The sequence below is a fragment of the Homalodisca vitripennis genome, chromosome 2 (assembly GCF_021130785.1).
Source record: "Homalodisca vitripennis isolate AUS2020 chromosome 2, UT_GWSS_2.1, whole genome shotgun sequence".
In the NCBI taxonomy this organism is placed as follows: domain Eukaryota; kingdom Metazoa; phylum Arthropoda; class Insecta; order Hemiptera; family Cicadellidae; genus Homalodisca; species Homalodisca vitripennis.
In genome coordinates, this window is record NC_060208.1 from 126,183,355 (window position 1) to 126,327,533 (window position 144,179).

Consider the following 144,179-nt stretch of genomic DNA (forward strand, 5'->3'; position numbering starts at 1 on the left):
AATGTAACCTGGACTCGTAACTCACTTGTTCAAGATTTTCAGTCCATACGTTTGATTGGATTTTTAAGTGCAGTTAAGAGATTATAAAACTAGTTATATCATTTTAAATAATAAATTACTAGTACATACATTAATATAAAAAGATTATTATGATATACATATAATAACTTAGAAATACTAAAATTATTTATTTAAGTACAGGAGATAAATTAAAGTGTACTTAATTTGTTTTTCTGTTCGTATAGATCTAAACTTTAACCTATTTTGGTAAAACTTAAAAAAATATGTCTATTTCAATAACCATCGTTAGAAAACTTTAGGGTAATATCAATATATTATCTAAACGAATCATGTCCAGAAAAATAAACCACCTAAACATTCTCATCATGTCGTACAGTTTTTAAAACGTGTATTAATATAGTGGCAATACTTTACTTATCTCAAGGAGTTTCTTGTGTTTAACCTAAAATAGATATCTTATCCACATTTGTTTAAAAACAATAAGTTATGAGTGATTTCAGTAAAACTACGGTGTAGAATGTTATTAGAAGACATCCACTATTCCTTATTTTATTTTTTGACTTATTTACTTAAACAAATTAAGCCGTTGATCTCATAATATAAAAAAACTGATCAATTAAAACCTCTGCATTTAACTATACTTTTATGACACTGAAGTACTACACTACCTCATCCCATATTCTTCAGATCTTATTTTCAACCTGTATTTTGCATTAACATCTGCCTCTGCCCGAGCGTTGGTTGATATATTATGTTATCACTGCTTATCGATAATATAAAAATGATTATACTAGTACAGCTGATAATTCTTACGCATACTGGAGCAGTTATAATTGTCGATTATTACTTTTTTCAGTTATTTCAAACATTTTATTACAAATAATTACAATAGTTACATATTACAAATAAAGTGTTTTACAGTATGAGTGTTTAAATAAAACGGCTAAAAGGCTTTATAGCTTATTAGGTAGACACACGTGGATACATACCCAATTTTCTTTTTCATATTAGGCACCTCATAAGGATATTATTTTAAAATTGCAAGATGAACGCTCCTGAAAATAAGTGGAGAATTATGTTACTGAAAGATATTTTTCAATGCCCATATCCATTTCACTATAAACAGTTTTAGTTAAAGAATAATGTCTTAGCTTAACACTCCGTAATATTTAAATTAATATCTCCATCACTTGAATTATTTTAGGCCAGAGTGGAAGAATGCAAAGTCCTAGTAATCTTAGTGAAAGCGCTTATAATTTAATATAAGTCCTATTGAAATTTGGAATCTGAAGTAGACAGGTTCAGTGTTCATATCTCAGAGGTTCAAAAGTTAAACTATTTATGTTGCTACGTAACCTGCCTCTGGCTCTTGTTTCAGATTTAACACGTGAAAAACTTTTTCCTGTTCTAAATAATGTTATTTCATATATCATAGCCGTGTTTGTCTTGTTCCCATGGTCGAAAAATTTACGTACATACTATATGTGTGAGAATTGCTTAAGGTAATGATGGTTTTTCTTTGTGCAACATATTCTCAGTACGCTAGTAATGTTTTTATTGTTACCCCGATCAAGAAAATATATACATACGTTGATCCGAAATGTCTTCTTAGCTCAAAATAGTCTACTTCCATCCATAGTAATTTACTTCTGGCCCAAGGTATTTCCGGTCCTGGTATTCTGTTCGAAGCATATTGTGTGTCAATTTTTACGTTTACGGAATAATGCATACATGTTTCAAATTGAAATCTTCTAAAGAATGAGGAAATTAAAATAGTAATAAGTGAATGAGTGAGATAAGTTTAATAAGTAGTAATAAATTTTGTATGAACAGATTGAGCAATCTTAATGTTAATGAACATGTTTTCAGTTACAAGTGATATCGAACAGACTTGACAACCCACCAAGTACGGTTTTACTTATTTCTCTCAATACCAAAAGGATGTAGCTTTTTGGTGTTTTATTACATGGGTTTACTATTCCTATTTATTGAAATATTCCTTTATGTAGAGAAAGAAAAAAAAAGTGCGCTTGTTACTATAACCCTTATTTTTGGATATAAGATTTGACGTTTTTGTATCAACATTATAAATATCCATATTACTCTTTATGATTTAAGCTACCGGCCTCAGGCACGTCTCGGTTTCTGCTAGCAGTTGCCATATGAAAACGTAAGGCCCATTACAGGTGCTCTCAGCCTTTTGGAATTCCTGGCTTCTGTAAGGTAGATACTCGGTCTCTTATATATTCTTTGTCCTCTGTGAGCTTCTGGTCTCATGAAGCTTTCGATCATCCCGATTCTTAGCATCTCCTGGCTTCATAACTTTTCAACTTCAGTTCCTAGTCTTAGGGTACTCCCAACTTCTGGCCGTTATCAGCTTCTGTCCGTTTCTGGCAGCTCCCAGCCTCTGGGAACTCTCATCTTCTAGGACCTCCAGGTCTCTGGTTGATCTCTAAATTTGGGCTTTGGACCTGTCGGCCTTTAACATAAAACGCTTGCCTATCGTTGGCAGAAATCTGCCTACCTAAACGTGTCCTGCAGTATTCCAGACAGTGGCACGCTCCCATTGTGAAAATTGCGACTAATTGGTCACCCAACTGACTATCGTACCGCAGCTACTGATAGCTTACGCGCCCAATTCAAACGTAGAGAAGCACTCGCCGCATATTTAAACTATATCACTTAAGAAAACATTTAGTTTGTATAGAAACCCACTTACTACCTTTGGCATGAAGTTATATTCTGAATAATTATATCAACGTACTATATACATTGGAGTACGAAATGTGTCGAAAATAAATTGACAAATGTTAAAACGTCTGCATTATCACACAAGTCCAATGCTTCGTTTTTTATGAATATACAAGTAGACATGTCTTATAAAATAAAATAAAATCTATACTTTAAAATACGTAGATGTAGTACTCATATAACTGCTTAACCTAGGGTATACTAACAGCGTGACAACTTACAGATTCACAGTTAATGTTGAGGTGTCACAGAGAGACGGAGATATACAACTTCCTCCAGCCATGCTCGTCACACAAATGTTACGTAGTACAATTGTCTAGACTAGGGTGTTCTAACAGCGTGACAACTTACAGATTCACAGTTAATGTTGAGGTGTGACAGAGAGACAGAGATATACAACTCCCTCCAGCCGTGCTCGTCACACAAATGTTACGTAGTACAATTGTCTAGACTAGGATGTTCTAACAGCGTGACAACTTACAGATTCACAGTTAATGTTAAGGTGTCACAGAGAGACAGAGATGTACAACTTCCTCCAGCCATGTTACGTATTACAATTGTCTAGACTAGGGTGTTCTAACAGCGTGACAACTTACAGATTCACAGTTAATGTTGAGCGGTCACAGAGAGACAGAGATGTACAACTTCCTCCAGCCGTGCTCATCACACAAATGTTACGTATTACAATTGTCTAGACTAGGGTGTTCCAACAGCGTGACAACTTACAGATTCACAGTTAATGTTGAGGTGTCACAGAAAAACAGAGATGTACAACTTCCTCCAGCCTTTGACATTTACATATAATGTTCAGATGTCATAGAATCATTTGTCACAATTGTCTTACTTCTTGATTATTTACTCTAAAGTAATAGTCTATGAGCCGAGAGCCAACTTTCTTCTTTTTGTATATATTAAAAATATTAAACTCTTACTGTTCTCTAAAATTGTATTTTTTAGCGTTATACACATAGAATCGATCGAAAGATATATATATATATATATATATATATATATATACGAGGGTCGTCCATAAAGTAACCGCCGTTTGGGCGTGGCGCGATAAGTAGTGGGGGTAGCGCCGCCATTCTCACATCGGTGTGCGCAGCCGTTCAGTACGCTTCTAGCTGTGCAAGGGAGAGCATCGTGCGATCGCGCGTTCTTTTGTTACAACGCAAAAACATGAGCGTCGTGATAGGAAATCCCGCCAAGTGTGAAGTTCGTGGTGTAATAAGATTTCTGTGATCGAAAAGTTACACAGCAGCTAAAATTCATCGTGAATTGAGTGCGGTGTATGGCCCAAACACTATGAGTCCGTCAATGGGTTCGTTTTTTTAAAAATGGAAGAACGAACGTTCACAATGAAGACCGGAGTGGTAGGCCATCTCTCGTCAGTGATGACTTGGTGAACAAAGTGGATGAGAAAATTCGCAAGAACCGTCGCTTCACAATCTCGGAACTTTCGGATCATTTTCCTGAAACCTTTTACTGTGAAACCTTAAAATGGCTGCGACGAGCGATTCAAAACAAGCGTCATGGTCTTCTGACATCTGGTGTTGTGTTTGTCCATGACAACCCCCTGTCTTCATACAGCTCAAAGAACAACAGAACTTTTGGAAAAGTTCAAATGGGACGTTTTTGACCCACCCCCCCTACAGCCCGGACCTGGCTCCCAGTGATTTCTATCTTTTCCCGTACATGAAGCGGTGGCTTGCATCTCAAAGGTTTGCGAGTGATGAAGAGCTTCAAAACGCTGTGACAGGTTGGCTACGTTCTCAGGCGGCAGATTTTTTTAAAGACGGAATTTCAAAAACTGTTAAAAGATATGATAAGTGCTTGAATTTGTATGGTGAATATGTAGAAAAGTAGAGAAAAGCTGTAGTTTTAACATTTATATAATAAACTGTTTGTATCTCAACTGGTTTATTTTTTATTTCAAAACGGAGGTTACTTTGTGGACGACCCTCGTATATATAATGGTTATTTCTCCATCAGACAAATACATAAAGTCTAAAGTCACTGTAATGGCCTATATAAGGTTAGCTAACACTGATGTTAATTTTTATTTGTGTCATGTCCCTTGTAATTGTAATATTATAGTAGTAACAGATGCATTATTTATCACCAGAAGTCAGTCTGAAACGTACGTGGAAACTGTTTTGTGAACCGAACCCTAACCTTAAAGCAAATACTTGTAATGGAAGTTTTACCGTCATAATTTCAACTATAGATTAGGACGCATACGGTCCAAATTAATGTTGGTGGTCTGTTACACCTGTAAGGCTTTGAAAAAAAAAATTAGATCTCTTCACCTCATACTCGATTGCTAAATGATGAGCCACTGAAGCTGAGCTTGCTGTTCGCAACAATAAAAAACAAGAAATTTTACACAGCTCATTTGATGTTACTAAAGTAGAAACTCATGTTTTATCATTGGTATTTTACTATATGAAAACAAGGTCGCTACAAAAAATTCTCGTACGAGAGCTTCACTATCTACAGCAACTATCCGTAAATTTTTTTTGGTATACACAATATTAAAGCTAAGATCACCAATCAATATTTATAACTCGAAGGTGTGGTTAAAAAACACCCAATGAGGTTTGTTCAATGTTGTATAAGTACTTAAATACGGTAATGGGATGAAATTATACAGAATTGAGGCCTATTTAGACTATGCCTTTTTCTAATCGATTCCAGAAAATTTAAGAAACTGACACAATACTTCCCCGTACGAGGGCAAAGCCGTATGTGATCGAGACTTTTGTACCGCATCAAAGTTTCTCAAGGCACATTACCGCTTGTACACACCAAACAAGATCTCAGAATCAAGTAAATCGAGTTTTAATAAATTTAAAATTAGACTGCAAAACTTCAATCAAAGCTTAATACAACAAATCGTGTATTTCACAAAAGAAAAAGGATAAAAATGTGTAAAAAATGACGAGGTATATTTCAAATTAGGTGGATTATTCCAATTTGTTTATAAAATAGAAGAGGAAGAGTAGGCTATATTAAAGTATTTTCTACCATAAATAATTTAAATCCTTCTTTCACGGTTTTTATATCAAATTCGTAGGAAACGTACGCTTGTCTGGCTTAAATATTCTCAACTAAAAAAGAACAAACCAGACGCCAGTTTTGACGAGGGTATGGACTGACTGAACAGATATAAACGCCAATTGCACGAAGGAATTATAATTGCAGTCGCTACGTTACACGTCTGGCAAACCGAGGAACACCCAGAGATTAAGGTCGCGATTGTATTCCTTTGTATTTCGCCCTGTCCATTATGACCAATAATATTAATTACTCAATTGAATCCACCTCATTTTCACAACATAAAGAAGGGGAAGCATAATTTAACTTTTGTAATTAAAACTCCACTAACAATGCAATTATCTGAGTACCTCTTTTACAAGCTATTTAATAGAATACATATTTCTAGTCCAACTACTAAATCAAGAATATACAGTAGTGATTATAGTAAATGCATATTATTTATAATAGAAAATGTATAACGTATGAGTAAAACCTTAAGATAGTGTAATATCGGAAAGAAAGTTTTAGTAACATTAAATTTCAAAACTAAACATCAAAAGAAATTATTAATTTAATGTTTCAAGTTGACTAAAGAGAGATTATTAAAACTTAGACATTGACCAAAATCCATAAAATAATCAAGATATAACTAGTTATACTATTTTGTTAAAACGATACATTTTTTACACCACAAACGTATTTTACTGTGGGCTTTTAAACGGTAATAATTAAAATCACAAACATTGAATATGCAAATACGTTCATAATTAATTGCACTATTGATTTTCAGCATGTAGTATTAAGGTAAATTGTTCACGCTTATTTCCATGACAGTTAAAACATTGATTGCGGTGGACGCACATCACTATATTCCGGCTGTCCTAAAGTCGATACATGACACTTGATACAGCGATGGTTTTTTAGAGTTTGATGCAGTTAAATTACTATGTATACTGTAATACTGTATATATATATATATATACAGTATATATATATATATATATATATATTACTGTATATTATACATATACAGGGTGTTCAGCAACCATTCGAACAAAACTTTGCCACATTGTTCAGCAGGCCAAACAACAACCAAAAAATCAAAACTTAAGATACAGTTATAACAGTTAATCTAGTTTTGGTCCTTTTTCAGTGAAAAAAATAAAACAAATATCTCATTGCATTTCAAAATGGCGGCCGTTCAAACTTTTCAAATTGTATTAGCTTTGAAACGGCTACTTTGACAACAAATTCACCAGGATAACTTTTTTTAGCGTATTTTATTACCAATTCAAAAATTTTTGTTTCAAAAAGATTGAATAACAAATAACTGAGTTACAGCACCAAACGTTAAAAACAGGTTAAATCCATGCATTGCAAGTACATAACAACAATGTAGTGGATTTTTGCGAATAAACTTTTTTAAGGTTCTTTATTAAAATAGTGAAACAATGTTATAACCTGAAATTTAATATATTTTTTTTTTAAATTTGTTTTAAGTAAATTTAACAAAAGTTCTTAACCAATTGTGAATCCTGGTTTTTTAAATCTAAAAAAAATTATTGTTGCCTGTAAAGTCGGTTTTACGGGCGAAGATTTTTACGTGACAACGTCTTTTTCTCGGTAGAATATTTATTGATATGAATATTATTAAATTTGCACAATAGGAACAAGGAATTGAATGAAAATAAGAATTGCACAAATTTTAACTATAGAAATATATTTTGTTTTACTGAAACATTGTACATAATTTGAAATTAATTAAATGTGTTATTTTAAATGGTAAAGTTGAATAAAACATTTACGAAAATTGGAATTTGAAATTCTTGCTAAAAACACAGTTAAATTCTAACTTCGCGCGTGGTGATTGGTCGGTTTTAGTTCGTTTGTTTGGTCGCACTGTTATGACAGGTTAGAGGTTATAATTTGTTATTTTAAATGTTTGACTAGCAATACGCGCTGTTTCTTCTCAATCGACTGAATTACGATTTGATTTGCAGAGTGATTTAAACTAATAATTTACTTAACACTATCAAACATTTGTCAATAGTATGACATAACCTATAAACTCAGTTTCTCAACTTTTGTGTCAATCTAACAATTAATCAATCAATCATAGTTTACGATAATGAAATATCAGTGTACAATTATTTACCTTTATTGTTGTAGTTGTTGTAAATGACGAATCTAAGCACTCCACATTTTCACGAATAAACATAGTTATCTGCTTATATCCCGTGCGGCGGGACCCACAGTTATCTGCTTTATCACGTGCGGCGGACCCACTGGACGGGCATCGTAACGTTACCGGGCGTTACACTTTTTCATGAGTGACTCCGAGCCCGCAACCTAATTTTAAGACGTTGTCACGTCAAAAAAATGTTAATAGGGCTACGTTATGGTTGGGTATAGGGTTTTCTTACATGGCAATTGTGTGAAACAGCGTAAATTAATTCAATGTGTTTTGAAAAATTTTATTGAACATGAATATTTTTTATTAAGAAATCAATTATTACATTACTGTAAAACTTTCATAATCGTTGCTCAAAGTGGCGTCCTTGTAACTCGTTGCAGATTCTGAAGCGTCGTAAGCACAATTCATCTCACCCTTCAAAAGGATTACTGTCTTGAATAACTGCAGCAGCCTCAACAACTCTAGCTACTAGATCCATTTCATTCTGTAATGGGAGTGGTATACACTAATTGCTTCATGTGTCCCCCAACAAGTAAAAATCAATGGGTGTGAGGTCAGGTGACCGTGGAGGCTAAGGCACGGGACCTCCACGTCCAATCCAATGATCCCCATATACTTCATTCAAATGTTGTCTAGCAATCAGGGAAAAGTGGGTCCGGTGCTCCATCGTGTTGGAACCCACATTCTTTGTCTAGTTTCAATAGTAACATGTTCCAACAGCTCAGGTAATATTTCCCTCAAAAAAAAACTTCATAAGTAGGTCCGTTCAGTCTGTTTGGTATAATGTGTGGCCCAATCAAATATCCGTCTACTATTTGATGAGGGTTCTCTTCAGCCCATAAATTAAATTAAATATGCCATCTCGAGTAAATGACGCTTCGTCAGTAAAGAGAACATACCTTAAAAAATCGGGTTCATCAACTAATTTGTGAAGGAACCAACGAGAGCAGTCTACCCTGAGAGGAAAATCTGCAGGTTCTAAAGGCTTGTACTTTCTGATGTCTGTAAGGGCACAAACGTTCTTCCACACAGAACTTTTGCATACATCCAAATTATGAGCAATAGCGCGAACACTGGTGGAGGGATTTTCTTCTACGAATAATAAAAACTTCTTCTTCAAAATCAACAGTCCGTACGGATTTTACCCGTTCTACAACATTATTTTTCAAATGTCCAGTTTCCCTAAGACGAATATGAACGGCACTGAAGACGCTATGAACTAGGTGCAGCCTATCTGGAAAGCGCTCTCTGTACAATCTGCTAGCTAATCTGGCATTGCCTCCAGCAAGTCCGTACACAAAGTGAATATCAGCATACTCTTCAAAAGTAAAACGGTTCATATCGTACAAGAAACAAAGTAATAAAAGAAATTTAAATTAACAGGAAAAACTAACAGGAATCACAAAGAAAAACAGAACATTCAAACAGTGACAATTACGTTCAAAACACAGACTTGCACAACAATGTCTTGATTAGTTTTGTTTATTAGTTTTTTCTTCATTTAAAACACCTGATTTTTGGTTTCTGATTGTTGGTCAGCTGTTTTCATGTAATATTATGCTATTTTTTTATAAGAGCATTGTGAATAGTTTGTTTCTTTTTTATTTGTGTTTGTGTAACACATTGATTACTGTAAATGGAACAAAAATGATAGTAATATTTTTTTTAGGTTATAATAATTGTTCAGTATTTTAATAAAGAAACCTTAAAAAGTTTATTCGTAAAAATCCACTACATTGTTGTATGTACTTGCAATGCATGGATTTAACCTGTTTTTACGTTTGGTGCTGTAACTCAGTTATTTGTTATTCAATCTTTTTGAAACAAAATTTTTTGAATTGGTAATAAAATATGCTAAAAAAGCTATCCTAGTGAATTTTGTTGTCAAAGTAGCCGTTTCAAAGCTAATACAATTTGAAAATTTTGAACGGCCGCCATTTTGAAATGCAATGAGATATTTGTTTTATGTTTTCACTGAAAAGGACCAACACTAGGTTAACATAACTGTTAAGTTTGAATTCTGTATCTTAAGTGGTTTTTGATTAGTAAATTTTTCCCCAAAAAACACATACAGACAGACAGACGCTAAAGGAAGTGAAATAGGGCACCTGTTATATTGCATTATTTGTTAGTTTTGGCCTGCTGAACAATGTGGCAAAGTTTGTTCGAATGGTTGTGTTGGACACCCTGTATATATATGTATACATATATATGTATATATACAGTATATGAATACATTTGAAAACTTTTGCAAAGTGTGGTGTTTTAATTATAAACATTACATTGTATTGTTTTAAATACTTTTTTCGTATATAAAAATATTTGTAGTACAAATATACTTTAGTTAAAGTACTTATTTTTCTGTACCGTTGTCCAAAGGCCCTTCTTACTTGCCTTGAATCACGCAGATTGGATGTTACACAACTTGAAGGCGTAATTAACCTGGATAGAGGATTTCCTGTAACAAGCCAATGTCAAAGCCTGCAACGTTACTAGGCCTCAATAATATGTATATTTCTTCCACTCTCGAATAAATTGCCTTAAAAAAGATATATATATTGGAGTCTACTGCACATATAATACAAAGTTGCCACAGAACGTGTCACATTCAAGAGTCACGACGAATATTGTTCTCGGTGGCGGTGGCTTTATGCCACGTTAGCTGGACTATGGTAAAAGAGAATTTATTTGATACTGATGGAGATGAAGTAAACCTGAAGTAATAAAGAAGTGGTGTTTGTGTTATCGGCACAGAGAGAGTAAGTTAAGTTATTTCATACAACACGAAGGTTATTGGAGTATCACGAATACGATCAGAACGTAGTTTCCTGAAATTACCTTAACTAAAATGACTTTACCTTGCACAAACATTTCGTGATGAATTGATCGTTTCACAGCGCAAAACTCTAAACTCATTTCTAGTCTCACTCTTCATCTATTTAGAGGAGTAACGAACAATTCATTGAGTCAGCTATATGAAGTGAAATATTCTGAATACCACTGGTGGGGGTTAATCCTTATTCCATCCATCCCATTAAATGAAGTTGAGTGTATTAAAAAAGAATCACATTAATAATTGTAGAAACCTTAATCCTGTCGTCATTTCTCCACATTGCTGTTTCCAGCAATTTCTTCCCTCTTACTTCCTAATAAAATAGTGTGTGAATGAATGAAATGCCCATAATGAGACAGGTATAAGAATATTTCATGAATGAAAAGTACTGGCAAATTAAAATTTTGGCATAAATACATCATAAGTTACCTCTAATGGTTCACGAATTACAGAGTATTGATCTCCTCGAGAATTTCAAAATTGTAAAGGAACCTCTAAATATATTTTTTTAAATATGTACTTTAACATTTTAAATTGAATTACACACTGCCATATGTTAAAATATTATTCTTTTTACAAACATATCATGTTATACCTTCTAAAACTAATACTTTCGAATTCCAACCTCAGCACATTTCTTTCAACTGTTTCTTCAAATTTTCGCCTAGGAAAGTACATCACCGTAATGTATGCACTATAGGTTTAGCCACGACTCACTAGACTTACACAGTCCCTCTGATATCGAGTTCGGAAAGTACATACTTTACGACTGGTGCAATGCCGTGAAATGACAATCGTATTCGCCGTTCTCATATTTAATGTTCTTAAAAATACTATGCGCTTGCCTCTGTTTTATGTGCCATGAAAGATTCCACTCATATAAGATTTGTATCATTTGTTTTGGGGTGACGGTTTACCTAATACAAAATCAGGATCTAATCATAATAGAAATAATTATTAAAACCAATTATTATTGAAATGAAAAATTGTTTTTATTGAGGTAACTTGTAGTTAAAGTTCGGCTTGTAAAGATTCAATAGGTTATTATGTGAGTGAAATATATGAATGAATAATGGCACATTTTTCACAACTGTATAACACTACCGAAAGTATTCGGTGAGAGCCTAAGAGAAAAGTGCACATCGAGGGCATTGTCCAAATTTATTTCGAAATGCGGATTGGGAAACGATTGAAGTAATATGGGGAGATATCACTTTCTGATATTACTGGATCTGTGTAGTTCAGTAAATATTGTTTTTTTTATAAACTGTTCACTTTTTTAATCTAATTCTACCTAAATAAATCGTTCCAACATTTGATTATATTTTTTTTTAATTGAATATGAGTGACTGTCTCCTCCATAGTCATTTGTCATTGAATCGGAGTCATAATTTTTTTTTTATTAGCCAGTAAATATGAATTTATTACGCTGGCATTCATTTTTTATTAAGACGATTGTTATTTAAAAATACAACTCTAAGTAGGTGTATGCATTCGTGCGGCTGTGTTGCATTATAAATAATACAAAATTAATCGATCTGACAGGTTCAAAGTGAGACGAGTTAGTATAGCACCTAATAAATCACAAATTTATTTTTACTGTACAGATTAACGAGTAACTGTACTGTAAATATTGTATTTTTAAATATTGAATGCGGTGTTTCAAATTGTAAAAGAAACAGAACTGACAACCATTGGTTTCCAATAAAATTTGTGGTATGAAAGTTAAAGATGAATTTAATGAGAATTGTGCATTCGCATTGAATAAGAATTGTCTGCTGGAATCCTGAGAGTCTTAATAGCTTATATACTAAATGTATTTACTTCTAGTATCTTTTAGATATATAATTAACTTCTTTTCGGTATCTGAACAACTTTTTTCCGTAGTATTTCTTACCTGTTAATACAATCTACGTTAAAAACATTAAACACTGTTTTTTGCTGCATCTGATTTCGCCGTGTTTGAATCTACAAACCTTCGTTGGTAAGTTGTTCAATTCTCTATAAGCGTTAATAGATTGATAGAAGATACAAAAAGACATATTATCAAGAGATTAGTGTTTCTAAAGTTGTTATCGTGCCTACGAAGTACTCTGTTCTGTGATTTCCGGTAAAGGAATAGCATATGATAGAAATTCTGAGAGACGACATTTATTTTATAAGAGCGAATATATAGGTTAATGAAGAAATGGAATGCATCATGAATAATAAACATTCATTAAACAAATAATTTGAAAATTTCTTTGCGAATATTTTTGCAATAATGAATTCTCCAACTGAGACCTGATACAATACCAGAACTCGAATAAGTGAACAAAGTGCTGAAAGATGAAAATTCAGATAAATGTATTTTAATCATCCACGCAACATTAACTGTTTGTTCCATAGTTTTGGTGTGTTAATTGCTAATTAATGTCACAGTACTTTACAAGAGCGGACTTTGCACAGTCGCTGGTAAGTATATCGGACAGTTAAACACAATGACAACATACTTGACAACACTTTACATAACATTACTAGCGTTTACACTAACTATGTTGACCGTAATGAGTCTGTAAACAGTTGGTTTTTCCATTATTTGTTTCCTCATTTGATTTGGTGATTGGATCGTGTGAATACTACTGATAATTGATTGCATTCTCAGTTTTACGAATAAACATGTTAAGGGGTGTAGAAAATTCAAATAATTTTTTTTAATATACACTCTAATAGTATTTTACGAGAGTAAAATAAAAATCAATGTGATCTTCAAATGTTTTATTTGATTGAACAAAATGTAATATTTTATAAAAATATATCACCACAGAACTTATAAGAAAGGAATCATGATCGTTACTCATTTATGGATCAATAATAATATTGATTAGAATTTATATTGCTAAAATCGCTTTATATCTTCATTGAATAATAGTATAATTTTTATTGCTTATTTCATAAAAAATTGTTTTTAATTATTTTACTACTGTATATTTCAATTTTGTCTCACTACAACAAATGTACAACTATGTGGGATTATTAACATTGCATTTCATAATTATGTTAATTTATTTAATAGTATTGGCATGATTTATATACATACATAAAGAGTCCAGCAAACTGTAATGTATATTCTTCAAAGGCTAAATAACTGAAAGGCAAAAGTGCTCAATTCTAAATTAACTTTAAAATACAACATAAATTACTTTTCAATGACTCTTAGGAGTTTTTGTAAAGTAATTTTAAAACCCTTCACAATTTCAAAGGAAACTAATTTCGTTTATCCCAAAAAAACTAAATGGTTTGAATTCGTTACTGCTGCTATATACAGGGTGATTCATGAAGTTCTCCCCCCACTTCTACAGCACATTGTTACTATAAAAATAATGAAAAAATGTTATATAAACATAGGTCCGAAAACGCTTCGTTAGCGAGTTACAGCTAGCGGAAGATTTCGCCTGAATTCCTGGGTAAAGAGTAAAATAAAGCCATACTGAACTTTTGGAAAGGTTAATTAAGTCAGAAATATCGTGGATTCTTATGTATTTTTACCTGATAAAAGCTAATAAAATAGATTTCAGAACTGTATCTGTAGTAGTTTTGGAGGGATTCAGGTTTAAATGCAAAAAATTGGGGCACGAAACAACGTTTTTTTTTAAGTTTGATGTACAATAACTTTGTTAAATTGGTAATAAATACATAAAATCAACAAACATTAATTGTAGAGAATTTAATTCTGAGAAAATTGATATAATCAAAGTCTAAAATAAATTTTTTCATTATTTTTACTAGTAAAATGTGCTGTAGAAGTGGGGGGAAACTTCATGAATCACCCTGTATAGCACAAGTTAAAAATACTACTGTCATAGCTATTTGCATACACTACAACAGATATAAAAAACTCTGAAATAAATATTTTATTTTGAAGTACACTTAGTATTTAGGAAGAAGTTTAAGTCTATTTATAATCTTATATTAATGCAATATGCATGCACAGATTCGTTTAAATCTGTCCACTATATATTGTGTAATTTGAGTATCAAACATCTAAAAACTCAAATATTTAAACTTCCTAACATCATTCATCACAAATTTTAATAGGATATAATAATATGCAGTATAAATGTGATTTATGATAAATATTGAGGCGAGAACGCAAGAAACTGATGAAAGCTATGCATCAAGTTTGTGTCGAGACGCGGGGTGTGTGAATGGATTGCAGAATTATGGGAACGTATTACATTCTAGTATAATGCGACATTACATGTTGGAAACCCATCTCGAACCGAGCTTGTTAGGTGCATAGCCAATTCCATTCAATAAGGACGCTGCTTAACATGTTCTTACTCTTCAATAATTGCACAATAATTATAATTCATTGAATACTAAAGGTTTATATCATTTACTTTAATAATACTGCTTCTTGGATATTTAAAATAAATTTATTCAAATTAAAAACAAAATTTTACACTAAATCGAGTAAATATATGAGTAAGTTTATTTATTTACAGTACAATATCATTTTATTTATTTTCAAAACATTGTCATTTAAAATATATAAAAATACACTATTTGATCTTTCGTGGTTCTTTATTCACAACATTCAAATTTTTAAACTTTAAGCAATTTAACAGTCTTATTTTAGTAAGTTTTACAACACATTAGTGTTTAAAATATGTTTTGTTTTTATTACTATCTATCTAATTATTATGAATCAATCGTAGGGCTGGAAAATATATATTAAAATAGTCTGTCCGTCTACGTTTTTGTCTTTTCATACCTTGAAAACGAACTGATCTATATAATTTAAATTTTTCATAAAGCTGTATTTATATATGAAGCATACTAAGTTTGATGAAGGAGCATGTCACTCCATATGATTTGGCTTAGCGTGTAGCGAACTATCTAATTTTATGAGAACAACGACAAAACAGCAGAATAAATAATAAGTACATTCATAAGAGGCTTTAGCATGTGATATCTTAAAACATTTAAATTATTCATAAGATAAAAATAAAAATGTTATTGTAGAAGTCAATGTTAAACGTTGATTAAAAGATATGATTTCTGCACACTCTTGGGTTTGTAGTACCCTGCCTAGTTCACCGGAGCTGCTATCAAACCTAACTTAATGAAAAAATTTTGAATGCATCGATAAAAATTATCTGTAATCTTTCAATTTGGCGTGAACCTTCATTTCTCTATAGTCAATATTACATTAAGTTCAATGAGGGTGTATGTCTAACCAAGGAATATCGCTGAGCATCATTATAGTTAATCACAGTAGGCTGAAACAATTTTCCTTTTTTTCTCCCAAGGAGATGTAAAAATATCGTTATCTATATTATGTCTGTATGTCTATCTCACCGCATGACATCTCAAGAATAAAATAGGACAATACTCGTAGGCTTCAAAATTTGTCATACAACCTTATCGAAGTCTGTTACGCGATACGTGGTGTAGCGTTCTCTTATTTTGTTGAATTATAGTGATTCTTTATTTCTAATAAAACCTGTATGCCTTTTAATCGATAATACAAGCATACATTTTCCATGTTTTATAAATATTATGCTACAATCCATTTTAAAAGAGTAATCATTTAAATCTAAAACTGTCAATAAACATATTTTTATTTTATAAAGTTTAAAAGTGTAAAATAGAGAAAATTGGACGCACTGCAGACATAATAGATTAGGGTTTTAATTAAAATAAACAACATCAACAATTCAGTGTACAATGATGCAATTTTCATTCATTTGGAATTAATGAAATATCATTATTCAATTAAACGTAATAAATGTTCCATTCAGTTACGTAATGAATTGCAGTTTGCATAATGAATAGAAATGTAAACTGTTTATTAAAACAGAGTTTTTACTCTGCCGCATATTGAACAGGACAATAAATTTATATTACTTTTCATAAAACGTGTGCGGTGTTATTGGGTATTTGTGATAATAATTTATATTTTATTTATCAAATTATATTGAACTAAAAGAATAAAGCTGTTAAAACTAAATAAAATTCCAGGAATACTGGTCTAGTACTGAGTTTTTATAACTCAAAATATCTCATGGATATGAGTTTTCTAATCTACAGAAGGCCTTATGGGTTTTTGATTTCTAATTTCTTTTCTAAATATATTGCCTCTGGGTGGCTTTTACGTGTAACCACGATTACGTGCACTTGCACTGTAGGTCTCCCTCTGAAGCTGAGTGGCTGATCCTTGCCATAAATGATACAGTCAGGAAAGTGTGTCCACAACATAACTTTTAGAAATCGCTCTTATTCAGTATTATATCTACCTTGATCGTCCTTGAAATCACCACGTGGGGAGATGCGATTTATTGCTAATAGCTGCTGAAGCCTTGCACATCCCTGCATACTAGCAATGTCAGAGGAGAGCAATCTCTTAGCCGCATGACCCTTGCGATTGTACCGTGCAAGAGGCTCATGGTCTCCAAAGGATCCCAAGTTTTTTGCTCCCTTAAATAAAGCTCTGACTCTCTTCCTCAAACACGCCACTTCATAGCTCCCTCCACCAGGCTACCGTACTTATGGCGTCCTCCTGTTAATGATCAAATGCACCCAATTTAACTGAAGTCAGACTTGTCCACTGGTTACTACTATCGGATTCAAAATGAACCCTTAAGTTTTCCTTGTGTGATACCCAGTCTATTTTTCTCGGGCTCCTATATTGAACTTTTTGAAGTTCTAGGTATCTGATTTTAAAGTGGATGTGAGCATGTTCAGACAGGGCAAACTCGTTAGACACATGCCTACCGTGTATCTGGTTAACCATACCGTTCGTCATCATGGTCACGTCATCATTTCCGTTTGCGTGCGAAACGCAGGAGCTTTACCACGTTTACAATCACTGCAATACGGGACATTATATACTAAAGAAGCGACTTACCTCTGCTGATTGTGTGTGGTGCTGCCCCTTGCCTCATTGTGCCCATTAGACACGCAGCCATTCACCATTTCCACATCGCTCTTCACAGAATGATCAACCAAGATAGCCATCTCCCTGGAGGCTATGGAATCCACGTCATCATACGAGAAATATGATAGTGAGATCATGATGGTATGTTCAGTGCCAGGGCCTGTCAGCCTGATGGTGGAGAGATCCCTGGAACGAAATTCCAGAACAGGAATGCTGCTCACTTTGTTGCTTACAACAATGCAAAGTCTGGCGTTATCAATATAGGCACCAATAGTTTTAACTCCTTTCATAGAAAGCCCTGAAATTCTCCTTTTTATTAGGGCCACGTAAAAATCTTACGCAAAAAGTCAGAGATCTGACTGTAAAATTAATTTTTACATTAGAGGTATGTTGCCTACTTTAAAAGTAAACTGAATCAGTGGTAAGTCAGGAAAATTATCAAAGAATTTTTATGAGTATTCTATATTATTAATTGAAGATTAAAATTTCCTTACTTCACTAGAACTAATTTTTGATATTCCATAACAAAATAATATAATTATATATTTAGTTTCACTCTCGTTAGATTTTAAACGGAAACGTGAGATAAGGGTTTATTTTGTTATTTATTAAATAATTCATTTTTACAGTGGTTCTTTATAATGACTATCGCTTATTTATAGTTATTTCAGTTAGACAATTATAAATTATAAAATTTTGCATTTGTTCATTATTTTTAGCTAGAGACTCGTAGGAAATACGTCTTAAAAATCTAAACGGATAGACACAATTTCTTTACTTACTAATATTTAATTATTTTTTACGTTTTAACACACATAAGGCCTGGTTTCTATTATGCATCCTTCAATTCACCTGGCTACTTCAAAGGAGCTTTTTCTTGATTACTCTGACCATATTATGAAGATCCAGACTCATGTTACCCTATGAGGAACCAGACCCCACAACAAGAGGGGATCATGCACGTCCCGAAAAGAGGTTTTTATTTTTATTATTGTTCTTTCAGACATATTTAATTAATTATCGCATGGTATCATGCAACATAAACAAGCGTTATACTACTAAATAAAACTCTGCTCTTGTTTGTTTCACTTGTAAGTGTTAGTGTAATAGTTCCTATACGAGAGAATTGTATAGTATGTAAAAGTAAAAATAACTATTTACTATTCTTCACGTATGATATGTATTGCGCATCCAGATTCAGGCAAAACCGAACAAAACTTTTAATGTTTCAGAGTAATTGAATAAATAACGTTTATATTATAGCATTATTTTATTATGCATGTTATATTGTATGTTATTTACATTACAAAAATCTTACATCAATGTAAACTATATTTAGAAATGTTGAAAATGTCTACCATCTTATTGTAATTGAATATTACTAATTGTATATTTTATTTTTTTGTTAAATATCCTGCAAGATAAAGCATACAATTCTAACTGAATTTTATGCATTTTTCTTATCTAGGTACATTCAAAACCAATCATCAAGCAAGTAAATAAAAGAAGGTTACTTTGAATCTCCTCCTTAACTGAGCTTTAGCTTCTCTTAGTTAATTGGCAATAGTCATCTCTTATCAGTAAACCTGCATGAAACTTAATTTCTACATTAAGTCCGATGAAGATTGCTTTTCCTACCATGTAATTTGCCTGAGCTTCAACAAAAGCCTATCTCTTATTAGAATAGGATCGCTTCTATGTTTTTGTCTGTAATTCCGAGTGATGGTAACATTTTTATTTGTCTATTTAAATATCAGTCGGTGTGTCGGCAGGATATCTCAAAAATATAAGCCATAGCCGTCATATGCTGCACTTTTAATTTTTTTTATTTAAAGACGCTTACTTATTTTTCATCTATTGATACAAGAAATTATCAATTAGATGACTTTCACGTCTCCTGGTTGGTTATAATTGAGTAAAATGAATTATCTTTGGAACACGTATTAATCAACCTTTTGTATTCTATTTCATTAGCCTCCACTAAGACTACGGCAAATGATAACTAATTTATTCCCTAAGGAAGATTTCTCTCGATTTCCATACATTCCAGATTTTGTGCTATTTCCATGAAAATAACAATTGGTTCTTGACAAAATAATAACATATATATACCTAATAAAAGAGAAATAGCGATAGGATGGCATGGTAGGCATGATAGATATAAGATAGACCACAACGTCAACCGTATCAGATTACACAGTTTTCTGGTTTTAAAACTACCCAAGATTATTTTGTGATGATCTGGTGTTTATATAGAGAGGAAAGCATCTCTACTTATCGTCATTTTAATTATAACAAAAGCAAGCGTCAAAACGTAATTCGTGTGAATTGTAGAATCTATTTTGGAACATCTGTATTTATATAAAAGGCAAAGCCCGCATTCATCATTCCAGATTAACTCTCCAAGTTTCCGATTTTACAGATAATTTACATTTGGTACACCTCATGACTTCAATAGAGAAACCGAAGAATTGTTATAACTATCAAACATCCATAGAAGTTGAAATGCCTAGGAGAAATATAATTTATTTTTCTACTTCCCGATATCCTAGAAAGATTAAATTCCTTACAGAAATCCCTCATGGCTCACAAAGAAAAACAATAGCATTTTTGTTAAGGTCACTTCCCCATATTGGTTGAAATAATACTACAGTCCTTAGATATGCCATATTTTTTATTTCGAATTCTGAATGTCCTATAACGATGAATTTTGACGCACGTGTTTAATTTTTTTGAAGTGGGGTAGAAATTAAGACAACAAATATTTAAGAATAAAACCTTTCAACTTCTCAAATATTTTTAAACTTATATCAGAGTTAACGCAAGACCTTGAATCGGATGGTCAAAAGTTATCAACACAATGATACAGGAGTTTGATTTCTGCCAATAATCAATGGTGGATTCATCGAATTGAAATGAAAGAGGAATGACAGAGCTTAATGAGAGAGGGTGACGTCAAACACCGAGTCATCATAATCAGGGTAATGATGATACCCAAGTATTGTGATGCCAGCGATATGTACAAGCTGCTGTAGTTGCTTGCTGTGTCAATACGCGGATCAGCTCCTGATGTTTAGTGGTATCAGCAGTCTTTTATACTAATTAGTACTATTGTCTCCTTTTCACCTTCCACCATAGGGTTGACTTTACTTTAATCTTGTACGCTGTATTACTTTTAATTTACTTAAACATTGAGAGTCAAAATGCTTGAATTCATGCAAATTTTATAATTACAGCCGTAATTGTAATTATAAATACGTACTATACTTGTGCAGAACTGTTTATTTAAATAACTTCATGGCGCGTTATCCTAAAACAAATATAGCACAGGCGAAGTTGGCTGTCTTACATGTCAACATGTGTTGTAAGTAGGTTTACATGTTTTACAAAGGCAATCAGTTAGCGCTGTCAGTTCCAGATGCCTACGATACTTTACAACAAATGTAGCTATCCTTACCGTGAATCTTCCAATCAAACTCATGGTTTAATTCTGCTACTGAATATTTATTTTTAATACTAATCATTAGATAAGGAAAAGTACAAATTTGTTATGACAAAGTTTATCTTGATCTGATTTGTTGTTTAGAAGGTATACATAAACTACGATTAGGTTAGATTAAATGGTATGTATAAAACGTGCCACTTTGTATACAATTATATTGAAATACAATACAAGACAATCAAACAACTCAATGCAGTATAAACAACTGTGTATAAGTTACAGAACAAGATGATATTAACATAGCAATTATTATAACTATACATATTGCTAATTCTGGTTATTACTCGAAATAATTGTTACGTATTTGGCAACAACGAGGAGTACACAATAGCACAATTATCCTCCAGATAAGGCAGGTGATTTAATAACAAACACTTATCATTTATAACGATATAATTGACTCATAAATCGTTCCCATAAAGGTAGTAACACAAGGCGTGCGTATACAAAAATAATTTATTGTTTCACACAACACTTATTATATATGCCTTAAATAAGAATTACACTTTCGGTAAATGGTGATGTTTTAAGTTCTAAACTACTATATTACACTTTATCGTAATCTGAAGCATTTGTAAATTTTTTAAATTAACGATTTGGTCATCATGATATCAAGTGTCTAACAAAAATGATTTCTTCTGCTGTTTTAATATATTTTTAACCAGTTAAGCGTTTCAAAAATTAAGAAAAAAGAATAGAAATGTTTCACAACAATTTTCAAAAAAAATTTATTTAATGTTTCATTATCCTTACGTAAAGTTGTAACAAATTTAAAGTCCACTTTCTCAACTATATAAATTATCAGTTGCTGTTATCGATATTACCTAATACATGTATACAAAGATTCACATGGATGAAGTTGTTCCTAAAATTGGTAGTTTCTGAACAACTTCATAAAACGTTTAAAGCCCCAAGCCGGATATCAATCAAGGAAGAATATTTAGGTATTACAGGGAAATCAAACCATATACACTGGTTTATACTTAATTTAAAATGCTGAAATCGAGCGTTTATTACCACGTCTAGCTTTCTTACTGTTAAAATAAAACCTGTATCAATCCATGAGAAGATATTTCACCCAACGCTTTAATTTGTTGCTACTTATATTGATGTCATACCTAGTGGTAAACTAAGAAAACAGCTACTATAAATATATTAGAGAAAAGTTTTAAACTTGCTATATTAAGTAAACTACGACTAAACGTTGAGGGGACAGATATTTAAACTACTTTTAGTGAAGTAAACCGTATCACCCATTCAGCATACCACATCGACTTCCCCATCAGTTTCAACAAACTGCCCTTTAGTCACAGTTCAGTGAGCATTGGATTGTACAGTATATGCTAATTCATCTGTAAAACTTTGACAATTTAACATCAATGTTTTGATGGGTTTTAACAGCGAAGAGTACCGAAATAAAATAAGTTGAAAACGCAAACATGTGTATAAATATGGATATCGTTATGCATATAAACGACATACAGGGTTGTAAATTACGTCCTGATACACGTGGATATATTCAAAACGGATTGAGGTATTTATGTAAAATCTTCACCATACCTATTAAAACACTTTTTTGGAGAATACAAATATTCCCCCCTTTTCAAAGGGAGGTAGAGGAGGTCCCTTTAAATTTTAAAATTGCAACCCCTATATTGTGACATTTTATTTGAAAGGTAAATTAAAAAGAAACAATTACATGAAAAAAACATCTCTTCGCCGTTTCTAGCAAAGGTTATGGACATACTATAACACAAAACAATAACAATCTGTAATGACAACGTCTTGCGCATATCAATACAATGCATGCGTGGTATATTTTAGTAAGACTTTGAGGGCCCATCTTATCCCTTTATGCAGTACCAATGTTTCTGGTGTGAATAGTTTTGGTAAGATGTGTTTTTTTTTCAAGGTGGCATTACAATGTAAGGGATTTTAATTGGTATTATAAGGGATATAATGACCATAACTTTTACTAGGATCGTCGTAGAGTTGTTTTATTCATGTCATTGTGTTTCTATTAAATAGGCCTTTAACATGACATGTCACAATAAAGGGGTTGCAATTTGAAAGTTTAAAGCTATCCTCTTCGAACTCCCCTTAAAAAGGGGATTATTTTTACTCTCCAAAAAGTCCAATAAAGTATTTTAATAGGTTTGGTGAAGATTTTACATCAATATCTCAATCCGTTTGATATATATCTAGGTGTATCAGGATTTAATTTACACCCTTTAAATGGACATACGATATACATTGATTTTTCAGTCTGAAACAAATTTATTGCAGGTGCAGTTGCCGATTAACAATCCCATTGGAACTTCCATGCCTAGAAAATAATAATTTTCCATTCAAAAAGTCCACAACCCGTTGAAATCCAAGAAGTACAATGACTATTTATAATGCCACGGAATGTCTTTGATTACAAATATGCGGATTTGTCAAAATATATATATACAGGGTGTACATAAAGTCCTGCACAGGTATAATATTTTCTGAACGATAACAGATAAATCAACAAGATTTGGTACATCAACACTACACCTAAAAATCTACTTTTTGAAGGATCTATCAATTTTTGTGTAATATCATGGGGACGTCCCGCAAGGAGTCAGAAGGAAATCTTAAATATGAACATAGGTCAACATAATTTTAAAGGGCTTATCTAGCAGAGTTTAATGCCGCAAACCACACTCAAAAAGATTGATCCAGTACAAAATGGCGGCTGTTCAAATTTTTTATTAAAAAAAGTTTTTTATTCACCAAATTTTTTCAGAGTAAATGTTCGAATTGTTCACCTCCGGTTATTTGAAAGTTAGAAAGACGCACATAAAAACTATCAATAGAATTTTGCAGGGCAACTTGAGGAATCGTCTGACATTCTTGAAGTATTCTTTGTCTCAGTTCATTTAAATTTTGAGGCTTTGTTTTGTAGACGTTGTCCTTAAGGTAACCCCAAGCAAAATAGTCTAATGGAGACAGATCTGGTGAACGCGCTGGCCATTCTACAGTCCCCCGCCTTCCGATCCACTGTTGCCAAAAAACAGTGTTTAAATAGGCTCTTACGTCGATGCCGTAGTGTGGGGGTGCTCCGTCCTGTTGAAACCAGATATTCTGGAAATGTTCTCCAAACATGTTTCGAAGTGCTGGTGTAATTTAATTTTCCAGCAAACTTTGGTATGATATTGCATTTAAATTTCCTTCAATAAAGAAAGGACCTACCAACTGGGTACCTATCACACCAAGCCAGACATTCAACTTTAGTGGATACTGCGTATGTGCCTCCCCCATCCAGTGAGGATTTTTGCTACTCCAGTAACGGCAATTGTGCCTGTTTACGCTTCCATTCAGCATAAATGAACACTAGTCTGAAAACACAATATTGTTTACATCAATTTCGTTGCGATATATTTTGGCCATCATAGTTTCACAAAATTATATACGTCGATCGAAATCATTTTCGTTGAGTTCGTGCACCAAATAAACATTATAAGGCTTAAAATTATACCCTTTCAGAATTTTCTTAACAGACGTAACAGAGATGTCATGAGTTTGTGCTGCTGAGCGTAGGGACTCTTGCGGGTTATCAATAAATGACTGCAATGCATCTAAAGAGTTGTCTTCGGTTGTCGCAGTAGCGGGCCTTCCTGACCTATGACGATCGCAAACACTTATTGTTTCCATAAAGCGTTGAACAGTTCTCCCTACAGTTGTTCTAGAAATTGGCTGCCTCTTGTGAAAGTAGTCATTAAATAAACGGCATGCTTCCTCGTGTGATCGTCTGTTCTTTCCTCAACCAACCATCATAAGAGGTGTTAAACGTTCACGTTCGTCAAGCGACATAGTGTAGTTGAAGAACTACAATCAATACGACAACCTCTTTTGTTCTAAAGCGTACTGATAGAAAGGTTGGACAGCACTACTAAAACAAGAAAACTAGAATAGCCTACTATGAATAGACTGGCTAATAGGAAAGTCCAAACTGCGACCTAAAGATAAGAGCTTTCTAATTGTTACTGTTATCAGGTTTTCCCCGTTATCAATATATTAGGACCAAATTTGTAACCCTTGAGGATAACTAACGTCATAATTCACTTCTGTACAACTGACAAGCATAATGTAGTATTTAGCTGCAGTATTCGTTTGGTTGCAGTTTTGCTTTACTGGGGTTATGGCTACTAATAAAATGTAACCAAGTAAAACCTTTGAACAGCCGCCATTTTGTACTGGAACAATCTTTTTGAGTGTGGTTTGCGGCATTAAACTCTGCTAGATAAGCCCTTTAAAATTATGTTGACCTATGCTCCTATTTAAGATTTTCTTCTGACTCCTTGCGGGACGTCCCCATGATATTACAGAAAACTGATAGTTCCTTCAAAAAGTAGATTTTTAGGTGTAGTGTTGATGTACCAAATCTTGTTGATTTATCTGTTATCGTTCAGAAAATATTATACCTGTGCAGGATTTTATGAAAAAATGTCGTATATATATATATATATATATATCAAAAAATTCAGACCATATCTTATCATTAACTGTCATACTTTGAGCGTATCCACGGTAATCAAAATTATAATTTTGATCAATCAATAGAGATAAGTATAGAATCGAGAACCTTTCTCTATAACCACTATAAACATATGACCTAGAATATGGCAAGTACCATGAGTAAATTTAAATTGTAGTTGTTTAAAAAAATCTGTATGTCTACTGCGGGCACTAATTCATCCAGAGCAGCTGAAATATCGCAGTGCTTTGGAAGATTCAGAATGGCTATACTAGAGAAAAGCAATTGAACATAATTCATGACCTCCTATACTGGATAAAAGCAACGGAACATAATTCTTTACCTCCTATACTGGAGGAAAGCAATGTTTGTGTGTGGTGCGTATCGTATTGTCACTCTATCAATTTAAATTCACTATTTTTCACTATTTAGCCTCATGTTTTAGAATAATTTTAAATAGTTAACGAATTTTTCTTCTATCAAATATTTTCGTTGGTATTCTTAATATTGTCAGTTCAGAAACGTGAATGTCTAAGAACAAATCTTCATAGCCAATTTAAAATGTTGCTATGATAGATGCTGTTGTGATACATACTTTTAGGAGATACATAGCGACAGTATTAATATATTACACTCAAAATATAGTGAACTAGTCGAAGTAGGGATACCATTTTTACTGTTTATGCCATCGTAACAAGGTAATGATCCTAACCCTCTCCCGTTGGCCAGTAACTATTACATCACTTATTATATATTCTACATAAAATATTAAATATAACCGCAAATTTATCTTTTATTTCCGTAAACTTCCAATTGAATTTAACAAGGATTCTAATACCTACATTACAATAAACCCTATTAAAACAGTATTGACTTACCACCGCCATACAGTTGGCGTTAACACCACTACTTAACACTATCGGCCATGGTGTCAGCCGAAATACACGTTATCCTCTAACATGTGACCCAGGCTCAGATTATAATGTCTGGTATAATCCGGTTATAACCAGACAACCAGACTATAAGCTTCCAATAGAGTTTCTGTTAGGTTATAAGGACTCGAGCACTAAATACAGCTCCAGCATTGTCTGGATTAATTACTTGGCTGAACTTTAGCGAAGCCTATCACTCAAGGGGCTGAAAAAATCCATATTTGTCTCTCTGTCAGGCCGCATGACACCTCAAAAACAAGCTTACCTATAGTATTAGCTTAGCACTTATATGTAAGCAACAACAAGCTCAATGATGATCCATGTCATTCTATGGTATTTGGCTAAGCTTTAGTGCATATTTTTAAATTACCCTTATGGTTAACCATGATGGTAAGGAGAAACTCTCAGAATTAATAAATTTAAAAAACATGTACCATTATGAAATTACTTAAAATCTTACATGAAGTCCAGGGAAGCCGGTTACGCGATATGTGGTGTGGCTTACTTTTACCTTTTTTTAATAAATTAACAAGAAAACCTGATGTATTAGTGAAAAGTTTGCTTTCTTTTTTACTGTGAAAGATTAGATATACAAGTACCCCGTTTATAAATCAATAATTATAAAAACAGTTCACATTAAATATACATTGTTAAACTAATTAATACTAATTTATATTTTATTTTGACGTGACAACGTCTTAAATTAGGTTGCGGCTCGGAGTCACTCATGAAAAAGTGTAACGCCCGTAACGTTACGATGCCCGTCCAGTGGGTCCGCCGCACGGGATCCGCACGGGATAAAGCAGATAACTGTGGGTCCGCCGCACGGGAAAAAGCAGATAACTATGTTTATATTCGCGAAAATGTGGAGTGCTTAGATTCGTCATTTACAACAACTACAACAAACTCAAACTCAAACTCAAATAAATTTTATTTTCAAAAACAAATTTCCAACACTTGTACATGTTAATGCATGAAAATTGACAGCACATAGAACAAAGTCTGTGCGTGCTGTCCAGTTCAAATCTAGAATGTACAAAAGTATTAATAATAAAATAAGAAATGCCTATATATGTTAATGAAAAATAAATAAATAAAAACAGAAAATGAACTAAAGGAAACTTTAACTAAAAAATAAAAACTTGACATTCTATACATAATTTAAAAGTATAACATTTAATCAGAATCACACAAAAATACTAGAATATGCTGTCTTAGCACGCAATTTAAATCAAACACGGTAAAAACAAATGAAGATGGACAAACAAAAAATACATTATCTCAGAGACGATGACGCACGGATGACAGTGATGAGTGGAAGTTAATGACTGTATCGGTAAAGTTAGTAATAAGCAATGATTTCGTTGTTTTCATTGGTAACGGTAAGTGGGGGAGAGGAGGCCTCAGCACCGTCCGGACCGATCATACGAAGCCAGGCAGTGACCAGCCGCTTGAAGCCACTAACAGGCTCGTCCTGCAGGTCCCTTATCACAGAAGGCAAGTGTCTGTACAGTGTGTTGGCGACATAGTATGCGTTAGTGAGGTTAATAGACAGTTTAATTAAAGGGACCTGCAAGCCCACACTCACAGCGTTTCTTGTATGGTAACTGTGAACAATAGGGGTGAGGACGGCATCTTTATGAGAGTAGGTGTAGACCAGTACAGTCCTAATAAATAACTGCCTAATTGTAAAAATATCAGTCTCCATAAATAACAGAGTAGATGAATATTGTCTTTGTTTATTAAAAGCTGCTTTTATTATTGATTTTTGAATAACATTTAATGGTTCTAATGTAGTTTTATAGGCCCCTCCCCATGCGATGATACCGTATTGTAAAATGGACTGTACATACGCAAAGTAAACTGTTTTTTAACTCATTATAATATAGAATTTGGCCTAATTTGACGAAAATATATAAATTAATTTCCTTAATTTGGACTTTATACAATTAACGTTAGGTTCCCACTTGAGTTTTGCATCAATAATTACACCGAGATACTTGTACTGGTCCACCCTCTCTATCAGCTGGCAATCACATGCAGTATTGAGAGAGTCAACGCACGAGTGTAGCAGCAGCCGCAGGTCCGCAGGTGGCCCGCTCGCAGCGCGTAGTGCGATCGGTAAACACTTTGTTTTACTGACATTCATAGTTAACATATTGTCAGAAAACCATTTATGTCATAAATTTAATTCTTGGGAAGCAGTTTCATATACTTCATGCCAAGTTTTTTCGCTATGAATTACCACTGTATCATCTGCAAACAGGAGTAGTTTTTCCTGTGAGATTCAGTTTATCTAGGTTATTTTATATACACTAAAAATAATAAAGGAACCTAACGTGCTTCCCTGAACCACTCCATAATTTACTTCCTGAGGTTCACTGCTAATATTATTTATACACACAACTTGGTTTCGACCGCTTAAATAACTTATGAACCAATTTAAGGCCATCCCTTGGACTCCAATACATTCAAGTTTACTAAATAACAAATTTCTATCTATAGAATCGAAAGCTTTGGCTAGATCAATAAAAAGAAGTAATGATTTATAATTTTCTTTAAAGCGTCTATTATAAGTTTATTGGTTTCAAAAAGGGCGTCAGAAGTATTTTTACCTGGCCTAAATCCAAATTGAGATTTTGATATAATATTATTTATTTCAAGATAATTTGAAACTGATATTTTACGCACTTTCTCCAGTACTTTACCGACCGCACTTAGCAATGAAATCGGTCTGTAATTGTTCATATCGGATTTATCATTAGACTTATACAAAGGTATTACTTTGGCTAATTTTAATTTGTTTGGGAAAACTCCTGAGGTAAAACTGAGATTGATTAAATGTTTGATCGGTGGTAAAAGATTCTTAATATTATTTTTTAAAACAGATGTAGGAATTTCATCGACCCCGGAGCAGAGCCATCGCGTAATTCGGCAACGCATCTCTCCACCTGGCTGTCCTGTTACCCAGGCATCAGCCGGAACACATGATCGGTTCTATAGGCGACATCATCCACGAGGGGCGGGTTGCCGGACCGCGGCAACTTCTTTGCTAAATGTGAACCTACATTAGAAAAATAAAATATTAAAAGAGTTTGCCACAGCCTTAACTTCAGCGCCCCCATGATCTGAAGCCTGCAGGAAAGTTGTGAATGGGGAATGGGGTATTGGATCGTGCCCCACCGCTAATTTCATTGATAACTTTCCAAAACATTTTTGACAGTTCGATGAATTTGTAATTTTTTCTCTATAATAAGCTGCCTTTGTCTTTTTTATCTCTTTCGCCAAGTTATTCCTATAAGTTTTAAAATAATTTTTGAGCGTAATCATTAAATGGTTGCCTTTTTAATGTTTTACTAAGTTTGTCTCGTTTTTCTGATAGATTGAATTAGATTTACTGTTATCCACGGTTTAAGCTTTTTGTTGCGCCGTACTGTTTCTTTTCGGTTTAAGAGATAAATTTTTTTAGATCTTCAAGAGATTGTAAAAATATGTCACAGCAGACGTTAACGTCTTCCTGCTGCAGCACGTGGTCCCATGACTGCTCCCCCAACAGTTTCTGTAGTAGCTCATGGTCCAGGTAAGTGTCAATGTCACTATTAAGACGGGTGCGGGGAGCTCTGCGCTCCACCCCGGCCAGCACCGCGTAGTGGTCAGTCAAGTCAGTAGTTAGAACTCCGGCAGTTACAGCATTACAGTCAGAGTGTTTTATAAAAATATGATCAATGCAAGTTGTAGACTGTTCTGTTACTCTTGTGGGTTTGTTAATGCATTCTATAAATCCTACTCCGCATAGGATATTTAAATATAAGTCTTTCTCATTTACATTTTTACTTGATGTTAAAGTGTCTATGTTTGTGTCGCCTGTAAAAATATAAGTCGTGTTTTCGTTGATTGTAGAATAATACTGTTGTAAGTCGTCCAAAAACAAGTTGCAGTACATCGACGGGCTGCGGTACACCGCCAGTACACTGTAAGGTCGACCGTCAGTTTCAAAGTTCAGTTGCAGTCCTGTCGCCTCCCCCAAAGTAATCTGTTGTACAACCCCGCGCAATTCAGTATTCAAGTAAATAACCACTCCATCATTTCTGTTCCAATTGTTTGTAGTGCTATAAATATCATAATTTTCTAGAGAAACTAAACTTTTATAATTGTCAATCCATGCTTCAGTAAGAATAATAATGTCAAATTTAATATTTTAAACTTTAAATACAAATTAGTAAACTGTCTATATTTTTTAAAGTAGCTGCGAATATTAAAATGGATCAGTTTTTAAAACGTTAGTGTCAGTACTGAATTTATTAAAGTATTGCTTAAACGTCATTGTGTGAGTCAAATTGTTCACAGTAAACACGTCGGTAACTGTCAAGTAAGTCAAGTGGCAGTACGTCACCGTTCATCCGCTACAAACGTCCGCCGCCGCATCGCCAACCACGCTGATTATTTAATGATTTTGTTTCAGAAGAAAAAAAAACAAATAAATTAAAAAAATATATATATTAAAAACAAAAGTTAGTTTACTGAGTGCAGTATTTAAACACGTGCCATTACAAACAGTACAAAATAAAATAAAATACAACTCAACACACAAAGTCATACTCAAAGTTACAAATTTAACATTAATATAAAACGAATTGCTTATGAGATAAAAAATCAATACAGTAATATTAAAATAGATAAAATTTAAAAAATTTAAACGATTGCCTACATGTAGAAAAATTTTAACACAACTATGAAATATGAGCTTAAAAATACTTCCTTTAGTGATAACAAGGGGTTTTCTCTTTTAAATTGTAACTAATAATTCAAATAACATTGAAGTACTAAATAAAACAACAGTTCACTTTGTGTAAGTTTAACTAATTAAAATATACTATTATGTTTAATGTAATCAGGTTGAAAGTTAAAATTGCGAATGTGAGGAAATATAGAAAAAAACGTAAATTTTAAACATAGATCCGTATATAAACTCATATAAATAACTTTTATTGTAAAAATAATATATTCAGCTACTTTCAAATTAATTAAAGTATACTGTTTTACAAGCAATCTGTTACTAGTAATAACTAATGCTTAAATAAATGTAATATAAATAAAATGTCACTGTTATGGAATAATGTCTTTTAAATTGGAGTTAGCGTAGATAAAATTGTAATAGAACAAAACTTAAATCCTCAAAACATAGCTACAATATAAAATAAAATTTATAACTCTTTATATGATCAGAAACTGTTCTAAAACTATTTTAAAAGAAATAAAATCTGCATAATATTTTAAACAGTCTTCTACGACTAACAAAATAATAAAATAACAATGAAACGTTAAATAAATATTGGCTGTATATTTTAAGGTACTGTATACTGTATTAAAAGAAAATAAATCATATCATTTGAATTATGAAGGGGTGAAATATTACTATGTGATTGTATTGGAATAATATGAATTGATAATTGTTTTGTTTTAATATTATAAATGATCAAGTAATAAAAATTAAGAAAAATGCAGAGTATAAACTAAAAAATGTACTATTTCATTGATAAGCAAGAAAACCAAATTGTAATGTTATTATTTATAATAAAAACAGGTTTACCGTACCTTAATTTACCTCCTTAACAAATAAAAGTTGGTCTAGGTCCTCTGGGGTCCTGAGTAAGGTAGGAGGACAGTCCGGGTGTGCAGTCTTCCTGGCGAACACTCTGCAGTCACGGGTCCAGGCGAAGGCTAGCCTTTTCTCCCTTACATGTCTCCTGGCTCGGCGAGTAACATCTTGAAGTGAGGTGTGAGATGGTCGTTAATATAGATAGGTGTCGCAGGCCAAGAGTCGACAAGCGCCGCAGCATTGAGTCTGTCACGGCTTTTCCCCTTGCTGCACGCATCCAGTCCATTTTGTCGTCTCGGGATATGAATTTTACTATAATCGAGGGATGAGTTTGCCCGTCCCTCGTAGGCAGTCTGTGGGCTACTGACACATCCCGTCTGTTAAAGTCCAGTTTTAAGACCTTTGCGAGCTTACTGAGGACACTATGAACATTCTCTCCTCGAGTTAGCGGGATTCCAACGATCTCGACATTGTCTCTTCTGGAATACTGTTCCATTTTCCCGCACTTGCTTATGAAGTTCGGCTATCCCCTTACTGAGCTCCCTATTTTCCTGTTCCAACTTGGCATACTCGGATTTTCTTACTTCGTTTTTCGGATACAAGAGAAGTCAGGGTTGTCTGCATTGCTCCAATGGTGTTGTTAACCCCCTCCAACTCTTTCTGAACTCCGACAATGCAGGTCTTCACTTCAGTTATTTGCGACCCTAGGTTTTTACCCAGACACTGAAAAGCATCCAGCAGCGTGGCGAGAGAAGGCTCCGGATCCCCGCGGCTGTCGTGGCTCACCGAAGATGCTGTCTCGGATCCGCACGCATCACACTTCCAAGCGGCCTTTTTACGCACAGATAACTTTTTAAAAGAATCCATAGAATCTATACGTGTACAACCCGGATGGAACAGTCCTTTGCACTCTGCACACGTCAAAGCTTGTGCAGCATCAATAATGTCGTTAGAGCACTTTGTACACACCGGCATAATTGTAAAATTTAGTAATTGTAACTTAATACTACTCGAAAAGAAAAAATAATAAAAAAATAGTAATAACACACGGTGACTGCACGCAAGACAGGCGGCGACACGGCGGAACAGGACTGGCCGTACTAGATAAGAGCGGGCAAAAGAGCGATCCGCACTGGCTGACATCTAGATAAGAACTGAACAATAAAGGACAATAAAGAACAATAAAGGACAATAAAGAACAATAAAGGTAAATAATTGTACACTGATATTTCATTATCGTAAACTATGATTGATTGATTAATTGTTAGATTGACACAAAAGTTGAGAAACTGAGTTTATAGGTTATGTCATACTATTGACAAATGTTGATAGTGTTAAGTAAATTATTAAGTTTAAATCACTCTGCAATCAATCGTAATTCAGTCGATTGAGAAGAAACAGCGCGAATTGCTAATCAAACATTTAAAATAACAAATTATAAACCTCTAACCTGTCATAACAGTGCGACCAAACAAACGAACTAAACCGACCAATCACCACGCGCGGAGTTAGAATTTTAACTGTGTTTAGCAAGAATTTCAAATTCCAATTTTAGTAAATGTTTTATTCAACTTTACCATTTACAATAACAAATTTTAATTAATTTTCAAATTATGTACAATGTTTTAGTAAAACAAAATATATTTCTATAGTTAAAATTTGTGCAATTCTTAATTTTCATTCAATTCCTTGTTCCTATTGTGCAATTTAATAATATTCATATCAATAAATATTCTACCGAGAAAAAGACGTTGTCACGTAAAATCTTCGCCCGTAAAACCGACTTTACAGGCAACCATATTTTTTTTTCCTGATAATATTACAGCTTGTATATAATGGTGAATTATAGAAGAAACTGTTGGAACGAATTTAAATCATCTAGCAGATTCAGCATCTACTTTTTTCTTGTTTCTTTAAATCGATAAAGACGTGAAAAAATCGACATTTGCTCGTATTTTTCTAACAATAGACATAGCTGCTTAAACACGACCTATATTGTGCCCCAGCCATTCTCTGCAAAAGTTTGCTATTTTATAAGCCCAACTTCTTTTCGTTATTTCTTTCCAGCATTTGGGTACAAAGCTGTCGTAAAAAGATAGTTCCTCACGTACTTATTATAATATTAAATTACTCAAAGCTCAGACCACGAAAATTAAAATTATATTTTAATCTTACATCTGATGTAACTTTGAAGCTTTATCCTGGTAGAAGTATACTCGATATTTCTCGTATTAGAGCTGTTTAGATAAATTATTTAAATTATCATAATGGTAGCAGTGGTTAAATATAACAACCTCTAATAAACCTTGAACTTATTATTGGCTCTTTGCCAAGTATAAGCGTCATGCTAAATTTCCTCAAAATGAATCTATCAGCTGAATTTCTGGAGAAACCTCAAAACGCAAGTGCACTCACACGCGTTAAAATAAATACAGATCAAATCATTTATTTGAAATCTATAATCTAAATTGTATAACATGAATAAATTATTACCTATGAAATTTTTAACATATATCCCAATATATAACATCCATATATAACATACATCAGTAACACATTAAAAAACATTGATACACCATTTATTCCAAGCTAATTACTACCCACTTCCAGCGCGGGAGTCAGTTTTGGAAATATTCAAAAGAAATAAAATTTGAAAATCAATTATAGCAGTTGTACTCTATAACATTGACCACGTAGTGCGTATTCATATTTTTAAATTAATATATATTTAATTTTTTTAAGTATTAAACAAAGTACTAGATAAAAAAATTAAGCAGAATCACAAATAATATGATAATAAAAAAGCACAAAATCAGTGCAATTTAATTGCAGTATTTACTATTCCATTAATGTTAATAGGCTACAATGCACTGCAGGTTAAAAACATATAGCTTGAACTGTACAAATGTAAATAAATTTCATTAAATATTTAACAAACAATAATATTTAATAATATAATATATTTATACTTAACTATGATCCAGTCGGAACCAAAGAAGTCTCCATCACGGTGGCTTTCGGAGGAGCTTTGACTATTTTTTAATTAGTATATATATATATATATATATATATATATATATATATATATATATATATATATTTATGTACACGTTCTTGAATGGAGAACAGTAGTATAATATTTTACTACTTTAAACTGAGGAAAATTTCTCTATATTCATAAGTATCTTCCATTTAAAATTATGATACACGAACAAAACATAAATAGCCCTTACAAATTCGCTGTTACACCTTTTGTAAAAAGTCATATAAATATATATTTTTTGTTAGTTATGTAGCCATAAATAATATTTAAGTATATTTAAAATCCTATAACTTATTTAATCAAGAAACGACAGTAATATTACTTTGGAGAGAAACTGTTGGCATTTAATCTCATACATTTTAAAATGAAGTTAAATTAAGCTGCCCGTATGGGGAGTTGAAAAAAGTTACATAATATCTCAAATTACCCCGGGATTATTTATGAAAATGGAAAGCAAGTGATAACATTTCAGCATTACGTGTAACTTTATTTTTCAAAGTTTAATAAATCTGTAGCTCCATGATTCATATACAACGTGTATAGATCTTTCTACTTTGCTGCACTTCTCCTTCTTGCATAAATTAAATTATATAAATGTCAACAGCCTTTGACATGTATTAGACATTCCGATCACACTTCACTTTGCTTATTTAAACAAGGATACAGCCAAATAACGTAAATTTAACTGAATCACAAACCTTGTTAGCTTTACGAGGTAGTGGATTCCAAGTTTGTGCGCTCAAGTGAGAGATTAGGAGTTAAGGCGAATCAAATACTGTGTATCAATTAATCTGTAGCAAGTGACATTAAACCCTAACCACTAACACAAATATTAGTTTAAATATAAAATATGTATGTAAATATTACATATTAGAGTAGACATCTTGTTTTACAAGAGGGTTTACTGCTTCCAATCATCAAATATATAATTTTATTACATTTTTTCAGGGTTATCTAAAATTAATAAACATTTTTTTGCATTCTTTTTACAAAACATTTGTTTTAGAAAGCAAAAATTTAGATGACGTTAGCTAACACATGTGTTTACAACACATTTGTAAATATTTATTCGTATTTACATCAAAGTATTATTTTGCCCCTCGCTAGAGTTAGCGATATTTAATAACAGTAAATTTAAATAACATAATTTAAAATACTTATATAATTTACTCAGATATCATATCAGTTTTTAAGGTGATGGGTATTACAACTTTTGAAGAAATATAATATATTGAACAGCAGCCTTTAACGAGATTTCATATAAACATAGAAATGTACAAATCAGTCTTCTTCTACTACTAATGCATCATTTTCAATATGGTACTTAAAGATGGCGAAACTCAAGAATCATATTTATGTTTTGTAATTTGTGTTGTGTGTTGTTGTTGTTGTTGTGTAATGAAATATTTGCAATCGTAACCAAAACTAAACTGTTCTCATTAAATATAAATACAACTGCAATAGAAAGTATGGTTGATAAATAAGTATATTTTCTCGATCGAGGCAATAAATGCTTGTATCTAAATCCATACCGAACGCCATTGCTGTCATTGTCACTGTTACAACTTCTGTTATTGTAATCTTCTATGATTTTATAACCGCAATATTGCAGTTGTCTCCTTCAGGAAACTGTGGGTCAGCCTGAAATATTATTCCGTTGTGACCGACTTGGTCTCTTCCTCTATTTCACAACGCTGCAGTTACTATTGGTATTATATGTGTCATATTCGTCTCTCAGCTGGTTTCCTCACTAATATCAATCTTTGTTTTTTTTTATTACAGCTAAGCCTTTCAGCAAAATAATACAATAATGAGGGATCTCTAAACCTTTAGCATATATATATATATATATATATATACATATATTTTTGAGCTATCACAAATCGTTCCGAACACTGAAATATTCTAAAGAGAAAGGAGGAGAAATTTGCACGTTTCCCGCAACAATCATATGTGTGTGTGTGTGTGTGTGTGTGTGTGTGTGTGTGTGTGTGTGTGTGTGTGTGTGTGTGTGTGTGTGTGTGTGTGTGTGTGTGTGTGTGTGTGTGTGTGTGTGTGTGTAATCAATATAGATTAGTTGAATATAACCATAGAATTCAATCTGTATTGTGTATTTGATAATTAATTTTAGTGTAAATCTAAATAAGTATGTTATAATACTTACTGGGTATTTGCTGACGTATTGGGAGGCCAAGAAAGATTGTGCTAATACGGGGATCCTTCTGTAGCAAGGCTATTTATAAATTCATATTCGGTTAGACTGTATTATTAAATAATAGAACAACCGTATAACAATAACTTTTAAACTGTTTGAGGTTTGTTCCAGTTTTTTTTTTTTTTTTTCTCTTTTAAGACAAGAAGCTGAGAAACTGCACCTAGTTCTAAAAGGATAAAAGACTAGCTTGGATAACCGTTAGAAGAAAGTGGTCATTCAAAACATATTATATTTAATTATAGCGCTAATGCTATGGATATTTTAAAAGTGTGTACATTATCAGCATCTTAAAAAGAAACAAATGGGAATTAAGAAGCGGTGAAAGGAATGAATACATAGGCACTATTACACTTAGTATTAACCAATCCCAGAACCCATACTAGAGATTGGTTGATGAACTAACAGCAGTCTAAACGTGAGATACCAACTTATGTAGAACTCAGCGATCTGAAATGATCCGATGCTACTCAAGTTGACTGAGCTGGATGAAAAGACAGTACGGTAAGGTAACGTTTATAGTATAATTTCTGAACAAATCCAGCCTTTAATATTAGTTTCACACTTACAAAGCACTCACAAAAATCGGATCTTCGCCAAATATTGGTATACCAAAAACATGAATTTGGCTAAATTGTAAGGGTTCAATTTTATACCCTTCTTTTTTTGAGAAAACGTTTATTTTGAAAAGTGGATTCTTCAATTTATTTCGTCGATAGTCGTCGTCTTTGGATTATAAAGAGTTAATTTCCGGTTAGAGAACCTCTCTACTTGGGGCAGTGAAGTTAGCCGGAGTTCCTATGTGGCCGCTGCAGCGTCCGCAGACAACGCGTTTTTGCGCATGACCGGCTGGGGATCTATTTATATAGCCGACCCGACATGAGACTTTTCGCTTACTGACGTCGTTGAGGAATTGTGGAATCGATTCGAGGAGAGGAGGCCCGTATCGGAAAATACGCAGTCGCCATATATCATCTATTTGGTGAGTCACCACGATTTGTAATCATTAAGAAAATTTACTATTCGGTGCTTAGGATAGGTTAGGAGCGGTTTGTAGGTTATCGTGGTTAGTGACAGCAATGTATCTATTAAATATAGGTTCTACTACCCATCACCACCTTTCCTAGTTTTCAAACGTATATTTTGCATCCTATAAGCCGTATAAGCTTGTTATCCTATTCCTAAGATTAATAACTCGGTCCGTAGGATAGGTTAGGAGCGGTTTATAGGTTATCGCGATTAGTGACAGTAGTGTATCTATTAAATATAGGTCCTACTACCCATCACTACCTTTTCTAGTTTGCAAACGTATATTTTGCATCCTATAAGCCGTATAAGCTTGTTATCCTATTCCTAAGATTAATAACTCAGTCCGTAGGATAGGTTAGGAGCAATTTATAGGTTATCGTAGTTAGTGACATGTTGCTTTCAGGATAACTTTATATGATAACGTTTGTATTATTAGTATAGAGAAGGAATTTGTTTGTTTAAATATATTTAATTTTGATATATATAAAGTCAAAACACAATCCCAGCTTAACACAACACAACAACAGACACTGAAGAAACGAGCAGACGATACAAGGACCGGTTCGAATCAACGGCTGTGGAATAGAAGTTCTCGCGAACCACCGATATTAAAATCTGGTTTTCTCTCCTGCAATAGAATTTAATTCTAAAGGTCATATTTTAGAATGGGGCATTGACAGTTATAATCAACAATTATTTGCGTGAAATCGCGAAATATAGAACAGCGTGAAACGGTGATGATATCGTTCCATTGAAGAGTGCGAATAACTGAATTCGCTCTGAATGACAGTCTGAGTTTTTCTATTCACTTACTAAACGTAACTTTGCTTCTCATCTCGATTTCTACCAGCGTACGGTGAGGGCGCGGGTAAGATAAAAACATAAGGCGATATTCCAACCCTGGAATAGAACCCAGCACTACTTTTTATATCAGGGCAGACGATATAAAAGCAATTATCCCGGAACACCTCACAAAATATTGTTGTACAAAAAGTATAAAGTAAGCCAAGTATTGGTGTACGATAAACATGGCGATATTCTAGTACTGGTATATGAAAAACACGAAGTTGGTGTACATAAAATACGAGGGTCGCAAAGTGGTTAAAAATCAAGAAATTGGCCAATAATTGTTGTACCAGAACCGCGAAGACATTTTTCTCGTGCCATATGTTCACAGTCTGCGTAATAAATGAATGAATTCCATGCATCAAGTTTCCTAGGACTACATGAGCTAGTTTCAGCTTTCTTATCTTTGAGTTAAAGGTGACGTAACTTACTTATTGTGTAATGACGAACTAAAATGATAACAAAACAGGAAATTCATGATGCGTTACATGTCCATTTTTCTCATGTATCTTTCTTTTTTCAAAACATCCAATTGTTTTAGTTTCAATTGGATTTTTAAATAATATGCTGTTTGATTTTCTCCGACCACTCCAGCGTTTTATATTTAAAAAAGAATGCCGAAACACCCGCATATTTTACAATGTCAATTGTATGTGTTATGTTTTATAGTTGTAACTACAAAAGGAGGCCCGCCAGTTTCTTGAATTCACGATGGAGAATCTCTGAAATATGTCATTAACGAATACATAAGGATTTAACATAGGTAGAAGCCCTAATTCATTGTCTGTTCAGTTGTTAAATATGACTTATGTATGCAATACCTAGTATATTAAGTTAAGTTAGCTTATTGTTTAAGCTAATGCAGTTCAGTAAGAATCATTGTTAATAAGCCTTTTTCGTATCCTTGGTCAATTTCTACATGTCTTTATTCTCACAACGTTATAGACACTCAATTTATATGATACTATTAATCAAAACATCCAAACTTCTGTGTCAAACCAAACCAAACTGGAACTGTCTGTTGACTACCGAGGTCAGAACTGACAATATTAATCTGTCTGTGCAGAGTTAACTGACTGTAATGTCTCTGCTACTGTGTTGTCATTGTCTCTGTCAGTTACTTTGAAACAAGTAGCTAATATTGTAGTTGTCACCAGCAGTGTTCATCTCTCACCCTGTCATGACTGAAAACTTTTCGGAGAATAAGGAAGTTTATACACTAAAACCTCAGCCTTATTGAGTTTCCTTTTATTGTTTTTATTTTTATATTCAAGTAAATTAAATATTAAGGTCACTTATACTTTAAGAGCTTGCTTTTGGTGACTGTCTTGACTTTGGTCCCCTAAGAATAATGTTAAGTTTTATATTATTTTTCTCCCATATTTTGTATCGTACAGTTTATCTATTTATTTTTGCATATAATATATGCGCATTGAAAGCCATAAGCCTTTAGGTCGTCGTCAACTGTTATCAATATGACTTCCTCATTTTAGGTTGCGATCTCTTTGACAATTTGACGCCAACTGTTTTTGATTTTTTAGTTACGCAATATTTGAAGACGTAAAATTTCAAGCAGTTGTGGCACAGTTTATTTTGGAAAAAATACGAGTATATACTCACATTATGTATGTAAAAGTTTACAATAGACAGTCAACTGAACAGTTAATGCAATACGGTTCGATACCAGAAATAACTTACAAACTTCCATACTATCAACCAAAGAATATCAGACCGTATTGTAATAAAGTTACTTTGGAATTATCCGGAGGGCACTATTGTTTCAAGAATATTGTTTTCTACCTCCCAAAAGGAAGCGATGTCGTCGAGAACGGAGCCATTCTTTCCCTATCTACTACTTGCTATTACGTGATATAAATTAGTTACATTAGGTTATCGTAAACATATTACTAGTAATACTAAACTTATAGATAACCTTTACGAGCGCTCACGTCACCTGAAGTCAGAAAATTTGGACGATCTGGGACGTGATCTGAGGTCAAGAAAGTACGAGTACCAACCCTGGTGGCAGTGGTGGCACCTGGCCATTTGTGCGGGATTCAGTGGTGCCTTTGGCTCAGTCCCGCACTTCTGGGGAGAAAAGAAACGCATCCCTCCTGACAGTCCGGAAATCCAAACTCAGTGACTGTTAACACCTTATTTTTATAATACTTAGGTACGTATAGCCTAGCCTAATAATAAATCGTAGGTAAGGCTGAGTAGCCTCCTACTCGCCAACATCGCTTCGTTTTCGGAAGCAGAAAACAAGGTCCGATCGTCTTAATGACATGTAACTTTCACAGTGATCAACTAATGTCCATTATTTGCAATAATGTAGATTTTTAGGCCCCTGTATGAAATACTCTTCCAAACATAGATTTTCTTTTATTGAAACAATTTAATTATTTTTCCTTTTAAATAATGTTATTTAATCCTTAAATTATCAGAACAACTATACGTTTCCTTACAAGAGGCAGATAAATAAACATGTCCCTAAACCTATTGTCACTTATGTTACATAGAATCGTCAGCTCAAACGTCTAGTGTGGGTACTACTCTACAAAAGAGAGTTTCACGCTCCATGAAGTAACTTTGACTTCGTAAGTGACAAAAGCTCCAACACAATGTAGTCTACATGTCCCGACCCTCGCCTGTGTGGTGTATTGTTACAACCTAGTTTGTCTTACTTAACACTTAGGGTTTGTTTTAGTCTCACGTGAATGTAAATTACAACCTGTAGTCAGTTTTTTAAAATATTTTTTAGTTTAAATTCCATTTCAATATTAATAAGCCTTGATTGTGCAAATATCAAGAGTTTAAGATTTTAGTTAACTGGAATAATTTGAAATCTGAAAGTGGAAGCAGTAGTATGACTATATATTATTGCTGAATACACTGAACTGTAATGAGGTAATAATATTTTATTATTTAGGGAATTTACTCTTTTTATTGCTTTTCAAGCAACGCTATTTCCCAAAGTTAATTTTGTAAATGAGGTCATGGTTACTCTTATATAACAACAACCCAAAACTGAAGGGTCATACAACTGATCATACATGTACACATCCTAGAATATATCTGTCGTTTCTTCAATACTCTGTGTGTAAGAGACTTTCTTTGTGTAACCATATTTATAAATATTTCTTGTGTAACCATATTTATAAATATTTGTTTTTAATTTGCCACAAAACTTGTTTGTTTTGGAAGTTATTTTGGTAACATTTTTAACATAACATTTGTAAAAGTTGTTAACGTTGGTGAAATTTAATGGAGAGGGTTTGTGGATTTGTTATCAATGACGTTTGTTTGTTTGTTATCAAAGTGCTTTATGGCTTCAATATTTTTAAAGAAGCTATGGATTGAATTTTAAAGCGGTAAGACAATTAATTTCATACAACAGAACTGGTGAAATCAATCCTACATAAAAAAAAACTATTGCTTTTTTAACAATGCTTGTATAAATAAAATGAATTCAGGCTTAATCAAGGTTGCGTTTCTAAATGCGAGACAAAATATTTTCTAAAATTACTTTTTGTTCTTAACTGATGGAAATTGTACTTAGGCTTAGGCTGTAAAAAAATTGTTTTCTAAATAAAACTTCCTACACAAATTATAAACTGTTTTGAATATATAGATTTCACCTATCAGTTTATTCTGCAGTAGAGTATCATGAAACTCTGCACCACTTAAATAAATAAATCCTGTGAAGTGTTCTACAAATTAAGCTTCTTAAATAGGTTCAAAAGCATTTATTCTTTCTTTAGAAAATTTAATCGCATGTCTGTTTCATTGATTTGTTTTTAAAACGCTACGAAACCAACAAACTTTCTCCAGCTTAAATTGCTCGTGTTGTATCATTACAATTTTAATACTTTTAATTCAGTTGTTTGTTTCTTTCAATGTTACTGGCAAATGTGTAATTTTACATTCATTTATATTATTTTACTTGCATTGTTAAACTACACTCAAATATAATTTACACCACTTTTATGTGCAAGTTAAAAAAATTCTGAAAATTCGTTCTGTCGCTGTTGAATATTTGGCCAAACAATAAGTGAAAATGTTCAAGGAACTCCTGCAATGCACTACTGATGGCTTAACCATGACAGAACAAAACCACGTCGAGGGGTTTAAAAGAATCCTGTGAGTGTTCATTTACTACCGGCAGCCTCTTTGAAAGTGGATTGGTTCCAAATAAAAGCAAACAATGTATTTAAAAATTTAAATAAACAAATAGCACTATAATTTACCTTATTAATAAGCCTATTTATTGCACTTTTACTTAACCTCTAAAAACTATTGTTTTCAAATATTTTCGTGGTTAAATTTGCATGGTAACTATTCCAGTTAATACTAAAAATGTTATTATCTCGTATATTTTCTAAATGGTGGCCGTTAAATTGTGTTAACTATTAATATCTTAAAAACCAGTTATTTTATTAAAATATTACTTTTTAGTAAATTTTATCGCAAATATAATACAATCAAAGCTATTTAAATTTAATAATTAATAACTGAATTTTAGTATATTTGCTGTGAAAAAACTAGGTGCACATTGAGATTCACAATAAATAGCCAACAAAATAAAAATTAAATTAACAGCAAATCCAGAATATCTTATCCTATTGATGCTTTGTGTCTTTTATGATGCAAAAGAATTTAAATGTACCCAAGGATAGTGTAGAGTTAAATCTTTAATGATAAATGGATTTATGTTCAGATCTGTTTATGACATATTTTCCAAATGGTCTATAAAGAGTTGCGAAAGACCGCCCAGCTGGGTTAATTTCAGAGGATTTGTAAAAATTTGTTCTGAAAACAGTAAAATCTATGTATCTAATCTAAATTTAACTGACACTACTAATCACTTATTGAAAATTTCAGCCGAAGTTCTATAAATTCACAGAAACATCTCTTTATATTTAATTGTTATAAATTATTAATTTTACAGTTTAATTTTGATACGTTTACTTTAGACTGAATCAGTGACGGATTTAAAACATGTAATGTCTTGTAAATATTATATAAACACTGTTGTAATGCAGTAAATGTTTTCACATACGGAACTCCAAACTGGTGGACTCTCTTAATATTGTATTGCATTTTAACAATGACTTAAGGAAAAAAAGAGAAATAAACACGAAAATGCCTCAACGATCAACAACGAAAGGATATCCTAGAATACAGTCCGAAAAAAAGGGCTTTCACAACTTAAAACCTTATAAACGATTAGTTTGGAAAATCGCGTGAAATTGATAAGTATTTCTACTTTCCTCCATACGCCGAAAGTAGATAGGATATTCCCATAGACCGTAACACATGTATATTTTCATTATCAGGAAACAAGGCAAACTCAATAATTTCATTGGAAATATCTTACACCGAAAGTAAATTACAAGTAAAAAAGCCGGATGTAGACGTTTTTTGACCAAGGAAAATATACGAGAGCTGAATACGTCTATAGTTTTTGGTTGGGACAAAAAGGCAAACTCAAATATGAGACCTTACGTGATTGTATACGTTCTGAAATAGAAACACCTTTTATTCAAAGTAGACTCCTCAGACCTAAGTTTACACACATTTTTTCTTCAACAGAAAAAACAAAAAAACTCTGTTATGGCACTGAAAATATGTTAGACAGGAATTTCAGGACCAGAAACTCCCCTTGTCATGAAATTAGTTAATTTAATGGCATTACGCTTTTTGACCAACGTTGGTTTAGACCTATGTATCTGTAGTTTTGATCGTCGAAACAAGGCAGACTCAACTGTGGTGCTGGAAATAGAATTAATTCGAGCCAAAAATGCCCCCACTTGAGCTAATATTTAACCTATATTAGAGATAGGTTAAATTCTGATGTAATAATTAAAAATTATTAATTACTAAACAAATATTCAAAGAGAACAACTAAACATATACTTAAAAATTTTCAAACATAGTTACAACTCTTTACATTGCTTTGCCTAAGAGGAAGGATATAATACAGTTATAATTGGTAAGAAGTTTTTTTTTTTAATTTAGACTGTATTTGTTACTAAATGAGTTTTCATTATTCATTATTGTTTTCTAAGTCGGCAATAACCATGCATGTCTGTTTGTCGTGAGACACGCACGTTGAATACTAAACGATTTGAGACCACCAATTAACGCAGGTAAAGAGTTTACTGTAAAAAGGTCACACATTACGGCCAGTATTTCCGACGTTCTTACCACCGTATATGTACCATCGGAGAGTACAATTTTTATATCCTTGAAACAATTGTTTTCTATATATATATATATATATATATAATATTATTATTATATATATTAATATATTATATATATTAATATATTATATATATTAATATATTATATATATTAATATATTATATATATTAATATATTATATATATTAATATATTATATATATATAAATATATTATATTTATATTCTTACAGTAAAAATATTTTGTATGTTATTCCAACATCTTCGTTACCTTAAAATAGAATAGGACAAATCTATTTGAATATTCTTGATGATGCGGGAATCTACATATACATTACAATTATATATTTATTCTCATTACAATCATTTTGCTTATTATTAATATGTACAGACTTTAGTTAATTATAGTGCTACCGTAAAAACATAACCTGCGTGACTTTTACCAAGAAAATGAAAGTCGAAAGGAAGTCTTGTAGCCAGGATTTTATATGAAGGTCAAAATATTATTAATCTATTGTTTATATTTCACTTCTAATGGCTGTGAGCGCACTCGCATATTATGGGTATTGGCGTGTCAAGCAGGCGTGTCTCGACCCTCGTACGACGATGTTAGGTCAGTTGATTCAACTGATTGTATATCAGTTAGACCAATATGTAAATCTATTTCCTTAACTTCTGGTTTTAACATGTCTTCCCCCCACTTTTTTCCAATACACCAACTGCTTCACTTCCAGTCAAGTGCTAGAATTGATACTCATTATTCTTTCTTCAGTTAGATTTTTCAGTATCAGTAAATACCTTCCGCCTTTTTTATGACAGCCTACTCTTGAATTTAGATTTTTGTTACTTGTTTATTTGTGTGTAAGCTAACTTCAAAGAAAAATTAAATTGCGCAGACCTTTATATATATAGCATTACTAATTGTGTTCCAATTTTATAGATTTAAAGTTTTAAATATTACAAAATTGTAGTACAATTTGTACGGTTAAAATCTTGTTTAAAATTACCCTAAAATTAAATCATAAATAATGAAATTTTAATGTTAAAATTTGAAAATATTAAAGAATTTTGAATAAAATACTTTAACAGTTTATACTTTGAAATACTTATGAATGTCTTATTACCTATTTATATCATCCCGGATTATATTAACGATGTAAAGGTAGAACTGTTATCTCAAATGTTCGTTACCAAGAGACCCGGTAATGTTATGGCTTTTGTATACTTTAATTTTAAATTTGATCTCGAAACCGTCTTCAGACTAGCTTTTCTTTCTAATTATGCTATACGTACAGTCATTAGGGTGAGTTAATTAACAAAAATTGTCCATTTATGTTCGTCATGTATGATGAAGAATGTATTATACATTATATATTGGTTTTGACCTGCCACAACATGATAAGTATTATCGATTTTATTACCCATCTGGTGTGTACCCATAATCGCTAGAACAAATATTACAATCACATACCATAAAATGTACAGTAATTGCTTCAAAAAACATATAGTATATTTGATAGCCTCTCATACTTTTTCAAGAAGAAATTACTTTTTCTAAGACATTTGAGAAGATATGTACATAAAGGATGTATATTGTGAACGCTAATACTAACTTTGAATTTATGGCATGATTATCGCGCCACATTATTATTCTAATCCACATCTTTCAAGTAGTATATCTAGATTTATATCCTAAAAGAGCTTAACTATCGCTGGAAACATATTATTGTTTTCTTTTTTAAGTCTCTAAATTTTATCTATCATTTTTACCACTGTTTAAGTTATTAAATCTATAACTTTTAAAGCAGGATTATCTACTTTTTCATAGTATATGTAATTAATATTATTATTTTTATTAATTATTATTCGTCTAAGAACACGATATACTAACATATATGTAACTCAACCTAACCTAAATGGGCCCAAAAGTCTGTAATTTGCAATAAATAAGATATTTCTAGTAATAAAAGATGAAAGCCATATATACACCTAATTGTTATGTAGTAGTAAGTGTTCCAAAAGCAAAGTCAGTATAAGGCTGATGGAAGCCATGCATCAAGTTTATGTCGTGGCGGTAGGACATGTGAATGGATTGGGGAATTGTGGAAATGTATCACCTTCCCTTATAATGTGTCATTTCAGTTATAGTAAGCAGACATTACTCTTTCACAGAAAAAGGCATATTCGCACACCTAATACGGATAAAAAATAACTAAAACAGTTCTTTAATCCTTTAACTTAGTTTTGTTATCCGACTTATATGAGAAAATATAACATGAAAAAATAATACAGACATACGTTGAATACAACTAAAATAGTCCTGTTGTTCGAAAAAGTGAAGTAAAAGATATAAATATAATATAAAAATGGTGGTATAATGCATATCTTACCTGATTTTCTTCATTTTGATAGTAAATTAACTTTGGTTTATACCTCCCTGCGACAACAACTACATTATTTACATTAAGAATGAGTTCAGTATTTCAATAAAAAATATTAAATAAAGTACTTACTTATAAACGAATTGTATTTTTATTTTTATTATTTTTAACCGAATGATCAGGTAATGACACTTTTGAATTTCAACGGCATTAAATCGATGGTTAGCCATTTTCCTCTTAAGTGAATTTTATATATATATATATATATATATATATATATATATATATATATATATATATAGTCGTATATATTACATGTATTATTGACCATTATAGATGAATTTATTTTGTTATGTGGAGAATTTTAGATGGCTTATACCATAAAAACTCTTTAATATATTTCTAATTTCATAATGAACTATCCATAGTTAGCTGTACAGATACTAATACTGTGAGACAGTAATAGATATAAATATATATTGCATTTCAACGGTGGGGTCTGGAATGTTGGAGACATGATATATATTTAAAGTTTTAAGTATATGTTTAACAATACTACAAATTCCTGTAAAAGACTTCCCCGCATATCGTCAAAATATTAATCTTGCAATAATATCACAATTTTATTCTAATTAACTATGTAACAAATGTATGAAGGTATACATTTATCCTATATAAGTTGTTTTCCTTTACTACATCTAATACTAGCACAGAATTCAAACACACGCAAAAAAATTTTTATATTTCAATATTTAAAAACTCTGTAAGGAAAATTCATAATGCGTTTACATCCTAGCTATGTAATGGATACCGATTTGCATATTGAGTAGCAAATAAAAACTGTTTATCACTGCTTCTTGTTAACTCTGCTTCAAATTGGAAGAGGCCCAAATAGCCCAATTCGGTGCTTGGCATAAACCCATATTTATAGTTGGCAATTCTTATGGATAACATGCATTACAATTACAATTTAATGATTATCACTTAATTTCTATTTTATATGTATTTCTTATTTTTAAATTCGTTATTACATTAATACCACCATATATTGTTCAAGGTAGCGTAAAAAATCAATGGGAACAAAGTAAATATTGACATAACTTGCATGCTATTTGGTTAAAAATATTAAATACTTAACCCCATGGTATGATGAAAGGTAATGAAATAAAAGTAAAGGATAAATGTGAATAATAAATGTACTCGTCTTTCGTCTAATTGCTTATTTGATAGTTTTTACCCAAATCTGACAAGGGTATTCTAAGTCACAAAACTTAACTTAGTATTGATCTTGAACAAGCTAGGAGACAATGTAGCAGAGCCGCTTGATGGAAACCATTTATACTCTGTTTTGAGAACTTCCTAATTGACTCAATGGTATTGTTTGTTGATCCTAAATATATAATCCGATCATAAAATATAACCAGACTAGTCGAAATCTTATGATAAAGGTAAAGTGAATAATCTAAACCTCTTAGAAATTTATGGATCTTCCTTACTATCGGCATGAATTTTATTTGGCATATGCCTTAAACAAAATTTATACTAAACAGTTTTACGGCAAAAAGAACAACTCTCAGTGGTACAGGTCTGTGAGCTTTTTTAGTAAAGATACTTTTACATATTATGACAATGTATATCGCATTTTGTATATTTATTTAGAAAATATTAGCTTATGTATCAAACCTGAGTTGATACAAACAGTCTTTAGAGCTAATAAGGCTATTCTCCAATTTTTAAACTAACTATAACACATTGGTCTGTCTAGAAAACTTATTGCTGAATCTATGGAGATTTCAGGTCATTGCAATAAGAGAATTAATTTTGCCTGTGACAAAAGCTATTATTCTTCATTATGGTTAATGAGTTACAAACATAAACTAACTTTGCAAAATTACATGCCTGTCGAGTAGTCAAATCGGTAGACTAGGTACAACGTTCAAATAGACAGTTCATATAAAAATGTTTGAAAAGGTATGCAACTAGGACTGTTCTTTTCTATTGTAATTGAACATCATGACAGCTGGTTACACAGCCACGTTGCTGCAGTGTTCAGTGTGTCGGCCAAATATTTACTATCACAACACTTGACATGGGAATGTGGGTTACATTTACATTAACTCTGATGGTGGTAATTGATTTTGAAACTACTGTTGGTAGATATTACATGTTTGGTATATTATATGTTTCCCTTTCCTATATAGCGTTAATTGTTGTTTAGATTAACGTAGGTACATTCTTTCTAATTTAAAATGGTATAAAGTACGATATGAAAAAATATGTATGATTTATACTTCATCTGAATGAAAAGTATGCCTCTGATACAACATTTGACACTACTTTGTACAATTAAATTTTCAAAACTATGTTAGTTTTTGAATGAGGTAATTTTACGGGTAAAGGAACTAGAAACAAGTGTTTTTATTATCCATAGCGTAAAAACAAGCCAATCTTATAACAATGGAACAATAATATTATTATGACATTATTTACTCGATCGGTGAGTAATGTTCGTATTTTGAGCTATAAATACTACTCATTATTATTATATTTAAAGTAAATTTTTGGCATATTCTAATTTACTTTCTTCATTTTTAATGGTTAGAGATAACGCAGGTTCAAATCCTGTCTGTGATCATTGCACTTTTTACCAGTACCATTGACCTTGTACTGTATCGACTCTCCCCCCTATTCTGTTTGATAAGATCCTCGCACAGGCCAGTGGCCCATGAGGGCGGACAGGCTTAAGGCTTAAAAGGGGATCGGCCTCTCGTTAAGGAATTGCCCTCAATAACTGGGGTTTAGCTTGTTATACGAAAGCCTGCATAATTTAAACTTCACAGGTAAAAAGACTTCCACTTTTTTCAGTGATAAGGGTATTTTAATTGATTTTTTGGCTCATTAACAGGTTTTTTGCCAGTTACGTAAAACTCTGGATTACGGAAACTTCCGAAGGTTCCATAATTCGGGATAAAATATCCACGAATCCTCCTTTACTGAGACCAGAACCTACATTTTATTTCTGTTCTAACTCAATTTTCATTACAATAAGTTAAATACAAGTTTCTTAATAATACAAGTATATTTAGTTAGGAAGGATGGATATATATATATATATATATATATATATATATATATTATTTATTTATTTATTTATTTTTACATGTTATTGAAAAAACATCCTTGAAAAACAGCCTTGGTTTATTTCAAATGTCAGTCTCGTATGTATAATGTCACTGCTTTGCTTTGCACTATTAAATATTAAATGGTTCACTAATTCCACATTTTCCATAAACTTTGATGTCAAGGCAGAACCATTTTTAAATTAAATCTACAAATCATGTAATGTTAATTTATAGACAAAAATCATTGTCACTCCTCGACAATTTATAGGGGGTGGAAATAATTTGAAACTTAATTAAATTACTCTACTACACTGACTACAACTACGAAAAGTACTATTACATAGAAAAAACACGGTACTTCATCATAACCATTCCCAAACCAATTACAGTCAGCACAGTTATGTAAACGTATTCAGGTACGTCATGTGATGTGCTGAATATCACCACACACCAACCTCAGTCAATTGTCAATTGATCCACCAGACTATATAAAACACACAATACTCGTATTGTGGTTGATTAACTTATCAATTAATTATTGTGGTTGGTTACTTATCTTATTCCTTTTATAACTGTTTCAATGAGAGCGTTAATTCCTCTATAACGACACTGCTATGCCACGTGAAGATATTTATTATAAATAGAGCCATGTATGAATATAATGAAAATTTACAGTGGTTTCGATGAGGGTAGGCTAAGCTGTATATTTTTAAGTTCTAAAATGAATATTTGTAATATAGAGTTATTAATCAATTTGGTCCGAGAATGATGTACCTAATACTTTTCTGGAAGTAATCTCGTTTGGTTCTGCAATATATATCAGGAACAATACTCTCTTACAAAAAAAACAATCCATCGGTTGGTTAAATAAATACGTAAAATACCAACTTTAAATTAATAGATGATATCAAATAATTTTATTGCGTCTTTTTTTAAACCATCACCCATAATCAGAAGAGTTTCGTAAACAAATAAGAAACATAAGCATCTTTTGCTCTAGCATCCTGTAATTCAGAACATGACAGAACAATTAATATCCATGGCTTTTATAGTTTTATCGTTTGCGGACATGTATCTCATAAAATGAATTCCAAAACACGATTTACCAAATAAAATACCGAGTAAAGCTCGCATTTCTGATATTTTAAAATAATCTCACCTGAATCAGCAAGTGTAGCGCATTGTTTGTCTTTTTCACATGGTTTTATAAAATGATACAGGTCAAACGCTCCTTTTATACTGAAATGTTACAACTACGTCCTAGTATAACAAGAAAACTTGTACACTTGTTTTCAGTGGATTACAGGGAGGTTAGTGAGTTTTAATTATAAAAAAATATCTTGTTACAACAGTTGTACCTTTTCTTGTTGTCAGTTATGTAAACGTTTAATGCATGTTTCATGGAATCATTTCGAAGTTCATTGTTTTTGTTAGTTCAATCTGAATTTTTATATAAAAAAGTAACAATGTAGAGTAGTCAACTTATATTTACGTGGTATCTAATTTTCTTTTTAAGCTTTGTTAACTATTTTTATTCATTAAATCAAGAACTGAAAATCGCCTCGATTCGTACTTGACCACCCTTGATTTGGCACAGTATACTTTTTATAACAAACATCACAAATCCCTTCCGAAGTGATTTTAAACATTTAAACACACAGCATCGAATATAAGTACACGACGTCGGTTACATAAACTGATTGAAGGTAAAATGAAAATCTGTTCTATAAGCAAATAAAAATATTCTTAACCAAACCCCAGAAACGTATGCGATGGTTTTAAATTTCAAAATCTTCATCTCTGACTATGCTATTAAAATAAATTTAGATAAACAAATTCATGACAACAAATTGCGGTGTAGAATTTAGTAGAAGACAGCCATTCTTCCTTATTTTATTTTTATTTAAACAATTTAAAGCGTTGATTTCTTAATATTTAAAAACAATTAGCGATTATAACTTCTGTAGTAAACTATACTTTGATGATATTGAAGTAAAACACTAACTCATCACATATTCTTCAGGTCTTATTTCCACCTATCCTTCACATTCATCTGTGGATATATACATACAGTACATATATCTTTAAAGTTTTCTTCTGTCAAATTCCGTATTCTTCCATCCATAAAAATCTACTTCTGGTCCCAAGTATTTCCGGTCCTGGTATTCTCTTAAAACATAATGTGTGTCAATTTTCACTATGTTTCAAATTAAACCTTTAGAGGTATCAGATAATTTGAGAAATAGTGATAAGTGAGTGAGTGAGGTCTTTGTCTTTTGTATGTACAGATTGAAGAAACAGTTTTTTCAAGTGCAAGTTATCGGGCAGACTTTTTAGCCAACCAAATATTATGTTACTTGTTTCTCTTACTAGCAAAAGAATGGATTATTTTAGTGTTTTATTACATGGCTTTATTATTCAGAATATTACATTATTTTCGTATATAGGGGGAAAAATGAGTGCACGTGTTACCATAACCCCTTATTTTTTATAAAAGATTTTACTTATGTCATAAAAACCACTTGTTATTACATAAACGAAGGATAAAATTATTTTCAAAACTTCGACAAATTCTCATATAAACTGTAATTATAATAGGCAGTATAAACTATCCACATCTGATTAGTGGAGAGAATCAGCAAACAAGTGCAGTTGCACATCACTGACATCAAGTGCACACAATTAGTTTGATGTTATTATCCTGCTTATGTAAAATTGCCACTTGACCTTTTTTCCTTTTAAATACATAATAAAACCCTTCAGTTGTGAATACATATCGTTCAATACATGCATATACCAAGTATGAAAATTATCACCGCATGTGTCACTTTTCAATGAACTAATAATTAATTATTCCATGTAACAGACATCAGGATAAAATTGTGTCGACGTTGTACTATACATTTGAACCATCTGGCAGGGTTTCTTTCATAAATGTAGTGGGAAAGATTTTTTTTATACTTAAAATTTATACTACAAATTGCAACGCTCTCCTTTTCACAAGTACTACCATTAATAATAAATATCAGCATTACTTGTATTACTGTGTATGGTTTAAACTCCCGGCCTCAGACACGTTCCAATTTCTGCTAGCAGTAGCTACATGAAAGCTACAGGCACCTTACACCTGCCATAAGAATTTTTGGGGTTCCTGGCCTCTGTTAGTAGATACCCGGTCTCCTATACTTTCCGGCCTTTGAGAGCTCCTGGTCTCATGAAGCTCTCACCCATCCCAGTCTTTAGCAGCTCTTGGCTTCACACAGTTCTCAACCTCAGTTTCTGCTACAAACATATGGCTTTAACAGCTTCGGTCAGTTTCTGTAAACTCTCAGCATCTGGGAACTCCCATCCTCTAGGACTTCTTGATCTCTGGTTGATTCCCACATTCGGTCTTTGGACTTGTCGGCTTCCGAAAGGTTTCGGCCCCCGACAGAAACCGGCTTCTCAGGTTTCCGACGCCTGGGAACTCACAGTCCTCAGAACCTCTCGGCTTATGTGAGCTCTGGCCTTTGGCAGCCTCGGCCTAGGGTAGGCCTTAATCTCTCAGCCTCTAGTAGCATCTGTCAATAACGTCAGGTTCCTCCATCTATCAGCTCCTGATCTCTGGACAGCCTCAGGCAAACAGTAATTTCTTATATTTCTCGAGCATTGGGATCTACGTATTTCTGGCACCTCTTGGTCTTTAGCAGCTCTCCACGGCAGGACATGGTCTGTGGCAGCTTCCAACCTCTAAGAGCTACCGGACTCTGGGAGCTTCTGGTCTCTCGCAAGCTAGCGTTTCTACAATTCCCGTCTTTGGGAGCTCTCAACCTCTGAATTCTCTCGGGTTTTTTTCTCGTGACTCTACATCCTTGGCTTCAAATCCCGTTATGGCTTATCGTTGAAATTGGATTATTAAGTATTCCATCTATTTTAAGGTAGTCAGAGTGATTTTAACGAGTATACAATGGTTTTGATTGCAAGACTTAACCCAATTTTCTCAAATGGCTACGAAATAACCAAGTTTGGAAAACACTTATCATATAAAATGTTCTCTCGTTCAAATTTTTGTTGAAGGACATCGAATGCAAGGTGTCTACCAAAATTAGTTTTTTAAAAAAGGTTTCAGCCGACCTGCTCCGTCCCTTTTTGGTTTAATATTGGTTATGACTTATCATCGTTATTAGTTATTCTATAAAATATTCATCTCATTTTAGGCTAAACTCTACCCAACCAAAAGGTGTTCTTCATAATTTTGAGCGTAAAAATTTTTATTCTAGGGCTCTACTCACCTCCACTTACCTCAAAGGAAAACACCATTATAGTGTAAGATATATCTTATCATATTTATCATATTGGTTTGTACCTGGAGGCTTCACCTCCTTGGCTCCAAATAAAGTTAATAAGGTATACTTTTCCTATAAAATACTGTTCTAAAGAATTTCAAGTTTTGCTCAAATAAATCCAATTACAAGTCATCTAGTTTAATTATTCATACATTTTTATCATCAGGGTTTAGTATTTTTATCTCTGAAATTCGCTAAACCCCATTTTCGAGTTTAAATTCATCAACGAGAATTACCATTCCAATTTAGGTTAACATCAGTCCAAGCACATGTTAATTTAGAAATTAAAATCAAGATATTCGAAATATACACGATAAAGAACACTATTTCCCACGGCAATTTAATATATAACAAGGAATTTTAATGCCATTCCTAATGTAAATTTTACGTTGTATAGATCTTTCAAATCCTGTTCTAAAATAACAAGACATTAAAATAATCATAATTATTAACGAAATTATGATTTGCAATCAAGCTCTATACATTAGTTCGCTGCATTGCTATACATTCATCTTTATAAAATATATGTGTTTTTGTAAACAATTCCGCGTTTATTCGAGCAGCAAACATTTTTTCCAAGACAGAACAGCGAAGCGTGCGTTAACTAAATCCATAGAATTTCACAACAGCTTAATAAACCATTTTAAAATTCATATTTTTCCTAAAACAAGAATGAGATGCTCCACATTATGTTGTGTCACAGGCTTCGCTAAAATTGCATGCAAAGTTTTAAGCCTACGTTGGAGAACGAAAAATAAATTGAAAAATTTTGAAATATATGTGTGCTCTTACAAATCAATACTCCATCTTGTAGACACGTGCTATAAAATAAAATTAACCTTTATGCTTTACCATTCAGATAAAGAACTCATATAATCGTCTAGACTAGGGGGTACTAACAGCGTGACAAGTTACAGACTCACTGTTAATGTCAAGATGTCACATGCAGACAGAGATATATAACTTCCTCCAGCCGTGCTCGTTACACAAATGTTACGTGTCACAATCATCTAGACTAGGGAGTACTAGCAGCGTGACAAGTTACAGACTCACTGTTAATGTCAAGATGTCACATGCAGACAGAGATATATAACTTCCTCCAGCCGTGCTCGTTACACAAATGTTACGTGTCACAATCATCTAGACTAGGGAGTACTAACAGCGTGACAAGTTACAGACTCACTGTTAATGTCAAGATGTCACATGCAGACAGAGATATATAACTTCCTCCAGCCGTGCTCGTTACACAAATGTTACGTGCCACAATTACCTTACTTGTTTATTATTCACACGGAAGTAATAGTATATGAGTCGAGAGCCAACTTCTCCGTTATATATATTAAAAATATAATATTATAACTTTTGTCTGAAATTATATTTTTTCCATCTTTAACGCATAAAATCGATCAAAAAAAACTATGATACGCATTTTTTATACGCCTCTGACGATTTGTTTTTACTTTGAAAAGTTTTGCCGTCAGCTCACATGAAATGAATAGTATTATATAGAAGTACATCCGCTATCAGTGTTACAAATATTAGGCAACCAATCATTGAAAAACACGAGACTCCAAAGAAATTCATGCATGCCATTTCATTTGATTCAGTATATACATTGATTAGTTTTTACCTTTTCAAACACCAGATCACATGACTGGTCGTTGCTGAATCTATATTCTTACGTAAGACATTCCAGCACCTAAGTACTGAAACTGCTTACGCTTATCAAATCTTATCCTCAGCGACTGCAGACTAACATAATTTATCATATCCTATTATCCTACCCTTCCTGGAACTCTCTGGAGCAACCTTATCTTCTGATCGTGCACTGCCCATAGTCATTACATGTCTTCGACCCTGAAACTATCACGTTTTACAGAATGTTTATTTCTACATAAGTTAATATGCGTGAAACATACAAAGAAGCACTACAGAATTCTTGGAATTATTCACCTTTTAGACACATCTTGTTATATACAAATCATATCGATGAATTGAATCGACTACCAATTAAATTAAACTGGTTCTGGTGCAAACTATCAAGTAATCTGTTTACAAGAGGGTACTGGGTAATGAAGTAAGGAACAACCTGCTAGGAATGTTTCAAATAGTGCAGTTTGCGCGTTATGGCCTCCGCCGCAACGGCTGAATGGGCACAGTGACCTGTGATATTTGAAGTGCATAAAGTAGTTATTAGAAATATCTTAGAAATTATTTACTCTCTATTTAATCGTATACAATTAATTATTATTTAATGACTTTGAAAATCAAGTTTAAATTAAATTATACATTAAATCTCACAAAAGTTTGGTTATTTACATAATCGTCAATGCATTCATAAATTATAAAATATTAAATTTATTATTGCTAACTTTTTATTTCTTTAAATTTTGTTATAAATTAATATTCAATGCCTTTTCTTCCTATACCACATTAAACATAAATCAAACGATAAATTTTAATATTTCTAATGTTTAAAAAGAGTATTTCCTAGCGGAAATGTTATGATAAGGTTCTTGTTAGGATTAATTCATAACAAACATTTACATTAAAAATCTTATACTTTTTACATTTTGGATTTTCATCTAAATTTTTATCGTAACATTGTATAATTATTTCTTTCATTTTGCTTTAGATTTTTTATTATTTTTAAATATTCCTCCTTTAGACAAACCTTTAAACAATATTACAACTTGCATAAAACGAGTTTCTTGTGTATAAAGGCATTTTGCTAGTTTGCATAATACTTTCAATTAATTGTGAAAAAACTGCAATTTTTTTATTACTAGTACATATAACAACTTTCAGTTCTAACTTAGTGCCGTTCGGGATTTATAACCAAATAGGAATATATTATATTGTGCTGACCAATAGGACATAACTCCTTGATGTTATATAAATCGCGCACAGATTTTATGATATACCCACATAATACACGCATATATTGTATAATAAGTTACAACTTACATGGACGTAGTGTAATGCTAGCGACATTAATACTCCAAAATATATAAAGAAATATGCCTGCAGCTGCGCAGTAATACTCTAGGATATGGATGGTGATATAGTAACAAATATAAGTCATTTATAACGGGATTCAGGTTGAGCACAATGTTTCGAAACTTAACAAGCCTAAGCTTTTCATATAAGCATACACTAAGCATACTAACTGAAGTGATATATTATTATTTTATAGTAAGGAGGACTGTGTCTGCGGTGAATCGTTCACTGTTGAATTGCAGACAGTAATGTAGAATGTATTAATAATAGTTTTAACTCCTTGTTTTATTCTATACGTGTTATAGTCAAGACATGTTACAGTACAAAAAATATTTTAAGTGACCATCTATGAGATATTAAAGTAAATGTGCACCAACTCGTTCCTGTCTAATTTACTCGACTTTTGTTAAAAGGGCGTAAGTAAATTCTTGAATTTTTAAACAGAGTGAATCAGGTGGAGATACAACACAGCTGTGCTTAGAGTTAACTAGCGCCCTTTTAACATAAACTATGGCTGCTCTATTTCAGTATTGTACTAGATTCCGATTGTGGAATTAAGTAATATAACCTCACTTTGTTGTTTAATTTGTTGTTGTAAAAGAGATTCAAAATGAAGAAAGTGAACATATTAAGAAATTTTCCCTTAAGTGATCGCATTATAGTGGCAAAACAATTTATTCTTTATCACCAGAACTCAGTCTGAAGCGTAAGTGGAAACTGTTTTGGAAACGAACACGACGTTTTACAGTCATAATATTAATTTTGGTCCACAGGTCTTTTGCACGTGTGGGACTTTGAAAAACCTAATTAGATCTCTTCACCTCAACCCGGTTGCTAAACACTGAAGCTGAGCTTGCTGTTTACAATATAAAAAGCAAGAAGTTCTACTCAGCTCTAGAGCTGGAGTCATTTGATGATACTGAAATAGAAACTGGCATTTTATCACTGGCATTTGACTATATGAAAACAATGCTACTACTAAAAATGAATCTACAACAGCTGTCTGTAAACGTTTTTGGTATACGCAACATTGAAGTTAACACTACACATCTTCATTTATTTCACGAAAGAGTAGCTAAAAAGGACCCAATAAGATTTAATTAGTGGTTTATAAGTACTTAAATATGGTAATTGAAGATGAAAATCGTATAGAATTGATTTTTTCTGTGACATCTGTATGGGTCAATATAAAAAATCAGGCCTTATCCTTATCCTTATCAGGGAGTCAAAATAATTTCCCACACGAGTGCACAGCCTCATGCCGTGCGAACTAGACTATAGTACCATATCAGTGTGCCTCAATGCACATGACCGCATGTACACACGAAACGAGTTCTCAAAATTTGTTAAATCCAATACAAAAAGATTTAATAAATTTACAATCTGTGAAATGTATCTTCAGGCATTCTGGACTTCAAAAACAGCACTAAAACTTATGTAAAATTTGTAATGTATATTATTCACTAGGTCAGCTTTCAACAACGCGTTTTTTGGATTTTTTTTACAAAAAAAAAGGAAACAAAGGTTATTATTTCCAAAAGTTTCACTTTGTTGACTTACGCCCTAATAAACAAAAATCTATTCATGTTTAGTTCAAGAAGGCGATATAGAAATTTTAAATAAATTATAAATATTGGTATAGTCCAAAGCAAAATGATTAGTAAGCTTTCAAAATGTATCTTTGTCTTACTTGCCTTACTCAATCAACCACCCACTTTTGGGCAATTGTATTGCCATGTCAATTGGAAGGCGTCTGAAAATAGACTGAATAAATTTTTTATAAAATTGCCTTCTATTAAATATTTTTCAAAAGTATCAAAAAATTGTTGGTTACATTTTATTTTGCGCTTAATTTTTATTTATTTCTTATACGTTTTTAATCACTTTAAATTCGACACTCGTCTAAATTGTCATGCCTTTATAATTTTCTTTAAGACGAAGCTATTTTGGATCTCGTTGAATTGTGATCGAGGAATGAAATTCAACCACCATATCACATGTTTTTATTGAAAATGAGTATCGGCGTACACTTTGAAATGTAATTCATACACATTGCTTAATAACGTGTGTAATGGATTCTCTGATAATGTTAGTGAAACGTTGATAGAAAAGTAAACTCTTTTTTATGATTTTTTTATACACTTTCTATATCTTTTACTTTATGTAATATATATTTTAATACATAAATTTATAACATTACTTAAACTATCTGATCTAGTCACTAATTTATGTTAAGACGATAACACTAATTTATATCTTATAGCTTGTAAATTAAGAAACGTACGCTTCTCTGGCTTAAAAACTAAAAAAGAACGAACCAGACGCCAGCTTTGACGAGGGTATGGACTGACTGAACAGATATAAACGCCAATTGCACGAAGGAATTATAATTGCAGTCGCTACGTTACACGTCTGGCAAACCGAGGAACACCCAGAGATTAAGGTCGCGATTGTATTCCTTTGTATTTCGCCCTGTCCATTATGACCAATAATATTAATTACTTAATTGATTTCCGCCTCATTTTCACAACAAATAGGAGTGGAAGCAAAGTTTATCTTTTCTAATTAAAACTCCACTTGCCATGCGATAATCAAGTAACTCTTTAACAAAATATTTGGTAGAATACATGTCACTACTCCAACTACTAAATCAAGAATAAACATTAGTAACTATAGTAAATGTATATTGTTTATCATAGAAAATGTATAAAGTATGATTAAAACTTTAAGATAGTGTAATATCGGAACGAAAGTTTCAATAGCATTAGATTTCCAAACTAAACATCAAAAGAAATTATTAATGTAATTTTTAAAGTTAACTAAAGAGAGATTACTAAAACTTTAGACATTGACCGAAATCTATAAAATAATCAAGATATATCTACACTGTTTTGTTAAAACGATCCTAGTATGTATAATTTTAGTCAGTATAATAATAACAATTCTTCTTGTTTATACGATTTAACTGTCTCCTCGAGTATATCAACATGTTAAAGGCACCTTTAAATATAGTTTCAAGTACATTTTTTAAATATTTGAAATTAAAACCCATAGGTATTCATATATGTGTGTGTATATATATATATATATATATAGAGAGAGAGATATATATAGAATATATATATATATATATATACGAGATGTATATATATATATATATACGTGATATATATATATATTCTTTGTATGCATATTGTTTATATATATATATATATATATATATATAAAACCAGAAGAACTCATACACGGACAAAGCTTAAGAAAAGCGTGCGAATCCGTTGGATACAGGTAGTTCTTTATAAAAAGATGCTATGTTATACCTTTTAATGCTAAGACTTTCAAATTCCAACCTTGGCACTTTTCATTCAACTGTTTCTTCAAATATTCGACCAGGAAAGTATGTCGTACATCACCGTAATGGATGCACTATGGGTTTAGCCACGGCTCACTAGACTTACACAGTCCATGTGATATCGAGTTCGGAAAGTACATACTTTACGACTGGTGCAATGCCGTTAAATGACAATCGTACTCGCCGTTCTCATATTTATTGTTCTTAAAAATACTATGCGCTTGCCTCTGTTTTATGTGCCAAGAAAGATTCCACTCATATCAGATTTTTATCATATGTTTTGGGATGACGGTTTACCTAATATGTATAATGTATAAACTCAGGATCTAATCATAATATAAACAATTATTAAAACCAATTATTAATTAAATGAAATATGTTTTAATGTAGGTAACTTGTGGTTAAAGATTCAGGTTATTATCTGAGTGAAATATATTAAAGAATCATGGCACATTTTTTTCAAATATATAACTCTACCGAAAGTATTCGATGAGAGCCTAAGAAAAAAGGGCACATGGAGGGCATTGACCAAATTTATGTCGAAATGAGTATTGGGAATGGATTAGAGTAATATAGTAAGATATCACTTGCCTGTATTCCTGGTTCTGTGTAGTTCAGTAAATAATATTTTGTAATACCTGACTCATTTTCTAAATTTTATCCTGCCTAAATAAACCATTCAAACATTTCAGTAAATGTCTTGAAACAATATCTATTCCATAGTCATTTGTCATTGAATCGATGTCATAATTTAACAAAATTTACCAATGAATACGAATTTATTACACTAAAACTCAATGATTCAGTTTTAATTAAGACGACTGTGTATTTCAAAGTATAGTTCTAAGTATTTGTGCGTATTCCTGCGGCTTTGTACGCCGCATTACAGATTCAATGTCAGAGGAGTAAGTATAAACCAATCATAAAATATTTTATTTTAGAGATTAACTACTAATTGTTCTGTAAGTATTTTTTATTTTTTAATATTTATTCTGAAGTTTAAAATTGTAAAAGAGAGAACATTTATTTTATAAGTACGACTGTATAAGGAAATTGAAACAATTAAATAGTAGGCAAATGATAAATAATGAACAATAAAATAAAATGTCTTTATTAATATTTTTACGATGATTAATTCTTTAACTGAGACATGATAGAATACCAGCACTCAGCAAGTGAACAAGTAAACACTGTGCTGAGAGAGGAAAATGCAGAAAAACGTAATTTAATCAGCAACGCAACATTAACGGTTTGTTCCACAGTTTGGTCTGTTTATTGCTAATTACTGTCTCTGTATATTACAAGAGCGGACTTTGCACAGTCGCTGGTCAGTATGTCAGATATACACAATGACAACATACTTGGCAACACTTTACATGACATTATTGGCGTTTACATTAACTGTGTTGTTTGTAATGAGTCTGTAAGCAGTTGTATGTATATCAGCATGTGTTCTGTCTGAACGGATTTTAGCGGTGGTCCATTCTACCATTATTTGCTTCTAATTTGATTTGATGATTCAATTATGCAAATAAAATTGATCATTCATTGCATTTTCAGTTTTACGAGTATGTTAAGAGGTATGTAGAAAATAAAAAAATATATTTTATCAAAATTTAAACTCTAACAGTATTTTACAAGAGTAAAAGATATATATAAAATTTGTGTGTGTGTGTGTGTGTGTGTGTGTGTGTGTGTGTGTGTGTGTGTGTGTGTGTGTGTGTGTGTGTGTGTTGTGTGTGTGTGTCAAATTTGTGTGTGTTTGATAAGATAACTCTTTAGTCAAAATATATCACAACACATATATAAGAAAGGAATCAGGATTACTACTCACTAATGGTTGAATTATTGACGAGAAAATGTATTTGTGATATAAAATTGTACCCTTTATCGAATAGTAGTATCATTTTTATTGCTTATTATCACCCAAAAATTAGTTTAGTATTATTATAGTACTGTATTTTTTAACTATCCTAACTAGTTAAAATGTATCCCTCCCCCTATGTCAGATTAATTTTAATTCGACTATTGCAATTTAAACAAATTTAATTACTCCACACACACACACACACACACACACACACACACACACACACACACACACACACACACACACACACACACACATATATATATATATATATATATGTGTATATATATGTATATATATATATATATATATATATATTGGTTTTATGCTCACGGGACCCACCAAACTGTAATGAATTTTCTTCAAAGACTATATAACTGAAAGACAAAATACCCTTTTCCAAATTAGCTTTTAAAAAAAACTTAAATTACTTTTCAATTCAATGACTTCTCACCAACTTTTAACATTGATTTTAACTTTGCTATTTTTTACTTTATAAGTAAAAAAAGTATACTATATAAGTAATTTACATGTAATTAACATATAACATGCTAGAATCTAACATGATTGTTCTCAAATGTTGTTTACAAATTTATTTATTCTAAAATTTTTCCCGTTTCTATCATGGTTACCAATAAGACCAAAGTACTAATAATTGCAAATGCCCATCTAAATCCCATGTAGTGACATGCATCTTCAATGAACTCAGTGTTTCAAATATATAAAGATGCTTCAAGCAATCTTTCATGTATATACATGTATTACTTTGCTTCCGAGATATCATGAGGACAGACAGAAAAATAAACAGAAATCAAATAATTTATAATGAAAACTTAAAATATGTTTTGTTTAATTAGCTGACTACGAGTCACTATTTCTTTAGGTTAAACTAGTATCTGCTGTAGATGGAGTTATGTGGTTAGTTGTGTACCGCAATTGAATGCATAGTATACTTTATTATTTATTTCATTATTTACATAATATGTTTCTACCAATATAATCTGAGTTGTAAATATTTATATTATTTTATTGTTTTTTCTGCGTTTAAACAGCGAATTGCCCACAGATCAAACGGATATAGTTGTGATCCCATATTATTGTAGAAAATATATGAGTAGATTATACCTTGTAAGTAAGTCAATAATTCTAGAATGGTGATTAAATTACTAAGGAAAATTAAGTTTATTAATAAAATGTGACATCAGCAGCCGAGCAATAAGTATGTAGAGTGTTGTAGGAAATTACACTTACAGAAAATAGTAGATATAGAATAACGTTACCTGGTACAATCTCTCACAAAATTATAGTGAATGAAAATTTAAAAATAAATTAAATTAATAACCAATTAGAAAATTCGTTTTAATTGAGTCTTTGAAATTATAAAAATTTAAACATCAAGAGCGAGATTTACCTAACACCAATTCAACCAATGAAGCCCAGTCTGACGTTTCCTGCCCTACTATTTGTGACTGAGGAAAACTCTGAACGAATTAATATTTTATTTGAAATAAATTGGTTTTAGTTTCCCGCGAGCTCGATCACAAGTCAGTTCCGAGTTATATTACGCCTTGAAATAAATGTGCCCGCACGTTCAGTACTGTGGGTTTCAGTTTATTGATGTGTATTTTAATTCGATCTGAATAGTTCTAAATGTTCCACTTAATAATCATGTTTTGTAAATTATATTTTATATCATACAATATTATTAAAAAAAACAATGAGGTTAGAATCTCTTTAACATAAAGTAAGATTTTGTAGTTCCCTAGCTTGCTAGTTATTTTTTTTATTAGTTATTTTGACTTTTAATGCCAGTTTAAGGTCCAATCTTAACTTTTAATATGGATCTAACACATTTTCTTATGATAATAATTCATCACAGTTACGTTTTAATGTTTCATATTTTAATTTACAATTCGTAGATAGCTACTTAAGTACTATCTAAGCTACTAGCTACTTAAGAAATACGTAAGTATTTCTCCATTATTCTTAATTAATAGCGTTGTATATATGGAGTGAATAAAGTATTAGTTCATTTAATAATCATTATCACACCACTTTTTCTTTAATTTGAGATGAGTTAAATATTATTCTAAAAGGCATTTTTATAATAACGATCATAAGTATAAAGTTATGAAAATAAAAAGTAGAGCTTATTTCATCATTGTATTTACATTTTAGCTATTTTCTTATTATAAAATAAATAATAACGTTTCATGAGGTTTATTTACTACTTACTACTAAAGTATACTTAAAATGTATTGAAGTAAATTCTGGACTTTGACACAATTTAAGCTATTGAAGTTATCAGGTTATTTATTAAATTCTTTAAATTATACAGGTTGATACAATTTTACAGGATATAAGTATGTCAATTTGAATTAGATTAAGTATAACAACATATATATTTTTTTAGTTTGATTAACAAACAGAATAGACTGATACTATTTACTGCATATATACAATAAACAGAAATGCACTTGTTGCCAGAAATTAAGTTACGTTGCTCCATGCAAAGAGACAGGGGGTAACATAGACGCAGTATTGGGACCGCAACGTTATCTCACTGATAGGTACAAGACAAAGCCAACATCAGTGCGATGCTAATCTTGGATAAGGCTAGTGATGTAGTGGCAACATTTGTCAGTTATAACGGCACGAGTGTCGCATACAACGTAGCCATGCGTATGCTAACTAAGTCATTATGTATTTTTCACGCAATAACGAATATTTATACCTTAGGTACAATAAAAGAGGATGTTAGTGTCTAAACTTTAAACCGTATGTTAATATTCCACATATCTTCTAGCCTCTGGGAACGTCCTTAGAATATGCAATCATGTGGCTTTAAAAGTCTCCGACCTGTGAGCTCATGTAATCTTTATTGTAGCCCACACGTGTCAGAATATATTTCTTCTCTTAGCACTCTCGCTAGTACAGTAAATATAAACTTAATTTCTGCACCCAAAGTAGGTATATGATCTAGGATACGTCCACACAAACCCATTGACCTCTCAGATTAATTAGCCTTTGGCTCTATAGTGCCTTCAGAAGAGTCCACCTGGTCTCTGTGACATATGGGCATCTTGCATTATCGACCTTCTGATAAGTGTTGGTCCTTAGATTTGTTTGTGGGATACTATAATCTGTCCAGAAACCTGTAGACTCTCAAGAATTATTGACCTTTATTACTATAACGACTACAAAATAGCTGGCCACGCCAACCATACCAGCTGCCTGCACTGCTTAGATTTGTTTGTGGGATACTATAATCTGTCCAGAAACCTGTAGGCTCTCAAGAATTATTGACCTTTATTACTATAACGACTACAAAATAGCTGGCCACGCCAACCATACCAGCTGCCTGCACTGCTGAGATTTGTTTTTGGGATACTATAATCTGTCCAGAAACCTGTAGGCTCTCAAGAATTATTGACCTTTATTACTATAACGACTAAAAAATAGCTGGCCACGCCAACCATACCAGCTGCCTGCACTGCTGAGATTTGTTTGTGGGATACTAAACCCTGTCCCGATAACTGCAGCCTCTCAACTACTATTGACCCGTATATCTATAACCACTATGGCATAGCTGCCCGCTGCAGACCTACTAGCTGCCTGCTCTGAGTCATCAACTGGTAGTATGACGATAAAAAACTACTTTTTTCTTATTAACTATGTGAAATATGTTAACTCTATAATAATAACTAAAATTGAGTAAAAGCTGGCATAAATCTGACAGTTAAAAGTAGTGAATAATAAGTGAGTTTAATATGTGGGATTTACAATTTTATAATTCAATCCTATTGTAAAATTATCCTATTATATTGTTGTTTGGCTCACTTCATTAATTTCAGCATGAAGATTTCATGTATATTACATTATGTGAATAAAACAAAAAATAAACAAAATTATTCATTTTACAGAAATGCATTTAATAAACTCTCTAACAAGTATTTTAAGTAAGATTTAAAAATATATATTTTAAAATTATACTTGTTGATTAAGTAGCTCCCTAAGTCGACTCCCACAACTTATTTCACTGGGGAAACGAAAATTTTTCACATTATTCCAACTTAAGCTTTTACCTACTGTCAGTACTGACGATTTAACAGTTTCGTATCTACTGTCCTACTCAATGAACTGAAATTAATTTTCAACGTAATAAATCAGCGTAAGGAAGAAAACCATAATTCTTTGTTGGGTTTCTCCGGTATCCTTTGGAAGAATATCATGTCGTAATTAAATGGAATAAATGGTAACTTAAGAGGATTGACCTCAAAATAATAATCATGTTCTCAATCAATTACTTTATACATTTCATTCAAAATGTACTATAGTTTATACCAATGTTTCATCAATTGTTTCAAATCATAAAAGACTCATATCGGTCATCGAATATAAGAAAAAAATACTTTTACCACCAAATGCATTCAAAACGTGATCATATATTCAAAAGTGACATCATCGTTATTTATCGAATCTCGAAAGATATTCAAAAAGAGTATGTAATTTGTAATGCATTACATTTTTAGCTTACTTTATTGATTACATTTACATTGATTACAACTCGTGCTTAAAAGTGCTTTGTTGCGGTCACTGAAAAATGCAATATTTGCATTTAAATTAATAATACTTTTTAACACCAGTTTGAATTTAAGAACTATTTATTAATACGTTGGCATCCATGTTGGGTTCTGGTTAAAAGCATAAATCCAAAGCTATCAAAATTGCTACTCACCCGCCATAAGCTTCTCAGACGAGGTAGTTTACTCCATGAGACAATCCGATTCACCGGACATCGGGTTTACCGTGTCGTGTCGTCTGCTGTGATTACCTTGACGTTTCTCGTTACAACCCGGATATCCTACAGATCTCTTCAATACGTTTGTCAAATTCCAAATGGACGTAAGGTTCTTATTGAGAAGATAAAATAAGTTATACTACTAGTATATCGATATTGATTTATATCCTCGTGTATTGCTATCAAAGAATCTTACATATATAATAACAGTATTTATTAGTAGCGTTTTGAAGTTATGAGTTTATTTTCAATATACAATTTAAATTCCACTTTCGTTTTATTCATCTCCTTTGTCTTCTTATTCTTCTACTTTCACACTGGTGTGATATAACATATCATCCTTACCACTAAATTCAATTTATTCAATATTAAAGAAAAGTACCTTTATTTACAAATTCCTTTTATTATATAAAACATTATACTAATTTACTTGAGTTTGGAAAATTATAGTTTAGAGCATTATAAAGTTATAATATAGAGGTTCCTTTTTGTGTCACGTGATTGTGTCCACCAGAACACTTTCTGTCGCTGGTTTTCATAAGATAAGACACGAGTTCAGGACATTTTCGGATGATAAAGGAATAGAAATTGAAAATTGAATTTATCGACCAAAAATAGTGACAAGATTACTCGTGATGGGTTTTTTAACTACTAAATAAAAACTAGTAAACTAGCTAAGGAACATTCAATCCTAGGTAGGATCAATGCTTAACCTCACACATCCCGAATACTTAAATCGATTTATATTGTTTAGTTGTACACAACCTAATGTAGCAACAAAAGTGCTAGTTAATTGAGTTCAAACTATCAAAAGAGTTAATAAATACCAAATGATAATATTTTCACGTTTTTTATTTTTACGATTCTCCGTCTCTAAAATTGCGTCACTTTATCTCGGTAGCTAACGTTATTGTAACTATTATTTATAAATAAATGTATTTGTTCGCGTATGCAAAGGTAAATAATTTTAATCTGAGAAGAAATGCATTTTTATTTTTATTTTCCCACTTTGACCGCCACCAAAATTTGTGCAGCTGACGATCAATTTATTTTCTTTTAATAATACCTATATATTTCACTAACCATCAAATAATTTTAATTCTTTCTACTAAAACGACTATAATTATTATTTGTTGACATGATTGAGGTCACTTTAAAATATCAAAAACCAAATTCAATATGTGGTTCTTTGTTCAATGCCTATGTGAAGGTCGACAAGTAAAATTTGTGCTTAGGGTTTTCAAAATTTCATATTTTGGCTTGTATGTGGTATTAAAGTTATCGTTGGAAAAGTATTAACGAATAATAAAGTAATCCTTCAATTAATCCTGTATGTTAATGCAAGCGTTTAAAAAGACATAAGGATAATACATCTTTTAAACGAAAATGGATTTAAAATGCACTTCTAATAAGCTCCAGGTCTTAGAAATGAGTAATCCGTTGACAAAATATATTATTAACTGTTTACCTATAAATAAGTAAATAAAATATTAATCCAAGCCTATCTGAGCTTACCGAAAGGACTTTTTTGACATGTTCACCATTTATGTGGCATACATAATGTTTCAGAAAACATGCGTCTTTAAATATAAATAAGTTTGGTTTTCAGTATTGTATTGAAGCGGTGTGAACAAACACTGTCCGCTTGCCTTACGTCACGCAAGCTGCACATCACACACCTTAGAGGCATCAATTAATCTGGTTCAAGGATTTCATATAACAATATCACCACTTTCAAAGGTTACCTCTGGAAAGGTATCCTCATAAAGTGTGGAACAATGATATTGTAGTGGCTTACATTAGGAATTCGGATTTACATGAATTGTAGTAGTTCTGAAGTGAACTTATTGCGTATATGTTTGATTAATTTGACTCAAATTAACACAATCAACACAAGTTTTAAACCTAAAATACTACTGTCCCTAGTATTAAAATTTTAATGAACCGCTAAGCACCAATCTCGCTAATGGATGGCTTAATTAAGGTAATAAAATAAAATATTCGTTGCAGCCTGAGGAAAGTGTTTATGGAAAGAAGAATTGAAAACGTTTTCCTGAATTTGATTCTGGTAAATAATGATAATATTCATGAAACATAATCCATATTTAGCTGACACTAAACCGATGCTAACAACCCTCAGTTCAAGTTCAAGTAAGAGGTTGTAACATTTGTTACAATATATTTTACATTTATATTTTATAACATATAATTATTCAGTGCTTGATCGGTAGTGTAATGGAGATATCAAAGAATAAATTATTATCTAAATTTTACTACATATTTATAATCATAATAATGTTATTCCTCCATTTTTTTAAATATCCCCTTTTAAGGATTACGCGTACTTAGGACTACGTTAACCACGGTGCCAGTAATGTGGTCAGTTGATTATATATTCAGCTCAAAATTTAATACATACACAGTTATAGTGAGTTCAGAGTTTGAAATTTGTATACTATACAGCTACAGGTATATGTTACTCTACGGGCGCCTTCATGAGAGCAAAACAAAATATACGAGCTTGTACAATACATTTCGTTTCGTAAAACTTGATTGTCCTCAAGGTGTTCCAGCAATAAATGAAGACCATGTTACTCGAGAAACCCGGCAACGTCGGAAAACCCCAAATACCATTATTTACTAAGATAAGATACAAACTGTTACCTGATCGGTGCAGTAGAGTAAACAGTTATTTCTGCTCTAGTCTCTGCTTATGTAACTAGTAAGTGTCTAGTTAGTGCTACATGTGTATTCTATTAAACTTTATAGTGCCAAGTGTCTTGTGAATGATATCGCTGCAAATTATATTGCACCAGTGACAAATTTAAACATTTAATGCATTTGCAGATTCTATTTATATTATATTAAAAACCTCACCTTAAGCGTGTTTTGACCAAAGAAGGCTTCTGAAGCATACGTATGTACATACTGTCTGCGCCGGGGCATTGAAGCAATCTTAACAACAGCACCAGGAATATCTTAGACCAGAAAGAGGCTACAAAGGCCGGATTAGGCACTTTCTTTATTGAAGCAAGTTTCCAAGACACATAAGAGTATAGTTCTAGCTCTTCTCTTTATGAGAGCAATAAGGCAAACTCTACAGGAGCGTCAGAAAAAGTGCATTCAAACCAGAAATGCTACTAAGCGTGCAAAACCCGCAACAAGAGGTAATCATAAGTTTTCTTAATCTCTGATATACTCGACCGCGGATAATAAAAATAATATGTGATTGACAAATGCCTACATCTGTTAAAAAATATCGTAGAACTCCATTATATTTTATCGTATGCGATTTCATTTAGAAGACTGCAGGCTTTGATTTTGAAATTTGCTATCGAAGCTACAGGTAATAGCTACAGGTATCGAAGCTAATAATAAATATTAATCACTCGTAGTGCTGATAGAGATTTACGCCTTCTCAACGAACTTATATCTTAGTCTTTTACAACGATGTAAGAAGATAAAATGACCTTTTTATTAGGCATTTTAGCATGGTTTATAACGTTCCAGAGCAGAGGTGGTTAATAATTACACATTTCAGTTATAACTAAGTGATTTTATGTTTCCTGTGAAAATAGTCCTATATGTAGGTACTTGAAAGCTTTTGTTTGAATTCATCAAGGTTCACGAAAGAGGCTGTAACATTTGTTTTTTTACATATAAATTTGATAACATATTAATTATACATTGCTTGATCAATAGTGTAATGGGAGATAGCAAAGATGAAGTTCTTATCTAAATTTTATTACATTTGATAATGTTAATGATTGATAACAATAATAATTTTATTTCTCCATTCTTTTATAATATGCCAATTTGAGGATTACTTAACACCAAGTTAACCACGTATACAAAAACTGAAGTAAGCAAAAAGAGTTTTAAGTCTATTTGTGATAAACCCATATGCTATAAGTAGTGAGGCGTAAGATTTTAAGACCTTATTATTTAATAGTAGTTACTAACTATAATATGGTCATATGTATGGTTGTCTGCTTTGTTGTTCGCGCTATTGTTCTGATCTCATTAGTGCCATGGATTGTTCTTGAAACTAATTTGGGATAAGGATCGTGTCACTTTTTAATCCCTTAAAGTTAATTACATTTTGTTATAATTCAATTGTGAATAGAAATAGTTTGATAGTAAATACCTTTCACTTTGTGTTATTATATAATATATATATATATAATTATTATTTTGTATTTGGCCGTATCTGTCACATATGCGTTTAAATAAGCAAACTATAAATTGATCGGTAGACCTTAAATACCTGTAAAACAACTTTTATTTACATTAAATAAGTATTGATCTATAAATAATATATAGATATATATATATTTTTGTGATTCAATGTTTATTGGAATTATATATATATATGTGCCATTTATACAATTGTTTATATATATATATATATATATATATATATATATATATATCTGTATCTGCCCGAATAGGCTTTTCATGTTTTAGAAATGTAATCCTTTATACATTCTAAAAGAGGAGAAAAGTTAATCCAAAACAGTATAAAAACATTCACAATGTTTCATATTTTAATTTTATAAATTCAAAAATGTATAAACAGAAAGCGTTGGAGGCACTCTATACACAATAGATTAGTATTTTAATTAAGATAAACAGCATCAACATTTCAGTGTGCAATGATGCAGGCTTCATTCATTTGGAGTTAATGAAATATTATTATTCAATTAAATGTTATAAACGTTCTATTCAGTTACATAAATTAATAGATCTCAGTTTGCATAATGAATAGCAATTTAAACTGTTTATTAAAACAGAGTTTTTACACTGCTGCGTATTGAAGAGGACACATTTAGTTTATATTACTTTTCATAAATTGTTTTTGGTGTTGTAGTTTGTTGTCGGTAATAATTTTAACTGTTTCTTTGTCAAAGATTATTGAACTATATGAGCAGGATGTGAAACATAAATAAAACTCCAGGAAGACTCGTCTAGTACTGTACTGAGTTTTGTAACTCAGAATATCTCATGACTGTGATTTTGTAGTCTATGAGAGCCCTTATGGATGTTTGGTCTCTAATTTCTTTTGTTACATTTAACGTCTCTGTGCGACCTGCACGTGCACTACGAACACATGCACTGACACTACACTCTCATAGCTCCGATCAAAAATGTATTCTTAGTTCACACTTTACAGCCTTTAATTCCTAAAATTTAAGTACTTTTATTTATTGCAATAAGCCCCCACTTAATTGAGTCTTCGGAGTATTGAACATGGTCCAGGTGATATTGGAACCTAAAAATATAAATAACCAGGGATCAAGCGCACATGACACTTTAATGAAAGAGAACAAATTTTATTATTTATTTTAAAACTGTGCTGGCAAAATGAAGAAATATTCTATATGTATATTATTAAAGGTGCAGTGAAGGGTTTTGTTATCCGATATGTACCGAACCCTTAAAAATGTTTTTAGATTAAAATGTATTTAAATTTTAAGCAAAACTAACAAAATTATAAGATTTGAATTCTTGGAAAAGAGAATACTTGGCAAGAAATACTTTTAAGGTATGACACCAAACATACGCCGGAGTTTGGCCCTCATCATTTATTCAGTGTTGGGATTTGCAGAAAAAAACTACCACATCAAATTACCTACAATCAACACACACAAGAAAACCGGTAACAATGTGTAACCTTGACATCTTTCTAGATCTTGGGCTCATTTTCATCTCTCGCCGTCCCTTACACTAGGGCATATCCATTTCACGGTATCGATTGATTTTGACGAGATTTTTTTTGTACAGAAGTAATTCCTTTTATAGATTAAGATAAGTTGGAACGATTAAGATCTAATCCATGTCATGCCTGTTGCATTGTATGTTACGTAATGAGTAAGCGTGAACGACACAACTGTATCATGTTTGATTTACTAAACCTATGTTTCCTATGAGTTGTTTAATCAATTTCACAAAAGTTACGTACGACAAATATGATTTATGCCCACTCTCTATAATGCAGTCAAATGATAGGGTGGGGTATTAACTCCTTTATGGCTTCCGTTTTGTATTCTTTCGTTCATTATAACGTGTACCACCTTATCATTTCATTCTTAAAGTATCTGTTGTTTCTATCTGACCAGTCTTCCAACATATTTGGCTGGATACCTAGGGCATAAAACAATATAACTAGATTTATTGTGATGCATTTTTCAATACAGACAGGAATAATTTGTGTTATTCAATGTTAAATATAATTCTCAACTATAGGCACTTAAGCATTTGTTTTCTGAAATTTGCATTTAAATTACAAATTATGATTACTTTAAATATATATTTATATTGTTTAAATAAATAGTTTTGGGCCAGTTACGTAATAGTGTGGAATTTTGTTGTCAACAGTTTAAGTTCATAAAATTCCACAATTAATTATTATATATATTAATTTCAGACTTTAGATCAAATTCATTATGACAGATAAATAAAACAATTTAGTTATATAGAAAAATTTAATTAGTCTTGGCTATGCAAAAGCGTCACGTCATCAAACTTAGGGTATCTTTGGTATTGAGGATCTCTCCAACTTGGGCACCCTAAAACTCATAATGTTCAGTTACTAACGAAAGCTATCTGAAATTAAAATATAACTCACATATTTAAAACAGTAATTAATTAAATATACAATTTTGTAGTAGGTATTGATAAACTATTCGATACAAACACATTAACCTTATCATTTACAATCAGTTAATATATTACAGTAAAATAATTTTAATGTCAACTTCGTAGCTCCAAAAGAATTGTTTAAAACCATATCAAATAACGATTGAAATACAGACTATAGCATAACAGTAAGTTTTTCACAGAGTCTTTTAGAATATTAAATTGATGTCAATCAAGTGGATAAAAAATTTTCCTAATCCAATAACTAAAACATTTTAAAAACATTAAAAGGAAAACTTTAATGCATTTGTTTTTTATAGTCCACTGTAAAATACTACTGTAAATAGTGGAATATATAGTTTATATCAAAGTGGAAAACTATGGTTTTCAGCTTAATAAGAATAACCTCAACTTTAATTTAAAGCGATAAAAGTCATCTCACTAACAGTCTGAATGTATAATTATAAAAAAAATTATTAAAACATAAAATCCTATTACGAGTCCAATCTCGTATACCTATACTTACCAAACATCAATTTCCAACTAACATAGAGAACACTGTAACTAAAAATCGATTACGTTTTTAAAACAAGCCAAACAAGGAGTTAATACTATAGTGAATTGTACCTGTTTTCGGAGAATGTGTACGCGATAATTTTCTGATATAAAGAATGAATAGTATAATTTGTAACAAAACTATTTTGAGACCTAAAACTACGGAATTAAAAAGGTTTAACGAAGTGTATTCAACTGTTTTCCCGTTATTATATAAAGTTGGACAGTCTTTGTAAGAAATAAAATAACTTTTTCAATTTTAGAGGATTAACTGTTAAATTTATTTTGTTAGTAGACGATTGTCCACTTTAAAAGTAACCTAATTCCTTAATGAAGCAGGAAAAAGTTTAAAGGATTTTTATGAAACTCTATATTATAAATTGTGGATTGGATATGTATTTACTCCACTCAAACCAATGATGTTTATATCTAAAATCAAAATTAGATATTTAGTTTCATTTTAGTTAGATATTATAGGTATGTAATATAAGTTGGATGGAGGACATAGATTAATCCTCAATTACAAAAGCCTGCTCATAAAGCATTACTCATCACCATTCAAACGGAAAAATACGACGAGGTTCCGATGTCACCTTACAATTTTTTCTTTTTTGATTCTTCACAGATATCCTGCTCAGTATCAATAGCAAGGAGTTTTGGTGTCAGACCAAATTCTCATAGATTAAATTACCATTAAAAAATTATGTTAGCCCAACTGAAGTGAAATTTTTCTCAAATTTGTCAATATGTGCTAGTATTTTTATTCAGATAATAACATTTTTTTTCAGATCTTTAATAATTTTGCAAGGAGATGGAATGGAGTGCTATAAAACTTGTCCATGGATACCTCGTCGTTCACTATGTATCTGTTAAACTTGCCAAACAAGATCATAAATACAGTATTGTAGCATTTATAGCCGACTCCATATTGGTTGAGCTGAAAACAAAAAGATTTACTACTCTAAATCAAAATGACTCCTTACTAACCCATATTATACAATGGCTTACTTTGACTCCGTCCTGACAGCTAACGTTATTAATCGGATGAATAGCGAATAAAACTTGAACTGGGACTATCATTGATTCTAAGTAGGCTGCGCAGTGAAAAACGAAATTATATGACTGAGGACAGTCACATGTGTAACAAAAATAAGCATTACCCGAATAGCTCATCATATTAAATATGTAAAAATTACTTTTTTTCTACTACTCAGCATTTCCAACAAACATGCTGACATCAATTGACTTTATGAACTATGCCGACTAAAATAGCTCTTTCTATTTATTAAATGATTCATTTTCTCAGGAGGTCTTTGCAAAAATAACTTTTGATTAATTATATTCACTCCGTTCATCATTTAAAACTATAACATTTACACCTATCAAACATTTTTAACTAGGTAGGTAATTGGCTTTCAAAAACAAAATGTTTAGAATCCACTTGTGTATCTCTTTAAAATATTAAATTGTGTTTAAGGCAAAACGCAGTGCATAAAACAATCGATTCTCATGAGTTTTGTCTAACAGTGTGTGCTCTTCTTTATTTCAGTTGTTAGTTTAATTTAAACATTACCTGATTCTTTCTTTCTACGTGGTTTTGTGCTTGGTGTACGATAAAACTTTTAATTTTAAGAACATCTTTACTATTCTGGACGTATGAAATGTACTGGTTTTAAAGTATCCGCATTCATTAAAACCGAAACAAAATATGAAACGTACAGAATATTTTTTTTTAATTTTAACGTTTAAAATGTTTGAATCTGACATCGAGGTAAGTTACTTTTCGAAAATGTCAAAAATTTCTACCATCGTATTGCAATTGAGTATTATTAGTTGTCGATTTAATGTCATTAAGTAGGTACAATACTTATTCAAGTTAAAGCAAACAATTCTAACTGCTATGAAGTATTCTAAAATATATCAAGATATGAAACGGAATGTTCTACTTGAGGAATTAACATTCCTGTACTTCAATTAAATCAGGGTAGGAGCTAAAATATAATATTCAACAATTTTAAGTAATTCAAGCATTATATTACGACCTATGGATTATATAAACTTTTTTCAGCCTACGTATTATTGTATATAATATACTTCTTTGGTGTCGCCTTTGCACATGTTCTATATGTTTTATGACAGTACTGATTCTTTTATCTACGCTTCACTCATATGTTCAAGCTGTTCACCTCCATATTAATGACACAATTTAATGTTTAAAATATTTCGATGTCTCTGTAAAGATAACAAAACAGGGAGCCTCCGAACTTTTGACTATGGATATTAAAAGATTTTAAACTGAAAATGCCTATATATAATACACATCCTGTGAAGGAAAGATGAGGTGCCAGATGATATCATGTCTAATTGCAGATTAAGTGTAATGAATACTTAATGTTAAGGGGAATACTTAATGAATACTTCGTTTTACAGCCTGTTAATTTATTAATTATTACACGCTATCTCATTGTATAAAGTTATCATTTTTCTTAAGTATATCTGAATTTTTCTTCCTTGAATTCCGAGGAAGGAGGTTTCTCTTATTTTTAAACTTTTTGCAAGTACTTCAAAAATCTATATTTACTGGAACTATTTTTGTTATTTTGTTAATGTTTCGTCAAGATAATTTTTTACAAAAATGTAAAGGAAGTCTAGTAAAAAAACTTTGAAATATTAAAATTAAAATAATATACCAACCACTATCACAATAATTCTGATGGTACGGAATTACCTATTCGTAATCAACTGAAATGAGTTCATCAAACAAGTGCATTTTTTAAATATTGTAAACCGAACTGAGATTTTTGGTGGTAATGTTCTCAATATAATGATTTAGTAATTAATATAATTCCAGTGTTTTAAAAAGCATACTTCTGACATGACATAGACTAGAAGAAGATTTACAAGGGCTGAGAGTAGACTCTTTTTGAGTAATTAAGCATGTTCTGCATTCGCGTATTAAATTTGTATAACTTTTATATCGTGTCGTGTTTAATATAATCTGTTTGAATCACAAATTCTTCTTTGCGTACCAATACTGAAACAAGAACCTGTGGCAATTTTGTTTGATTCTTGAAACCATTAACACTGAAAAAACATATTCCCGAAACATTTTATTCTCATATTATAAATTACCCTAGTACACCATTATGTTACATCATATCTGCCTTCGCTAGTATCATTACAGATTTAGTATTTCTCCAATCAGGCGTGAATATTTCAAGTGTTGCTGAAATTGTCAGAAATATTCATTTAAGTATTATGGAATGTTGCAGAGAAATTCGTGTATTACAGTGGTAGTCATAAACATTGTTTCACTTATCGACTTCAGAGTCCAAAACCTTGCTCTTTATATTAAATTCCAATTCTTCACAATTATTTCAGATTAATATCAGAAAAATTATAATACTTTGCAGTGACCACCGTTTATTCTCAGGAGTGTTATATTCATTTAAAAGGATATGCCTATGAACCTTTTATTTAATGGGAAATTGCATGCCAAATCGCAATAGAAATGTGTTTTCCACGTTCGACATCGATCAAGTAATATCATATAAATTAAAGCAGAGATAAAGTTTTAACAACCAATTTCATACACGTTGCTTGAGTAAATTTAGTTTAAGGCGCAGTACAGTTTAAATCGTTCAAACACTACAAGTTTTTAAAGCACACTGTGAATTGTGATTGCACAAACTATAAAATAGTTTTTGTTTTATTTTCGTAGAAATCAATAATTGGTTTTCCCTGGCTTTGAGCACGTTCACAGCCATTCCGATAGATTTAAATTAAATGCAATGGAATCCAGTTTAGAAGAGATAGTGTTGCTTGGTATTTTAATTAAATATGTGTGTCTGGAAATATTTGTACAAAGAGATTTCATGTTAAATCCGTTATCTCTCACTCTTAATATAAAGACATCTAGAATTTATAAGCTATAAATTTGTTAAAGAAAAAACAGTAATTTTTTATGTTTGTAAATTCTTTTCTCCATTCTTTTCTACAAATTTAAGTGGTCTGCCTACATCTTTACCGATCACTCAATCATAATTACATGATTAATTACTCACTACTGAAAGAATTTGGAAATATATTTATAGTTCATAAGGTACTACAGCCGTTTAAATCAGGTACAATAGAGACACATAATGTGGAAACTTTGAAATTATTCTATTTCTTGTTTAAAGTAATATTTATCAAATTTTATATATATATATATATATATATAAATTAAATTTGTATAAATGGCAGTAGCCGAATTTAATTTCAATAAACATTGAATCACAAAAATTACTTGCTCCGCCAGGACTCGAACATGGATCTTTCATTTGCCGGGTGAATGTGCTACCATTACACAACAGAGCCCTTACATTTTACGATTCAATTTTTTTTTTTTTTGCTGTTACTGTCACATATGCGTTAAATATAACCAAACTAACATATGATCAGAAGACCAAATACCTTTCAAACAACTTTTATTTGCATTGATTAAATTTGTACTTTTTACGATTCAATTTTGTAACAGTTTCAAAGTACACTCCACGTGAATAAGTTTCAAACACATAAGTATTATAAGACCAACTTTAAGAAGATAATAAAAAAAGGAAGTCGGACTATGTCCACAAAAAAGGACATGGTAATGATTTAACCAACGTCAAAGTTAATTTTTCCTTGAGGTCGAGCTTGAGATCCCACACCTATTAGGGGGAAGATATTTTAATTCCCTTTGGATTTATCAATTTAGTGGTAATTTTTATCCTTTCCTTCAGAATACTTTTTTACCTACGAAATTTAGTAATACCTCTTATAAAGTCAATTATAGGCTTGCAATTCATATTTAAACGAGTCATTGGTTTTTATTACGTTCAGACTGGGATCAATATATTTTATTTTCAAGTGAGGTACAAATTATGAAAAATAATATTTAATAAGAAACCACTCAAACTTCTCAAAAAGTTTGTTAATCTTTCAATCAAAATTTACCCAGAACTCTTGAATGGAATGGTAAAAATTAATCAACCCAGTCATACAGGAGTTGATTTCTGCTACTGATCAATGGTGGATTCGTCTAATTGAAACGAAAGAGGAATGAGAGACTTTAATGAGATAGAGTGATGTCAAACCCCGAGTCATCATAATCAGGGTAATGATGTCACCCACGTATTGTGATGCCAGCGATATGTACAAGCTGCTGTAGTTGCTTGCTGTGACAATACGCGGATCAGCTCCTGATGTTTAGTGGTATCAGCAGTATTATAAACTAATTAAATATAATAACAGATAATTCTGGTTATAACTCCAAAAAATTGCAACGTATTTAGCTACAAATAGGATGCTATAATAGTACAATTGTCTTACATATAAGGCTGTGGTTTAATAACAAACACCTATCATTTATAATGGCACAAGTGTCTCATACAACGTTGCCATAAAGGTAATAATGCCTGATTTGATTATGCAAATAAAGTAATTTATTCTTTCACACAATATTTATTATTTATGCCGTAAGTAAGAATTGCACTTTCAGTAAATGGTGTTGTCTTCTGTTCTTAACAATTACATTACACTTATTAGTAATCTGAAGTATTTGTAAATGTTTTTGAAAACTTAAAGATTTATCATCATATTTTTCAAGGCACCAACCATAACAGGTTAACATGTTATGAAGTTCTTTTTACTAGAATTGGTGATTTCTTAAAGTTATAAATGCATTAATTCTAAAGCACCATGCAGGATATTAATTAAGGAAAAATATTAAAGTATTGCAAGGAGATAAGTAAACAATAGAGACTGGTTTATGTTTTATTGATAAACTGCTGAAATTTGAGCTTTCATGACCAATTTCTCTTTTTTACTGTCCAAGGAAAACCTGGATCTTTGATTATTTATCAGTCTAAAGGAAGATATTGCATCCAATTCTAAAATCTATTTCCATTTACGTAAAACATTGTGGATGTGCATTATCTACCCGCAGACTAAGAAAAAAGCTATTATAAACGTATTGCAAAAACTTGTGTTACATTGAGTAAACTCTGACTGAACGTTGTTGGGAAAGATATTTAAATTACTTTTACTGATGAGCTAAACCACATCATCTATTCTGATACCATATCACCTATTCTGCTGACCACATGACACATTATATATACTTCATCAACCATATCAGTTTCAAACAAAAGTCCTTTTGTCACAGTTTAGAGAGCGTCGGATAGAGCAGTAAGTTATAAATCTTAAACAATACTCTATTAATTTTACACAAATGGATCACAGTTATGATAGTTTTTAAATAGTCAGGAACACAGAGATAAAATTAATTCAAAACATATACACTGCCTTTCGTATATAAATGAATAATTTATGTCGTGTGTGTATATAAATATTTTCACAAATTTTGCTACAATAGTGGCAGTTGTGATACGTACTTTTAGGAGATACATAGTGATAGTATTAATACATTACATTTAAAATACAGTAAATTTAGTCGAAGTACAGATAATATTTATACTGTTTATGCCACTGTTACAAAGGCTCTGTAGCTATCAAACACTCTCCGGTTGGCCAGAAACTACTCAACACTTTTTCTTTATTTTCAGCAAAAACAGAATATGACCACAGATTTAACTTTAGCTTCCTTAAACTACCAATGGAACCTAGGATTGTAATAACATTTGCAGTACAATAAAACCCAATATATCAGAATCGGCTTACCACCGCCATACAATTAGTGTTAACGCCGCTACATACCACTATCGGCCATGGTGTCAGCCGAAATGTACATCACATCTGACACCTGACCCACACTCAGATTACATAATTATTTCTGGTATAATCCGGCTATTCGTGAATCTACTCACAGGGTTTCTGTTAATCTATAAGGCGCTTTACTCCAACACTAAAGAGAGCTCCAGCATTGTTTGGATTAATTATTTGGCTGAGTGTTAGAGAAGCTTACTTCTCGAGGGGCTAGGAAATTCCTATTCTGCTATCTTTTGTCTGTCCGCATGATATACCGAAAAAAACTTGCCTATATACGACATTTTTCATGAAGCTTCAGCTCTATATACGCAACACCAACTCGACGATGATCATTCTAAGGGATTTGACTGAGCGTTATTGAACAATTTTAGAATTGGTCTTTCTGGGTAACCATGGTGGCAAAGAGAAAATCGTAGGGTTAATAAAAGTTAAAACAACTAAGTATAATCGGTGTTTTAACTTGTGACATTTTAAAACACGTAGCCTAATGAAATGACTGAAAGGCTAGTAATTGTACTTGCAACTCCAGGGAAGTCGATTACGCGACAACTGATTTGGCTTACCTTGTTCTATTAAGTGGACAGCAAGAATACGGAATCCTATTATATATACAGGCCGCATGTGAAACTGACTGACTGATATATGTATACAAATTCTAACCTACTTCTAGAAGTGCTAGAAACTTGAAATTTTGCACGCAGGTACCTTTTGCCGTATAAACCAACAGGAAAAGTCTGAAAACCGGGAATTTTTACTTTTAAACCCCTCAAAAAAATTCCCGAAAAATCGCGCATTCTTTACCCTTGCAAGCCTTTCTTGTAAGCCCGATAGCGGGCGAACCGTTGGAGCTAGCTTCGATCTGACGAAAAATCGTTAGTTAGGAATGAAGTGAACAACAAAAAAAGGTCCAGTGACTTTTTGCTCTATCTTCCATGGTTTTAAGGCGACAAAACGCTCGAACATTTGACATTCCAGAGATTTTTTTGATAAAAATAATGTTTCGAGCCCGATAGCGGCCGAACCGTTGGGTCGTTAAGCTCAAATCTGATTGACCCATCAAATTAGCAAATTACGTGATCTACAGAAATGGTCTAGTGACTTTTTGCCCTATCTCCATCGGTATGACCGCAATACGCGATTATGTGCAAAATTTATGTAATTTTTACGTGAAAACTTTGTTTTTGGGGTCGATAGCGGCGAAACAATTGGTCGGAGGTCAAAATAAAACAAAGGTTAGATTTAGTAAATAATATGATCTACAAAAAAGGTTCAGTTACTTTTTACTATATCTCCATTATTTTGACCGCAAAACGCGATTAAGTGAAAATATTTGGAAATTTTCGCCTACAAATTTTCATTCCAGCCTTGATAGCGGCTAAGCGGTTGGTCGTAGCTCAAAACACGTCATTTAACAACTTTTAGTAAACGACGTGTTTCTATAAAAAAAGTCCAGTAACTTTTTGCCTTATCCTAAGTGGTCTGGCCTAAAAACCTGTTTAAAAGGAAATGTTTTATTATTTTTAGATGAACATTTTGTTTCTGGAGGCAGTAGCAGCCGAACCATTGGTCATAACTTAAATCCTAAAATGTTCAATAACTAGACAGAATTTTACCAATCACCAAATCTCCTTAACCCCCCTTTGGGAAGTTCCCAGGATGACCAGATAACCCCCCCTGATGTCTTAACCCTTGGTAACGTTAACCCCTCCCCCCCTGGGAATTCCTTGTATGACCTCATGTCCGAATTTTACCTATCAATAAACCACTCTTATCCCTTAATTAGGCAAACACCCTAGTTTTACATCCTTTAATAAGCCTGGAAAACTCTATAAATGGTAAAAATATTTGTCGTGGGATTGCAATTTTTTGAGTTTTAAAATTTATGTGCGATAAATATTTGTGTAATTCATTCCAGATTTAGACTGCACTTGCTTTGCTAGGTTAACGAGTGAATTACAACCCCACATTAGAAATTAGCACCTAGCTGGAATCTTCAAACCACCAGGAAAAAGTCTGAAAACTGGAATTTTTTAATTTTGAACCCCTCAAAAAAAATTCGCGAAGTGACCCCTTTTTGCCCTTGCAGGCTTTCCTTTGAAGCCCGATAGCGGGCGAACCGTTGGAGCTAGCTTCGATCTGACGAAAAATTCATGGTCAGGAATGAAGTGAACTACAAAAAAGGTCCAGTGACTTTTTGCTCTATCTCAATTGGTTTGGCCGCAAAACGCGATTACATTAAAATATTTTGAAATTTTCGCATAAAAATTTACCTTTCGGGCTCGATAAGCGGCCTAAACGGTTGGTCGTAGCTCAAAACAAAATTTTCAAACGGGAATTTAGAAAATCGCGTGATCTACAAAAAAGGTCATGTTACTTTTTGCCCTAACCTCAATGGTTTGGCCGTGTTTTATATAACGCGTTTTAAAGTTTTGATTTTCTAATTTTTATGTGAGATTTTGTTTTCTGGGTCTTTATTGCGGCCAAACTCCTAATTATAGCACAGAATAAAAATATGATTTTTATTACTAATTAACGCGATCACAAAAAAGGTCCAGTGACTTTTTACTCTATCTTCCATGGGTTTAGCCGTAAAACGTGATTATGTCGAAAATTTCACTTAAAAACTTACATTTCGGGGCTCGATAGTGGCCGAAAACCGTTGGCCGTATCTTAAATGTAAAACTTTTTATAACTAGCTTTTGATAAAATCAACAAAAAAGGTCCAGTAGCTTTCTGTCGTTTATCTTTCCGTAAGCCTGGTAAATGCTCCTAAAAGGCAAATTCTTGGTCGTCAATTTAAGGGGTTTTAAATCTTGCAACTATAATTAGTGCGATTCGTGCTGGTTCCAGATTGACCTTGTATTACTACGTTAACGAGTGACTAAAACCCCCCTCCACGTCGGAGTTGGCTGAGCGTTAGTGAAGCCTCAATAGTAGGTAGGGACAAAGTGTTTTTTTTATGTTCACAGATACAACAACCTCTAAAATAGGCCCACGTGTGTCATTAACCCCTTGTAACATTAACCCCCCCCCGGGAATTTATTTCATATGACCAGAAAATATCCTGAATAAATTAAACCCCCTGATGTCTTAACCCCCTTTAACATTAATCTCCCCCCCGGGAATTTCTGGCATGACAAGATAAACCTCTGGAGCAAATTAAACCCCTAAACAACTTAAAAATAATGACTTCAGGGTTGGGTTTTTGTTATATTTACACTAAAACAATTCACAATAGCCCACCAGTGCAGTCCTTTCTCCACAGCTCCGTACTGGCTAAAAACAGACGTCGTAGCTAAAATCGGACACCAGAATCGAATTAAATTTCCGACAAGAAAGGTCCAGTCACTTTTTTCACGTATCTCTAACGGTTAAGGCCGCAAATTGCCCTCAAAGTCAAAAGTTTGGGTAAATCCGGAAAATTAAACTACGGTATACATACGTCCTCTGACTTTGGTTAAAACCAAATTCTTCTTGTCTCCAAATTTCACGAACACATAACTTAACTCTTCTACCACATCAATTGATTAATATTATACACCACACATCTTTTGGCTGAGCGTTAGCGAAGCATTACGACCCGTAAGATTCTCGAGAACGGATACATAGAATTTGGAAACTTCACGTCTGAATTTAACCAATCACCGAACTACGCTTATCCCCGAATTTAGCCAACACCCAAATGGGGGCCTGGGGGCGTAGCCCCCAGCGAGCCGAAGGCGAGTCCCATATATATACAGCCGCATATGTAACTGACTGACTCACTCACTGATAGGGTATACAAATTCTAAACCCACTTCTAGAAGTGCTGGAAACACCCGAATTTTGCACACACCTAGCTGGAGTCTTCAAACCACCGGGAAAAGTCTGAAAACCGGAATTTTTTAATTTTTGAACCCCTCAAAAAAAATTCGCGAAGTGACCCCTTTTTGCCCTTGCGGGCTTTTCTTTAAAACCCGATAGCGGGCGAACCGTTTGGAGCTAGCTTCGATCTGACGAAAAATTCATGGTCAGGAATGAAGTGAACTACAAAAAAGGTCCAGTGACTTTTTGCTATATCTCCATCGGTTTGGGCCGCAAAAACGAGATTGGATTAAAATATTTAGAGAAATTTTCGCCCAAAAATTTACCTTTCGGGCTCGATAGCGGCCTAAAACGGTTGGTCGTAGCTCAAAACAAATTTTCAATGGGATTTAGTAAATTGCGTGATCTACAAAAAAGGTCATGTAACTTTTTGCCCTACCTCAATGGTTTGGCCGCATAACGCGTTTTAAAGTTTTGATTTGTTAAGTTTTACGTGAGATTTTGTTTTCTGGGTTTTATTACGGTAAAACTCCTAATTGTAGCACAGAATAAAAATTTTATTTTATTACTAATCAATGGGATCTACAAAAAAAGGTCCAGTGAACATTTTCCTCTATCTCCAATGGTTTCTGCTAATAAATGTAAATATTTCGTAATTTCTTTTTAATAACTTTGTTTCTTGAGTCGATAGCGACCAAACGGTTAGTTGTAGCTTAAATGTAAAAAACTTTTATGACTAAAAATTGATGGGATCTACAAAAAAGGTAATGTAACTATTTGTTGTATGTCCTTTAATAAGCCAGGAAAACGCTATAAATAGCTAAATATTTGTCGTAGATTGGCAATTTTTGGAGTTTTTAAATTATTATGTGACTAATATTTGTGTAATTCTTCCAGATTCAGTTTGCACTTGCTTGTGCTACGTTTAAAGAGTGAATACAACTCCACATTATAAAACTGGCTGAAGCGTTAGCTAAGCGTCCAATAGTAGATAGGGACAGAGGAATTTTTATTATGTTCACAGACACAATCGCCTCTAAAATAGGCCCAAGTGTGTCATTAACCCCCGGTAATTTTAACCCCCCGGGGATTTCCTGGTATGACCTGATAACCTCCTCAGTACATTAAACCCCTGATGTGTTAACCCCCTGGTATACTTAAACCCCCCCCAGGGAATTTTCTGGTATGACCACATGTCCGAATTTTACAAATCACTAAATCTCTTAACCCCCCTTGGGAAGTTCCTGGTATGACAAGTCCCTTGTAACATTAACCCCCCCCGGAATTTGTTCATATGACCAGACAATATCCTGACGAAATTAAACACCCTGATTTCTTAACCCCCTTTAACATTAATCTCCCCCTCCCGGGAATTTCCTGGCATGACAAGATAAATCTCTGAGCAAATTAAACCCCCTAAACAACATTAAAATAATGACTCGGGGTGGGGGTTTTGTTATACTTACACACTAAACAATTCACAATAGCCCACCAGTGCAGTCCTTTCTCCACAGCTCCGTACTGGCTAAACCAGGCGTCGTAGCTAAAATCGGACACCAGAATCGAAACATAAAATTAAATTTTCCGACAAGAAAGGTCCAGTCACTTTTTCTCGTATCTCTAACGGTTAAGCCGCAAAACCCCCTCAAAGTCAAAAGTTTGGGTAAATCCGGAAAATGAACCTATGGTATACATACGTCCTCTGACTTTGGTTAAAACCAAATTCTTTCTAGTCTCCAAATTCCGCGAACACATAACTTAACTCTTCTACCACATCAATTGAATTAATATTGTACACCACACATCTTTTGGCCGAGCGTTAGCGAAGCTTTAGGACCCGTAAGATTCTCGAGAACGGATACATAAAATTTAGAAACATCAACGTCTGAATTTTAACCAATCAACGAATTACGCTTATCCCCGAAATTAGCCAACACCCAAATGGGGGCCTGGGGGCGTAAGCCCCCAGCGAGCCGAAGGCGAGTCTAATATATATACAACCGCATGTGTAACTGACTGACTGACTGACTCACTCACGTATACTAATTCGTAACCTACTTCCAGATGAGTTAGAGACTTGAAATTTGGTACACAGATAGCTTTCCAACGTGTAAACCACCAGGAAAAATCCCGAAAAGTGAGAATTTTTTCATTTTCAATACCCCTCAAAAAATTTCCCAAAAAATCGCGCATTCTTCACCCCTGCAGGCATTTTTTGTAAGCCCGATAGCGGGCGAACCGTTGGAGCTAGCTCGGATCTGACGGAAAAATTCATGGTCAGGAATTGAAGTGAACTACAAAAAAGGTCTAATGACTTTTTGCTCTATCTTCCATGGTTAAGCGACAAAACGCTCGAACATTTTGAAATTCCAGAGATTTTTTCGATAAAAATAATGTTTCAAGCCCGATAGCGGCCGAACCGTTGGTCGTAGCTCAAATCTGATTGACCCATCAAATTAGCAAATTGCGCGATCTACAGAAAAGGTCCAGTAATCTTTTGCCCTATCTCGATTTGGTTTGGCCGAAAAACGTGATTATGTACAATTTTGTTGTAACTTTTACGCGAAAACTTTTGTTTTTGGGGTCGATAGCGGGCGAAACCATTGGTCGGAGGTCAAAATAAGACTAACGTTTTTATTTAGGAAATAAGATGACCTACAAAAAAGGTCCAGTGACTTTTTACTATATTTCCCTTAGTTTGACCGCAAAACGCGATTAAGTGAAAATATTGGACATTTTCGCCTAAAAATTTACATTCCGGGCTTGATAGCGGCTCTAAACGGTTGGTCGTAACTCAAAACAAATTTTAAACGGGATTTAGGAAATTCACGTGATCTACAGAAAAGGTTCAGTGACTTCGGGAGTTGGCTGAGCGTTAGCTAAGCGTCAATAGTAGATAGGGACAGAGGAATATTTATTATGTTCACAGACACAATACCCTCTAAAAAAGGCCCAAGTGTTGTCATTAACCCCCGGTAATATTAACCACCCCCCGGGGATTTCCTGGTATGACCTGATAACCTCCTGTACATTCAACCCCCTGATGTGTTAACCCCCCTGGTAACATTAAACCCCCCCAGGGAATTTCCTGCCATGACCTCATGTCCGAATTTTACCAGTCACCAAATCTCTTAACCCCCCCCCCCCCCTGGGAAGATCTTGGTATGACCAGATAACCCCCTGGAGACTTATCCCCCGGTAACGTTAACCCCCCTGGGAATTTGTTCATATGACCAGGACAATATCCTGACGAAATTAAACCCCCTCTTGTCTTAAACCTCCTTAACATTAATCACCCACCCAGGGAATTTCTGCCTTGACTAGATAGTCTCCTGGTGATATTAAACCCCCTGTTCGACTTAAAATACTGCCTTGAGGTCGGTTTTTATTATGTTTATACTAAACAATTCAAGATAGCTGACCCGTGCAGACTTTTCTCCCGAGCTCATTTCTGGCTAAACCATAGGTCGTAGATCAGATCTGAGGGCACAATCGAAAGACAAAATTAAATTTCCAACAAGAAAGGTCCAGTCACTTTTTGTCGTTATCTCTAACGGTTTAACCGCAAAATGCCCTCAAAGTCAAAAAGTTTTTTACGAATCCGGAAAAAAATCTATGAAAAAGGTCAATTTTTAAATCCCTTGTCATTTACTTAATGTCCGGACTTAACCAGTCACCGAATTCCGCTTATCCCCGAATTTGCAAGCGTTTACTTTGGGGGCCTGGGGGCGTAGCCCCCAGCGAGCCGAAGGCGAGTGGTATATGCTATAGAGATCTGCCTTCTTGTTTAGTGTGAAAAGATAAGGATACGCAAGTATGCTTGCTAAAGTCAAAATATAAGAAAAACCAGGTTTTACATAGTTAAGGCCTATTTAAAACTAATCTGCAATACTAATTTATATTTTATTTCGCCCAATATTGTTACAGTTATATAAGCCATGGTGAATAATTTAGAAAATTGAAGTTGCGCGTTATTAACATTATAGCACCGGTTAATCCTTGGGATCTCGGACAAGGGTAATCCATCTTTTTATTCAACAGTTTAACTCTTTTTTTTGTCCCTTTTAATCGTTAAGGCTATGTAAAAACAATGATCGCCATTCGCCGGTATTTTTCCCCCACCCCCCCCCCCCCCCACCCCCCCCCCCCCCCACCCCCCCCCCCCCCCACCCCCCCCCCCCCCCACCCCCCCCCCCCCCCACCCCCCCCCCCCCATGTTTCCTACAATATCATAGAAAATTAGATCCGAGATCGATTCATCTATCTTCTCATGTTCTAAAACCTGCCAGACCAGTCATCGAGAACGCCAGTCTGAGCGCTCGCCCACTAGGGTGGAATCCATCCCAAGGGATCGCCCGCCATTTGTTTTGAATAGGGGTGGGCATCGCGCCGCCCCAGAGTCTGCTTCAAAGCGCGGCAAACGCCACTGCTCCATTCTAATGGTCTATATGTGATCGCTTGTTCAGTAACCCGAAGCACCATTACTCCCGATTTCAAAAAGCTGTAGTATAACAGGGTTGTCCCAGGGCCAACCTTCCGACTAATATAATATAAGGAAGAACTGCGGGATGAGGTTTAGATTCAACGTAATTAAATTTGCTAACCATTACTAAATGATGAGTATCGGCTATCTGGATGAGTAACTACTTTTTACTTTTGTCCAATTTACACGGATTTTCCTAAAAATATATTATGGACATGGGTTTCGAATCTTGTAAAGTTACAATATATAAAAATAGTTTATAAAAGATTGATACATCATTTTTAAAAGCTTCTATTAAAAGAAGACCTTCTAGTTTAACCTTCTTTTAAGTGTTTTTTTAAAGTTTTACTACCCCAAAATGGCGAAGTTTCCTATTATCCATTTGGTGGCTAGGTTCCTGAAGTTTATTACTCTAAAAATACCTTTTCAAGTTTAGTGAATACACCATAAGGGAAGATTATCATGAAAGGGCGAAGAGTTTTTAAGAGAAGGGCGGATTGCATACTAAGGAGGTTTTTAACTCGTTCCCCAAACAAGAAACTAAATCTTAAGGACTTAATTTTATAATAGGATTATGAAGTTATGATAAATAAAATTAGAAATAATGTACTTTTTATTGATTGTATTAAAAGGAATGGTAGAGATTCTAAAAAAAATTTGGTTACAGCATTTTAGAGGTTACTATTTAGGGGTGTAAATGATTTAGCATTATTTCAACACGACTCTCCTTTGATTATGTAAATTAATTCGTCAATTGATATCTCTATAAAAATGACTATTAAAGGCTAGTATTGGTTGTAACAGAATATTATATAATATTCCATATAATGATGAAGTTAACTTAATAAACATTATAATCCTTGGCGTTTGGAGCTGTTAAACAAATGCTATATCTTGTCTCTTAAATATGCGCGTTCTTAAACGTTTTAATTTTGTCTATTAAAAAATTTAATTAAAAGAAACAATGAAACCACGTGTTTTGCTTAGTGATCCTAATAACCGACAAATTAAGAAAAATACTAAAGTTAAACTACCAAAACAAAGAGTAAAAAAAGGGCATGTTTTAAAATTAAATATTTTAAATTAATAACATCCGCTTGTTGAACCGGGCTCCCTAATATGTCTGTCAAACAGCTGCTGCAGTTATTGTTAGGACAACCATTTTCTCACTGTCCATCAACTTATCCTTCCTGACATCTCTTGCTTTTTACACTGAGACTACCTCATGGAGAGCTTTGTTTAGTTTAGTACCTTTTGTAACTAGTAGTTATCATTCCGATTGAACATATAAGTGTTTACATATGGACTATTATAACCGCTGCATACCGTTATAGGTTGTAAGAACATTCTCTTCCATACAACGTCTTGTACATCTTTAGCTTTACTATCGACTGTTTCTAATAAACGACGGTTTTGCTCCAATGTAAATGTTTGTACAGATTTAGTATAAATGTACACTTCTTGATGTCCACAGCTGCGCAATTACTGTTTAATACAAATCTCTTCATCATTCGTCATCATCTTGACAACCAAAGCTTACTAGTCGCTGCCACAAAAAATTACAATTTACTCTCGATATATGGAAATATATGTGTTACATTATATAATTTATGTGAGTACATAATTCAATTTTGTTAGCAAGCTTGCAGCCATTACTACTTTAATTGATATCTTTTTTGTCATCGGTCCGTAACCTCTCTGATAACAAAAGCTTACTTATCGAGACCTTCAACAAACTACAGTTTACTATGATGTTTTTTACAATACATAATATGCAGTGTAAATCGTTATGTAGCAGCTGCGCCCTTAATTACTATTTAAAATTGATATCTTTTGTCTGTTCGGTCATTCCTTCTGTATAAACAAACGCTTACTGAAAAGAATGAAAGATTTGTGATTACTAGAACCGTTTGAAATAATATTTTTTAGTGGGCTCGACTAAGAAGGACCACTTCACACTAGGCAGTGAAGAACGCGCGAAACACACTGATTTTAACAAGAGTTCACTAGGTTACACATAATGAGTTTATGAACAGTGCAATATTCAAATAAAGTGTATAAAATAAAACAGTTACCTTTATTTTCATGAAGGAGGTAACTAACCGTTAGTCTGCTGTTTGTTGAGGGCCAGGTTTGTGAATCCAGTTAAGTGTTGGAAATAGGCTTGCTGTCTGATGTACGGCAGGCGTGAAACGACGGGGAAGATGTCCCCCCCCCCCCCCCCCCCCCCCCCCCCCACCCCCCCCCCCCCCCCCCCCCCCCCCCCCCCCCCCCCCCCCCCCACCCCCCCCCCCCCCCCCCTCCCCCGCCCCCCCCCCCCCCCCCCCCCCCCCCCCCCCCCCCCCCCCCCCCGCCCTTCACGGATTGCACTCACTGGCACAATACGTGACCGCAAACGAATAGTTCATAACAAACTTTTTTTTTGGGTTTTTGGCCTCCAGTCCCTGTAGAGTCACGGTTAGGACGCGGGGTGTTCCGGGGAACAGAAGGACGTTCTGGTTTAGAGATTGCCAATCCAGAGCCCAGAATCTGACTTTAATGGTTAATGTAAATGGTACAACAAAATAGAATAAACTAAATATTTTAATATGAAGTGGGAGAGTAACACATGTGGGAGAGAGAGTATAGTTTATGGTAAGCACGTGGCTAGAGAGTACATATAGTGCACCCAGTGCCGGGGAATCGAGAGAGTTATAATTGAGCAAGCGTGCCTACGCTTGCAAGATAGGCAATTGATTGTCAACCGTGTGATGTGATTTGGTTGTGTGAGTATATACAGGTAAACAGCTGGAGTTTCGGGAAACAATGGTATCATGTGGTCTGTCCTCACTGTACGTGATATTTTAATCCAGCTATAGGAATGGTAATTGTAGGGCCACTAGGGGCCGCAGAAAGAGATATAGAATTAATGTGTTTAGTGTTAAATAGTACAATTTAGTAAATAAAAGGCAAATATAGAGTATAATATTTTGCACAAAAAAATATATACATTTAATTATTATTCCAATAAAAGTAGCCTTTTCATATTAGGCAATAAAAACAAGTTATTTATAATGCTAATAAAATTACTTAACCATTACCGGCCGCCGCTTGAAGTCACCTTGGGATTCAATGAGAGAAAGGAGTAGCAACATAGGCTCAAATTAACAAAGGTTATAGGCGGTGGTAGGAGAGAACAGTTTAATTAATTGTAGAGGTGAGGTAAGAGAAACACCGTCAATGCTGGACGATTGAGGAGTTCCACTTGAGGTCTTGAGATGTAACCATCTCGTCACTGTACCATCTTTGTCCTGGAGGTGACATTCATGTGACCCGTGCCGAAGGGGCCATGAGAGAGCGGGAGTAATCCTGATGCACCAGGACGAGTCTCCAGGTTGGAGGGGTTGCGGGAAAGGAGTGCTCCACTTGAGGCGCTGCTGAAGAGTCTGGATTAGATATTTGACATGGGACATGGTCAATTAGGAGGTCCACGACAGGGTGCTTCTTTGGGCAGGATGCACGGGTGGAGACATGTTCGGCGGGAGGTTCCAGCCGTGGCGCAGGTCTTGCCGACCGACGCGGAGAAGGTCCAGTACCGGACCCATGGAATGGGAGGCGAGGCGTATGAAGGTTCTGGTAGAAACACGTCTTTCGGTCCCGCAGTATGAGAGCTAGATCTCTCAGTGAAAGTTTCCTCTTTGCACGGTCTTGAAAATTCGCAGCTGGGCGGATGTCCCGTTCTGTCTTGGAGGAGAGGTCCGAAGTGGCGGTTTGGTGAACGACAGTTGTGGAATTAAAAACGCAAGTACGTAGGCCCATCACGTGCAGCAATTTACCTCCAGGAAGAGTACTGGATGAGGAAGGTCCCCACGGTAGGCGGTGCTGTGGCCAAGGCAATGACAGGAGTGGAATGCTTCAGCTCCCCCTAGCTGCCTTCCAGGATGAGACCGAGTCCCATGGCTGGAAATCAAGTATCTGGCCAGGGCTCGAGGAGGGGAGACGCACCTCCAGTCGGGTCCATGCCAGCCAAAGGGGATGAGTCCACCAATTGAGACATTTGGGAGAGGATCCCACGGTGAAGCGTGCATGCATTTCAGCAGGATTTGGAAGCACTGGGTATGTAGCGCGCAGCACTCCACAGCCACAAGCTCTTGATTTTTGCGCCATCAACGATTAGCCCACATAGGGTTTTTGAGGCGGATAAGAAAGGTGTTTTTTGATTCCACGCGTTTCTCATGTAGGGTCACAGTTAGAGTCCCACCAGCAGACAATAGACAACCAAACTTGGTGGGTGGGAGCTAATTGATGTAAAACACAATATTTCGACAAGTTGGGCCAGGAGAATGAGCTGAGCATAGCTCCAGTCGGGGCAGCGTTCACTCTTTATTTGAGAGGGAGCGACGCGAGGTATTTTAAGCCATAACCTTGGCTTACGTGCACCGTGTCATTGGAGGTAGAGCGGGATGGTAAGACTACAGCGAGCATTAGCCTATGTTTCTGTGATGCGTCAGAGAAACCAGTGGCAAGTCCCCAGTGAGTTAGCAAGCAGAGTAGTGGGATAGCACGAGGAATTGTAATAGTAGGCAACGTGCTTAAGTTCAAATCAAAAATTTGCGTTTGCCATTTTTTGTATATTATCTGGAGGGAGCGGAATCATCACCAATCTATGCTCAGAAATCCAATACGGAGTTGCATGATATTTTTATGCGAGTCATTATGCAAGGCGCCAAAAAACCACAGGGGTCAATAGACTTGAGAAATGAGACTTTAACACCTTTACGCTTAGTGGGGTTTTCACAAGAAAAATTAAAAATTTTAAACGCGTAAAACGTGTCAGTCAGAGGGGGTGTCCATTTAAGGCCCAAAATAAGAGAAATGAGGGCTCCTGAGAGGGTTGCAGGAAAAAGAAAAAAACTGGGATTTCCCGATGATCTTCAGGAAGGTTGTTGCAGGAAGATCTCGGAGAGAGTTCCGAGACCCATTTCCGGAGCTCAAAGCCACCGGAGCCTGAAGGAGTTTGATAGAGTTGATCTTCGGGAAGTTCAGCTGGCGAGTTCTTCAGTCTCAAGCCTCCGCAGATTCAGGTCGTCGACGTAGCTCTGGTGCTTGGAGAATCTCAGCAGCATGGGGGTCGTAGCCGGTGACCTTTCGTCTTCTCGCAAATTGATGTTAGCGTTTTGATTGTGCCAAGTAGGGTGAAACAGTTTCAGGCCGTAGGTAACTGGTTCGTGAGCGTTGAACGTAGGACATCAAGTCCTGGTGGTGGGTGATCACTGCCCATAAAAACGGATCAGTTGGAAAATGGTTGATCCGTCAGGATGCACCTTGATTTGGGCCGGGGTACATCTGTCTGATGTCCACAATGAGAACACTACGTTTCAGCAAGACGGGAAGCGCAGAAGAATGTCACATATATTATTTTGCAGCTACTAGATCCGGTCAACAGAGTGTCGTTGATGAGAGAGTCCGGAAGCTGTGGTTTTTGGCACTGGCGTTCAAAAAACGACGCAGCTAGTATTTTGGTGGTGCTACTTTGTGGCCTTTTAAAAAAACACCGTGGCTGTGGCAGAAAGTAGTGGGGAGTGCTTAAGTCAGGAGTAGGGCAGCCCATGCATATGGGCCTAGAGAGAGATATTCATGTATATAAAATCTAGATATATAAATTATAATACTCCATCAATTAGGTGGAGAGCGTGGAGCTTGCGCTCGAGTGAATAGAGTCTACTTTCAGCATGAAACTTTGGAAATTTCCCAGATGAGTACTGTGTGTTTCCCTTGAAAGGGAGGCGGACCATATATCGACCCTCACAGGTCGCCTGAGACGTGGCGTGGTAGAAAAAATATTCATCGCATTTGAGTTTCCTCTGCAGGCAACCTTTTACTGGGAGCAGGCAGATTCCTCTTAGTGTTCCCTAGAAACGCTGCAGAGTGAGGCGTGGAGGTCTACCTCAGCAGTCGAGGATGAAGAGAGACAGCCATAGTAAGAGAACAGACTTAGGACCTGCGTCAGTGGGGATGTGCAGGGGAGCCGTTCCCCATCAGTACGAAACCAAAACAGGTTGCCCAGGGGCCGTGAGGTAAATTGAGACCAATGGAGAGTAGGTCTCGTGAGTAAGAATATGTGGAATAGCGCATCCACCAATAAGCACGTCAATGCCACCTAGGGAGGTGTGAAAGGTTGGATCAGCCAGTTGTAATCTATTTTATTTATACCTTAGTTCATTGTACCTCCTGAGATATTTGCACTCGTGGGAGATCTACAGTGAATTTGATGGCACATATGTTGGCGAACGGAGTGCGGGGCGGCAACTGGGTGGCCAGCAAGAGATTTCCACGCCCAGAGTTAAAAATCCGCGTGTGTGACGCAGAGGTTTGAGAAAAGGCCCCCCCCGCTGGCGACATTAATAGTGGCCGGACGGCGCTAAAGTGTACCCCAACAGGTTGGGAGGCTTTCCTCGCTAATAAAATTTAGCAATGCTTTCCTGAATCAATTAAGGCACGAAAGACTATAAAGCGTGGTTCCGTTTAAGAGGCGGTGGTGAGCTTGACAAGAGGAAGTACCAGAAGAACCGATTGAGGTATACTAGCGGGCGAGGTCCTTGATGCCAGATAGGTGCCCACATGAGCGTGTTAGTGTGAATGTGTGGTTCGGCCAGGACTAGGAGGCGAAGAGCCCGCTGTGGTCGGCAGGCGGAAGGTGCGGACAGCAGAATGTAGGTGTTACAGTGCCGTGCCGCCGTCACGGCCGTTTCTCCCCAAGCGGTGACCGAACGACGGTCCCGCCGTACTAACACTGGACCGGTGTTGGCCGATCAGATGGGAAGTGTTATCGCAAGGTAATGATGGACGACCACCAGATCTATGGGTTTCGACACGTGAAATTTTAGACGTCGACATTCACTTAATCTGGTGCGTCCCCAAACAAGAAGAAACCAGCGGGTTTATTGCCTGTTTAATAATCTCCCGTGCCGTTTCTTGAGGGTGTCTTTTGGCCGATAGCTATGGGACCTCGAGCCATAATATATTTATGACCGCTCTGATGGCACTATAAAAACATTGATGGGCCTTGTTGTATTAGGCCGAGGAGGGTTGGTAGAGGAAGCCGCTAACAAGCTCTACCCGTTTTTTAAGAGAACGATTTGGGTTTATCAAATTTGGGTTTTGGACCCAAAATAAGAACTTGAAGCGTTCTTGGGGTCCACAATATTGTCATGTAGACTACTGTCCTCAATGTGGCTGCATTCCAGGTTGAGAAACTCAATTATTTGTTCAACCGAGGGCAAAGTATGAAGCTCTTCCTTTTTTCGAAACTGTTCTAGGCGGGTGACCATCCGATTATCAATCTTGCGTAATAACAAGGCTGAGAGAAGTGGGTTGTTACTAGTGATGTCATTGTTTAACGCTTTAAGTGATTGCGTATGTTCGTGAAAAAGATTAAGGAAAGCACGGATATCCTTCACAGATGTGCTGGAGATGACAGGAAGGTCTAGTATTTGATTTAAATGTAGTGTGAGTAGACGCCTAGTATTATGGTAGCGATCCTTCAGCAGCTGATAAGCGATTGCATAATTTTGCTCAGTTATATTTAGCGACTTTATCAGAGCGAGTGGTTCGCCTGAAAGCACCGCTCAAGAGATATTGAAATTTCATTACATCGCTTAAGTGCGCATTGTTGTTGTACGGCTTGTTCATAAACGTTGATGAACGTACAGAAGTCCAAGGCAGCTCCGTCGAAAGTTTTTAATTCCAATTTCGGTAGCCGGACGTTGACTTGAGGGGAGGCAGGCGGAATAGTTTCGCTTTTATTAGCTTTAGCTTGTCTCTTGGTCTCAATCATAAGCACGTTAGCAGAAACGTAATCAACTAACTCGTCCACAGCTCGCTAATGCGGAATAGTTAGGTGTATAGTCAGCATCCACTTTTAATTCCAACTCGTGGCACAAGTCTAATATTGCTGAAAATTCCTGTCTAAGGTCTCTGAATAGATTTAGCTCTGACAAGCAAACTGCTGAAGTATATTTGGATCGGAAGTCTTCTTAGTTAAATCATAGATACTTTGTATCTGAGAAAAGAGGGTGTTCTCGCTTTGCATTGGCCACTTTAAGAGACATCGCCATGTTGAAAGTGTTTGTAGAAAAATAATCAATTTGAGTAAAACTTCATAAGGTGAAAAGTAAAACAAAAATATTGTCCTCTTGAATTGAGACAGTGATAAAAATAGAAAACTAAATTATTTTCCTCTGAAAGTATTTTCCCCAAGAAATAAGAAGTATCTAAACAATATAATACAATGAAACACAATTTTAAAATATTTATGATTACAATATAAATAAACCTTTTAAACACTTTTTGTAAAACTTTTATTTTTGTTTTACTATGTACATTTCGAAATCATTGATTTCATCTTCAGGTACCAATTGTTTAGTTTTTTGAGGTAAAAAACTCAATAATAATTGCAATAAGTAGAGTAGGCTCGTATAGGCCTATAGTATAGTTTTGTTTTGAGAAAATTAAATACACTGTGTTATTATGGCAAAACGTAAACAAGACAAGTTGTTACTAAATAATAAACAACAATTAAGGTTACTTTGAGCTAAATTCAGCTATAATGTAGCAGAGGCTCTGGAAACAGTATGCGCACGTACTACATGTAAACTGTCAGTGGTAAAGTATGGTAGTGTTGTGACAGTAACCATAAACCATGCATACATATGCGTGAGCAATGTTCAAATAGAAATTATAATAAACAATTGTGAGCAGTAAGTAGCTTTTTTTTTCTTTTTAAGCTGAGACTAGAAATATAGTGTTGACAAAATAAACATTTAATTTTGCAATAAGGGTGCAAGTCCTGCTCAAGGTAAAGTGTCAATAAACCAAGATTGTTTATATTTAACCTGCTTAGAATAATGCGTATTACAAGTAGGGCTGATAACCAGCAAGTATTGAGAAGCGGTAACCATTAAACACGAGTAATCAGTTCACCTGTGCTGTAACAGTCTGAAAGCTTGTTTGTCAACAAAACAATGCAGTCGACAGAGCACCACAGCTGATATGATCAGACGTCACAGCTGATATGATCACAGCTGATATGACTGGAGAGGGGATTGGAAAATCGATATGCACGGACTTTGCAATCGTGAAAGAACCTGAAACCACACTTTGAAATATGCACTGTATATAGCTTATAAGAGTTGAGATTGCACTGATATTCACCAATGGACTAAAGTTCTTATTATCCGGCTCGAAGGACCATGAAAAGAATGAAATTTGGTTATAGAACCGTGAAATAATATTTTAGGGGCTCGACTAAGAAGGACCACTTCACACTAGGCAGTGAAGACGCCGAACACACTGATTTTAACAAGAGTTCACTAGGTTACACATAATGAGTTTATGAACAGTGCATATTCAAATAAAGTGTATAAAATAAACAGTTACCTTTATTTTCATGAGAGGTACCTAACCGTAGTCTGCTGTTGTTGAGGGCCAGGTTGTGATCAGTAAGTGTTGGAAATAGGCTGCTGTCTTGTAGGCAGGCGTGAAGACGGAAGATGTCCTTCACGGATTCACTCACGCACAATACGACCGCAAACGAATAGTTCATAACACTGTGGCCAGGCCAGTCCTGTAGAGCACGGTAGACGCGGGTGTGTCCGGGAACAGAGACGTTCTGGTAGAGATTGCCAATCCAGAGCACTGACTTTAATGTTAATGTAAATGTACAACAAATAGAATAAACTAATATTTAAATGAGAGAGTGAACACATGGGGGAGAGAGTAAGTATGGTAAGCAGTGGCTAGAGAGTACATAAGTGCCCCAGGCGGGATCGAGAGTATAATGAGCAAGCGTGCCTACGCTTGCAAGATAGGCAATTGATAGTCAACCGTTGTGATTGGTTGGTGAGTTTACAGTAAACAGCTGATTCGGGAAACAATGGTTCATTGGTCTGTCACTGTACGTGATATTTTAATCCAGTAAGGAATGGTATTGTAGGCACTAGGCCGCAGAAAGAGATATAGAATTAATGTTAGTATATACAATTTAGTAAATAAAGGCAAATATAGAGTATAAGTTGCACAAAAAATATATACATAATTATTATTCAATAAAAGTAGCCTTTTCATATTAGGCAATAAAAACAAGTTATTTAATGCAATAAAATACTTTAAACACTTACTATTGAGGACCTTAACAAACTACAGTTTACTCTGATGTTTTTACATACATAATGCAGTGTAAATCGTTTATGTAGCAGCTGCGCCATTACTATTTAATTGATATCTTTTGTCATCGTCATCCTTCTGATAACAAAAAGCTTACTATTGAGACCTTAACAAACTACAGTTTACTCTGATGTTTTTACATACATAATGCAGTGTAAATCGTTATGTAGCAGCTGCGCCATTACTATTTAATTGATATCTTTTGTCATCGTCATCCTTCTGATAACAAAAGCTTACTATTGAGACCTTAACAAACTACAGTTTACTCTGATGTTTTTACATACATAATGCAGTGTAAATCGTTATGTAGCAGCTGTGCCATACTTTCGAAGACATTATACGTATATATTTTTGAAGTCATCTATTTTATCTCCGTTATTTTTCTGAGAACAGCATAGTATCGCTGTGTTAACAAACTACGGCATACTCCGATGTAATGTCGTAACATACATAATATAATTTAACTCGTTGTGTAGCAGATGCGCCGTAATGTTGAAGACATCTCTTTTATCTTGTTATCATCCTGACAACATAGCATTAAAGTTTCGTCAAACTGCGGCTTACTTTGCTATGAATGTATTACGTGTGCATCCTTGTGTATCAGCTGCACCGTTACTGTTCAACATTGAAGGACATTTTTTACATCATCGCCATCCTCTTTATTGCCACCATGTCTCACCAAAGGACAGCTTACACTTATGCACATAAGTTACAGATTACAAATTATCTCTTGTTTGCCTTTACTTTAATATATTTTATCAGCATGCATAAACAAATTCAATCTATCTATCTATTAAGAAAAGTAAATCTGTCTCTTCCATCGTAAAAAGGTCACAAGATGTAGAAATCCTTTAAATTACTATCAATTAAACCATGAAATCCTGATATAACGCTACGTATTAATCTTTTTAGCTTATTCACTTAAATCTAAGTAAAACATCAATTAGTGTATTGCTTTAATAGCACTAAATAAGACCAGAGACGCATTATAGAGTTTTGTCTGGATTCATAAAAGACTTTTATCTCGTGACATTTATCCGCTCACAGTTCTTACCTCGTTAAATTCCAATATTGTGTGGGCGGCTCTCAAGGCAGGAATGCTGAACAAGGTACTTGTGTGGGTGTTAAAGTGGGAGATCCAGACCCTTTGGGGAATAACATTATATAAACCTATCGTAAACCGTGGGTTTCTCTCGTTTTAGAAACACACCCAGCTGGCTACATTATTATTCTACTCAGTGAATAAACAAACCTCCCTAAATTGCGCTACAGCCACACGGATTTACATTTGTTTGTGTAATGATCTGAAACTCTTACCCGGAATGTTTATCATATTACCTCCGGCTAAAATTTGGAGGTTTTAGCAACAAATGTATTTAGTTAAAAATTAATTCATACAATTTAATTGTAGTCTCTGAAAAATCTGATTACCGATACTCTTATCTTCGTTTTGGACTTGCTATTCTCGTGAAATATGGGACTAAAAGCGTTGATCTTATTTACAAACATCTGATTGGATCGAAGCCCAGTCAAGAAAAAAGTTCAAAAAGTCTAGATAATTTATGCTATTTGTTTGGTTAGTAGTAATTTATGTCAGAAAGAAAAAAAAGCAAAATAGCTATGATGTGGTGGGGGGGGGGGGTGGCTTATTTGTTTTGGGGCGAAACTTCCAGTTCTGTTTTCCTAAAAATGTTCCGAAAAATGTTCCAATCCATCTTTGAATTAGGAAAAATGCAGGGGAATATAGGACAATTTTATGCATGTTCGCTGTAATAACCATAATTATAAAAGATAAAGACCTAGTATTGGTTTCTCGCTTAATGAGCACATTATGAAATAGAATATTCTTTTCACTTATGCTCCCCATTTCGTAAAGTTTTATCCCCACACAAACTTTGATAATTGATACCAGCGCTGGTCAATGGATGGCAGGAATGGCACTAAAATTAAATCAGAACTTCAATTAAATAATATACTATGTTTACCAACTCACGTTTAGAAAAATCTAAGCACATTTATAAATTGCTTTAATTAAGACTGTATAAACGTTTGGACCCTCTGCTATGTGCGGTTTGTGCCTAGGCCATAGTTTATCGATATGTATTTGCAAGTATCTTGCATCAGAGTAAATGGTAACTGGATATCAAGAATTGCACTGTCAGCTTGAGTATAGAAAAGAGCTAAAACTAATATAAAGTTGAATTACTCTACTTAAAACCTTAACGTCTGACTAGTCCTTTGTTTGAAGGTTATTTTTGACGATGGAAGGATTGTGAAGGAAACAGGATTTGCCATCGTTCAGTGAAACAAGAAATCAATAACACTACGTTTCGAGATCTGCAATCTGATCTCTTCTTCAGGCAAAGAACTAACCTAATAAATAATTAAAATCTAGGTTAAAATAAACAAATCTTACCAAAGCGTTGTACCACGCCTAAGTCAGGAATCACAACCACCATGATGTTTGTCAACTTCAATAACTCTATAAACATGCACTTAATAAAAAAACTATACACAACACTAAGTATAGTGTCTGCCGTTGTTACAGGAGATGCGAGCAGCCTGAAGGGGTTGCGGTTAGCGATACCGGAGGCAGTCAGGAGCGGGGAGATGGTGAGACTTGCCTGCAACTACGACCTAGAGGGCGCTTTCCTGTATTCCATCAAGTGGTACCGAGAAGACGAAGAATTCTATAGGTATTTACCAAAAGAGGCGCCACCCACGAGAGTCTTCCCTCTTCCTGGAGTTCATGTGGATGTGAGTCTTTAGTGATTTATTTAGTCGTCACATCGGTTGTCAATTAGATTAAACCTGACTAAGAAAATCTCAATAGTTCGACAGCACAAATACAATTCTTGTTAGTACAATTTTTTAACATATATAAGTTATTTTGTGATTTTTTTTAAAGCCATAATTTACACTATTTTTTATGTTGAGCATGCTTTTAATCTAAAATCTCTTCCAGCTCAATCGGCAGCAGAGAGGCAGATTTACACACGTGGCGGTTTAAACTTCTAATTTATAAAAACATCTATGGGACAATACTTTAAAATGTTGCCATGTTCATATTACTTTCAAACATGTAGAGACTATAGTATTGAAACCGTACACATCAATACTCGTTTATAATCATACAAATTTCTTGTAAAGACCTGGAATTGCTTTAGTTACAGTTATTGAAAATTTACGTTAGTAAACATATTCACTTATAACGGTTCAGTTATATACTTCTACTAATTCTACAACGTTTAAACGGTTATCATCCATGTTGGAAATTATTCGATCACAGTTTTTGATCGAATATGAATTGCCGCCATATTGAAATGTTTCATTGGTGGTGAAGACGAGCTAACGAACCCATACCAGCTATGTAATAATACTGATTCTATATAAAATATAAATTTATTTTATTACTTTGAAGAGTGTCGTTAAAAACCACCACTCTAGTTAGGCGGAGGTATGAAAGCGTTGTATAGAAAATGTTTTGAAGCGAGATACATTCTAACGCTTTTCAACAGCTTAAACCATGGTAAACAGAATTACGGTGTTTGTGTTAAGCTAACGTTACAATGACAAGTGCAGTCGTGTGTGTAAAGATATGTGAGAGATCCGCTTGAAAGCGAGCTTTTCAGCCACAAGTTGACATCACTGTATTTATTTTACTGAAATGTATCCGCTCGACTTTCAAAACAGTCATGCGAACTTGGTAAATGTAGAGAATTCATTGTATTCTAATTATGGGTGCATCTAAACGAGAAATTAAAAAATATAATGTAATAAAAATGATTACTTATAAAACTGTACAATTAATAATCTTAGTTACATTTTGATACATGTTATTGTAACTTTCAATCGTAAAAAACCAGTTGGAATATTTCTTACCGTAATTTATAACTGTAAGCTTCAGTCTAGAAATAGTAATAGCTATAGTAGCTATTACATTGGAGATTTCAAAAATATTTAAGTTAGCGAAGTTTTACTAGGAGAGAATCTACTGTGGAGAAATTCATATTAACGTGAAATCTTAAATGGGTTTTTTAATATTGTTTTACGCATGTTTTTCTAAGTAGTTGCTTGAAAAATTGCTTGAAGAAATGTCTTTTAATAATATTGATAAGTTATAACATAACACTTAAAACTTAATATTTAATATTGTTGAAAAAATTATGGATGGAGTCAAAATATATTTTTATTAGATTCTTATAATTTTTGCAAGCATTTTAAAACTATTAATTTTGGGGTTGGCCAGGTATTATATTTATTTTATTAATTAAATATAATACCTGGCTAAAATATTATTATAGGGCTAGATAGTTTGTAAGAATTTAATTTAAATCGAGTTTAATTTCTCGGGAAAAGCGCGAGGGTAATAAACAATATCCAACAGGATTCTGGAAACACATCCAATATAATATGTTGGAAAAGTCCAATTAGTTTCAATGATTTTCCAATTAGTTTCAATGATTTATCCGAATGATTTCTTACAATTAATTAGTGTTTTCAGCCATGTTGAGGCCTACGTGACTTACTGCTCTCTCACTAATCAGGCAAAAATTGTAGTCAGAACATATAATGAAACAAATAAAAATCGTGCTTGCAGTTTGGCTATCAAGATATGTGTCTTTTCGTATTACAGGGTCCGTCTACTGAGGTTTTTAGGAAGTTTCATATTAAACTCTTTACTCTTTAGTCATGAATTGACAAAAACATAATGCAATCTGCAGGTCTGTTGGGAATAACAAAGTCATACATATCATCCTTTCCTTGCAAGCAAGTATTCAATTCTCTAGTAAGTTCCGTTTAGTTCCTAAAAGCATAAGAGAAAAAATTATGTTTTAGGTGTCCACGTCTGACGAACGGATAGTGACGCTGCTCAACGTCGATCGCCGGTCCACAGGAACCTTCAAGTGTGAGGTGTCTGCTGACGCGCCGCTCTTCCACACCGAGATTCAGTCTGCCATGCTTAGGGTTGTGGGTCAGTACCTGTGGTTAGCCATTCATACACATTACGCCTGCTAGGGTTAAAAATATTTGTATATAAATTTTTCGAATAAATTAATGTTTTCAGTGCACATGAATACGGTTCAACTGATCCCGTCTCAAATAGGTACTGGAATTATTTATTTAACTAACTTGTCAAAATTAAAAAGTATAAACCAATCAAAAATATTATTTTCAGTGGCTAATAGGAACAAAGCACTTTGACACAGGAATATGGATCACAGTTACGTGATATTCTTATTGCACTTTCTTGTGACATGAACAGTTTGTTGTTATATTCATTTCACATTTGGGTCATATTAATTTTTATAAAGAAATTGAATTAATACTAGAAAAGTTATGAGTAAAAATGTCTATAAACTGTCAGTGCTACGTAAATCCAACACAGTCAAACCAGGATAAATAAATTACTTTTGTGATCCTCAAAATAATCCATCATCTTCAGGGCAGCTTTGCAGTGAAAAACAAATTCATTGTAAAACAGGTCGAAATTAAGGAAGAATATTTATAGTTATAATTTTATAATAATCATTGGGAATATCACATGCTCTCAATATTCTTGTTCCAAAAGCACCAAAATATCAATTTTTAATCACTCACCCAAACCGACAGTCTTATCATTGCAAGCATCGGCTCTCCTACTGAGTGGAATATCGGAGTTTGTACGTGCGTTCCAGATGTTTCCCCTGAGGGAAAACTCTTTCATACGACATAGCAGACAGAGCACATTTCTTATAATGAAAGCTTACCAACCTCTCAATTCTTGTTACGGTGGGTGTAGAATCACTTTATACTAAAAGTCTATATCAAGGAGGTGTAGAAGATACCAAACATTTTTTTTCACACCAGACAAAATAATACCTTACCTTCATCTGAACTTTTAATCAACAAAGCTATAAAATTAAGTTTAACTATGGTTAAAAATCAATTTAGTTCAATCTTAAATATTTCATGTATTAAAATTGTCCTACTTTTAATGACACAGCGATTAAATGTTTTTGCACATGAAAGTTTCATAATAATAAACAGTTCCTCACACTCTTGTAACTCAGATTCCTAAACCAAATTTTTTAGTCTAAAAACACTCCCATAATAATTTACTTATGTCTTTTGTAGGGGATTTAAATGAAAAATTGTTAAAATTTTGTTAGTAAATAGGTTTTGTTTAAAATAATAATTTGGGATACGACAATACATGGTTATAACAGAATTTTAATTATGCCTACAGATTACAAAAATTTACTAGTAAACTCAACACCCTTACTAAGGAGAGAAGCCTTAAAGGGTTAAAATTTAAAAGCCACTCCCAAAATAACCTTACATGAGAATGGCCGGTCAAAGTTATTTAATAAATGTTAAGTTGTAAAAACCAGTAGCCTTACAAGCTATTTATCGAAGCAAAAGGTCTGATGATATCTGTGAACTTATAGTCAAAACCAGAATCAAACCTTGTAATAACAGTTCAAGCAACGAATTAAACTTAAGAAATTATAAATTGGCACACCCATACTAAAAAAAACAACTACACGGTACTATATTTTCATTTGTAAATCAACAGTCTGTGTAGTTGTTGATTAACAACTAAAAAGTTTTTACCCTGTAAACTTGTTGTAATCCGATATTTCCTCTTTTTTTTATTTATTAATTATACGAAAAGCTTATTTTTATAGAGTAATAAAATGTATTATAAAATAAAAATCAAATCAATAGAGTTAAAAAAAATTAAAACTGCTCTGATTTATATATAATTTTAAAAGCAAGCTTTAATTCACTACAACACAATTTAATTGTTGGGCGATAAATAATAAAGAATTGCTTTTGTCATCGTAATGTTAAATATACCTCCTCAAAGCCAGTGGATCGTTTCTAGGGCAATTCAGTTTATTAGATTAATTTAGGGGACATGCACTAACGATGTAGAATTTATGATTGCTACGCCATCACACACAATTCAGGCATAATACTAAGGGCAAACGTTTTGTGTATCAAATGCTGGACTAAACCTAGTGTAGGTCTCATTTAGTATTCAGGCCCTTTACGGCTCTCCGAAACCTAAAGGAAGATCCTTTTATATTACAGCTCTTAAATGGGGATTAACTTTCTTGAGATCCTACTTCTTAAAACAGACAATAAGTTACTTCCATACTGTGATAGTTAATGTGTATTAATAATTGTTCAATATTCCTAATTTTGCATAAATTGTGGAGGCTATATAAGTGAAATAAAAAGAACACCACAGGGTCGTATGGGAAATGTATGAAATTCAGATACAACCAGCCCTGTTTTAGAGGAAATATAATGTAAAAGCCTTCTCCAACATGAAATGGCTGCTTGACATCTAATTGAAGCATATTATGTACCTTTCTAGTTTCTCGAGTCATTGTGAGCGATTCAAATGTGAAGACTTTTAGGCATAAAAATGTTTTTACTAATTGAAAACGTATTAGATATATAAAAAATTTAGATTATATAAATTACGTATGAATACGTAATTTATACAAATATATATATATATATATATATATATATATATATATATATATATATATATATATATATATATGCATAGAAACTTTATATCATCACAGCATCCTTTTACAATTATAATAAAATAAAAAAACATCTGTAAATAATGCACAGCCACTTGAAAAAATTCAAAAGGAAGACTATTTGGGTTTACCCTGTGAGGCGAGTAAAAGAAACTACAGATACTAGGAACAATAGAGGTAAAAGAATGCATAGTAAATCTTTCTTCTCGCAGCACTACTTAAATACTAGTTTTACAGCAATATTAAATTAAAAAGATTTAAAAAAAGTTTCAACCTTCAACATTTTATACTAACATATTTTTCATTTACACCATTTATCTCAAGCATGAGTTCCTCTGATTGGAAGTGCCGAAATATTAGATGGAAATAGGTAAGCAGAGCTGTGGATGTTGTAGATGTGCCCGTGGGAGAGCCGGAAATAGCTACTGAGAAGCTACGGTACGCGAGCGGAGAGCAGATACACGTAAACTGCACGGCACCGCCCTCACATCCAGCCGTCAATATCACTTGGTACCTGAACAACCATCAGGTAAGTACCATTACTTATCAATAACCGACTCCATTACACAAGGGCTGTTCTATTAAGTACGAGTAAGTTAATTCACCACTATGTGGCCTGTAATTATTACTCGGAGAGATCCTCATGTTCGCATCTACTCGTGCTCGGCTGCTGATTCACCACTGTGTGGCCTGTAATTATTACTCGGAGAGATCCTCATGTTCGCATCTACTCGTGCTCGGCTGCTGATTCACCACTTTGTGGTATGTAATTATTACTCGGAGAGATCCTCACGTTCGCATCTACGCGTGCTCGGCTGCTGATTCACCACTTTGTGGTATGTAATTATTACTCGGAGAGATCCTCACGTTCGCATCTACGCGTGCTCGGCTGCTGATTCACCACTGTGTGGTCTATAATTATTACTCGGAGAGATCCTCATGTTCGCATCTACTCGTGCTCGGCTGCTGATTTACCACTTTGTGGTATGTAATTATTACTCGGAGAGATCCTCACGTTCGCATCTACGCGTGCTCGGCTGCTGATTCACCACTGTGTGGTCTGTAATTATTACTCGGAGAGATCCTCATGTTCGCATCTACGCGTGCTCGGCTGCTGATTCACCACTTTGTGGTATGTAATTATTACTCGGAGAGATCCTCACGTTCGCATCTACGCGTGCTCGGCTGCTGATTCACCACTGTGTGGTCTATAATTATTACTCGGAGAGATCCTCATGTTCGCATCTACTCGTGCTCGGCTGCTGATTCACCACTTTGTGGTATGTAATTATTACTCGGAGAGATCCTCACGTTCGCATCTACGCGTGCTCGGCTGCTGATTCACCACTGTGTGGTCTGTAATTATTACTCGGAGAGATCCTCATGTTCGCATCTACTCGTGCTCGGCTGCTGATTTACCACTTTGTGGTATGTAATTATTACTCGGAGAGATCCTCATGCTCGCATCTACGCGTGCTCGGCTGCTGATTCACCACTTTGTGGTATGTAATTATTACTCGGAGAGATCCTTATTCTCGCATCTACGCGTGCTCGGCTGCACGGGATCCGGGAACAAGTTGCCTTCAGTAAGCATGTAATAGTGTATCTCTGAAATGTCTTTGGTATGAAGTGCTTTGAAAAAATTAAAAAAATCATTAATAGTCTTTGATTTGCTTCCTATGAATATGATGGCCTGTGGTTTCAAACTGTATTTGCACATTAATGGTGAAATAGTCCAAATAAGCTTATTTATCGTCAAGGAATAGTACTTATCTCCAAACCTACCATGTGTTAATAAACCAGGCCTTCAAGCATCTAGCTTTTCAACAGAAACATCAGCAGTCTTAGCGTCCAGTAAAAGCAATCGGGACAAATATTTTCTTCCGTGCCCACCCCGATCTAGTTCAAAAGTTCCTGGCCTTTAACGTATAGGTACCTTATCAATCTCGATTAATTGGATAGTATACAAGTGTATTTATGGAATAATGTAGTTTTCCCAAAATCAAACTTTTATTACCGTTAAAATACTATACTTCTACTAATACAGTGTTACACCCATACAGAACAGTTTACTTCTTCACGTTCAGTACACAGTCACCTTATATTTTATTGTAAGTGTACCTGCATTTGGATATTTGAATTATTTAATTAGTTTTATTTTATGCTCTATTTCAATATTTTAAGTTATATCCTTGGTCTTTGAAGACCTGATAAAAAAATTGTCACTTAAAGACGTTATTTTACGTTTGTGCGTAATATTTGGTCCATAGATTCTACTATCACAGTATACACTTTGTTTATTGTAACGTAGATGAATGAAATAATGCAGTGTCCCAAAATCAAACTTTCATTGTTGCAATTACTGTAATTCTACTAATGCAGTGTTTACACCAATACAGAACAGTTTACTTTTTCACTTACATTACACAACGATCTTATATTTTATTGTAAATGTAGATGCGTTTTGATATTTAAATTATGTAATTAGTTTTCATTTATTCCTTATTTTATTTTATTATTTTAATCTTTGATATTTGAAAAGCTGTTACAAAATAGTTTTGTAGTTCTCTATAATATTAGGAATAGTTTTTAAAACTTGCCAAGACTATTTTGTTTTTAAAGGGTTTCTTTCTACGTCAGACACATTTTAATTAGTAATTCTGAACGATTTAAAGAAAACGGTTCTCATCCAGTTTCAGTTTTGATTAAAAACCCAAAAACCCTCGGTTAAAGAGGAGCAGCCTTAGCCCTATGTCATGGTCAAGGTCGGTTATTTAAGAAATATTTTGTTATTTGTTGTCCAACTGGAAATTCTTGACTAGACGTAACCATCTAATCTACGCATCCAGAACTATGGACATTTAAGTAATTTTTAATTTAATTTTTGCTGAAGTTTCTATTTTAAAACTCTGCTTGTTGCTTAAACATTATATGAATCTTGTACGCTTTCCAGGAGAAAGCAGAGTATACGGTAGCTACCCTGGGCGGGCTGGAGCAAGCACTGAGCGTGCTCTCGCTGGAGGCGGACACGGGGAAGTTGAGTCTGAGGTGTGAGGCCACTATGTACCACTTGTACCACGGTGTCAGCGAACTGGAACTGTGGCAGGACTCTCCCAGACCCGCCTCTGTCCTGGGTCCCAGCCACAATGGTGGGTTTGCATTCCACAAAACTACAAAATATATTATCATAGTGATCCTATGGTTATTTCTGCTGGGCGAAGTTTCATGGTAAAGCACATATTGGGTGTAACACAGCTATTTAGATGTTAATAAAGATTATGATGGAACTACCAACAAAATTGTATACTCTATCAAAACTATTTCCCATTAGGTTTATACAATACTCTATGAGTAATGACTTGAGACACATATGAAGTTTTTAAAGGTCTTTCAATGAATTTATTTGTCACATACAATTTCTGTTTAAAATGGATCACCATTTATCTACTTGACAATAATAACTGTTTAAAATGTAAAAATAAGCATACAAGTAAATATAATATTTGTGTTGGCGTTACTATAGAATTTTTAAAGGAAAAGCCGTGAAAGCTTGTTTGACAAAGTAATGCACTTATTTTTGAAATTTAATATTAAAATATTACAGACAGTATTGATATTACCTATTGAGCGATATAATGGACTAGCATCAAACCTAACTTGTAGATTTTAACTGTTGAAATAATTTTCATTCAGTGTGAAAATATATATTTACATTTTATTAGAAAATATTACGGCGATTGTAGCTAAATGCAGTATTTGTTGTAACACAGTTGTACTTGTGCAGGAGGGGCGAGACACATACACGGAAGAGGACATCACCTGACCGTCACATTGCTGAGTTTGGTGTTCCTTGCCACCAGATAGCACTGCCTGTCTATTACCCTGCCTGTGTAAATATAGTGCGAGCGGACAAATACGTTTATCCCACTACATCAGGGTTATAGCTCTGACCCTCGTACTTGTACATTTCCCGACATCTTCCAAATAAATATTGTTTGTTACCTTGTGATACACCCTTTACAATTTGACAAAATGACGTATTGTGGTTACTCATCAAGTTTAACAGTCATATTGTCTTATTTACAATAAGGTTGGGACACCACATAACCGCACCGTGCCCGACCACGTGAGTCGGCCGATTGTCGGTGCGGGCCCGGCTCGGTTACCGTGAGGCCACACATGTCCGTATGCAGTCCGAGCGCAACAATCTCACTGTTTGTACTAGAGCATGTTTCTTTTGAATTCAAAGTGACAGATACTTAAAAATATTTGGAAGATTTAAGTATTGCTTGAGAAAATTGTTAATTTCATTGTTGTTATGTTTATTAATAGCTGTGGTGAATGATACATTGCAATGCTACAGTAAAGCTTTGTACAATCAGCTAGTGTGTAAAGTTTGTAAATAATATCATTTTCTTGGGTTATATGTTTAATGTATAATGTATAATTCTTGTTCATTGTGTTTCATTGCAGTGAATTTCTGTCAAATACACTATAAACAGTGTATTTGGTGTTTTTTGTATTAAACCCAAGAGCTATAGTGTGATGCCAGAGAGTTTGCCATGTTGCAAGCCCCGTTTATAATAATTTGTAAAACATAGTAAAATATTTGTAAAATATATACTGGAGAACATTACAAAAAACAAATTTTACAAAATTATTTATTTTATAGCTCCGAGGACAAATAATTTATTGCCAGAATTAGTCAAAAATAGTAGAAACATAAATATATTTTCTAAAAAAAATTAGAGTATGGTTGATTGGTCAAAATGATATTGAGTATATGTTTAAGATAATTAAAATTAGTGTATGATTAGTCTGTCTGCTAAGTTATAATAATATTTAAAGTTAGAAACATTATTAAAATAATTATTTTATAATATAATATTTAATGCTACATGTGTAAAGCCTAATATTTGAATTGTAAATCATGCATAAATTGCTTTTTGTTTAATACAGCACAATAGTTATACTAAATTTAAACTTTGAACGTAATAGTACATTATTTACTACATAAGTTTACAATAACTAATTTTTATCATTTCATTCTTGCTCGATTTTTACCCTTTTTGTATATAGTATCCCCAACACAGGAACAGCCTCTTATGGGTACCTAAATTTCCCTTAATTTTGTAAATCTATTGGCCTAATTATTAGGTTTTAAGAAAAGAAAGAAAATCTAAAAGGATGTAACCTACTTTTTATATTTTATTACTCTAAGTACATAAATTAGAAATAAAGTAAGTAGAAAACATTTTTTTATTTGTTATTTACTGCTATTGTAAATACGTTATGTCATAGTCTTATTTATTTACTAAGCACTGGCAATAATATTTATTTGTAATATTCAGTTTGTTTATTATGGGGAAATAAATGATTTAGTATTATTATTATTTATTTTAACATGGGTTTTTCTTGTTTGAAAATCTTATTGTAAAAAAAATTTTATATTTACTTTATTGAAGTGAAAAGAATAATAAATAAAAATGTCATAGAGACATTCTAAATATGACTCTTACAAAATACCGGAATAAATTTATCAAGTAACTTCAAAACATCAAAGAAAAAATAGATTTTTGCTCAAAATAATTACATGCTTGTTATTTTTTTAATTAATGAAAAATGTTTATAGACTTTTTAATAGTTCGAATTTTGTTGTTTAAAATCACTTAATGTACAACATGGTTTTTCAAATTTGTTGTAATAAGAAAATATGCACAATAAGAAAATATGACTAGTTTACTCTAATGTAAGAAAATGTAATAGCCTACTTTTATCAATAAATATGATTTTGTACGCGAACACAGGATGTAGAGTTAGTAGGCTATACTAAATAATTCAATAAAAATAGAAAACGTGTAGGACTACGTAAATAGTTTTAAAAAGAAGAACGCAACAGTAAACAACATTATGATGCCGCTAGTAGACCGCACCGTGCCCGTCAAAATTCAAACTCCACATATCGGTGACGGTGCGGGCCACGGTGCGGCCACGACGGTCTGGTGTCGGTGCGGACAAGTATGGACTTGCAGGTTGAAAACTGCGCTGCAATTCTTTCACCGTATGATGGCCAGCATACGGCCGACTGACGTTGTCGGGCGCGGTTGCGGTTATGTGTGTCCCAACCTATAATCTGTGCAATGTATATTCAATAATTACTCGATCTAATCTTAGATGGTCCTGTCACGCAGTGTAAAGCGATATTCATTGGCTCGCATGAAGTTTTCGTTGTTGTCGTTATTTGTGAATTACGACATGAAAAGTGTTGAAATCAATCAGCAATTGTTCCAAAATAAATGTCTACTGGATAGGTATTTTGAATATTGAGGGTAAGAGAAGAATTCAGGAGCCCAAGAACTGGTGACAAGATGTCATACATACTTAAGTATTGATGGATGTTTTACCGGAAATTGAGAACTAGGTACTAAAATTATTGATACACTGACTCAATTACGCTCCCGGTGCAACCCTTGAGAGAGAGATTTTCCAATTTCATACGTTTAGCTAAAACCGTGTTCGGGTAGTTTTCTTTAATAAAGTTCATTAACTATAATATACTCAGATTTTATGCTAGAAGAAGGACATAAGAATGTAAGTGGTAGCATACTTTAAAACTTTTGATATTATAAGTTTTCCCGATCTTGCATAATCCCTGGTACGAGTCTACCTGAGTGATACTTAAATCCTTACTCCACTTAAACAATGTTTTATTTTGTGTATTTTCACTGTAGTTAGATAAAGATGTCATTAGCTAAAACGTGTACAGTATTATCAACTCTTGGTTTTATTCCTCGGTAATTCATCATATTAAATACCAGATAAGTAAGTTCAACAAAAACAGCTTAAAATTTGTATGAAAACTGACATGTCATGTACCTGTTGCCGGAATGCGAGTGAATGGAATGGTTATACATTGCTTGGCTGCCGTCATAATTGGTTCGTGTTTTTATTGGAAACCCCTCGTAACTAATCGTGATAAGGTCATCAAAAAAACCTCAGGACATGTTGTCAAGAGAAATTTCTTAAAATCAGGGTATTTTCCTAGTATTTAATACAATATTTATTTAAGTATGAAACTCAATAAGCCTAAGAAGTATTATTTAAAAATAAAGTTTAAACTTCGACGTACATTAATTTTGTGAGCTCCGCTTTAAATATTTAGTCGCTTAATTTTACCCAAGGTCTTTCATCAACAAGAACGGTTTGGTTTAGCAAAAAGCTCTAGTACTTTGTATATCTCGCTGGGATTTGTATTTCAGCTATCCAGAGAGACACAGTGGGATTTTAATTACGTAAAAGAGGGAATTAAAGGATAAATAGGAATCTGAGAGACTCTTCGAACCGGATTTGGATTGCTGCCCACCTTGTATTTGTATAATCTGCTAATATCTTACAGAGAGATATTTGATTATATTTGCGAACCAATTGCCTAAATAATAATACTTTAAAATGTGAACATTTATTAAAAAAAGGTTTTGGCTAAATATTACTAAACAACTATAAAAAGACACATCAACAAAGTCTAGTAAAACATTTTATAAAAATCAACTAGAAGATTATAGATATACTTAACTTTTCATCACGATGCAGGTACCGCTATGATAGACTGAGTTGTATAACAAAGATCCGCTTGAAAAAATTTTTTATGTTTCCAAAGACTAGGATATAATCTCCACTATTATAATAATAATGTTCTTAATTTGACCAAATAAATATTACTTGACAAAGAAAAGTTTTGTAACTTAGCCTACTCATACTAAAGATGTTTTAAACAGTTCACTCCGTTCCACTGTGATTTTCTTTCTTCATTCAAGCTTTGCATCCTCTTTTTGTTTTGTTTTACGTATTTTCAGTATTATGCTCATTTTTAGATATTAGGCTGTAACAAATTATGGAGTTTTTTAATCGTTAAAACAAACGAGAATTCAGTGTTATTTAAAAAATACTTTATTATTCTTATTTTAGAAGATACATTTTGTATATACATATTATTTCAGGTTATTCAGGAGCAAATTATTTATACTAAGCTAAACCAATTTCAATAATTGTAAATAAATGGGGAAGAGTAATAATGATGGATCAGTTTATTTACTTACATAAATAACGATTACGTAAATCAAATAGTTGAACTTTTATATTTGGGAGTAACTTATCCTCAGTAGAAATATTGCGTTCGGTAAACTTAATCTGTCTGTACAATTTAAAAGAAAATGGAAACATTTTTTTATCACTTTTTACTATTTTGTTAACTGTAACGTTGTTAGTATATGTAGATAACTAAGTGTAAAATATCTGTTTTGTATTATAATAAATATAAAGAAGTTGTCCAATAAGTATGGTTTTGCTGATTTGCATTTTAGTTTTTCCCTTTGTCCCAATAAAATGGAAAAACTAAGTATTTTTGAAACATAAGTTATAAGAATAAAAGGGAAATGCAACTTACTTTTACGGATATATACATCTATTGTTGGAAAAAAGCAGGTTTTTTGACATTTTAAACATAGTCATTGTTACAAAAAGAGAATAATAAGCTTAGAGTAGTCTTCTCTTGTTAAGAAACATTAAAGCGTATTGTCGGAAACACTAATATGATAAAGTAAATGAACCCGTGCTATACATATGTAACAAAAGAAAAAGTCACAAGTTTACAAACCCAAGTATATTCCTGAGGGTCCAGCGTGTTAGGGCAAGTAACAATAATGTTACTGTACAGCTCAATGCAGTGAACGAGTACACACATCAAAGAGGCCAAAGAAAATTAATATGGGCACTTTCATATAGGAAACGCATCACAAATATGACCCCCCCCCCCCCCCACCCCCCCCCCCCCCCACCCCCCCCCCCCCCCACCCCCCCCCCCCCCCACCCCCCCCCCCCCCCACCCCCCCCCCCCCCCACCCCATGCTTTCATAGCTTATGGGTCGAAATTGTATCATAGAGAAAAGAAATATTCCATATGATATTAAAATTTCCCGTATTTTTCAGCTATCATATTTAAATCAACATCCACAGATGTAAGTAATATTTAAATTAGTATTATCCAACTAAACAAAGAGTCTGAAAATAGCGCGAAAGCCAAATCTTTTAGTCTCTATATTATTCACTTGTTTGAAGCTGTGTCTAGTCAAGAGAACTGTTAAAAAATTAAACTACTACAATTTTAAACCACTCAATCCCCTTCCATTCGACCCTGACAAGTCGCGATAGCGAATATAATAGTCCTCAAATAGTTTTTCACCTCCGTGGCCGGGTGTATACCACGTAACTGCCCGCGTAGGTAGTACGGAAAGTTTGGTGTCTCCACATGCCACGGTTCCTACAAACGCGTACGTGAATATGCCTATTCAGTCACCATGTCGTATAATTAAATGGTTAAGCTATTTTCATACTGTAAAAAATACTTGGTTTAAATACTCTTACATTAATAAATTGAAGGAAGTTAGGATATAAATAAGTTCTGCCTTATATGTTTTTGTATAATTACACATGAGTTTAGTTATACCCTATAGACTGTACGCCAAGAGATTTTCCACGTTTCGGGTACTACATGTCTGTAGCTTCGGGTTTATTTGATGATGCTCCTACTATCTGCTAGTTATTATTCAGCAATAGCGCATATAAACCATAAATATATTTATTACTATTTTCATGTAAAATTACAATATTTGGGTTTTATGTGAGAGAGTTGAATTAGTTTTAGATTTTAAATAAAGTAAGTGTGTACTAGTATGTTATTCAACAGCAAAAGAACGTAAAAACCGAGATGTGCTTAAAACGAAAAGTAATTTATTTTATTTTAGAAGTTCCATACTACGGAGCTAAGTGATGCACACTACTAAGGCCTGAGTAGTTTATAAAGTTTAACTTTAAAGGGGAGCAGACCTGGTAACCATGTGGGCATTTAGGGGCGGAAGATTTGTTTGGTAAATATATGTTCGGTAACGAGTAGGTGCATGGCCAGTCTAGCTTTGATAGGTATTACTACACAAACATTTTTTTTTTAAGTTTGGATCTTCAATTACCTAGTATAACGACTTGGATTGTTGATATTAATATTCCAGAGTATTAATATTTAAATCATCAATAATACATCCAAGACGATATAAAATATTTTTTGATTAGTAAAGATTCTAGTGAATATTAAGTACAATGTATTACTAAATTTGTTAACTATTAAATATTATCTGGTTTGTCTAAAATAAAAATCACAGTTCTAAATAAAAACAATGGACTTATTTTTAACTGGCAAAATAATAAGTACAACGTTTCAGAATTTTTATCACTCTATTTTCCACAAAGAATTGACAAACCTTTTTGTAAATTTAAAAATTCCTTTGGCAAGAAATAAAAATATTAATCAAATATAACAAACTAAAAATCAGAGCTCTCTTCTAAAATAAAATAATAAAGTTTTAAAATAAGAATGAAATACCACTTGGAAATAATAAAAATAAAAATGTTCACTTCTAAGTTCACTCAAAATTCAAAATAAAAATTTCAAATTCTCTTTACACTATTAGAACCTTAACTTTCAAGTCTCTGCAATTCAGATTACAAGTCTCTCTCTAACAATTATTAAAGTTCAATTAATTTTCAATTAATAATTCACAATAAAACAGTTCCAGTTAAATATTAATAAATTACTACCTTTTCAAATCTCAATTAAAGTTATTAACAAAGTTCAATTTTAATTCACTTCTCTTGCAAGCATGAACCAAATGTAACTTGTATGATTCTATTATGCTCTATTGTTCGAGAATAAGTTATTCAGATTGCTCTGTAGTTTCTATGAATTTAATTTTTTCCTATAAAAAAGACAACAAAATTAATTTAAAATCAGATCAGGATGACTATTTCAATAAAACGTACAATAAAGTGGTACTTACCTCAAAATCACTCGCGGAAAAATTTTAAGAAAAACGGCGCACTGCAATTAACTTTACTAACGAAAATAACCAAAAGAAGGGCGAAAATTATGAGCGGGCTCTTAAATACTTCCCTTTCCAATCACCTTTGCAGGACATCCGGGGAGCTCTCTCATTGGTCCAGCTGTATCAAACCAGGAGAACAATACTCACAATAAGACAAGTTCTAATCAATTCAAGGCAGTCAACCTGCCTTCCTAACAATTTAAAACTACCAGTGCTAACTTGCCAAAGGATTACATGTTCGATTTTACCCTGACATTTCACAATCTAATATAAAATTAAGTCCCAATATTTCGATCCCAAAATTTTTATTTAATTTAAGTTTTAATTAAAAAAATAAATCAATGTAGCTTTAAAAACGCTACACCTAGGTCCTTCTTTTAGTTGTCACGGTTTACTCAATATAAGATGTTTAATACTTTTCTTCAGTATATTTTTAATTACTGTTTTTTTTCTGATTCCAGATAGTAAGAATTACAAAGGTTTATCAGTGTATTCATTATCTTCTTATAGATTGTTACACAAGGGATATAATGCTGCCAACCATGTTGCGGTAGGAATTACTACGGCTCACAACGATTTGTTTTTATGAGTCCTCTGTGTACGTCTGGCAGAAATGACATAATCTATAGTATCATACAAAATCTAATACTGTCTGTCTGTCTGTGTGTGTGTGTGTGTGTGTGTGTGTGTGTGTGTGTGTGTGTTTGTTTGTTTGTTTGTTTGTTTGTTTTTTGTTACTCAATCACGTAAAAACTACTGGATTGATTGGACTTAAATTTTACATAGACATTTTTAAGGTCCCTGTTTAATACATATATGAAAAATTTCTTTCGGGGCTACGCTACACTGCTCTATTAATTTGCGAAAAATCCAATCTTAGTGTCTGAAGTTGCATTACAGCAAACAATATTATTAATTGAAAGAGCATGTTAAATGTAATCAACTTTTCTGTGTATTTATTGTTTTATGACAGCACAATCTAATTACTTTAACCACCATTTCAATTTGTGTACATTTATAGTCTTAAAAGCATATAACAATCTAGGTAACAACACTTCTTATTTCAACTTTTCTGTAGTAACTGATGATGGAGCACAGAGATTCAAATACAATAGCCATAAATATTGACTTTTTGACATGTTTTCTTGATCGTGGCAACAAGGTAAACTCAACATTGGTGTCGAAAATCTAATTCACTCGAACCAAAGTTTTCATAAAATTGTGAGCGAAGCCGCGTGTAGCTCTTAGTAAAGAAATAGTATTACGGTTAGTTTTGAATAGCAAATAATTGGAACGATCACCTTAAATAGCTGTTTCTGTTACTTTTATATTAAACTTTTTAAGTAGACGTTTTTAGTTTGTTAACATTATTATCAAAACCTTTAAGAAATATTACGCATAATTTAACGAAATGTTCTTTATTTTATAAGTAATTCTTTATACCCATATATTTGATTCCCTTCACCGAGGTTGCCCTTAAAAATGAGTAGTTATAAAAAAATACAAAACTTAAAAAAGTAAATGGTTAATTTTGTTCATTCGGCTTTACCTATGTATAGTCTTTTGAACTTTCTATGACTTAAAAACGTAATTACATGGTTCTAAAATATGTGAAATTATACTTTATTTATTGGAAATTTTAAGGAAACAAAACCACAACTATCTACAGTCACTATCAGATGAAAACTTTTATTCTAAAATAGATTACAAACATAAATTGGAGCTTGGCAGCTTTAAAATTATATTACCTGGAAGTCTGGTACATGTCTCTGGTCTTTTCTCGTATAGAGATTCTGGTGTAGTAAAAGCTTGTAAGAGGACGCCGCGCCACATTTGTAATCCTCTTAAAAAGTATCTACTCTCAGCTGCTTTATTTGTAGGATTTGAGTTCAAATTTTTGGATTAAAAACAACTTTTGGACTTTTGGTCTTTGATCTCCATTTGAATTTAATTCTCCAATACTGTTCCCACTTTACGTAACAATGTACTTATTATTTATAACATAAATCTTTCAGATCACATACAAAATAAAGAAAGATCAATAGGGTATAACCATATCAGTACAATCTTAACTATAATTACCATATCAAGTTAGTTTATTATTAGCAGTAAAATCAAACCACCACAAAATCATAATCAGTTCAGTCAATCAGATAAAATTAAATCGTATAATTACAATGAGTCAAGTAAAATTTTACAGCATGGGGTACTGGTAAAAGGGCACAAATATAGCCAAAATAGACAGGCCAGCACAATCAAAATATTATAGTCACTAGTACAACATTATTACATTAGTTTATCCTAATCAGGCTGTGTTCTACAATTTAGGCATATATGCTACTGAGAAAACATAAGAACAAATACTGTTATATTTACGGTAACTAGGTCAAAAAGTTTTAAATATCTGGATTACTAGAACGGATAACAATATCAAATTAAAAGAAATGAGATTTTTCCTAAACCCCACGCACGAGATAGGTTGAAGAACCACCTGATGTCACATTGCTCACACAATGTAATTGCCCTTAAGTAATTTGTACCAAGTACTTTTACCCGAGAAAATAGATTAGTATCCACCAGTATACAGTTTTCGGGATAAAACACTTGCCAAACAGTCAAAGTTATGGTGGTCACTATCGTGCACTTGTCGGTATACCAAAAATAATGAAGTATGATTTCCATACGAGCGTAATGTTAAAATCTGGACATGTATCTCAGGGATGAAAAGAGCCAGGTCGTAAGTACCTTTGGATAAAAAGTTTTTTGATCCATAAATTATTAAAGACTTGTCAAAATGCTTATGATGTGAATCAGTATTTAGAGCTGAAAACATAGTGTGAAAATGTTATTACAAGTTATTTTAATATAAACTACTCATAGCTTAAGAGAAATATATTCCAAAACGTAATAAGTTTTTGAAATCTAAAAAATTCAAAAGAGATTACCTACTTTATTTTAGTGGTCTCCAGAACTGTTAAAGTAATTATAAGGGATTTCTTCCTTTTGATATAAGTCTCTAAGTTTCCTTTCAGCCAAGGTTATTTTTTGTGTAATCGTTACGGTATCAATTCTTTTAAGCCTAATACCATGTTTCAGCTAAGTTCTAATCCCAAACCATCCAGCAATACTTCTATAAAGTTCCAAAATAAAAGACCCTTTTTACTCATGCAGTCTTGGTTCCCAAGCTTTTAGCTGCGGAGGATCGGTTACATCAAAACTGACGTCAATTACAATACAGGTACATTACAAGTACATTCTTTAAAAAAATAACCACGTACCTTTATATCGTATTTCCTACAAATAAGCTAAAAAATTTCTTTGAATTCAACTTATTTATTAAATTCAGGAAAGTAAACATACAATATGGTCTACTAAGTTCCCTGACAAACCTCATCTCAGATTTCGACAAATTATGAACTTTGGCTTATCCCCAAATCCAACAATACCCGAACGGTGACTTGAGTGATTTAAGATTATCTGATATATCATTTTAATAAACACAAATCAGAAATTTACATTCAATCAAAACCTAATAATCATAATAAAACAAAATTTTCGGTTCGGACTGCCCCTTAAGTGTAACTATGAATAGTAATTTGGTGAATTAACATTATAAATATTTTTGCCGCACGAGGAAAAAGGTTGTGACAGTGGATAAATGTGAATTCTGGCCTTTCCAGCCTTTTTGAGCCTACTTTAACGAAAGCGATTTTGTTGAAAAGCCTAAATGATTTTTAAGCGATCATAAATCTACTTACTTATTTTTCTTAAGATTGTGCTGCATTTTGTATTATGTATAAGATTGTAACAATACATATAAGATATTTTAATGATTGAATGAATCTAGTGAATTAAAATACATATTTAAGGCAACCATTCACACACACACACACACACACACACACACACACACACACACACACACACACACACACACACACACACACACACACACACACACACACACACACACACACACACACACACACACACATGAAACTTTATGTAAATTCACAATAGCATTTGTAGTTGACTAATAAAATGAGTCTACCAATCGATGGAAGTCGTTTTACACGTTTATATTTATTCCTGTTTTTAATGCGTTCTTACTTACTAAATAGATTTTTAGATTATACAAACAAAGGTTGTAGAATTAAATAAAGGATTAAATAGTATTTAATAGTTATGAAATTGAGAAGATTAGAGTTCATTGTTGTGGTATAATTACATTTTTCGAGTAGCCAGATTATATTACAATTCTTAAATTTGTTTTAATTATTAATTTTGTAGTAAAACTGTTGTGTAGGTACTTCAATTTTGCATAAATCTTTTTTTAATTTAAATTTTCTATATTTTTGCAAAAAGATAGGTTGGGGGTATTATTATAAGGAAAGATTAATTGGTTACAACTCTACGTACAAGAAAACTACATTTTATAGAAAGTTACAGCGAAATGTACATCGAAAATATACCTTAACAAAGGCAAAATAGACTTCCAAAATATTTGAGAGAAGTTTAAAGCTGTCAATATTATTGACTTCAATGTAATAGTTTATAAAACGATATGTAACTTTATTTTTACTCTATTAAATTTATATTGTAGATACATTTCTACTTTATATGTAAATAAGAGAATTGGTAAAAAGTGTACCAGAGACTGATTTGTTATACTATACTAATACAAAATATACGTGTATCTGTAGATGTATAAGATCTGTAGATATAATCTAAATATCTGTAGATGAGTTAAGCCGTAGTTTGTCAAAACGTAATAGTAATCATCAATGTCAGGAGGATAATGATAGTGCAAGAGATATCTTCAACAGTAATGACGCAGCTGCTACACAGGAACATTATATCTATAACGAGATGTATGTCAGAGTAAGCCCTAGTTATTCGGGGATAGACTGAACAAACACCTCTTAGCTTTGAACCATAGTACGAGACATATCAATACAATCCTGGGTTGTGGCGTATTTTTGAGACTTAGTGACATTAAGCTGCAATGTCAGGAGGATAATGACGGTGCTAGATATATTCAACAGTAATGGCGCAGCTGTAACAGGAACATTATATCTATAACGAGATGTATGTCAGAGTAAGCCCTAGTTATTCGGGGATAGACTGAACAAACACCTCTTAGCTTTGAACCATAGTACGAGACATATCAATACAATCCTGGGTTGTGGCGTATTGTTGAGACTTAGTGACATTAAGCTGCAATGTCAGGAGGATAATGACTGTGCTAGATATATTCAACAGTAATGGCGCAGCTGTAACAGGACCATTATATCTATAACGAGATGTATGTCAGAGTAAGCCCTAGTTATTCGGGGATAGACTGAACAAACACGTCATACTAAAATTTGAACCATAGTACGAGACATATCAATACAATCCTGGGTTGTGGCGTATTGTTGAGATTTAGTGACATTAAGCTGCAATGTCAGGAGGATAATGATGGTGCAAGATATATTCAACAGTAATGGCGCAGCTGTGACACAGGAACATTATATCTATAACGAGATGTATGTCAGAGTAAGCCCTAGTTATTCGGGGATAGACTGAACAAACACGTCTTAGCTTTGAACCATAGTACGAGACATATCAAAACAATCCTGGGTTGTGGCGTATTGTTGAGATTTAGTGACATTAAGCTGCAATGTCAGGAGGATAATGATGGTGCAACGATGTCTTAAACAGTAATGACGCAGCTGCTACACAGGGATAGACCGAACACATGCGTCTTAGCTTGGAATTAATAGACACTAAGGTTCGCTTCAAGACCAAAACCAGCAAGCTATGTATACCCTAGGCCCTAAGACCTATCTAGCCTAACTTATAGTAACAATGATTCAGCCACAAAAATTTGTGTTTATCACTGACTTGATTGCTAATGATAAATGTCATTAAACTCATTGCACTTAAAACTCTGTATAATTAACAAAACAGCAAACCCAAAGCCATGCAAAATTTAGTAAACCTAATATAGTAAAGAAGAATTTACTGATTACGACCTTAGAGAAAAAAATAATTGCCACATTAAAGATCTCCTGTTCTTTCGTCAAAATAAGAACATTATTTCTTGAAAACTTTGGTATATTATCACTTTTAGGTAGATTTAATAAAAACATTACCTAAGTAGAAACAATTATTTTTACAAAAATAACCACCCATATAGTTTAAAATGGAGTTGCAACCATTAGAAGGTCTTTCCCAATATTCTATAAAGATGATATTTTACACACAATTGCTTCATGTCTGATATAGAATTTCAAAATAAATTTGAAATTGAATTGCAGCTATTATAAGAACTATGATTTAGTTCTCCCAACTTCCCAATGTCCTAGAGAGATAATATCTTCAACAGTAATGGCGCAAGCTGCGGCACAGCAACATTATATCTATAACGAGATGTATGTTAGAGTAAGCCCTAGTTAGTTGACACACACGTGCCTCACATAGACACATAGAAAGTCAAAAGAAATTTCATCAAAATTCAAAATCCTCAGGGGTTAAAATATATTTGCAACATTTAGAACAATTATATTTTGTTTTTAAATCCCGATTTCCTACGAAGATAAAATTTTACACACACTTGTGATCTTTTTAAACTTAAGTACCTTTTTGACCTAAAAACACATTTTATACATGTTTATGCACACACACACACACACACACACACACACACACACACACACGCGCGTGTGTGTGTGTGTGTGTGTGTGTGTGTGTGTGTGTGTGTGTGTGTGTTTTCAGAACCACACCTCAAACTCAAATATGCCCTAAAACACTTTAGACCGGAATTTGTCATTATTTTACCATACTTAACTTTTTATAAAAGCCGTGTTATTTTCTTTATCGGGGAACAATGCAAACGTTACTACGGCACCGGTAGTAGTCACTTTTTAATTGAAGTTGACTTTTCGGACAAATTTCTTGACTGGCAAACGTGTGTGTAAAATAATTAATTTATCTGAACCAGAAGGGCTTCTTCAAACGCTAAACCTAAAACAAGAGCCAATAGCAATTTTGCTATCTCTTAAGGTTCATTTTGAATCTCTTAACAATGAACTCTGGAACAATGTAGCATATACATATCTACTTCAAAATGATTATAGGTATTATCATATTACATACAAGTCCTTTCCCTAAGACGTCTATCGACTTATATTCTACTGTTATTTACTATTATCTAAAATAGTTCATTTTTTATTAAAATTTCAATGCCATTCATTCAAATATCATGCAATATTATTGCATTGAAATCTATGTATGCCATTGGTACTCATAAAGACTTATTCACTATCCGACTACATAACCCCAAAACATTGCTCTTTAAACATAAAGTCCAATTATTTCGAAATAGGAGACTGGAATATCTTCCAGTAACCATCAATTATATTCAGGAGTGCTTATTAAGTCATTTAAAAACCACAAACCTACCAGTTATTCCATGGAAACTTACGTGCAAAGGAACGGTTAAACTTTAATGTAGTTTAAAAAACATTGATTGTTTATCTGAATGTACATTCTATAAAAGAAATCAACCATCTACAGATTATTCTTAGAAACATTTAAAACTGGGAGCTTTTACTGATTGTCCAAGAAAACAAGAATTATGATTTGTTACCTCCCAATTCCATTTCAATAATTAATAATAGTTTCTCCGTAGTGACTACACAAAGTTTTATGAATATTCAATCATTTTTATTTTATCCATATTCTATTTGTTCTGTATACTGTCATAGGATTTTCTTATTATCTGAACAAGAACCGATAGTTATATTATTTCAGGCTTAATCCAGTGATAATGTATGTGCAAAACTCACACGTCCAAATGGTAACTCGAACTCGGGTTCTTATACACCGAAAAAATAATAAACTGAGACCTTAACAACTTATTTAATAACAACTTGAATAAATAAAAGAAGGATAATTGTTTACGTGTAATAGAGAAGTTCATGGCAGAGAAAAGATGGGAGTTCTGCCACCTGCAGCCGTGTTTGAGATAATTTAAACGAAACTCGTAACTTTTAATGAAGCCTAAATAATTTTGAAGTGATCATTAATTTGCATAGTAGCTTCGCTTTACAACCTGAATTTTACACAAGAGTATGTCATACGACATAAATATATTACGAAGGAAATTATAATATCTTTGAATAAACGCAAATAGTTGGATTTAAAAAATAGTAATGAACTGCTAATTCTTCCCATACTTCTATTATTTTATAAATAACACATAAATTTAAACCATACAGTTTTACGTGTTTTTATTATATATAAGAATATAATTTTCTATTGAGTTGAAAATGTCATTCAAAACTTAAAAAGTCTTATATGTATGTATATGCTTGTACATTAAGGAATCTTTATATCAGCTATAATTTTTCAATTATGATTAATGTAAGGCCTACGTCAAAAAATTTCCAAGGTGCATAATTGAATTACTGTACTTTATCAAACTTAACTAAAATTTGGATCCGATTAATTTATATAAATTTCTTAACTTCCTTTGAGTATATTCCATTCTTCAATCATTAGATTAAAAAACTTCTTCAATCATAAAAACTTCTATTAAGAAGCTTATATGAGATTATCTAAGATCACGCTGTATAAAGAATACCAGCAGCGTAACAACTTGCTTCTATATAAGCAATTCTTTGTAATTAGTTAAACAAATCCAGTAAAATATCTAAAATGAGTAAAGCAATAGAGTATAGAAAGCCGAATAGTGACGCAAAGGACAAATTTGAATAAAATACTAGTAGAATGTATTGTCAAAAAAACAATCAAACTCTTGGTGAAATCAGTATTTAAAGAGTATGAGTTTTAGTACAATGTATAAATATAAAAATTGATAATGACATTTATAATTTAATTTATTAATTGCATTATTTTAATTTTATAGTATACACACATTGCATAATGTACTCGTATTATGAATTTAATAATATTATATAATTGTTAAAATCTTTTTATGTACTTTGTGACGTGGAATAAAAGCAGAACTATAATTTCAGGAAATAAAAATAGAAAATCAGTAGATAAAGAGTATAGTCTATATGCGGATAGTAAATAGAACTTCGAGAGACATAAAAAAGAATTGGACCGTGAGCGCGGTCTTCTGTAGTTTGGTTTTACAACATTCAACATATTACTGCAATTGCTTCAAAATAAGGAGTTGAATTATATTTTACTTTTTATGTACATTAATAACATCGCAATCTTCTTTCATTTCGACTATATTGTGTATTTGCAGTAACGTTGGTGTAAATGGAGTTTGACTTCACTTCATAATTTAATATAATTTTTAATGTGTTTGTTTTTTTTTCTTTATTTTAAATAGGCTAATTTATTACGCTAACTTGTAATCAGTCATATTATGCAAATTAGTTTATTTATTAATTGATACGGAATGCACTACAGCCCCTAACTATGTATAAATGTCTGCTTGGTCTCCGGACTGTGACAAATTAGTAGAGTTAAGTTTTCTCCGTTGAAGCGAAATTCTAAGTAGTTTTGTCCTTAGACCAGATGGTCCTTTTGTACATTTTCATAAACAGATATAGATATACAAACAGAATAGCGGGTACGTTACCACTTTATGCTAACTCAAACACAACGCAGAATAATCTTGTAAAAATTATTAGTTTTAGGGCAAATTGCTGTTACATGCTGAGAGATGTTATAATTTAATTACTTTAATAAACAGGGAGATAATATTAAAGTTGAAAAAGAACATAAAATGATTATGACTTGTTTTATTTCAATAACATACTTGTTAATTACGGATGTTGTTACTTGTTTGTTTTTTACCACAAATAATTGCTTGGACAAATTTACCCTAATAATTTTCCACGTGGTAAAAAGAAGGTTTTTGTAATATCAGATATATTTTAGTACACGTAACTCTCAGATTAAATGTCCAACTCGGCACTGTATGTCTGCTTTACTTAATTACTATCAACATTGATAGTGAAACGAATATATGGGCTTTTTAAACTTCAATAAAAATTAACTTTGAAAAGTATAATTTTCTATAAAGTATTCATACTGTAATGTATAGTATAATGACAAGTATTAGTATTAATAGTAACAAATAACGATTTTATCCCAAATATAAGGTCACGAAGATATTTTTTTCATATTAATTCACAGGCCATTAGTTTACTACTATTTCTTTACATATACAAAGGTTAGCGTGGCCCTTAAGTTTATTCCACCAGAAAATATACGAATCATCCAGTTTCACAACCAGGGTTATGTTATTTTCTGCTTTTTAGCAGATTTAATGATCTAAATTTTTAGATACTAAATCATTTAAAACCTGGTATATTTCCTTCATTTAAGTAGTTGAAAAGTAGGGGTTGGTTTCAAACCCAGATAGGTATAGATATGTTCTTGAAGCTAATAGATCGTGATATTGAATGTTTCTGCTGCATTTTACGCACTTTAAAATGGAGCATATACTTAGATGAATAAATAAGTAAATCATAAACCAGAAATTACGTACTAGAGAAGCGAGAAAATTTTGATCTGGATTTGTAAAGTTCTGCATTATAAAAACTCTGCCTACCCTTAAATTTGGTGTTTACTCTGCAGTTTGTAGCTTTAATGACGGCTTTTCTAGTAAATTACAAGTTTTGGAAGCATTAAACCTACGTCCAGGGAAAAATTTTGAAAAAGCGATGCAGCGCCTAGAAATAGTGCGAGTGAAGGAAGCGGACAAGAAAGTTCAAGAACTAGAAAAGAAAATAAGGAACAAGAGAGCTTTGAAAAGAAAACGCCTTGAAGACATGTTTACACAAAGTGAAGACCCAGATAATCCATCCTACAGCTCAGGAAACTACTAGACTATTGTAGTTAAAGACATTTTCTTCAATTCCCGTAAGTTATTGGGTAGTACCGTCAACGACATTGAGTACCGTAGGCGCTCGTACTTCACATTGAACCATAATTATATTATCAGGAAAGCTCTGTAATTGGAAATAAGTACCTGAAAGACTGTTAAAAACCACCTTTTATTGTGTAACATCATAAGTAAATATTACTTTGTTTTTCTTAATCAATGGTTTAATTTCGTTGAATACATATTAAAATAAATATTACAATTTACTTGTAGATATATTTTCACGTCACTAGTTTTTATTTCCTAGTAAAATCTAACTATATAATTACTAGTAGTATTTTATCTAAGATAGGTTATGCAAAAAAACTGCCTTTCGCACATACAAAAATACAATAAATTTTAAAGTAAGATCCTATGATGAAAACACCGATAATTTCAGGGCTCTGTCACAATATCAGGTGCACCTCAATAACTTCTAGGCTATGTATTAGAATTTTACATTGTAAAAAACTGTTTTGATTCAGCATATTGTATAATTAAGACTTTTGCATTATTCTTGTTTGGCACCAGTAAACACCGTTTGTAATATGTGTATATTTTAAACAATAAATGCTCTATATTTAAAATAACTACACTATTACACTGAGAAGATACTGTAGATCCCTCAAGGATGGACCATTAAGGCGCGCTTGTCTCAGTAATACAATGTATGTGAAATCACTAGTGTCGTTCCATTACTAAATCCACCCATCTATTACCTCTGAGAAATCAATGTACAGCACATTCCATTTCGCTCTCCTAATACAGTATAAAAGAATATTTGTTTCTTTGATTCAAAAATGACACTGCTTAACAATTAGTTATACTTCATTAACATAATGAGTGGAGACAAACATGTGGTAATCTATACACGAACGTAAGCCGTCGTTTGTTAAGACTTAGTGACATTAAACTGCAATGTCAGGAGGATAATGATGATGCAAGAGATGTCTTCAACAGTAATGGCGCAGCTGCTACACAGGAACATTATATCTATAACGAGATGTATATCAGAGTAAGCCCCGAGTTAGTCGGGGATAAGCTGAACAAAGCCGTCTTAGCTTTGAACTAGGATATACTAAGGTCTGCTTCTCTGCCCAACCCCAGCCAGCTAAGTATTACTACAGACTAGCGGATCGTTTGTACTTTCGGGATAATTTTTGAAACAGTAATGTGATTAAAAGTGGTAATCCACTTATCCTTAACTCGAAACTGATCTTAAATCTCTGATTATGTCAAATGTGTATAAAATGCAATCTATTCAAACCATACAGAACCCTTAAAATTTGCAAAGTTCAAACAAGTTTACCAAAAGGAATCATTTAAACTCAATGCGTCTAACGCGTAATCTTTGTAATTTATTGATTCTATAGAAAATGCATATCAATTTCCTATAAAATAAATCCACCCATAAGGTGTTTAGTTCAGTTGTTAATGGTACGGTTTGAATGGGTTTTGCTACCTTGCTCAAAGGGTGCTGGAAAACCGTTGTTGGTTAAAATTTATAATTTATTTAATTTATGCCCATTATGGTTAAAATATATTCAATTTCTATGTACTTAAGCCAAGATCAGTTTTTATTCACTTAGTTTCTTAGCTGCAAACCCGGTTATGAGATATCCTTGGATATTACTTTTTCCTTATTTTCACTGTTATTTAAAACACGCGAGACAATTTTCACTGTAACTCGTGCAACCACGTGTCTAGCATAATTATTTATAACATTGATTTAATCCAGATCCAATGGCCTTTTGTACCACAATTGTGCCAAAATCCCACCCGGTGTTCAATGTTACCACAGAATGTATATTCCAATGTTGGTTAAAATCCATCCAGTCATGAGATAGTAAATTCATTTGTAGAACATCCATACCAGGTTTCGTAACGACGCGTTAAGAACTACGGCCGTACTCTTGAATAGTTGTACCTCCACTCTGCACTTCATGCCATTCGTTAGGTATTATTTATTAATTATTTTAACTTTTAGTGGCAGTCTATTGCCACATTTTTTACTTTTTAATGTATTAGGGTTATTTATCACACCCGAAGAAGTGTATGAACTTCAATCCTCGAAACGTAGAGTTATACTTCATTGTAAAATATAACACAAGCAAATATCCAAATTCCGACTATATTTTCAATTTTCGTATGTACAAACTATTAATCATTTTTTTGTATTAACTATTGATATACACAATTTTGTTTTACATGTCTTTTTATTCGTACTTAAGATAATCAATATTAGTTTGGTTACAAGCCATGTTCAAAATGTATGTGATCGTCAACAGAATATTACTTCATCCATTTAGAAAGTGTGATTTAAAGTCTTATTAATGTTCGGGTAAGCTTCATACTCTGTCTTATAATGAATCTTCAACACATCTATAACTTGGACTTCATATCCAGTTATGAACTTTTCAATTCAATTACTCTGTGACAATGCAGAACTTTACAAATCCAGATCAAAATTTTCTCGCTTCTCTAGTACGTAATTTCTGATTTATGATTTACTGATTTATTCATCTAAGTATATGCTCCATTTTAAAGTGCGTAAAATGTACGTTCAATTCCATAGAATGGCGTGTCATATAATAACAATACTTTTCAATTAAGTACTATCATTGAATTGAGTTGGGAAAAAATATTTATTTACTACTTAGAAAAATGGATATATATATATATATATATATATATATATATATATATATATATATATATATATATATATAGGTACAAGTAACTGCTAGTGTGTATATATATATATATATATATATATATACACTAGCACTTACTTGCGGCTTCACATACAATTTCCTGTGAATTAATACGCACCATATAAAAAACAATATGGCATAGCTATGTGTATTTAAAAGGCAATTCCAACACTCCTGAGATAATTTACTTACATAAATTCCCATTTCCTGGCCATTTATTTTTTATTTTAGTTTAAATAGCTGTCTTTAGGGCCATAACGTCTGAGACTGAAACAATTTAGTCAAATTCCTCTTCAAGATTCGATAGTACTTGTTTAATAGTTTTGACGAATTCAATGACAAGTTTTAGGCCAGTGTAAAGGAATCCCAAAGTCGAAGTTCTTAGATTTGCAGTTAGCGCATTATATGCTATATTTCATTGAATTCTGAGCTTAGATCCGATTCACCTTCCCTTTATTGCAGCGTCTGGTATCAGACTTGACTCCTGATATCTGAATTCGTGTTCGTCTGAAAAGATCCAAAGGAAGTCGACGATGAAGAAGCCGTAAAAGGGAGGTGAACTGGAGCTAAACTCAAAATTCAGTTGAGTCAACCCTTCCTATGCTTTCAAGACTATAAATAAAGACAAATTTATAATGGTACTTCACTTAACTAAATACATTACAGTATTGTCATAATACAATGTTTACATAGGACAGCTAATTATATTTAACAGGCTTATTCGAGTAATAACATGTGTTTCCACCAATGCATTTTAAGGGAATTTTCGAGACTTTGAGGCCAGTGGAGTGAAGCCCTGAGGTCGGAGATAAAGTTCCGGAGATAAAGTGCGCCTCAAGGGCACAAGCTAAACTTATGTACCAAATTTAAAGTGTAAAATGGTTTTTGCCGAGCACTGATGAATCAATCAGTCAGTCAAATATCTTCTTTTATCAAATTTTTGAATATTTCTGAAAATAACACAATATACAAGCAGTCTAAAAAGTTGTCATAGCCACAAGTTTTTACAAATTAACCGTTAAAACTCTAATAAATTTATAATTTGGTAAAGATAACATCCGTTATACATTTAATTTTAGTTTCCAAATATTCCTCGTGTGACGTTTTTATTCGTAATACACTTTAACCTTAAGTAGTGAGTGACTATACTAGAAATACAAATGCGTAAAGAAGCAAGGTTGATAAATATTTGTTATATTGCCCGACCGAGACTATGTCGGTTTACCATCTAAATCCGAACTGAATGTCAGTTCTGGCAATAACGCTATTGGCGTTAGTGTCATGGCCGTAGTTACTGTCACTGTCACTGTTACAACTACACTGTTACTGTAATCTCCTTGGAAGTTGTACCAGCAATATTGCAGTTGTCTCCTGCAGGGATTGTGATTCAACCTGAAATATTATTCCATTGTGACAATCTAAACACTCCCTCCGCCTCCTGTTTTCCTCAATGTTACCGCTGTTATTATTAACTCCTACAGGTAAGAATTGCACTCATGAAAATTTTAGCAATACACTAATTTTATTGTTATCCGTTATTATCAATATATGACCATACATAAAGACTACAAATGTTGTTTTCCCTTACACTTTAATTGGCAAAAGAAACAGTATAAGGATTAATAGGATTAATGTATGATTAAATAACATGCAATAACAACAAAGAATCTCCTGAAGCAAGAATAAATATAAGAGAACAATATTACTGATGACGATATTATTAAAATAACAAACAATAATAAATCACAATAGAAGCCTGTAATTGGTTGTAAACATTGTTATTACGAGTGATAGTGTAGTTCAAATGTGTTAGCGTGCATGTTCTTACGTGATGAGCATGTTGGTGCGTGATCATTTATGTCTTATGCACTTGAACATGATTAATAATCTGGTCACTTAAATGAGTAAATTAATGCAGATGAAGAGAAGTTCAGACGATTCACATGTCGCTCGATATTTAACGTTGCTGTATTGGAAGCATTATGAGAAAATGGATTAGACCACACATTACTAAATATTCTGAAGTTAAAATTCTCAAGAATAGCAGGACAATCGGTCTCAGCATTCATCAGCGCAGAAAAACAACATCTTTTTCATCAGCGATTCGATTGATCATTCAAAAGTGCACCTTAGCAGGTTTAAATAGCTTCACTTTCAGGGCGTTTCAGACCACCCGTGCTGTGTATAGATAGAGCAGCTAAAAAAACCGAGCTGTATTATTCGTTTCAACAGATACCACTATTTTTTGCAACAAAAACATCAGTCAAATTATTTTTAATCCTGGAAAAATATCCCAAAGACGAGCAAGATAATTTGTAAAGCAGTAAAGTTATAGAACTAAATGTGTTCATTCATTCTTGCGCTGCTTGAATGTTGTATATGTTTGTGAATTGGTTCTGCTTTCTGCAAAGATTTTTAATTATATTTTATTAGTATACGTGTTAAGGAACAATTGTACACTCGCCTTAGGTCGTTTTAAAAGGATTTAATGGAGGAAAAAGAGAAAACACCAGTAATTCTAACTTGGTAACTTTAAAATGTTATGGCTAGAAAGGGTGGTACATGTTGTCTCTGGTCCTCTACTGGATAGAGACTCTGGTGCAGTTAAAGCTTGTAAAGGCCGCTACGCCGCATTAGTAATCCTCTTAAAAAGTGTTTTACTCAAAGCTGCTTTATTTGTCAAGTGCGAAATCAAATAACAGGATTTTAAAAGTACAGAATTTACAACTTTGGGACTGATGGTTGTTAATCTCCCTCTGGATTCAGCGCAACACTTTTCTCTCTTCGTGTATAAAAGTGATTTTTTGACAAATACATACCTCGAGTGTATACCTCGAGTTTCATACAAAGATGTGATCAGGCTTGTCATTTTTGACGGTGGTATGATCCACTCGATTACATTTATTTTCTTGGTCACTGTTATATGTATTCCTGATATTATTAATGCTTATTTATGTAATTCTGCTTTCTTTTATAATTAAGGCTATTCACATAGTACATTCAACACTCTGCACCGATACGATGATAGGTATGATAGAGCTAAACTCTTTTCGTGGTATAACCGTCAAATTGACTTTATAGTGGCAAAATCCATGACATAGTCAACATAAATATAAGAATATAAAAATAATAAAATAACAACAATATTATTATTAATATAAATAAAAAACAATAGCAATGTGTATATATGCGTAAATTTTACACATTTTTTAATTAATAAATTTAAAGCACGAGGTTTTTATCAGTCCATACTCGTACAGTCAGGTCAAATAAATATAAGGTAATATTTCACTAAGAGCCGATTTCGCATTATGTCGGCACAAGTAGCCGCTCTTGGCTAGTCCCGAACTTGATAGGATGTTGAAATATAATTCATAAAGACAATTTTCATCAAATCATCACTCAATACACAGTTAAGTCACTGTACAAGGCTATATGCCAAAAAAGAGGCTGGAAACTCCAATTTTAGGAGATCTATCCACTCTGGAGTTCTTACTATTAAGTAGATGTATTATGTTATTACGAATTATAATTATATGATAGATATAATATTATTTTAATATCATTATTATACGTTGTCAGTAACGCTGAATGTATATATCTATCTTGTCAAGCTCATCATACTTCAGTTGTTAATATATTTCTTGTAGTTTTTATAATGTTTAAAGTTTTATATTGGAAGAAACACATAAAAGATCCACATAGAAAATAATAAACAGATATGAAATGTTGAAGATGGAGCTTGTGTTGGCTACTATTAACTTAATCACTACATTTAGAAACATACAAACCAATACTTAAACTTTTATTTTTGTGAGGCCTTTCGATAATAAGGCTATCTTCGTCAGACACATCACTTTTGTGTTTGAATTACATCACATCATGTTTGAATTAAAACCTTTGGCTGATTACCTCAACTAATACAAGGACATTCTTTGTATAATAGGCTATATTATTATTATATTATATATTATCTAAGTCTCTATATGTCACAAAAATCTTTATTCGGTCATAATACAGGATAGTTGACAGTCCCCATGCACCACAAGAGTGCGTGCGGGGAAAAGTAAAACATTTTTAAATAATATATAATTCCTTCATCTCTGGCAGTATTGGTATCTATTATATTATCTAAGTGTATATTCAATTTAACTGTCTTCAACTCTCAAAAACCATAAAACGAATTATAAATACAATTTTTAATCAGCCACGTCTGTGAGATGTGTAAGAAACCCCAGCCTCAAGATTACGCGCAAAACGTGATATAAGATTAAGAGTAATATTGATATTTTAAATATAACTTTGTACATGTGCTAATAAGACAATATCAAGAAGGTTTGGTTAGGTTTTCTATCAAATAGATGATACCATCTAGAGGGGATAATAGTAAAACTGTTGGCTTTACGTTTTCTTCTTTTAAATAAGAAATTAATGGGAAAATATTATTATTATTGATGCTGTTGCTATTTTTCATAATGAAATATCTCCTACTACATATAACATAACAAATTTATTGAAAACTAAATCGTTTTTATTAAAAAAATAATATTTTTAATGGAGTACTAATTGGAAATGTTAAGAAATTTTATTTTTATATAAATAACAAAATTTGACTTGTACTATACGATCTGACCAAAAGACTTTGTATTAAGAATATAATGATTATTTTACTAATACTAATTTGGTACACGTAAGAGTCTATTAATGAACTAATTAATTTGATGTTTACAAACCTGGATTGCAAATAATGCGGTAATTGGATATTGTAAGGGACAAAATAATTACACTTTGAATAAACACAGGTATGTCGCAAATATGTGGAACCTGGCCATATTATTCTATGCAGTATGTACGTTTTTGTAAAATACTCTCTATGAAGTATAGAGTTTAACCCAAAGTTAGATACACGCTTAGAAGATATGGAATAACTGGATTACCACGATATCTGAGCCAGACAAGGGTCGTAATAACGTTCATATCTCGCACGGAGCTGCGGTTGCTAACAAAGTCAAAGTCACATTAGCAAAGTTAAGGTTTACATCAGTACACTATGTGCGTTGGAACACGCGGGTTACGTTACATTTGTTCGGCTAAAAATGGCTGTTACCTAAGAGAAGTTAGAGAACCATGTTTTCTTATTTTATTATTATTATTATTTATTCACCTTATTTTCTTTAATAATGTCAGTGAGTATATAAAATAATGAGTGTATGTAAAGTACAGTATTTACATTAACTCAAAATATAGTAAATAATTGTTAAATAATCTTGTGATAGCCAAGACTTACACCTTGGTCTGACAAGACAAGTATTGAATAATAATATTTAATCAATTTTGATCGTTTTTTCTAAATAATTATAACATTTATTGGTATTTCTCACAAATTTTATATTACAACGTTGTAAAATTGCTGCTTATAACAATTCATTATTTTAAAAATATTTTGTACGTTTACATTAATTTATGGAAACATGTTATAATTTCAACTCAAAGATAGTATAACATAATATTGCACAAATCAATGTTCGCCGACTATATTCAAGTACTTTGTACAGAATCGCTCGACCAGAAATGATTACAACAATACTTCAAAGACAAACAAAACACGAAAACAATAAACTCCTTATCAAATACAACTCTGAACATGGACTACAGATCTATCTGAATTGACAAGTAAAGCCGCTTACATTTCTGGTTCTTCGGGACTTTGTATCGGGTTTATTGTCACAGTCCATTGTTAAAGGAGTATTCAATGCCTTATTTCCTATTATATGTATTTTACGAGATCTATAAGCGGAACATATTTATTTCATTTAGAACAGTCTAATATAGTTAATTTATACTTGCAGTATCACATTTCAATGCATGACTAAAACTCGTAATAAATTGCAAGCAAATAATGTGTAGTAGGTAAGTTGTTTTAAGAGATGTCGTATTTACATAATATTGATATGTTTAATTCATTGCGTGTGTATAGCTCGTATGTTAAAGAGGCGTCCTAGCTGGACACTTTATAAACGTATATAAAACGACATAGTGCACTCAATTGTGCACCTGATGAAACAATAAGAATACCTCTTCATCTAGACTTGGTGACTGATGCATGTAGTTCGTTTTGAACGTGTTCGTAGCTGTCTCTTTAGGGATCACTTCACGGACTCCTGATTTCAGGATTTAATCTGTACCAGTTTCATATTTCAAACGCCGCACTAAGCGGAAGGTGAAATTGAACTTAAATTAATATTCGCATTGTATCAATTAGTGGTCATCGCTTGTGGTGTTATTTCCAGAATATGAACTACACCCGACGCACATTTCCCATATGTCCATTAGGGTCTCATTGTCGATAATAATTAATTACAACTAGTTGGAGTATTCCCAGTCAGGTCTGCCATATTTCGGGTGCCACTCATCACACAACCCCATCAAATCGGTAAGCAGCCGCGACATGTTCGAGATCCCGCATCAGTTTGTCAATAAATGAAGAAAAGCCGCATAAATATAATACGAAAACATCTTGGATTACAAGTAACTAGAAGGAATCACAGTATAATACCGGATCCTACAAGTATTTCTCACATTTGTATACTTGTAAACGGACGCAAACTGGGCAAGGATAATAGGAAAGATTTAAAAGGGAGATAGGAATAACGCTGATACCCACAATAGTAACCACTACCCAAACCCACACGTAGGATAGGTTGACTACCTTAAAACTCACAGTGTTCTCGCAACTTTAAAAGTTATCATTGTTCAACGAAAGAAATTCGTATAGATGTATCATAGAATCCCAATTATTATTCTACCATTAACAGTATTAGCGTCAATTGTATACTACTGGTACAAGGCCAGAATACAAGACAAACCCAACGCTTGCTAAATTCTAATTAAATTTAGTAAATATCGTGTACACATTATCATATTTCGGTACATGGCTATCTTCCAAAGCTGGTTATCCCGACACCTACCAAGTTCAAAATAAAAGCAATTAATATGGTTTATACATTGTCATACTTCCGCTATATAGTTAGATACCAAGGTTGGTAATCCGAATACTTACTAAATTCAAAATAAACGCAATCAATATCGGGTACACATTACCTAACTTCCATAGGTAGATACGTAGATACCCTGTGGTGAGACGCAGCAGAGATGGGAATTCTATCACCTATGGTGTACACGTTGTAATACTTCCGGTACATAGTCAATCTCCAGGGCTGGTTATCCGAAAGTCTGCTAAATTCAAAGTTGCACTAGTAAGTATAATGTACACATTACCATACTTTCAGTACATAGCTATCTTCCCCAGCTGGTTTTCTCAACGCCTACTAAATTCAAAAAAGCGCAGCATATATCGTGTACACATTGCCATCCGTAAACCTGATCCAGGTCTGATATCCCAACCCTTGTTTAGCTCAAAGTAAATGTAGTCAATATCTGTGTATGTCCAGTACAAGTCCAGTTTACAAGACTGCTTATCTCGTCGCTTGCTTAACTCCAAGTTAATGTAGTCAATATCGTATAAATATCGGTGCATTTCCGGAACAAGTCCAGTTTACAAGACTGCTTATCTTGTCCCTTGCTTAAGTCTAACTTAATGTAGTCATATCGTGTATATAACGGTGCATTTCCGGAACAGGTCCAGTTTACACGACTGGTTTCCTGACCCTTGGTTATCTCAAAGTCAATTTAGTCAATATCGTTTAAATATCGGCATATGTCCGGTACAGGACCTGTTTACCTGAACGATTATTCGAATAGTTTTAAAGCTAAACAGCATGCTGTTGGATTTCCATTATAAACACATTTTTCCATAAATAATGAACATGGCGCTGAGCCAGAGGGTACGCAGCAGAGATGGGAATTCTGCCACCTGCAGCCGAGTTGGAGGTAATATAAACGAAACGCGGAACTGTGGAGTAAGCCTGAATAATTTTGAAGCGATCAGAATTTGCATATTTACCTGACTTTACAATCGCGCTGCATTATACAAGATATCACAGGAAACATAAAAACATTGCAGTGTAAATTAAATAGCAAATATCTGTTTAAGTACTTGAAAATAAAATATTGGAAATAGGGAATTAATATACGTGCAATTATCCGTACTTTTATTCACGTTCCGACGAACGAATAAATAAATAAATAATCATGTGAAATTGCATTTGATAATTTGTTAATTACATGGATCTAATTAACTGCGTTTAAATAATAAATTATTCTAATATTTCTAATATGGGGTTTAGCGCTAAAATCAATTATTTTCTAATAAATAGTGTAAATTCAGGCGTTCACACACACACACACACACACACACACACACACACACACACACACACACACACACACACACACACACACACACACAAGGTATTCGATTTTCGAAGGAATACATTTCTGTAAACCTGAATCTTTTCAGTGTGTGCTCTTGCTACCCAAGCTACGTACGCTATATATTCCATTTCCATGGTAATTCTAGGACTTTTGATCAATTTTTAAATAACTAATCAGTAAGGTAAACACCAGTAAATAACGGATGTGGTGTGTTCCTGAAAATTTTCTTTCCTTAAAAATTGTAGCCTAATTTGACATTGTATAAGTCTTGAATATTCTACATGCAGTGGTCACGGGCTCAATGTGTTTCCTTGCTTCCTCAATTTTGCTTGTAGTCATGAAAATGATTCATTGAATCACGTAGGTAATCGGTCCCTACGTCTTTGTTTCTTCAGCTATTGTAAATATACCATCCAAAAATATCAAAATAATCCAATGTAGAGTACACACTGGATGTACTGAAATTATTCCTAAAAGGACGTTTAAATATTGAGGACGGTTAAGGTTGGGGATAAGGGTCGCCTCCCTTTAACATACCATGACACACATCCATGTGAGGTAGCGGGCACTATATATCAGCCATGCAGTCACGATGCTTCTAGCCTAGCAAGTTCTATTCTAGCCTAGCAACAGTCTTTACATAAAGGTTCCATACACCCCAACAGTCCCTCCACAGTAGCCTATACCTATCGACCCATCTACCCCAATTTAATTTGCGGTTAGTGATGTGCCGCCCCTGGACGTCCATAGAATTTCCCAGATTTCCGATTTCCCAGTGACACATCGGTTTTTTTCTGTACTGAAAATAGTTGTATTGGGTATCTTACATGTACTGTATAATATTTATTTTACTATAACATCATTATTCCGATCTCACAATAGTAGATATTCATAAATATGTTTATTACAATAATACTGGCCTAGTATAATCAGCTGCTAGCTTAATAATTTACAAAGCTACAGACTTGGTTAAGACAAGTCAACCGACAAGTAGTGTGTTTGTATCCACCGTCTGTCTACATCTTGTCTGAGGCAATGAGAGATGGCTTAAGTTCGCGCTCTCTATTTGGTCTGGCCGCTGTGTTCTTTGAGTTTTCCATTCTATTTCTCTCACGGTTTACATTGAGAGAAAATGCCGAATCTCGCGTTGTGTTCTCCTTGTTTGTTTATATAGTTATCTCTAAAAAATACTACTGGCTTAAAAGAAAACCTGTGCTGTATACCATATCGCTACAATTTATCTACAGAATTCAGGTTAACATTGTACTGTGCCTGGTTTGGAAGTAGCTCTCTCACACTTGGGACTGGGAAGACCACTATGCGAGTGAATTTGACTTTAATTCTGACTGTACGGGCCTCATCCCCATGCATGCATACCCTTCCACTACTTCCATCGTGTTATGACAGCTGATACTACACAATGTAAAACACTGGAACAATGCGTGGCACGATGCGTTCAGCTGTCAAACATATTGCCTACCTTTACTGTAAGTAAATTTTCTTTCAATTAGGTTTAAGAGTGTGTATGGTTTACCGGTTATTCTTATTTGTAAGTAATGCACATGCCAAATCTTTTCCAAGTCTGTCCACTAGCTTCTGTGTGATTTAGTATTAAACTTTTGACACTTATTATATTAATAGGTTTCAATTTATTTTTTTATTTATGTTTGTATAATATGTAATTACAAACGCAGTCATCAGTATTGATTAAATTAATACTATAAGAACTATAATAGGTACAAGTACGTTACTAAAAGCATTATAAAATGTTTAAAATTTTAAGTGATTGAAGAAACAATTGAATCAAGATATGTCTACGAGTAGTATAAATAATATTTTTAACTTACCACTTTAGCGGAAGAGAAAATGAAACTGTAATAAAACCTATACCGGGAGGAAGATCGAAACAACTATCGTTTCAAACAGGAAGTTTGCCTTCGCAGTGAACAATGATCATTGTCTCTTTTACTGCTCTTCCAAACTAGGCGACGCGTCTTTTCTACTAAACGATGGGTTAAATATGTGCAATTACGTACTGTATATTACAATCAATTTATTAGCATTAATTAAATTTATAGAAAAATTACGTGAACTACATAATGCTTTCATTTTACAGAATACATTTTCATTTAAGATATTCATTAGTTATTAATTATTTTTGTATGCTTTTTACCTCTAAAACCTCTCTGGAATTCTGTGGCCCCTGAAGAATAGCGGAGCTCACTCTCACTTACAGCACTAATGGTAGCGCTGCCCTCTCACCATTTGCTGTGTTCCCAATGCGCACGTGCCACTATAATTATTTCTTGTTAAATCCATCTAACAGTATTACATATTTAAAATCCATAGCAAAGTTAAGAAAATGTTTTCAAATATAATGTACCTATGCAATATTGAAGTGACTTTAAAATGTTCAAGGATGTATTGAAATCACCATGCAATTGATTTCCCAAGGCACACATATGACTCAATTTCTTTATTATTTTCAAGGAATCAACGTATTCAAAATAAAAATAATGAAATGGACTTTTTACAACAGTTTGTTGGTTTTCGATAGGCAGGTAAAGGTTCTATAATGTGTTAGGTTGATAACGTTCCTCAGGACAGAATATGACTCGTAGTAAAAGATATTCTCCTTTCGTTTCAATTATCTCATGTTGTACAGTATTAAGTTTATTTTTGTTTTTGGATTTTTTGAATATGTTATTAGCGATCACAAACGTAGTTTTTTCGGTAAAGTAAGTATAAATGTATATATAATCCTGGTGGTTATATATTTTAAAAAAAACTATTGTCTCAATGACCGGTGCCTGGTTCATACTTTGGAACATCTATCGTC

The 144,179-nt window shown here is 33.3% G+C and overlaps 1 protein-coding gene across 1 annotated transcript; it reads left to right on the forward strand.

Annotated features, from left to right (window-relative positions):
• The first annotated feature begins 46,166 nt into the window (after positions 1 to 46,166).
• On the forward strand, positions 46,167 to 112,476 carry LOC124355799. Its single transcript, XM_046806953.1, has 6 exons — positions 46,167 to 46,245; positions 103,466 to 103,674; positions 105,757 to 105,892; positions 108,863 to 108,996; positions 111,421 to 111,616; positions 112,252 to 112,476. Exons 1-6 carry the CDS (start codon positions 46,167 to 46,169, stop codon positions 112,329 to 112,331), a joined length of 834 nt encoding a protein of 277 aa, XP_046662909.1. The 3' UTR covers positions 112,332 to 112,476.
• The last annotated feature ends 31,703 nt before the right edge of the window (positions 112,477 to 144,179 follow it).

What these genes read in the sequence shown, in the direction of transcription:
- LOC124355799 (XM_046806953.1), top strand. Translation starts at nt 46,167, where the DNA reads ATGGCTGTGAGCGCACTCGCATATTATGGGTATTGGCGTGTCAAGCAG. An exon ending in CCCTCGTACGACGATGTTAG is followed by an intron (nt 46,246 to 103,465) that starts GTCAGTTGATTC and finishes CCGTTGTTACAG; the next exon opens with GAGATGCGAGCAGCCTGAAG. An exon ending in TGCCATGCTTAGGGTTGTGG is followed by an intron (nt 105,893 to 108,862) that starts GTCAGTACCTGT and finishes TGGATGTTGTAG; the next exon opens with ATGTGCCCGTGGGAGAGCCG.